Source organism: Hyla sarda, chromosome 4 (genome assembly GCF_029499605.1).
Source record: "Hyla sarda isolate aHylSar1 chromosome 4, aHylSar1.hap1, whole genome shotgun sequence".
Classification (NCBI taxonomy): domain Eukaryota; kingdom Metazoa; phylum Chordata; class Amphibia; order Anura; family Hylidae; genus Hyla; species Hyla sarda.
In genome coordinates, this window is record NC_079192.1 from 69,005,109 (window position 1) to 69,149,287 (window position 144,179).

A 144,179-nucleotide genomic window follows, 5' to 3' on the forward strand; every position below is an offset into this window, starting at 1 on the left:
GTAGGACACGAGGAGGGTCTCCTACCTTGCCTCCTTGTGTCCGATCGCCGAATGAAGGCTCAGTGCCTGAGATCCAGGCATGAGCAGTCAAGCGGCAGAATCATCGATCAGTGGTTTCTTATGAGAAACCACTGATCAGTGTAAAAGATCAGTGTGTGCAGTGTTATAGGTCCCTATGGGAGCTATAACACTGCAAAAAAAAGTGAAAAACTGTGTAAATAAAAATAAACATATGTGGTATCGCTGCGTGGGAAAATGTCCGAATTAAAAAATATATTGTTAACTAAACCGCACGGTCAATGGCGTAAGCGCAAAAAAATTCCAAAGTCCAAAATAGTGCATTTTTGGTCACTTTTTATATCATGAAAAAATCAATAACTCCTATCAATGCGAAAATGGTACCACTAAAAACTTCAGACCATGGTGCAAAAAATGAGCCCTCATACCGCCCCATACGCGAAAAAATAAAAAAGTTATAGGGGTCAGAAAATGACGATTTTAAACGTATTAATTTTCCTGCATGTAGTTGTGATTTTTTCCAAAAGTCCGACAAAATCAAACCTATATAGGTAGGGTATCATTTTAATCGTATGGACCTACAGAATAAATATAAGGTGTCATTTTTTCTGAAAAATGTACTGTGTAGAAACGGAAACCCCCAAAATTTACAAAATGGCATTTTTTATTTTTTTTATTTTATCTCACAATGATTTTTTTGCCGTAGATTTTTGGGTAAAATGACTAACGTCATTACAAAGTAGAATTGGTGGCGCAAAAAATAAGCCATCATATGGATTTTTAGGTGCAAAATTGAAAGAGTTATGATTTTTTAAAGAAAGGAGGAAAAAACGAAAATGCAAAAACGGAAACCCCCCCAGTCCTTAAGGGGTTAAAGATGAAAGAAGCGATCTGATTGGTAGCTATGGGCAACTGGTTAACAGGTTTTGATAAATCTCCCCAATGAGGGCAACCATAAAAAAAACATTTGCCAGTAATCAGTTTTGACTATCGCACATACGTGGGCTTATCTCCCAACCTGGACGGTTCCACCACACTATAATTTTAGTCACAACTCTAATGGCTGTAATGTGTGGAATTCTGTTCCGAATCCAATGAAGACGCGCTGAAAAAGCTCACTAAGAGAAGCCCCGCCCCTAACATTTCCCGCCTTCTCTCCGCCTCCCCTAGCGTGACGTCACACGCACGTTCCTGCTCCAGTGGACGTCCGTACGCTCGTGCGACGTAGCGGGGCCTGAGCCACCGGGAGACCGAGAAAGCGCCACTGGGAGGAGTAGGCGGTGCCAACGTGAACATGACGTGCGGGAATAAATAATCCGGGAAGGTGAGCCGCGTATTGATACGGGCGATGACGTTAGCGGCGCGGTTGTGTGAGCTGATGTAGATTGTCTGACCGGTGTGTTGATACGCTGGACTTTATATGGCGGTTTGTGTCTAGTCATAGCCATATTGTGCGGTTGCAGCCCATAGAAATGTATGAAGACTATCCAGTGCGGTTGCAGCAGTAATGTGAGGACCGCTCAGTCCAGTGTTGGGTTACTCCTCGTAATGGTCGGTGTCTGGTAAAGCAGGAGCCACTGCCTAGATGTCACTACAAAGAGCTGGATTGTAACCCCTGCTTACCCAAAGATTACACTATAGGGAAGGTTTTATTGTGATGCCTCTCTATAAGGCTCCATTCACATCTGCGTTTATCACAGGGACCTTGTCACACAATGGATGCAAAAAGGGGTTCTTCATAGATGCCAAGAATGGTGGTTGGCTCGGCGCAGACTGCACACAGCAGTGTGATGGTAGCCTAAATCACGGTTTTCCAACCAGTGTGCCTCCAGCTGTTGCAAAACTACAACTCTCAACATGCCCGGACAGCCTTTGGCTGTCCGGGCATGCTGGGAGTTGTAGTTTTGCACTGGCCTAAGTTCTATTAACCCCTTAAGGACTGAGGGGTTTTCGGTTTTTTCCTCCTCACCTTTCAAAAATCATAACCCTTTCAATTTTGCACCTAAATATCCATATGATGGCTTATTTTTTTGCGCCACCAATTCTTCTTTGCAGTGACATCAGTCATTTTACCCAAAAATCTACAGCGAAACGGAAAAAGAAAATCATTGTGCGGCGAAATTGAAGAAAAAAACGCCATTTTGTAACTTTTGGGGGCTTCCGTTTCTACACAGTACATTTTTCAGTAAAAATGACACCTTATATTTATTCTGTAGGTCCATACGATTAAAATGATACCCTACTTATATAGGTTTGATTTTGTCGGACTTCTGGAAAAAATTATAACTACATGCACGGAAATTTATACGTTTAAAATTGTCATCTTCTGACCCCTATAACTTTTTTATTTTTCTGCGTATGGGGCGGTATTAGGGCTCATTTTTTGCGCTGTGATCTGACGTTTTTAGCGGTAGAATTTTTATATTGATCGGACTTTTTGATCACTTTTTATTCATTTTTTCATGATATAAAAAGCAACCAAAAATACCTTATTTTGGACTTTGGAATTTTTTTGCGCGTACACCATTGACGGTGCGGTTTAATTATATATTTTTATAATTCGGACATTTACACACGTGGCGATACCACATATGTTTATATTTTTCTTTACATGGTGTTTTTTTTTTTAATGGGAAAAGGGGGGTGATTTGAACTTTTATTAGGGAAGGGGTTATATGACCTTTTTTAACTTTTTTTTTTTTTCACTTTTTTTTGCAGTGTTATAGCTCCCATAGCGAGCTATAGCACTGCACACTCTGATCTCCTATGCTGATCCCTGCAGAGCCATAGCTCTACACGGATCAGCGAGATAGGGGCTCGATTGCTCAAGCCTGTAGCTCAGGCTTGGAGCAATCAAACCCCGATCGGACGCCGCGGACACAGGTAAGGAGACCTCCGCCTGCGTCCCAGCTGATCGGAACATTGCGATTTTATCGCGATGTCCCGATCAGCCCGACTGAGCTGCCGGGAAGCATTTACTTTTTTTTTCAGACACGGCAGTCAACTTTGATCGCCACGTCTGAAGGGTTAACAGCGCGCGGCACAACGATCGGTGCTGCGCGCTGTTAGCCCAGGATCCCGGCTTTTATTAGCAGGTGGGACCAACCCGGTGTTATGTGTGGTAACGGCGTGACCCCATTTTTAACATCGGGAGCGGGCTCAGGACATACTGGTACGTCCTAAGTCCTTAAGGAGTTAAAAGTTCCAGTCCTTAAAAAATGATCCCCTATCCTAACGATAGGGGATCAGTTTCAGATAGTGGGGGGCCCGACTGCTGGGACACCCTGAGATCTCTCATACGGGCCCCGGCTCTCCCGATAGCATGTGTCAACCACTGCGCGAAGCAGTGGACAACACGCCCCCTCAATACAGCACTATGGCAGAGCCGGAGATTGCCGAAGGCAGCGCTCCGGCTCTGCTATAGAGTTGTATTGAGGGGGCGTGTCAGCCTTTGTGTGGTGGTCAACACGCCCCCTTCCTGTGGGCTGCTGGGGATGTACTTTGGGTTATAGTGCGGGTGAACAGGAGACCAATGCGGGGGTCTGACTAATATTCAGTAGAATGTCCCATTAACGGATACTCACGGGGAATAAAAAAGTGTCCGCAATTGGAAGGTGTCCGCTAAGGGAGATTTTACTGTACATACCTTCAGTCCAGTGCCCAGTCCCTCTGAAGATCAGCTCCAATCTGTGATGAATTACACGCTAGTGGCAGGACCGCTTGCTGGATTTGAATATTCATGGGCGCTGGTCACGTGAGCGGTCAGTAGGCACAAGCACTCACGTGATCATGAATATTCAAATCCAGGCGATGGGCCTGCCTTCAGCTCAGATAGAATCTGATCTTCACAGGGACCGGGCGCCAGACAGAAGGTATATATATTAGTCAGAGACCCCACACTGGTCTCCTGTTCACCCGCACTATAACCCAATGTGTTGGTTAGTCTGGGTGAACGGGATGACCGTTTTCCTTTAAGGCTAAGTAATAATGCCTTTGGCTGTCCAGGCATGCTGAGAGCTGTAGTTTTGCAACAACTGGGGGCACACTGGCCTAAGTCTTACTAAGGCTACGTTCACATAGAAAATATGTGGAATATCCGCTCAGGAAAACAGGACTTGACATTTTGAAAATAGCGGTTGCTGGCAGAATGAGCTGGTGCTAGGACTGCTTTGGAAATGCATTACAGTCTATGTAGATGGTGCATTTATAAGCAGTCCTTGTGTGTTTGCGGAACTTTCAGCCATGTTTTCCAGGGTGGATGTTCCGTATTTTTTCTGCCATGTCAACATAGCCTTAATAGGACTAAGGACAGTGTTTCCCAAGCAGGATGCCTCCAGTTGTTGCAAAACTACAACTCCCAGCATTCCCAGACAGCCAAAGGCATGTCATTGAGATGTCAATTCTTTTTGTGGAGGCAGGAATCGACATGTTTTCGCCATGTGCATGGTGTGCAGTATAATCCTATTGAAAACAATGAGACTGCTGCAACAGAATCTCAGAGCAGAATTTTTTAGCTGGATTCCACTTAGAAATTCTGCCGTGTGAGCAAGGCCTAAAGGTGCAGCTGTTGTGTGGGGTACTCTCATCAAATTATTTTTTTTTTTATTAAATACATTATGTAAAAAGAAAAATGTTTGTAATATATTTTATTTAAAAAAAAAATCATGTTTTACATGTGTTTTTTACATTTGTATATCTGGCCACTAGGTGTCACCCTATATGGCTCAGGATTACTTCCCCCCCCCCCCCCCCCCCCCCGACGTTGATTGCGTTCGGACCAACGCTGGCCGGGCAGCGTGGCACAGCGTGCTCCGAAATGTGCGTTCACATGAATGTGGAGAAAGATGAAAGGGGGTGGGGATATGAAAATTTTGCGTGCTGAAAAAACCCCGACTAACTCTCCATTTTGCTAAGAAAACCCGTGGTCACAGAAAAGGGGCGTGTTTCCGACTTTTTCACAAAAAACAACATATTTACTAAGGTTTCCACAGAAAAGGTTTCCTGAGGAAAACTACAGATCAGAGCATGTATAAAAAAAAATAATTGTAGGGAAAGTGGAAAATGTAGGGAATTAAAACCCACAAGGAAACCTACACTCCACTCTTAGAAAATAAGGGCCAATTTATTTTTTTTAAATTAATTTTGTGAAACTTTTTATTAATAAGGTATTTTAATAATGTGTTTTATAAAGTGTGTGTGATTTTAACTACTGTTCCACTTTATTCTGTATATTTCCGACATTATTTAGGTATGGAACAGACTGATCCATACTGGGAGCTGTAGTACCTGCACTAGGAGACAGATCGAAGCAGGTGTCACTCCTGACACCCGTTGCAATCGTCATTTATAATCTGGAGAAGCGGCCGGCACGCCACATCTCTCCGCTTCCCTGCCCGACACTGTACTCCGCTGTGATGTGAAGTTCTCATCACAGATTCATATTTGCAGCTGAGAGTTGTGATCGGCTGGATGGTGCCGGAGTAGTAGTAGTAGTACCTAAATAATGTTGGAAATATACAGAATGAAGAACAGTAGTTAAAATCACACACTTTATAAAACACATGATTAAAATACATTATTAATAAAAAGTTTCACAAAATTAATTAAAAAAAATATATAATTTTTACAATTACATGGCCCCTTTAACCATTTTTTATCTTTCTGGCTACATATAAAACGCCATACCCACATATCGTTTTTATTTTGGCATGTTTTATTTATTTTTTCTAAAGTAAAGTTTATTAAAGATTTTAAACATACAAAGTAGTAAATGTGCAAGTGACCAAGGGGCCAAAATATGTGGCGCACATGCGCCCAAAAGAAATAAACAGGTAATATGGCAAATAAGTCGGAGCACGGTGCACTGGCGAGAACCCCAACATCGGACAGACTGACATCATGTGTAAAGGCACACGCTCAAGGCATCAGTCAGTAGACGTTTCTTGAGAGTTCAAGTGGAGAGATATCCACGGTCCCCATATGAGAGTGTCTCTCCACTTGCCCTCTGGAGTCTGCCAGCAACTCCTCCATCCTATGTAGATAGGAGAGTTCCTGGAGCCAAGAAGTGAATGTGGGAGCAGAGGAAGATTTCCACAATCTGGGGATGACCGTATGAGCCGCCAGAAGCATAAAGCTAACTAGTTGGGCGGACCACTTTGGCAAAGAGGGTAGGAGCATGGAGAGAAGAAGGGGGCCTGGGGACACAGGTAAACCGATAGACGTCAATTGGTGAATTACATCCAGTACTTGGGACCAAAAAGTTTCGGTCATAATATCGGTCAGTTTCGGGCATAATAACCATATATGGGACATTGACCCTCCTGGCTCACCACATCTCCAACAGGCATCAGAAACACCTGGGTAAAATTTGGATAAAAGGGTTTGTTACCCGGTACCATCTCGTTAGAATTTTGTAATTAGTTTCCTGTGCCCTGCAGGAAATCGACAACTTATGGCAAAGTCGGAATGCTTTCTCCCACTCCACATCATCGAATGCTGTGGCTAATTCCTTCTCCCAACCGATCCGAAAAGGTAGTGGATCAGTCCGAAGCGTATCAAGAAGGGCATAGATGGAGCTAATTTGGACAGAACGTCCGAGAATCTGAAATACACAATTTCTCGAAGGTGGAAAGGGGGTGGGGTAATTTAAGTGTGTCCCTGGCCTGTATATAAAAGTGACTAAGTTGAGAATATTGAAAGACATTTAGGAAGGAAGCTGGAGCCCCTCCCAAGATGTCGTGAAGTGATCTCAAAGATGTTGATGCAAGGAGACTGGAGAAAGTGGGGGACTCTGATTCAGAAAGCCCAAGAAAGAGGGAGGTGGAAAGGACGAGTTGCCAAATATAGGGGTAAGTGGGCCATCGGGAGTGAAAAGAGTTGTGGAGGCCAGGAAAACACTACGGACATGAGCCATACTCACTAGGACCGGTGGCAAAGCAGTGAGAGACCGTGTGGTGAGCTTACCATCAGGTAGCCAGCCACATAAGTGTTTTGGGGTCTAATTCAGAGGCATCACGTTCAAGACCTATCCATAGTTTGGCAGGGGAGGGTGAGTAACAGTCCAGGGTCCTGGCCAGAACCGCAGAAATGTGATAAAAGAGGCAATCGGGCATGCCCAGGCCTCCATCCAATCTACGTCTGACCAGGATCCTGCATGCCAGTCTCGGGAGTCTATTGGCCCAAACAAAGCCAGAAAGGAGCGCAGAGAGTTCCCTGAAAAAGGACCAGGGGAGGACAGCTGGGATTGTGGAGAATAAATACAGGAGATGAGGTAGGATATTCATCTTCAGTATATTGATCCACCCTATCCATGAAAAATCCCTGCGCTCCTATCTGGCCAAGTCTGTCCTCAGTAGGTGTAAGAGAGGGGGGTAAACGTGTCTGAGAGGGTAGCAGGAACCGGGATCCCTAGAGCATAAGGGCATGCTGGGAGTTGTGGTGGTCTGCCTCCTGCTGTTGCATAACTACAGCTCCCAGCATGCCCTTTTTGCATGCTGGGAGCTGTTGCTAAGCAACAGCAGGAGGCTGTCACTCACCTCCTGCTGCTGCTCCACGATGCCACCGCACAGGTCAGTCCCTCGCCGCCGCCGTCGCTCCTGGGGCCCCGATCCCAACAGGGACGCCGGGGATCGGGGTCCCCAGCACCCGGGGTCTTCTGCCCGCACCCGCTCACGTCCTCCGGAAGAGGGGCGGAGTGGGTTGCGGGAGTGACACCCGCAGCAGGCGCCCTGATTGGTCGGCCGGGAATCCGGCCAACGAATCAGGGCGATCGTGAGGTGGCACCAGTGCCACCTCACCCCTGCTGGCTCTGGCTGTTCGGGGCCATCTCTGACGGCCCCGATCAGCCAGTAATTCCGGGTCATCGGGTCACTGGAGACCCGATTGACCCGGAATCCGCCGCAGATCGCTGGACTGAATTGTCCAGCGATCTGCGGCAATCGCCGACATGGGGGGACATAATGACCCCCCTGGGCGATATGCCAGAATGCCTACTGAACGAATTCAGCAGGCATCCGGCCCCGGCTCCCCTCCGGCTAGCGGCGGGGGCCGGAAATGCTCAGGGCGTATCCATACGCCCTCGGTCCTTAAGGACTTGGAAACAGGGGCATATGGATACGCCCTATGTCCTTAATGGGTTAAAATATTAAAGTGGTACTCCGGTAGTCAACATGTTTTTCCGTTTTTGACTTACCCTATATGTTTAGTTTCACTTCTATTCTTGTTGTTTAGCCTACTCTATTTCCGTTCTTTGTTGTCTTTTTATCCCCCACTTTGTTTTCCTATCTTTGCTTCCATTTCCTGTTTCTTGCTGTGCTGAAAACTACAAATCCCAGCATGCCACATGCCTTGCTGGTTTTGGACGGCTTCTTTTTTTTTTGTTTGTTTGTTTGTTCCGCCCTTTACCCATCCTACTATTTTCCCTGGTCGGCCCCCTTCTACACAGCACACTAATATAATCAGTCCTGGTTGGGATACACTGTCATACACACACAAAAGGGACTACAACTCCCAGCATGTGTCAATCAGGAGTCTTCAGTCTGTGGTATAACACCAGCATGCTGCCTCTGTAGTCTCCTGGGGGTTGTAGTTCACCACACCTCTATAGGGCATAAACCAGTGTTTCCCAACCAGGGTGCCTCCAGGTGTTGCAAAACTACAACTCCCAGCATGCCCTGACAGCCTTTGGGCATGCTAGGAGTTGTAGTTTTGCAACAGCTGGAGGCACACTGCTTTGGAAACAATAGCATACACACACATAACAGGGACAACAACCTACAACTCCCAGCATGTGTCATTCAGGAGGCCCCCTCCCCCTTTACATATAGAGATCCAGTATGAGATTTCTTCCCCTGCAGTCTGTACATCCCGGGCCCGAGCACCTTGTAATCCGTCCCTTCAGATAACACATTTATCTTCTGTGTTCCGTTCTCCTGTGCAGACCTGCGTCCTCAGGAGCAGAGCGGGGGGGGGGGGGGGGGGGGGAGGGGAGCTAAGGAGCTGTGTACTATGGCTTCTCATGCAGAACTCCGGGAGGGGGGAGATGAGGGGGCGTGGCTTATTCCTGTCATGCAGACAAAGAGAAAAAAAAGCTCTGACGTCTTGTCCACAAGAGATTCAGAACATGGTGGACGAGAGTAAAAGAAAATCCTCTGAACTACAGAACTTCCTGCCCAGCAAACAGGTAAGTACCGTATATACTCGAGTATAAGCCGAGTTTTTCAGCACGATTTTTTCGTGCTGAAAACACCCCCCTCGGCTTATACTCGAGTGAACTCTCCACCCGCAGTGGTCTTCAACCTGCGGACCTCCAGAGGTTTCAAAACTACAACTCCCAGCAAGCCCGGGCAGCCATCGGCTGTCCAGGCTTGCTGGGAGTTGTAGTTTTGAAACCTCTGGAGGTCCGCAGGTTGAAGACCACTGCGGCCTTCGACATCATCCAGCCCCCTCTCACCCCCTTTAGTTCTGTACAGTACTCGCCTCCGCTCGGCGCTGGTCCGATGCTGCAGGACTGTCCGGAGAGGAGGTCGTCCGGTGGGATAGTGGTTCCGGGCTGCTATCTTCACCGGGGAGGCCTCTTCTAAGCGCTTCGGGCCCGGCCTCAGAATAGTCACGTTGCCTTGACAACGACGCAGAGGTGCGTTCATTGCCAACGTACTTCTGCGTCATCGTCCAGGCAACGCCTCTATTCCGGGCCCGAAGCGCGGAGAAGAGGCGCCCCCAGTGAAGATAGCAGCCCGGAACCACTATCTTACCGGACGACCTCCTCTCCTGACAGCCCTGCAGCACCGGACCAGCGCCGAGCGGAGGCGAGTACTGTACAGAACTAAAGGGGGTGAGAGGGGGCTGGATGATGTCGAAGGCCGCAGTGGCTGCCCGGGCTTGCTGGGAGTTGTAGTTTTGAAACCTCTGGAGGTCCGCAGGTTGAAGACCACTGAGGGCGGATGATGACAAGAGGATGATGAAGGGGGGGGGGGATGATGACAAGGGGATGATGAAGGGGGGGTGTGGGATGATTACAAGGGGATGATGAAGGGGGGTTGGGATTATGACAAGGGGATAATGAAGGGGGGGGGGGTGGGATGATGACAAGGGGATGATGACAGGTGATGATGATGAGGGTCTGGATGATGACAGGCGGTGATGATGATGAGGATGTTAATGACGGGTCTGGATGATGACAGGGGGGGATGATGTATTTCCCACCCTAGACTTATACTCGAGTCAATATTTATTTATTTATTTTATTTTATTTTTTTTCCTGTTATTTTGGGTTGAAATTAGGGGTCTCGGCTTATACTCGGGTCGGCTTATACTCGAGTATATACGGTAAACACACACATGCTGCCAAAACATATAACATGTATATTGTAAAAAAACTAAACTTACAAAGAAGATGCCATATAGTCAAAAAAATTAACCACCGGAGTACCCCTTTAATAAAAAAAAAGCAATCAAAAAGTCCCATCAAAACAAAAATGGTACCGATAAAAACTACAGACCACGGCGTCAAAAATAAGCCCTCATATAGCTCCATATGCTGAAAAATGAAAAAGTTACAGGGGTCAGAAGATGACAATTTTAGACATACTAATTTTGGTGCATGTAGTTATAATTTTTCTAAAGTAGTAAAATAAATAAAACCTACATAAATTGGGTATCGCTGTAACCGTATGGACCTACAGAATAAAGATAATATGTAATTTTTACCGAAAAGTGTACTGTGTGGAAGCAAAAGCCCTAAAAATGAGCAACATTTTTTTTTCCTTTAACCCCACAAATATTTTTATTTTTTTTGTTTCGCCACAGATTATGAAATAAGTAATGTCATTACAAAGTACAATTGGCGATGCAAAAAAAAGCCCTTATATGGGTCTGTAGGTGCAAAATTGAACACATTTTGATTTTTAGAAGATGAGGAAAAAACGAAAGTGCAAAAACGAAGATTGTCCGTAAGGGGTTAATATTTTTAATTTCTTGGCAACACATCTTCCTACATTAAAGGGGTATTCCAGCCCTAAAAGTATTCTGTGGATAGGGGAAAAGTGTATGATCGCGGGGGGCCCAACCCCCATGGTCTCATCAAAGGAGCGGTGGATAACATATTCTCAGTTTATTGTCTATGGGAGTGCCAGACACAGCTGTGTACTTTGGTAGTAGCTGTACATGGTATTTCGTTTTGTCCCATTGATTTGTGCACTGTATGTTATCATTCCTTCTCTTTGAGTTTGTTGTTATTATGAAATATAGAGTTGCTTTTAAGCAATTCGGATGCTATAAAGTAGGAGAAGCAACAGGGCAGAGGAGACAAAAGTCACTTAATGTGAGGCAGATATGCAACAAAAATAATGTTTTGGGAAATTACAATTTGCATCACACTCTGTATTACTGAGTATATTTGAAAGGGTAAAATCTGCTGAATTTATATGTAATTACACCTATTGGATATGGAGTTTTTTTTATTTTTTTTATTATTCATGCTGCTAAAGAACCTGCATGGTGGGATCTTGCCAGAGTTCTGCTATTATTGCAGGATAATAGGGTGCCTTCTTCCCATTCTTTTCTTAGTATTTACTGTTATAATTGGGGTAATACTGGATAGTTGCTAACTGCTAGATCATCAGTCTGAGCCATGACCTTTTTTTATGACCGCTTTTATAAAATGTTGTTGGTGTGGCAGGGAGTTTAATAAAGGTGCTGTTGAATTTGCACACTGTTCATTACACCAGAATATTTTACTAATTGTGTTGATTAAAAGTACCCGATATGTGCTCTTCAGTAGTCTATATCAGTATACAGGGTGGGCCATTTATATGTATACACCTTAATAAAATGGGAATGGTTGGTGATATTAACTAGGGATCGACCAATTATCGGTTTGGCCGATATTCACGATTTTGGGCATTATCGGTATCGGCATATACCTTGCCGATAATGCGCCCCGCAACGCCCTCCCACCTCACCGCACCCCAGCCGCTGCCCCATTGCCTCCCTCAGTACGCATAGTGAAAGCTCAGGACACCGCTGAAGCCAGAAGTAGCGCGGACTCCGGGAACAGGTACAGTAACCCCCCGATCTACGATGGCCCCGACATATGATAAAATCGACATACGATGGCCTCTCAGAGGCCATCGCATGTCGATGTCAGCATCGACATACGATGCTTTTATATGTCGGGGCCATCGCATTAACTGCTATCCGACAGCGCAAAATGCTTAAGCTGCTGTCGGATAGCAGTTTAAGCATCCCTGGCAGGTTCGCTTACCTATCCCCGCTGCTCCGGGTCCACTTCGCGATCCTCCGGTGTCTTGCGCATCTTCTCCAGGGTCCGGGCCTTGCTTTCCGGCGTCGTTATTACGTCACTACGCACGCCGCGCCGGCGCAGCAGCATAATAACGTCACCAGAAAGCGAGGCCCGGACCCTGCAGAAGATGCGGAAGAAGCTGGAGGATCGCGAAGAAGACACTGGAGCAGCGGGACAGCATCGGGAGCGGTGAGGACTTGGTCCGGAGCGACGGGGACAGGTGAGTACAGCTTCCTATACTTTACATTGCACGGATCCCTCAACATACGATGGATTCGACAAACGATGGGTCGTTTGGAACAAATTACCATCGTATGTTGAGGGACCACTGTAATTATAAAACTGGGGATGGGGGAGGCAATAGGGCAGCGGCAGGGGGAGAGAAGTGTGTGGCGGCGGTCTCTGGCCCCGAAAAAGCCGCTGCAGTTCATTGATTTAAAGCGCCCGCTTTAAATCATTGATCTGCAGTGGCTTCTGTGGGGCCGGAGGGGGGGTGGGGGGGGGTTGGGTGTTGAAATAGCCAATAACTTATACCGGAATATCGGTATAAGTTATCGTCCGAAAAGTCCACGGATTATTGGTATCGGCCCTAAAAAATCTATATCGGTCGACTCCTAATATTAACTTCCTGTTTATGGCACATTAGTATATGTGAGGGGGGAGACTTTTCAAGATGGGTGGTGACCATGGCGCCCATTTTGAATCCAACTTTTGTTTTTTCAATAGGAAGAAGGTCATGTGACACATCAAACTTATTGGGAATTTCACAAGAAAAACAATGATGTGCTTGGTTTTAACGTAACTTTATTCTTTCATGAGTAATTTACAAGTTTCTGACCACTTATAAAATGTGTTCAATGTGCTGCCCATTGTGTTGGATTGTCAATGCAACCCTCTTCTCCCACTCTTCACACACTGATAGCAACACCGCAGGAGAAATGCTAGCACAGGCTTCCAGTATCCGTAGTTTCAGGTGCTACACATCTCTTATCTTCACAGCATAGACAATTGCCTTTAAATGACCCCAAAGATAAAAGTCTAAGGGGGTCAGATCAGGAGACCTTGGGGGCCATTCAACTGGCCCACGATGGCCAATCTAGGAATGCTCGGACCTGACACCCATAATGTGGTGGTGCACCATCTTGCTGGAAAAACTCAGGGAACGTGCCAGCATCAGTGCATAAAGAGGGAAATACATCATCATGTAGCAATTTCGCATATCCAGTGGCCTTGAGGTTTCCATTGATGAAGAATGGCCCCACTATCTTTGTACCCCATATACCACACCATACCATCAATTTTTGTGTTCCAACAGTCTTGGAGGGATCTGTCCAATGTGCGTTAGTGTCAGACCAATAGCGGTGGTTTTGTTTGTCAACTTCACCAGTCACATAAAAGTTTGCCTCATCAATGAACAAAATCTTCTGCGTAAACTGAGGGTCCTGTTCCAATTTTTGTTTTGCCCATTCTGCAGCACCTGAAACTATCGATATTGGAAGCCTGTGCTAGCATTTCTCCTGCGGTGTTGATATCAGTGTGTGAAGAGTGGGAGAAGAGGGTTGCATTGACAATCCAACACAATGGGCAACACATTGAACACATTTTATAAGTGGTCAGAAACTTGTAAATAACTGAAATTCCCAATAAGTTTGATGTGTCACATGACCCTCCTCCTACTGAAAATACAAAAGTTGGATTCAAAATGTCCGACTTCAAAATGGCCGCCATGGTCACCACCCATCTTGAAAAGTTTCCCCCCTCACATATACTAATGTGCCACAAACAGGAAGTTAATATCACCAACCATTCCCATTTTATTAAGGTGTATCCATTATTACTGGCCCACCCTGTATTATAGTTCCTTTTAGGCTGTTATATGGAGGGATATATGCATAATGGACTTCCCAGAAGCTGCAGTGGAGCATGTTTTTGGTGTGTGTATGCATAGTAGGGCTGCATTATTTGGGGAAAATATTGTATTGCCATTATAGAGGTAAATATTATAGTTACGGTATGCAATTGCTATATAATAAACAAATGGGGAAATCCCCACCCCTCCCCATTTCATGTCCAATCCCCCCATTCCACGTAAATCCTACCCCATTTTACATAGCCCCCTTTTCATGTCCACAACCCCCTCCCCCCCCAATTTCTTATCCATCTCACTTAATATGGTGTCAGGGTGTGAGGGAAACATAAAAATTGCCTTGCCCTGGTTTCCTCGTTGGTCTGCCGATCCTGGTGCTTTCATCTTTAAAGATTTTCAGCCAATCACTGGTCAAGACAGGACAGGGGTGTGGAAATTTTATAAAAAACTACTTGTCCACTGGACTAAAATGGAGCAAACGTCCCTCATGACGATCCGCTAGTGTCGCTTTTACACTAGTTTTTTCCTCCTCGCCCTATAATAGCCATAACTACCTACTATAATAATAACTTTTTAATTTTTCATTAACATATTCTCCGAATATAATCGGTGAAGTGAAATTGAAATAGTAAAAGATAATTTTGCAAATGTGGTGGTTTTCTTTTCTACACCATTTACCTTGTGGTTGAGCTAACATGTTGTTTTGATATTTTAGGCCGGCCTCATTACAGCAATGCCAGATTTGTATAGTTTCCATCATGTTGTACAAATTTTAAAAACATTCTGAACTTTTTCGAATTTTTTTTAATTGACATTTTTTGACCCGTGTAGCTTTAAAAAATTTTTTTTTTTTCGCATACCAGGCTGTATGAGGGCTCATTTTTTGCGCCATAATCTGTTTTTTGTATCGGTACCATTTTGGTATTGATCTGACTTTTTGATCGCTTTTTAACTTATTTTTTTTTTCTGGGATATTTAAAAAATTGCAATTCTGTGGTTTGGTATTATTATTATTTTTTTTTTTTTACATTTACGTTATTTACCGTATGGGATACATAATGTTCATTATTATTATGTTTACATGTTTTTATATAGGAAAAGGGGGTGACTTGAACTTTTAACACGGAAGAGGTTAATGTGCGTCTTTTAAACTTTTATTAAAACTTTTTTTTTTACACTTTATTAGACTTTTAGATTCCTCATACAGATGAATAGAGTTATATTGAATTCCATTGATCTGTGTGCTCTGTGATCCATTGATAGAACCTAGTCCAGCCAGGCTCTATCAATGACAGAGCCACAGGACAGCAGGGAACAGAGGTAAGCCCTCAGGCTACCTCTATAGTGGATTGCCCCCTCGCGATCGCGCTGCGGTGGGGGGTGGGATTTGGGGGGCGATCCACCCCACTAGCTCATCAGGAAGCATTCACATGTCCCTTTAGACGCGACTGTCAGCTGTGACAGCGGCAATCTAAAGGGTTAATAGCCAGCTGCGGCGATCGCCACATGCTGGCTATTAGCTGCGGCCCCCAGCTACTGAAATCAGTCGGGGGCTGCAGAGTATGGAGTGGGCAGGAGTCAGGAGCCCGCTCCATACAGACTGCTGAGTGCCACCGTGCTTGTCATGTCCAGCCCTGCTTGCCTGAAGCTGGGCTAAGGGCCGGAAAAATTCACCTGCCCGGAACGAACTGCATGTCCCGGGCATCGGGCGATAGGAATTCCACATCCCCGCAGGACATGTTTCATTGAAACATACATACACATTTGACAGATCAGTGTGTTCATTTATATGAAAAAGGTGGTGGAGAAGGTTTCAGCCCAGTGAGTGATCTTATGTATGTACTCAGTAAGCAAAAGTAAAAAGTGGGACCGATACCTTATCCCCGCAGCTCCTCGAGATGGAAAATGAAACCGAACAGGCAGGTAACATGGTATTCCAGGTGCGACGGTGCTAGGGCAAATGTGTAGCAATCAATATAGTGAATTCAAAAGGAAAAACAGGCATCCTGCACTCACCGTGTTAGCTCTATTCATTCGGCTCCCATCTCGGGCTGCTCCTCCGGACCAGTGGACAAGGTAGCGTGGGGCGCTCAGAGGCAACTGCCGGCGGTTTCACGCATAGGTATGCGCTTCTGCTGGCCTCCTTATGTTTTATGTATGTGTCCATTTAGAATGCTGCCGTATATGTACCGATGCTAATTGTTATTCACTTCGTTCATTAAAGTGCAAGTCGCTCATGATGCTTTATCAGCAGGAGTGCGCCTTTTGGCACATGACATAATGTAGGTGCTTACTACTTCCATTGGGACCACACCACGAGCGGAACAATGCATTGTTGGCTACTTTATACCCATGGGAAAATGATTTTTTTTTTTCTGTGTAGTCTACTGTGCTATTCCTTACAGTATATGCAAAAATATACTTTGTGGCCAAAGTGTTAATTGGACTCATCAGAGATGTTTTCTAGTAGAAGTAAAACTTCTTTCTTATAACACCCTGTGAGTTTCGTACATGGGCCCTTCACTCATATATAGGACACATGTACGAAACTTGTGGGCATTGACACTTTGCATTTTATAATGTATTGGTAACATGGCATTGTTCATGTTTTTGTTGCTATCCATATCTATTTAATGTAGGATTTATGATACATGGTAAACAGGAATTTAGTTTAGTCAATCACGCTTTACAATGTTTGGTGATTTCTCAAAAAGGTTGGATTTTTTATGTTGTATCTGGGCTTTCCCCATATAAAAAATTTAAGTAGTATTGCAAATCCTCATGTTAGACTAATTTCTTTTTGTTTATTATGTTTGTTTGAACAGGATTTAGAATAGTGCTTTCTCCAGTCTCTGGGTCTCTGGAGCAGTAAAGATGACACATAGGACAAGTGAACGAGACTTACAATCCTCTGCAAGAAGAATGGGCACCTCACTCCTTTTCCAATTGTCGGTACATGAGCGAGAGTTGGACTTGGTATTTCTTGACCACAGCTATGCAAAACCTTGGAGTGCCCATCCGGATGCCAGTAATGCCCGTCCCACTCGTACTCTTTTTATTACTCCACGAAGACAACAAGAAAGTGCAGTGTAAGTTTAAAGTTTATGTATTAGTTCTGTTATATGTGTGGCTTCTGGGCAAATTATCATAGCCTGAGCATGGCCAATTTGACCTTATTCAAGATACCCATACATATTAGACGGCAAATAAGGCTACACTGTTCTCTTTTTTTTTTTTTCACATTCACCATGTATGTGAGGAAAAAATATAATGCCAAGATCTGGTATGTATTGGCATCTTTCTGTATTAAAAAGTATCCAGCAAAAAAAAAAAAAAAAAGTGTGTGTGTGTGTGTATATATATATATATATATATATATATATATATATATATGTGTATATGTATATATATATATATAGTGGACATTAAACTTATTTTCTCTATCGGATCCATTGGGGGACACAGACCGTGGGTGTATGCTGCTGTCTCTAGGAGGTATGACACTATGGCAACAAAGAAGTCGGCTTCTCCCAGCAGGATATACCCGCCTCCAGGCCCTGAGCTAATCACTTTAAGCTTAGTGTCTGAAGGAGGTGGACATGGTCTGGATTTCTCCAGACCAGGTCTTATGTTTTATTATTTTCCTAGTTAGGGAATGTGTTAGTTTTTTATTCCATTTTCTTTCATGTTTTCAGGTGGGGACTCAGGAACTGTGGCTCACTGTTTCCCCATTGCGAGTAAGGGGGCACAGACATTGCGTATATGCGCTGTTCACCCCCTCTCGCCAACGGTCAGCGCCTGGGGTTGTATCTCATGGGTCCGGGTCACCCTCATGGGCCCGGCATGATGCAGGTGATAAAAGCTGGCGGAAGACTTCATGAGGTAAGTTCTTCTGACTGAGGTGAGTATATTTCCCTTTCTCCTTAGGTGCAGATTTGCAACAGCTGGAGACCCTCAGTTTTTGGCCCACTTTTCTCATGGGTCCAATGGGGCTGGCCTGGACAGGGGGTCCTTTATTACTGGGGGGGAGCAGTGACAGTTTGGATGGGGCACAACTCTCTCCACTTTATTCATATATATATATATATATATATATGAGTGTGTGTGTGTGGAACATCTGTGTGTGTGTTTTACATTGAAGTGGCTGACAGCCGAGGCGTTCTCTATGCGGGCGCTCTGAGCGCCGGTTTACTTTCACTTTCGGCAGCGGCTGCTGCCAGCGGCATCTAGTCCGCTCAGTTCCCCGCGAGCGCACATGCATTCGCATGTTCACTCGGGGCAAGGAGCGGGCGCCATTACAGCCTTCTTGTTAATGCTTGGCGGCCCGGTGCGCTATAGCTCCGCCCACCCAGGGCAGCCGAAGCTTCTCTGGGCGTGAACTGTACACCAATCAGCGCTGTGCGCGTGCGATTGGTGGCAGGGGCCAATCAGCGGTGCCCCCTGCTCCTAACACGCCCCTCACTTGCTATTGGCCGGCATTTCTCCTCTTTGACAGCCTGCAGACCACCACGGGTTCGAGTCCCGGGGTGGGACAGTGTGTTACAGTGTTGTGGTTTAATTTTTTAAATAGGCCCATTGTGGTCTATGGGGATCTCAAGGCATGTGAAACAGTAAGATAAGCAGACTGTATCAACAACACAGTGAAATGGAACACAGTCTTGGGTGAGAGAGGCCCAGAACGGCCTTCCTCTAAACAGTTAACTGGAGTGTTAGCCACTCCTTTACTCTGTTAACACTGTAACTCTAAACTGTCTGGTTCTGGTAAACCACTTGTTCTGCCTGCTCCACTACTCCCCCAGACCCCCCTGCAACTCTACCCCGGTTGTTCTTCCCGACCCGGTGGGTTCGGCCGCCCCTCCAGCCTGGGTTCCCTCCCTCTCCCCGTCTATATCCGACTTGGCTCAGGTCTCCCGTTATGTGATGACTGCCTTGGAGAGGCCCTCCGGAGGGTCCCGCTCTCCTCCTATTCTGACGCTCTCGCAGCATCATAGGGGTGTGTCATCTGACTCATCCACCGAGACTTCTGGCAGACACGGGTGCTCCCCTCGCAGGCATCGCCCCGTTGCTCCGACCTGTAGCAAACGTCGCTCCTCTAGAGAATGCTCCCAGGGTCGCCGCTTTGGCTCTCCAGACCCGCGTACCAGGTCAGTCTCTCTCTCTTCCAGGGCCGCCTCACACGTTCCCATTCACCTGGAGAACTTGTGGAAGAAGTTTCTGATTCTGCCTCCGACTCGGAGGACCGCACGGATGTGCCTAATGTGGTGTACTCATTGGTTGCGGCCATAAGAGACACCTTCCAGCTAAAGGACCCAGGAACTTCGGACGTGGTCCAGAAGTTTCCTTTCATCGTGCCCGACCTCTTCCAGGGTTGCCTCACCTCGTTCCCATTCACCTGAAGAACTTGTGGATGAGGTTTCTGATTCGGCCTCCGACTCAGAGGACTGCACGGATGTGCCTGATGTGGTGTACTCAGTGGCTGCGGCCATAAGAGACACCTTCCATCTAAAGGACCCAGGAACTTCGGACGTAGCTCCCGAAGTCTCCTTTCTTTGTGCCCGACCGGCACTGAAGACTTTCAGCTCTCACGCTGAATTTTACGCCCTGCTGGTATCTGCCTAAAGTCATCCTGACAAGAAGTTTCAGGAAACGAAGAAGGTTCAAGCGCGGTATTCCTTCGCCAAGGACCTCATTGCTCGGTGGACCTCCTCTCCAACTGTGGATCCGCCGGTCTCCCGCCTCTCTAAGGCGCCTACCCGGCCTTTGGCTGATGCGGCGGCCTTCAAGGATCCAGTGGACATGAAGGTGGATACTTTGGCAATCTCTGCCCTTGAGGCAGCAGGTTCTTCCTGCTTTTGCTTCTGCCTGGGTGTCAATGGCCCTTTTTAGTATGGTCTTCCAACGCCGCCAGGGTAGTCTTCAAGAACCCTCCGGAGGATTTATTTAATCTAGCTCTCCGATGCTCCGCAGCTGGGGATTTTTTCTGTGTTCTGCTTCCATGTGCAGCCACTCTGCTGCCTTTACCACAAGCTACCTGGTAGCCACCGTCCCTGCATGTGGCTTTAAGCCTGGAATGCGGATGCCACCTTCAAGAAGTGAGGCGACGGTCGGAAAAAGAGTTCTTTATTACCTCTGGTAAGACCCACAGAACCGCTTCCGTCGTAAGTCCTCCTTCCGGTTCTGCGGACCTTTGGTACCAACAAAGGGTACCAACAAAGGGTCCAGCCAGGAGCCTTCATGGGAAGAGGGCTCCTCTTTCCGATCCCATTCCTCCTGGAGATCGGCTATCCGTTCCGGCCGTTTGGCGGCCCCATCAGGCACCCGTAGGCCTTCCTCGGCCTGAAGGGTCCCCCCCCCCCCCACCCGTCGACCTCTCTCGGGTGGTTGGTTGCCTCTTACCCGCCAGGATGCCTGGACATGCAGCTTCAGGGGAACGTTTTCGAGGTTTATTCCAACCTCTCTGTGGTCTCTAAGAAAGGCGCTTCTGTTCGCCCAGACTTGGTTCTCGAGTATCTCAGCCAGCATCTTGCCTTCCCATCCCGAATGGAGTCTCACCGTTCGGTGCTGGTGTCCATGGTTCAAGGGGAGTTTTCGTTCCTCGGTGGACATCAGGATGCCTGCCTCCACATCTCATTGTTTCCCGGTCATCAGCGGTACCTCCGCTCTGCAGCTCCGGACAGTCATTTTCTATTGTGGCTATCCATTTCGGTCTGGCCACTTCTCCGCGGACCTTTACCAAAGTCCTAGCGCCTGTGATAGCCTTTTTTACGGACAACAGTTGTTTCCGTGATTCCTTATTTGGACTACCTCCTGATCTGAGCTCCAGGGCTCAGATCCTGGAGAGTCTTAGTCTCAACCTCCAGACCTTGTCTCACTTCGGTTGGATGGTCATTTGGGACAAGCCCAACCGTTCTCCTGGGGCTCCAGTTCGATGCGGCCTCTGCCCGCTTTCGACTCCGCCGACTCTTTACAAGAGTCTGATGCCTTCGGCTCCCTGCTCCAGTTTCCATTCGCTTTTGCGTGGATGTCCTGGGTCGATTGGCAGCGGCCGTGGAGGCCGAGCCATTTGCCCAGTTTCATCACCGACCTCTTCAACTGGGCATTTTCTTCCGGTGTGACAGGTCTCCATTGTCACTCGGCCGCAAGATCGTTCTCTCTCGTCAGTCTTGTTGGTCCCTTCTATGGTGGCTTCGTGTCCCTGCCTGTCCATCCCTGCCTGTCTGTCAGGCTGGGGAGGTGTTTTCAGGGACCAACCAGCCTGAGGTCTTGGCCCCCTGAGAAACTTTTTCCCCTTCAACATTTTGGGGCCTAGGGCAATTCTTTCTTTGCTTGCTTCTTGGGAATTTACCTCCTGGGCGGAACTCAGGTTTCCGGCCATCTCAGTTATCTTCAGTCTGGCCGTCCCTGGGATGTGATCTGGGCCGGTCCTCAGTCGTCCAAGGCCACTGGTCCCTACATCCAGGGGTGTTTGCTGTGATCTGCAACACCTGGGGCGCTCCAGGTGTGGATCTCTGCTTGTCCCGCCACAACCGAAGCGTTCCTCTCTCTTGGTTGAGCCCTGCCCTACCTTGTCTATTTGGTGGTTGGGCTTTGCCCTACCTTATCTGTTTCCTCCCTTTCTTCTCCTTTTGGGGTCCTGAGGAAACTCTCAGTGGGACGTTTCAGCCATTCTAGTGGCCCAGCCTGGGCCCGGCGGGCGTGGTAAGTCGTCATGGTCAGGCTCCTGAACGACTTAACGTTGCGCCTTCCCTATCGTCCAAACCTCCTATCTCTGCCACCCCTATTACCGTCTCTGCTTTGACCGTGTGGCGGTCGAGATCGCGGTTTTGAGAGCCGCGGAAGTCATTCGCACCATGCTCAGGGCTCAATAGTCCTCTTCGGCAAAAATTTACTACCGTACCTGGCTGTCTTATTTTAGTTTGTGTGAAGCTCAGGTCTTGTGTCCTGTTACCTTTTCGGTTTCCCGTCTTCTCTCTTTCTTGCAGTCGGGATTGGAACTGGGGTTGTCTCTCAGTTCCCTTAAGGGTCAGGTTTCGACCCTTTCTATTCTTTTCAAGCGTCCTCTAGCTTCTAATTCTCATGTCCGGACCTTTCTTCACGGAGTGGCGCATGCTGTCCCTCCTTATCGGTCACCTCCCCCTTGGGACTTGAATCTGGTTCTGGGGTACTCCAAGGCGAACCTTTTGAACTCCTTGGGGAGGTGTCCCTGCGCCTCCTTTCTTGGAAAGTGGCATTTTCTTGTTATCACCTCCATTAGGAGAGTGTCTGAATTGGCAGCTCTCTCTTGCCGTTCTCCATTTCTGGTGCTTCACCAGGACAAGGTTGTCTTCCGGCCAGATCCTTCCTTTTTGTCTAAGGTTGTTTCGACCTTTCATTGTTCTTCCGTCCTTTTTGTCCCACTCCTTCTCATTCTAGGGAGCATTTACTCCACAAACTGGATGTGGTTCGGGCTGTTAGGTATTGCCTCTCTATCTCTTCTTCGTCTCATCAGTGCGATTCCTTTTTCGTCCTTACGGAAGGTCGTCGTAAGGGACAACCTGCTTCCAAGGCCACCACTTCTCTGTGGATCCGGTCTGCCATTTCGGAAGCCTATCGCTGTAGGGGGAAGATTCCTCCCTTCAGGGTTGTGGCTCATTCTACCTGTTTCTGTTGGGGCATCCTGGGCTCTCCAGAACAAGCCTCGGCCTCGCAGATTGCAAGGCGGCTACTTGGTTGTCTTTGCACACTTTCTCGAGGTTCTACCGGGTTCATACCTTCACATCGGCTGATGCTAGTCTGGGTCGTAAACTGCTGCAGGAGGCAGTGGAACAGCTGTCTGCCTGACTATCTGCCCACCCAAGGGATGGCTTTGGTACGTCCCACCGTCTGTGTCCCCCAATGGAGCCAATAGAGAAAAGGAGATTTTTTTAACACTTACCGTAAAATCTCTTTCTCGAAGGATCCATTGGGGGACACAGCTCTCGCCCTTTTGAGTTTCTCTTTGGTTCTCTGTCCAAGGGTGTGTTCAGTTATATCTTTTCTTCTGGTTCTCGGACAGTTCGTGTTTTTTCCTTGAACTGTCGGTCCTCTCCTATTGCTCTGGTACTAAAACTGATTAGCTCAGGGCCTGGAGGCGGGTATATCCTGCTGGGAGGAGCCGACTTCTTTGTTGCCATAGTGTCATACCTCCTAGAGACAGCAGCATACACCCACGGTCTGTGTCCCCCAATGGATCCTTCAAGAAAGAGATTTTACGGTAAGTGTTAAAAAATGTCCTTTTATATTGCCCGTCTATGGTTTGTTTTCAGCATAAAATGCAAGAACATTTGATTGTGGACTCTGTATTAAAGGGGTATATAAGGGCGTCAGTTTTATGCATAATTCTGCTGAGGAAAAAGGAAAAAAAATATAATTTTAACTCACTGCTGGCAATGAGAAAGGTGAATATTTTTTGAGCAGCCTGAGCAGGGTTATTTAGAAAAAGAAACTCCCTGGAATAACTCTTTAATGCATTTTTTCATATTTAAACAACACTGCTCAATGCCATGATTGGTCATCCACCTTTTCAAGTATTAAAGAAACCACATTTTGAAGTGCATTGTGTTAATGTTGAGTTCATTTACAGTGAAGCAGATGTCCCCATTGATGTGGAGACTGTTCCTCCAACACCCATGCCGTTATATGACAACCAAAAGGCAAGAAGTGTTATGAGTGAGTGTGAACGTCATGTGATTTTTGTGCGCACAGACACTGATGCTCCTCCACCACCTGATGATTGGGAAGATCATGTTAACAGGTGGGATTTTCTTATGTTTTTACTAAGTGTATTTAATATCCCTAGCAATATACCTCAATCCTAATCAAGCACTACAGTTTTCCATGATCAGCTGCTTACTTTGCTTCAAGTCAAGCAGACTTTTCTAAGCAGGGAATTATTTCCATTTACTGCAGATGTGTAATGAAGGGCTATACTATACTTCATTTGAAAGCATTTACTACACAGTACTGTTTTTATTACAAAGCAATTAAATCTTTTCAGTAGTTTCACACATAATTGCTCACCACTTACTGGCCCAAAATGTGATGTTTATAGCTTGTCATCTAAAGTTACGATCTGTAGTTCAGCTTTCTTGTAGCTCATACTCAATTGCAACACTAGGAGTTAAATGGGCACTGTCAGATAAAAAAAAAAGGTCTCAGGACTCCCCCAGGCATTTGCACGGGATGCCTGCTGAATCCCAGTCCGGTTCCCACCCAGGTACGCCCTGAGTGCTTAAAAGGGCACTGTCAGATACAAAAGCTTTTGATATGTTGTAAAGCATGTATAACCAATAGGTTTTCCAATTGCTTTCATTAGAAAATTTTCAGTATTTCATATTGAAAAAAAGTCAAACAACTGACCCCCCTGCCTGCTTGGACACATACTAGTCCTGCTGTGTCCATGCATCATCACCTACGTCATGGACACACTTCCTTGATTGACAGCTGTGAGCGCAGGGCTCACAGCTGGAGGAAAAGTCCTCCCACTGTCGGCTTGTGTCCCACTACTGTCAGTGAGGACAAGCTGGAAGTTGTAGTTTTGCTAATGCTAGGGGAGATGTGAGCAGGCAACATACTGAGGGAGGGGGCGGAGACCTGCACAGTGAGGCCATGCCCCCTCCCTTTGAGAGGAATTCAGACTAGTGTAATAAAAAAATTTCAAAGTGGAATTCAAAGTGTAATAAAAAAAACTAATAAAGGTGCTAGACACATAAACATTTGATGTACATGGTCAGGATTAGGTACTGAGTGATATATTAAAAAAAAATTTTTTATTGGATCTGATGGGTACGCTTTAAAATTGGGTTTGTCTATGAAACAGCAGAAAACCGCAAGAAAATAATGTGAGGTTCAGCAGCGAGGGAGCACAATATAAAGTGCAGAAGAGGCTCACGCTTTCGCAACCGAGAAAACATTGGATGGATAGGGGAAGACTGTTGTAGTGTCAGCAATGCACAATGTGAACTATTTTCTGCTCATGGGAAGCCCAGTCAACTTTTTCTGAAGGAGCACACAGGGAGCAGAATTGTGACCAAAAAAGATAATTGTAAATGTGGAGGGGATAGGATTGCTGTTGCTTTTTGTGTAAAGCCTCTGCAGCCTTCTTTTTGTGTAAAGTCTCTGCTGCAGGCTTTAGTCTAAACACCCAAATACCCCTTGAAATTTCAAAATTAAATTTAGAATTTCTATTTATCCTTAAATTTGAACTAATGTACAGAAATTCATTTTGTCATGCTTTCTTTTTAGAACTGGCTGGACAACGTCTCAGAATAAACTTTTTAATAAGATTTTGAAAGCTCTTCAATCTGATCGTCTTGCTCGACTCGCTAATGATGGTGTAAGTATAATTTAAATACTATATACAGTGGTCCCTCAACAAACGATGGTAATTCGTTCCAAACGACCCATCGTTTGTCGAATCCATCGTATGTTGAGGGATCCGTGCAATGTAAAGTATAGGAAGCTGTACTCACCTGTCCCCGTCGCTCCGGACCAGGTCCTCACCGCTCCCGATGCTGTCCCAGGGGCTCCCGATGCTGTCCCGCTGCTCCGGTGTCTTCTTCGCGATCCTCCGGCTTCTTCCGCATCTTCTGCAGGGTCCGGGCCTCGCTTTCAGGTGACGTTATTACGCTGCTGCGCCGGCGCGGCGTGCGTAGTGACGTAATAACAACGCCGGAAAGCGAGGGCCGGACCCTGGAGAAGAAGCGCAAGACACCGGAGGATCGTGAAGTGGACCCGGAGCAGCGGGGATAGGTAAGCGAACCTGCAAGGGATGGTTAAACTGCTATCCGACAGCAGCTTAAGCATTTTGCGCTGTCGGATAGCAGTTAATGCGATGGCCCCGACATATAAAAGCATCGTATGTTGATGCTGACATCGACATGCGATGGCCTCTGAGAGGCCATCGTATGTCGATTTTATCATATGTCGGGGCCATCGTAGGTCGGGGGGTTACTGTACTATATATATATATGTGGTAGAGGGTGTTGGAAGGGCAAATGTTATAACCCTTAGGGCAGATGGTATTAACCCTTTGTGTTCATGACGCCAGGGCGTGGTTATCCTCTACACCACCCGAGGTATGGCCGCTGGTTCCTCGACCAGGCGCGTGGTAAATAATCACTCCGATACAAGGTTATGAAACAACGGCAGCTTTACTGAGCCAGACAGATGTTAAAGTCTTTACAGCTCAGTTTAGGCACAAAGAGATGACCAGTGCACTTCAGGAGGCTTGTTGGCTCGCTGGGACTTGTAGTGGACTTGGACTCAATTATACAACCCACACTGACGTTAGACTTGACAGACTTGACTATGCTGACTAGACTTCTCCCATGTATTTAGGCTAACCAGGCTTTGACTTTCACCTGCAGGGGGTTACACGGATAGTGGCTGCGTAGTTAGGCCTTGCTCTCCCTCAGGAACACCAGACACTCTCAGATCTTCACTTGTCTGTAGCTCAGTATGCACTAAACTCTGAGCTAAGCTGACTCCTCCCTGCTATATAAGGGAGCAATTTGGAGGGGTCCCATAGGTCACCAACAATCACCTGGTCACTTACAACTTCCTTGGTTACATAGGGCTTAACATCAGGATTTAACCCCTTAACGACCATGGATGTATGTTTACATCTGTGGCCAGCTCCTGTAATGTGAAACGCGCTTCATATCTGCAGGGTCCCGGTTGCTATCGGCAACCGGGACCCACGGCTAATATCTGACATCGCAGATCGGGCTGATGTTCGGTATTAACCCTTTAGACTCCACGATCAAAGTTGATCGTGGCATCTAAACCGAGATAAATCACTGCCGGTTAGCTCAGCGGAGCTGTTCGGGACTACTGCGGTGAAATCGCGGCATCCTGAACAGCTGAGAGGACAGCAGGAGGTGCTTTACCTCGCTTCTCGCTTCAGGCTTGAGCAATCAAGCGCAGATTACAATGATCAATGCTACGCTTATGGCAGTGGGAGGGAACAGTGTATGCAATCAAAGTATTGCAAGTAATAGTCCTCTATGGGGGCAAAAAAAAATGTAAAAATAGTTTTAAAAAAAAATGTTAGTGATTTAACCCCTTCCTAAGTAAAAGTTTGAATCGCCCCTTTTCCCATTTAAAAAAAAAAAATATGAAAATAAAAATGTGGTATTGCCACATGTGTAAATGTCCGAACTATAAAAATATAATGTTAATTAAACCGCACGGTCAATGGCGCACATGTAAAAAAAATTCCAAAGTATAAAATTGCGTGTTTAAATGTTATAAAAAGTGATAAAGTCCGATCAAAACAATCATGGTCCGATAAACTTCAGATCGCGGTGCAAAAAATGAGCCCTCATACGACCCCGTATACAGAAAAATAAAAAAAGTTATAGGGGTCAGAAGAGGACAGTTTAAACATACTAATTTTGGTGCATATAGTTATAATTTTTTTTAAGTAGTAAAATAAAGAAAAACCTATATACATTGGGTATCATTGTAACCATATGGACCTACAGAATAAATATATGGTGTCATTTTTACTGAAAAGTTACAAAATGGCAGTTTTTTTTTTTTTTTCAATTTTTCCCCACAAATATTTTTTTCTGTGTTCGCTGTTAATGTTGCGGTGAAATGATTGATGTCATTACAATTGGTGGTGCAAAAAATAAGCCCTCATATGAGTCTGTAGGTGAAATTGAAAGTGTTAGGAGTTTTAGAAGGTGATAAGGAAAAATTGAAAGTGCAAAAACAGAAAAACCTGTGGTCCTTAAAGGGTAAAAGATACAAACACTTAACACATTAGTGCAATACATTAACTCTATTTAGGCAATGAGAGTTCTGAGGAGTGTGGGGGCCAGAGGACTGTGACTGAGTCCATCTGATGGGACCAATAGTGTACAGAAGGGCCACTTCTGTACGGGGCCACCACATATATATATATATATATATATATATATATATATATATATATATATTTTTTTTTTTTTTTTATTTATTATTATATACTATATTGTAAACTGTTGAATTGTGTGAGAAGATAATAATCATCATGCATTATCACTTTCCAGGCAGTTAATGAGCCAGTACTGAGAAGGATTGCAGTAGATAAGTGTGCCCGTCGTGTACGACAAGCTTTGGCCTCAGTTGGTTGGGATACCAAGTTGGTTCAGTGGCTACATACTACTCTTGTGGAGACACTTAGCTTGCCCTTGCTTGCTGCATATCTTGATGCATTGCAGACACTGAAAGGAAAGGTAAATGTTTGTTTGCTGTATAGAATTGTGTGTACATTTTCTGTGGTATGGTTATATTCACCCAGTTTTTTCATGCGGATTTGAAATATGTGGTGTAAATAAGTCACCCAATTTATTACATGGAAACTAAGTCAAGAAGGATGCACATTAGCCCCATTGAACAAGAATAGTTCACAATCTGATCTGCTGCATACAAGCTGCTGAAATCTGGGGGTATGCCTTAGATTTCTTCCAAGGATTCTACAATGTATTTAAAAAAAAGAAAAATCTATCTAGTAAATAAACCATAATCTCTTATTATGGTCAAATGTTTACAAAATATTATGGTTATACAAAACTACACGGTTTTTAGGGTATGTGCAGTTCACATAACATGGTTTATTGAATTTTCTCCTGTATGCCCCGCAGATCCCAGCTCTTATTGACCGCATGCTCCTGGCATCCACTGTCAGGGCAGGAGGTGCTAGCGCAGAGGCATTATCTTTGCTATTGAAGAGACCATGGGACCCAGCAATTGGAGTATTGTCTCACAACAAACCTGTAAGTAACCTTGATGTGTAAATGCTTTTTATAGTTTTTTTTTATTTTTTTTTTATGCCAATATGTTAATATCTTATGTTTCTTTTGTGTTTGTTCTGCATAGAGCAAGCTTCCAGGCCCCCCTCTAATCCTGATTGCTCCATCAGGACCCACAAATTCTATATTCCCTACTTCACGACGACACAGATTCTGGCAATCCCAGCTCTCTTGCTTGGCCAAGGTTGGTTTATATCCTGCTTTAGGGTATGTTGACACATAGCGTATATGCTGCAGATTTAATGCAAGGTAATGTAGGGAGAAACCTATCAATTAACTTAGCCTGGCAGGTCAAACCCAGTGAGACAGTCTCCTAAACACTTCACTGGGTGTTACGGTTTGGTCTTAAACTATGTCTTTCCTTGAAAGACCGTATTGAGTCAAAGTAAAATCTAGTTGCCAGTAACAAGGCTGGCTTGCTTTAATTTATCCCTCTAACTTTGCCTGTTATTCCTGAATAGTACATCCATAGGATGCATTTAACATAGGATCTCATCAGTATAATTGTTGGCTATATTACAATGGGGATTAAAAGTTTGGGCACCCCAGGTAAAAATTTGTATTAAGGTGAATAAAGAAGCCAAGGAAAGATGGAAAAATCTCCAAAAGGCATCAAATTACAGATTAGACATTCTTATAATATGTCAACAAAAATTAGATTTTATTTCCATCATTTATACTTTAAAAATAACAGAAAACAAAAAAATGGTGTCTGCAAAAGTTTGGGCACCCTGCAGAATTTATAGCATGCAGTGCCACCTTGGCAAAGCTGAGACCTGCCAGTGTCATGGATTGTTCTCAATCATCATCTGGGAAGACCAGGTGATGTCAATCTCAAAGGTTTTAAATGCCCAGACTCATCTGACCTTGCCCCAACAATCAGCACCATGGGTTCTTCTAAGCAGTTGTCTAGAAATCTGAAACTGAAAAGAGTTGACGCTCACAAAGCTGGAAAAGGCTATAAGAAGATAGCAAAATGTTTTCAGATGTCAATATCCTCTGTTCGGAATGTAATTAAGAAATGGCAGTCATCAGGAACAGTGGAAGTTAAAGGAGTACTCCGGAGCGCTGGTACTTAAAAAAAAAAAAAAAAGTTTACCTCGTCTGATAGCTCTTTCAAAGACCTTTCCAACGATACCTCATTTGTCAAATTTGTCCCAGCCATTCTCTTGTAATTGCCACCTGTAGCAGTAAGCAGCCTTGTCATAAAGACTACATTTCCCATGACTCCCTGCACCAGCTTCCTGTTAGCTGCTGCTCTCTCCCCCTCCTCCCCCCCCCCAGGAAATTATAATAAATCATAATAAATTGCCGAAGGCTGTCCGGGCATGCTGGGAGTTGTAGTTTTGCAACAGCTGGAGGCACCCTGGTTGGGAAACGCTGCACTAGCGGTGTCACAAGAATGCCTCCCATCCCTACCATCACCGCTTGCGGGGTTGCATGCGGCTAACGTAGTACTGCGCAGGCGCAGCACTACGCATATAGCGTAGGGCTAACGTAGGCAGCGATAGGAGCCTAGCGTTAGCCCTACGCTATTTGCGTAGTACTGCGCATGCGCAGAATAAATTAACTTTGGGGGAGTAGCCTACTCCGGGCTGGGAGGCCGGCACAGCCCGCAGTGACTCATGGGAGCGATGAGTCACCGGGCTAAGATGGCGGCGGTGCAAAAGAAACAGTGGTCGAGCGTCATAGATTGAAGAAAAAGGAGCCAGCTTCCGTTAGAAGGAGAAATGCGGGAGAAGACCAGGAAAAGAGCGATATGGATAAGTTAAGTAATTTACAATGTTATATAACTTTGCTTTAGGGTTAGTTTACCATAAAAAAAAACCTAGCATCGGAGTACTCCTTTAAAGCGAGATCTGGAAGACCAAGACAAATATCAGACAGAACGGCTCGCAGGATTGTGAGAAAAACCCACGTTTGACTGCTCAATCTCTCCAGAAAGATCTGGCAGACACTGGAGTTGTGGTTCACTATTCCACTATAAAGAGATACTTGTACAAATATGGTCTTCATGGAAGAGTCATCAGAAGAAAACCTCTTCTACGTCCTCATCACAAAAAACAGCGTTTGAACTTTGCAAATTAACATATAGACAAGCCTGATGCATTTTGGAAACAAGTTCTGTGGACCGATGAGGTTAAAATTGAACTTTTTGGCCGGAATGAGCAAAGGTACGTTTGGAGAAGAAGGGGAACAGAATTTAATGAAAAGAACCTCTGTCCAACTGTTAAGCATGGGGATGGATCAATCATGCTTTGGGGTTGTATTGCAGCCAGCGGCGCAGGGAACATCTCACGAGTAGAAGGTAAAATGGATTTAATAAAATTTCAGCAAATTATGAATGCTAACTTGATGCCATATGTGAAAAAGCTGAAGTTAAAGAGAGGATGGCTTCTACAAATGGATAATAATCCTAAACACACCTCGAAATCCACCAGGGATTACATCAAGAGGCGTAAACTGAAGGATTTGCCATGGCCTTCACAATCTCCTGACTTCAACATCATTGAAAATCTATGGATAGACCTTAAAAAAGCAGTGCATGACAGACAGCCCAGAAATCTCAAAGAACTGGAAGACTTTTGTAAGGAAGAATGGGCAAAGATACCTCAAACAAGAATTGAAAGACTCTTGGCTGGCTACAAAAAGCGTTTACAAGCTGTGATACTTGCCAAAGGAGGCAGTACAAGATATTAACTCTGCAGGGTGCCCAAACTTTTCCAGCCGCCATTTTTTTGTTTTCTGTTATTTTGAAAGTGTAAATTATGGAAATGAAATCTAACTTTTTGATATTTTATAAGAATGTCTAATCTGTAATTTGATGCCTTTTGGAGATTTTTCCATCTTTCCTTGGCTTCTTTATGCACATTAATACAAATTTTTACCTGGAGTGCCCAAACTATTGATCCCCACTGTATTCTATCATATTCCATCATATTCTAAAAGTTTCTCACACAATGTGATAACCATTGTAATTGCATGTTTTTTTCCGATACTTCATAGGTTATTCCTGTTGGCTCCCAACTGGTAAACAGTGGCGTTGGACTAACCTCTTTACAGTGCCTGGAAAACATGATTGCTGGATTACGGGGAAAAGTTATTGAGGTACATTATAAAACTTATAAGTGATGGGGACCTCTATTGATCCATTCATTTTTAAATTCCTTTTCTGGACAGTCTTGGAATTTGAACTAAACTGGTCTGTAAAAGGATTCTATTGTTGGAAGCAGATGATCACGCAAAGAATTTCCTTTGTAGATAAACATTTGTTGGATAGTTATCACTTTTTTTTGTTCTGCATATAGGTCCACAACCATTTTCCTCACAAGCCTGTCATTTTGATTGGGTGGAATACAGGAGCTTTAGTTGCCTGCCATGTAAGTAGTGACTCATGCATACTATGTACATTTAAAGGTTTTTACCACTTTGGACACTTATCCTTATCCACAGGTTAGGAATAAGTGTCTGCTCGTGACAGTCTGATCACTGATACTCCCCCTCTCCCCATGATCTCGACAATGGTGGGACTCGAAATGAAAACAAAGTGTGCAGACTCAACTGATCGTCCATTCATTGTCTATGGGAGTGACTTAGATAGCTGAGCTCTGTACTCTATCTTTGGCACTCCATTAGACAATGAGTGGAGAAGCGGTCAAGTCTGTGCACAGCAGCTCCATCTAGAGCCCTACTCTCGATTTACAGGGGCTCCCAGCGCTCAGACTGCCCCTGAGCAGGCCTTTATCCCCAATCCTGTGGACTGCTTTCAATGTTATTTAAAAAATGTTTTACAATTTAGCTCATGTAAAGTCTTTGTAACTCATTCTCGTAGGTGGTTGTCCTGCTTACTCTGACCCAGATAGAGAACAGAGAGAGCCAACACTGCTTGTAGCTGTCATTTTTGTTAGTGTTAGAAATAACACCATAGAGGTGTAGGAGCTTGTACAAAGTAAATCATAGTTGTAGGGAGGAAAGAGCATCCAGGTTTTCAGAGAGGGTAGATCACTTAGACAAGTGTTTTTCAAGCATGGTCTTCAAGACCCCCCAGCAGGTCATGTTTTCAGGATTTCCTTAGTCTTTCACAGGTGATATAACTGTGGTGATGCCTGATTCACTGACCATAATTATATCACCTGTGAAAGACTAAGGAAATCCAGAAAACATGACCTGTTGGGGGGTCTTGAGGACTGCACTTGAGAAACACTGACTTTGGCTATACTGCAGCAAAATATAAATGGAAAGATAGCGCATACAGCATTTTGCAGGAGATACCACAAAGCCAATGTATAAGTGGAGAGAGAGTAGACCATCTTTGGGAAACTACAAGGAAGGAGCAGGAAATCACACATTTCTCACCGTCAGGCTGGTGCCTTGCTAGTGTAATATGGATACATTTTTGCATCCGTATTACTGCTGAAATTCATGGCTGGCATTTGGAGTCATCAGAACCAGGGCTGTGGAGTCGGTAGATAAATGTTCCGACTCCAGAGTTTTCTGTACTTCCAACTCCGACTCTCCGACTCCTCTGTATTAATATGCGAATGTATTTTATACATTCCTTGAAGGAAAGAAAGGTAACATACCTGTCATTACCACAGGACTACTGGCTGGGAAGCCAACAGTCTACTGTATTGAACAGTTTGTGTGCTGATCTGCTGCTGAAGATAGGGCAGTGGGAGGATCAAGGAAGGGGCATTTATTATAAAACATGATTTCCCTAGTAGAATCCCATAGTCATGTTTAAAGGGGTACTCCACCCCTAGACATCTTCTCCCCGGGGTCCTGCTGCTGGTGACCCCCGGGATCGCCGCTGCGGCACCGCGCTTTCATTACTACACAGAGCGAGTTCGGGGGACGGATACAGAGCGATACAGTGGACAGAGCAGTGTAATGTCATAGCTCCTCCCCTCGTGACATCACGGCCCACCCCCTTAATGCAAGTCTATGGCAGGGGGCGTGAAGACCGCCACGCCCCCTCTCATAGACTTGTATTGAGGGGGCTGGCCGTGACCTCACGAGGGGCAGAGCCATGACGTAACGGTGCTCCAACCCCTGTATCGCCAGTCATTACGCACAGCGAACTCGCTCTGTGCAGTAATGATAGCGCGGTGCCGCAGCAGCAATCCCGGGGGTCCCCAGCAGTGGGACCACGGCGATCTGACATCTTATCCCCTATCCTTTGGATAGGGGATAAGATGTCTAGGTGTGGAGTACCCCTTTAAGCTAACAATCGAGTTTACACGTTTTTATAGCCTTAGCTGAATGGCAGCAGTTTTTCCAATGGTTTACAGCTTCAGTCCTGAACTATTGACCCTCCATTCCCTTCACTTATACAAGTGTCTCTTTCCTTAACCCCTTATCAGTGAGAGGCTAGGTTACCCATGGGTTCCCTGTAACAGCAGAACACAACACTATGGAAAGTATAAGTATTGCCGCTCCTAATCTTCACGGTCACTTAACGTGTTTGTTTTGCGGTTACGTGAGGCACTGCATGCATTGGTCTTTATTCTTAAAATAGAGAAGTCATTAATTATAACTTTTTGTGAATTGAGACATTTAAACTTGCTTTTTTTTTTTATTCCAATCTAAATTTAGTCGGAGTCGGTGCATTGTTTGCCGACTCCAGGTACCCAAAATTTTGTCCGACTCCCGACTCCACAGCCCTGATCAGAACTGCCGGGTCTCTCAGCCATCATATGCATGCAGAAATGCATCTGTATTACACTGGTGTGAACCCAGTCTGTCAGCACAATACATGAAGCAGTGCTAGTAAAATAGAGCAAATGAGGGCAGCAGCGTCTTGGAATCATTGACCACACATGCAGTGTGTGTAATTGGGAGGGAAACGCCTCAATAAGAACAGTCTGAAATTAGAAGTGGGTTCCTGCGAACTGCAAATGAATTAAATAATTAAGGTTGCAGCTTGAAATTAGTTAGGTGCGACCCTAAAATCAATGTAAATAGGTGTCTATAGCTTTCAATATTTATAAATTCCTATTTTTATTGATATTTACATTTTTATAACACCTCAAATGCATCATTTATCCCACAGTGCTTTTTGTACAAACATTACAAATACTATTTCAGAGCTAGCAGTACTGCAGCAGGACTCTGACTGCCAGGGGGGTATCTGCTCCAGTAAAGAGGGAAGGTGGAGTGCAGGGCAGGCCAGACAGGTGCTGGTAGTGGGGGACTCAATAATTAGGGGGACAGACAGGGCAATCTGTCACAAAGACCGGGATCGCCGAACAGTGTGTTGTCTTCCTGGCGCTCGAGTTTGGCACATCGCGGATCGGGTTGCCAGGTTGCTGGGTGGGTCTGGAGAAGACCCAGCAGTCATGGTACATATTGGCACCAATTACAAAGTAAGAGGTAGGTGTAGTGTCCTTTAAAAATGATTTCAGGGACTTAGGCCGCAAGCTTAAGGCAAGGACCTCCAAGGTAATATTTTCTGAAATATTACCTGTACCATGAGCCACACCAGAGAGGCAGTGGGAGATCAGGGAGGTAAACAAGTGGCTCAGAAGCTGATGTAGGAAGGAGGGGTTTGGGTTTATGGAGAACTGGGCTGACTTCGCTTTGAGATACCGGCTCTACCATAGGTACGGGCTGCACCTCAATGGGGAGGGTGCAGCTGTGCTTGGGGAGAAGATGGCTAGAAGGGTGGAGGAGTGTTTAAACTAGGGACTGGGGGGGAGGGAACCTACAACATAGAGGGGGAAGATAGTGTAGATAGAGAGGGGGGACTTATTAATGTACCTGGGGGTGGAGCGGAGAGAGGGGTTAGAATTGTTAATAGGGATAGGCTTCATAGGAAGAAAAAAATGTACACCATTGAATTGCTTGTTGACTAATGCCAGAAGTCTGATCAATAAAACTGACAAACTGGAGCTGATAAAGTCTGAGGAGGATTATGACCTAGTGGGTATAACAGAGACTTGGTTGGACGATAGCTGTGACTGGGCGGTCAACATACAGGGTTATAATCTATTCAGGAAAGATCGGCCAAAACGGAAAGGGGGAGGAGTTTGTCTTTATGTAAAGCCCAGTCTGAAGGCCGCACTGCGGGAGGATATACGGGAGGGAAACTATAATGTGGAGTCATTATGCTACCCATAATGACTCCACATTATAGTTTCCCTAATATATGGAGATAAAAAAAAATTCTGATAGGGGTTTAGTATAAGCCACCAAACATAATGGAAGAGGCAGAAGATCAATTACTGAGGCAAATAAACAAGGCAGAAAATCAGAATGAGGTGATAATAATGGGGGTCTTTAACTATCTTGATGTAAACTAGGAGACTGAGACCTGTTAATCTCATAAAGGAAACAGGTTTCTGACTATAGCTAAAGACAATTATCTGTCCCAAATGGTGCAGGGCCCAACCAGAGGGGGCACCCTACTAGACTTAATATTAACCAACAGACCGAGTAACTAATGTGCAAGTAGAAGGATACCTAGGAATCTAAAAAACCTAAATAGACAAATCACCAGGTCCAGATGGCATTCACCCCCGTGTTCTAAAGGAATAAAAGGGGTACTCCGGCCCCAAGACATCTTATCCCCTATCCATGCCCCTCCCATAGACTTGCATTGAGGGGATGGGGCGTGACGTCACGGACTTCCGTTCCGGTGGTCGGGACCCAGACCCTCCAGTGCTTTCGGAGCAGAAACAGGTGGGTGCCGCATGCTATATTGCAGGGGGTCCCCAGCGGCGGGACCCCTGCGATCAGACATCTTATCCCCTATCCTTTGGATTGGGGATAAGATGTCTAGGGGGGGGGAGTTCCCCTTTAATACAAATTTTTACCTGGGGTGCCCAAACTTTTGATCCCCACTGTAAGAGCTCTGAGACTGTGGAATTCTCTCCCGGAGGAGGTGGTCACGGTGAACTCTGTAAAAGAGTTCAAAAGGGGTCTGGATGCATTCTTGGAGAACAATAACATCGCTGGTTATGTATACTAGATTTATAGTGACAGAACAGTGATCCAGGGATTTATTCTGACTGCTGTATTTGGAGTCGGGAAGGAATTTTTACCTCTAGTATGAGTTTTTTTTGCCTTCCTCTGGATCAACTCAGTAGGGACTCATTAGGGTTATAGGTTGAACTTGATTGACTCTGGTCTTTTTTCAACCTTATGAACTATGTAACTATTCCGTCTTGTTCAGGTTTCTCTTATGGAATATGTGACCGCAGTGGTGTGTTTGGGTTTCCCTCTGCTCACTATTGATGGACCAAGGGGGGTAAGTATTGTTAAAAATCATATTGCCTAGTAAAAAAAATACTCAGTGAAAGACTAAAAGTTCAGTTTACCTGAGCTACAGAAAAACAAGAAAGAAAATTATATTGTTTATTACTAATTGAAAGAACTTTTCTTAAATGGGCACTGTCAAATAAAAAAACTTTTTATATGTTGTACATCTTGGCAAAACATAAAATGTTCTTATGAAGTTGATTAGAAAGGTTAATTTCCTTTATATAGAAATCATGGCTTATAAAATTATGGCTTTGTCCAAGCTGAAGCACAGGCATGGACAGAGTTCAGTAAATGAGGATGGGCTAGCACACCTCTGTGCTCTGTCCTGTCTGATAGCACTTGTCTGATCTCTCTCCTGTCTGATAGTACTCCTCTGTGCTCTCCCCTGTCTGATAGGACTCCTCTGTGCTCCCTCCTGTCTGATAGTACTCCTCTGTGCTCTCTCCTGTCTAATAGTACTCCTCTGTGCTCTCTCCTGTCTGATAGTACTCCTGTGCTCCCTCCTGTCTGATAGCACTCCTCTGTGCTCTCCCCTGTCTGATAGGACTCCTCTGTGCTCCTTCCTGTCTGATAGTACTCCTCTGTGCTCTCTCCTGCCTGATAGCATTCCTCTGTGCTCTCTCCTGTCTGATAGCACTTTTCTGTGCTCTCTCCTGTCTGATAGCACTCCTCTGTGCTCTCTCCTGTCTAATAGTACTCCTCTGTGCTCTCTCCTTTCTGATAGTACTCCTGTGCTCCCTCCTGTCGGATAGCACTCCTCTGTGCTCCCTCCTGTCGGATAGCACTCCTCTGTGCTCTCCCCTGTCTGATAGGACTCCTCTGTGCTCCTTCCTGTCTGATAGTACTCCTCTGTGCTCTCTCCTTCCTGATAGCATTCCTCTGTGCTCTCTCCTGTCTGATAGCACTCCACTGTGCTCTCTCCTGTCTGATAGCACTCCTCTGTGCTCTCTCCTGTCTGATAGCACTCCTCTGTGCTCTCTCCTGTCTGATAGCACTCCTCTGTGCTCTCTCCTGACTGCTAGCACTCCTCTGTGCTCTCTCCTGTCTGATAGCACTCCTCTGTGCTCTCTCCTGTCTGTTAGTACTCCTCTGTGCTCTCTCCTGTCTGTTAGTACTCCTCTGTGCTGTCTCCTGTCTGTTAGTACTCCTCTGTGCTGTCTCCTGTCTGATAGCACTCTTCTGTGCTCTCTCCTGTCTGATAGTACTCCTCTGTGCTCTCTCCCGACTGATAGCACTCCTCTGTGCTCTCTCCTGTCTGATAGCACTCCTCTGTGCTCTCTCCTGTCTGTTAGTACTCCTCTGTGCTCTCTCCTTTCTGATAGCACTCCTCTGTGCTCTCTCCTGTCTGATAGCACTCCTCTGTTCTCTCTCCCGTCTGATAGTACTCCTCTGGACTCTCTCCCGACTGTTAGCACTCCTCTGCGCTCTCTCCTGTCTGATAGCACTTTTCTGTGCTCTCTCCTGTCTGATAGCACTCCTCTGTGCTCTCTCCCGTCTGATAGTACTCCTCTGTGCTCTCTCCCGACTGCTAGCACTCCTCTGCGCTCTCTCCTGTCTGATAGCACTCCTCTAGATATTAGAAAGGTTAATGTTTGCCAAGATATACAACATATAAAAAGTTTTGAAATCTGACAGAGCCTGTTTAATATATTCTGTGTTGAAATTTGATCGCTTAAAGATATAGGTCCAAAGAAAGCCTGAGGCTGCACTATTGTTAGATCGTAGTGACAACATTGTCTCTGATTTATCACTTGCGGTATTATTATGTAGACCATGTGTGGATCAAAGTAATAACTACATATTTCCTGGCTTAAATGGGTTCTCCCTTGTTTATACTGTTTTTTGTTATTATGTTTGTGTGTTATGTGTGTTTAAGTATGTGTTTTTATATGTGTGTTGTGATTATGTATGTATGTATTTTCTTACCTTTTGTGAAGATCCGGAAGCTGGCCCCTTTTTCTTCCAGCGGCTTGCTGTGTAACCTCGGCCTCCGCCATGTTGTGTTCGGTAAGTGGGATGTCGGGGGGTGTGTTTTTGCTTCTGTCCTTCCTATCTTCTGACGTCCGAGGTGAATCTTTTCTTCCTGTTTCTTCCGTGGCTCAGCGATGAATCTGCGGCCTCTTCCGGCGCATGCGCAGGTATTTTATTTTTTTTTAACCAATAAAGTTTTTTTTGTCTAATTGACAAACTGTCTGCTATTAGCGTAGACCTAACGTACGCCACGCTGTTAGCGTAGCACTTGCGTACTCGCGCATGCGCAGACAGTTTGTCAATTAGACCAAAAAAACTTTATTGGTAAAAAAAAAAAATGCCTGCCCATGCACCGGAAGAGGCCGCAGATTAGTCGCTGAGCCACGGAAGAAACAGGAAGAAAAGATTTGCCTCGGACGTCAGAAGATAGGAAGGACAGAAGCAAGAACACACCCCCCGACATCCCACTTACCGAACACAACATGGCGGAGGCCGAGGATACACAGCAAGCCGCTGGAAGAAAAAGGGGCCAGCTTCCGGATCTTCACAAAAGGTAAGAAAATACATATATACATAATCACAACACACATAAAAAAACACATACTTATACAGACATAACACACAAACATAATAACAAAAAACAGTATAAACAAGGGAGAACCCCTTTAAAAGAGTACTCTGGGATACAATTTTTTCTTTCAAACTTCCCCAGGCTACAGGATTTAAAATAACAAACTATATACATACCTGCTGCCACTCAGCCGGTCACTTGGGCTCAAGGCACATAGAAAATGTACTTTTTCATCATATATCACTGTTTTTGGCTGCAATCCAAACAACAGATAAGAATGGACCGTTCACACATGCTTATTAAAAGCTCAGACACATAGCCCCCACCCCCTCCCTGGCATGCTATGCTTCATTAGAGGTCTGGGCTAATGGCTCAACCACCGGCAACCAGAAAGAAGATTACTGTGGAGGTCAGAGCTGGTTATCAGAGGCACCTTGGGAGCGGTGGTAGGTATGTATAGTTTGTTTGTTTTTTAAATGCTGGGAGCCTGGGGAAGTTTAAAAAATAAATTTTGTATCCTGGAGTACTCCTTTTAAAAGCTTTGTCCAGAATTAGATAAATTAATAAAGATAAACTTTCAGAAACAGCAGCATTCTTGTCCGTTGACAGTGTCTGTCTGGGTTGCAGGTCAGCCTTATTTACCTGAATGAGTCTGACCTTCTCTACCCTTAGATTAAAATGGCATGGCTTCTAAAAGAAAGCAGCTATTTCTCGTTCGGCTCCATTGGAGAACACAGGAACCGTGGGTATATCTTGCTGACACTAGGCATTAAAAAAAAAAGAAGTCGGACCCTCCTGGCAGGATATACCCCGCCCACTGACTCTGAGCTAATCAGTTTTAGCTTAGTGTCAGTAGCAGGCAGACGCATGTCTGGAGTTCTCAAGACCTGGTCTTGTTTTTTTGTTTTTTTCTAGTTCTAGAATTTTAGAGTTTTCTCTCCTTTTTTATTTTATTTAGGTTGGGGCGACCGGAGCATGGCACTGCTTGATCCCCCACTTGCAAGGAAGGGGCACGGTACATAAAGTATGCACCGTTAACCCCTTCTCGCCACCGACCAGCCCTAGGGATGCCCCCTGAGTCCTGGTCTCCTCTTGTCCCTGCTCGCCTCGCTATGGCATCATGATGCAGTGTGGCACTAGGCTGCTTGAAGACTTCAGTGGGTGAGTATGTGGATCATCTCCCTTGAGGTAAGTATGCCCCATCCACCTCTGTTTCCCCCTTCCCACCATGTCCTATTCTCCCTCTCCTTGGAGGTTCTCTTTACCTTGCAGGTCATTGTGGGCTGGATGTATTTTTTTTTCTGGGCGTTAGGGGTTCTTATTGGGTGTCCAGTCCCTCTCCGGAATCATGCCCGTGGTGTCTCTCACCTGTACCTTTAAAAACAGCATAGCAGTGATCAGCATGCGGACATGCCTCACACAAGGTGCTTTCTTATTCTTGCGACAGTATTCTGTTGCACGGCACCCCGTGCCTCCTTCTGCCTGCACTATGTCTGTGGCAGCCTGTGTGCCTGTCGCCCTGCTCCTCCTATGCAGCAGCTGTCTCGGCGGCCGTGCTTCCCGCAGCACATGTTACAGGAATCAGGGGCTACGGGCGGCTATTAATTTAGCCCGCGGCTTCGCCCCTGTCCTCCTGGTGGTAGCTCCGCCCACTTGTTCTTGTTGTCCGGTGCTCCTCCTCTCTTCATGGGTCCCTGCCAATGCCCTGTCAGTGTCGGCCTCTCCTGGTCTAGCTTGCGCTGCAGGGGTCATGAGTCTCTTCCCCCCTTGGTCTCTCTTCCTATCGGAGGCTATGAACTCCCCAGGGGGCTGCTCTCTGGCCGGTGGCGTCACTAGTCCCTCACACCGGCGCGCTGCTGTTGCTAGGGACCTCCATCTCTCCAGCTGCTCTCTGCTGTGGTCTTCCCTTTGTGCATGCTGCTGTTCCTGCATGCTGCATGGGACCTCCACCTCTGCTGGTGACCTCCATCTCTATAGGGGTCCTCCACCTCTGCAAGGACCCTCCACCTCTGCAAGGACCCTCCACCTCTGCAAGGACCCTCCACCTCTGCAAGGGACCTCCACTTCTGCAAGGGACCTCCACCTTCTGTTCCAGCCGTTACAGGACACAGGAACCTGGGTGAGCTTGTTCCTTTTTTCTCTGGGTTTGGCTGACTTGTCTATTGGGTTCTTTTCCTTTCCATGTCCGACCCCAGAACCGAACCCCCTCCCAGACAGGCGGTCTCCACGTTAGTCACATACTATTTCTGCATGGGCTGTAAGTCTAAAATGCCAAGTGGTTCGGCTGAATCCACCTGTTCTGTGCCTTCCGCCCAGGATGGCTCCCTGGAGCGTGCGGTCCCTGACCCTCCCCTGGTTTGGGTGTCCCCTCTCTCTGACGATCTCTGATCTGGCGCAAGTTTGCAGGGAGGTGGCAACTGCCTTAAAGCAGTCCTGTTTGCTTCCATCATTCCCGGGAGGCTCATTCAGTGTCTTCTGGCTCTCACAAGCGCCATAGGGTCATTTACTCTGACTCCTCACCCGATAGGACATCTCCACGCTGCTCTCGCTCCCTTTCCCCATCTACCAGGCGGTGTCCTCGCTCTCGCAGTCGCTCTCCTGGAGGCCGCTCCCGACCGCCATTCCAGATCTACTACGCCTGGCTCTAGAGTTTCCACTACCCATTCCCCGTCTCCTGGGGAACTGGTCGATGCAGACTCGGACCCACATTCGGAGACTGAGGACCTGTCATCCATGTCGGACATGGTGGACAGTCTGGTGTCGGCTGTCAGGGACACCTTTCACCTACAGGACCCTAGAACTTAGGACCCAGCTCCAGAAGTTTCCTTCCGCTGCCCACCCCAGACTCTCAAGGTCTTCAGCACTCATATGGAGTTTGATGACCTGCTGGAAACTGCCTGGAAGCACCCTGAAAAATGCTTCCAAGGGTCTAAGCGGCTGCGGGCTATGTTTCCATTTGCCCAGGACCTGGTCTCCAAATTTGAAACTGTAGGTTCGACCTTGCTTCAGGCATTCGCTGCAACTTGGGTATTTAAGGCCTTGTCAGCCTGGGCCTCCCAACTTCGCCAAGGCATTTTATCTGAGGCTCCTAGATGATCTGGCTGACCTAGCCCTCCAGATCTTCAACGCTCGTGATTATATATGCTCGGCGTCTCTGGAGTCCGCACGCTTTGCGGCCTTTGCTTCTGGCAACTTGGTGGCTATCCGCCGCTCTATGTGGTCGAAGGCCTGGAATGCGGACACGGCCTCCAAGAAATCGCTCACTGAGATGCCCTTCACTGGCGGCCTTTTTGGCAAACGCTTGGATAAAATCATCTCCGGGGCTACAGGCAGTAAGAGCTCTCTGCTCTCTCAGAATAAGGTGCGTCGCTTCGATTCTCGCTGTAAGTCCTCTTCGTTTCGGTCCTTTGCCTCAGGCTGCCAAAACAAACCAGTGGCTTTACAGTCTCGGAAGGCTCCTACCTTCAAAGCGCGCCCCTCCTGGAAGCAGGATGACCATTCTGGATGCTTCTCCGCAAATCCAGGTACCCGCAAACCGACCTCTGCCTGAAGGGACGTGCGCCCCCACCAGAGCCTTCCTCTCTTCCTTGTCTTTTGGGACGTTTGGTTGGCGCAGGTCCAGGATTCCTGGGTTCGGGGCATCGTTTCCGACGGCTACCAAAGAGAGTTTGGTTCTTTTCCCATAGATCGTTTTTTCCTGTCCCGTCCTTCGCCGCTCTCCAGCCCTGCCTGTGGCTTTTCAGTCTGCGCTCCACACCCTACTAACGCAGGGGTCATTGTGCCAGTTCCACCACAGGAATGTTTTTTTGGGCTTCTATTCAAATCTGTTTGTCGTTCCCCAAAAAAGGGGGAACGGTCCATCTGATTCTCGATCTGAAGCTCCTAAATCGGCACTTGCGCCTGAGGCACTTCCTAATGGAATCTCTCCGTTCTGTTGTTGCGTCCATGGATCAGGGCGAATTCCTGTCTTTGGTGAACATCCGGGATGCCTACCTCCACATCCCCATTTTTGCAGTTTGCTGTTCCTTCGGGTCATTTTCAATTTGTGGCCCTGCCCTTTGGGCTGGCCATGGCCCCCAGGGTCTTCACCAAAGTCCTGGCAGTGGTGATCGCTATCCTCCACTCTCGGGGGTGTCGGTGCTCCCTTATCTGGACGACATGTTGATCAAAGCTCCGTCCTTTGCACAAAATCAGGAGAGTCTCCACATCACTCTTCAGACCCTGACCCGTTTCGGGTGGGTGATCAACTGGGAGAAATCCAACCTCTCTCCCTCCATGTCTCTAGTCTTCCTGGGTCTTCGCTTCGACACCGAAAAGGCTCGGGTTCTGCTTCCACCGGACAAGCGGTGTGCTCTGCTGTCCGGGATCCGCCTATTGCACCGCCCGGGATCCGGTGGCCATCCGTTCGTGTATGGAAGTGTTGGCAGGATGGTTGCAGCCATGGAAGCCATTCCTTTTGCTCAGTTCCGGTGCCACCGTCTTCAGTGTGCCATCCTGTCCCTGTGGGACAAGTCCCCCCCCCCCCTTCTCTTTCAAGATCCTCTCTGCCACCTCAATTCACTGCAGCTGCATTTGACGTAATGGTGGTTGAAACTGCTGTGCTGAGGGCTCGCGGTTTCTCTCTCTGGGTCATTCGCACCATGCTTCAGGCGCGTAAACCGTCCTCTGGCAGGATATATCACAGGACCTGGCGTGCCTACTTTCGGTGGTGCGAGGCCCGATCCCTGTCTCCCTTTATTTTTTCCTTGCCAAACCTGCTTTCCTTTCTCCAGTCGGGTCTGGAAACGCGTTTGGCACTTAGTTCCCTCAAGGGGCAGGTGTCAGTGCTTTCCATTCTTTTTCAGTGCCCCCTGGCTTCTGAACCTCATGTTCGCACCTTCCTTCAGGGTGTGGCTCACGAGGCTCCTCCTTACTTGTCTCCCACTCCGCCCTGGGACCTGAATTTGGTTCTCGGCGCTTTGCAAGTTGCCCCGTTTGAACCCCTTCGGGAAATCTCTCTCAGCTTCCTTTCTTGGAAGAAGGTGTCTTTTCTCATTGCTGTGACCTCCACCCAGTGGGTGTCGAAATTGGCGGCTCTCTCCTGCCAACCCCCCCTTTCGTGTCCTTCACCAGGACAAGGCTGTGTTTCGGCCGCTACAGTCCTTTCTGCAGAAGGTGGTCTCCTCTTTTCATCTGAACGAGGATATCGTCCTTCCCTCCTTCTGCCCGCCTCAGTCTCACCCTAAGGAGCGTTCTCTCCACAACTTGGATGTGGTCAGAGCTCTGCTTGTCTATCTCTCGGCCACCTCTTCTTTTTGGCACTCTGATTCGCTGTTTGTCATTCCGGAAGGCCGGTGCAAGGGGCTTCCAGCTTTTGAGGCGACCATATCGCGGTGGATCCGGTCTGCCATATCAGAGGCCTATCGTTCTAAGGGGAAGGCTCCTCTAAGGGGTTACGGCACACTCCACCCGCTCTGTTGGGGCCTCCTGGGCGGTCCTCAACAGGGTTCCGCCCTGCAGGTGTGTAAGGCAGCCACTTGGTCGTCCCTGCACACGTTCACAGAGTTCTTCCAGGTGCACACTTCCACGTCTGCTGACGCCGGTTTTGGTCGTAAAGTTTTGCAGGCGGCGGTGGCGTTGCTATCCGTCTGAGTCTCTCTAGCTGGGTTCTGATTTCCCAGCAATATGCGTGTTTCTACTGTATTATTCCATAACTTTAAAGAAATCATAAATATCAGGATAGAAGTTTGAGGAACCATTTCAGAAAGAAGGAAGAAATATTACTGATTTTGTGCCTTTTTAATATGGGAATCTACAATCAGATTTATATTTTTATTATATAAACTTTAACTTGCATCTTTTCTTTTGTAGGATGTTGATGACCCTCTGCTTGACATGAAAACACCAGTACTTTTTGTGATTGGCCAGAACTCTCTTCAATGTCACCCAGAAGCAATGGAGGACTTTCGAGAGAAGCTCCGAGCTGATAACAGTTTAGTCATTGTTGGAGGAGCTGATGATAATCTTCGGTAAGAGTTTAAGGAATGTAAAATCTGTACATTTGCAAGGAGCTGAAAAGTATGACCGCAAACTTTTTAAAAAAAAAGGAGTAAGTTTAAAAAAAAAATGGGCAGTTTTTTCAAAAAATTTTCAAAAACTAGAAAACTACCTATATGTAATTGAACACTTGCCAGGTGATCAGAGGTAGCTGTTTATGTCTTTTGATGCTGCCAGGGCTTGCTGTGGACGTTTGTAAAAAAATAAAATAGACCGTTCTATTGATTTGTCAACTCTCTTATGTCCGTGCCTACATTTACTGTCTCCTGCAGTACTTATTGTCCCTCTGATAATATTTCTAATTTTATACTGACAGAATAAGCAAAATTAAGAAGAAAAGTGAAAGCCTGACGCAGAGCATGGTGGACCGATGTATTCAGGTAAAATACATTCCAGTGCAAATGTTTTGCACACGGCTGAAGTATATACTTCTCTGTCCTTGTTGATCTTAGTGTAAGTAACTGGAAGAAAGTCACTTTCACATAGTTTAGATTTGGGATGTGAGACAAATTTTTACTGAGACGCCTCTGAGCACAAGTCCAGCGTCTCTCAGACCCTCTGCCCGGCTGATATGAGAAGTTGAAGCTACAGATTTATTGCTGTGAGCCGCCATGTCACACACCGTTTTCACATTCACCACTTATTTTGATGCTCTAGCGATTTCTTTAACCCCTTAAGGACTCAGCCCATTTTGGCCTTAAGGACTCAGACAATTTAATTTTTACGTTTTCATTTTTTCCTCCTCGCCTTCTAAAAATCATAACTCTTTTATATTTTCATCCACAGACTAGTATGAGGGCTTGTTTTTTGCGCGACCAGTTGTCCTTTGTAATGACATCACTCATTATATCATAAAATGTATGGCGCAACCAAAAAACACTATTTTTGTGGGGAAATTAAAACGAAAAACACAATTTTGCTAATTTTGGAAGGTTTTGTTTTCACGCCGTACAATTTATGGTAAAAATGACATGTGTTCTTTATTCTGAGGGTCAATACGATTAAAATGATACCCATTATTATATACTTTTATTTTATTGTTGCGCTTAAAAAAAATCACAAACTTTTTAACCAAATTAGTACGTTTATAATCCCTTTATTTTGATGGCCTCTAACTTTTTTATTTTTCTGTATAAGTGGCGGTATGGGGGCTCATTTTTTGCGCCATGATCTGTACTTTTGATACCACATTTGCATATAAAAAACTTTTAATATATTTTTTATAATTTTTTTTTTTATAAAATGTATTAAAAAATAGGAATTTTGGACTTTTTTTTATTTTTTTTCGTTCACGCCGTTCACCGTACGGGATCATTAACATTTTATTTTAATAGTTCGGACATTTACGCACGCGGCGATACCAAATATGTCTATAAAAAATGTTTTTTACGCTTTTTGGGGGTAAAATTGGAAAAAACGGACGTTTTACTTTTTTATTAGGGCAGGGAATTTTTCACTTTTTTTTTACTTTTAAATTTTTTTACATTTTTTTTTTAAACTTGAATAGTCCCCATAGGGGACTATTCATAGCAATACCATGATTGCTAATACTGATCTGTTCTATGTATAGGACATAGAACAGATCAGTATTATCGGTCATCTCCTGCTCTGGTCTGCTCGATCACAGACCAGAGCAGGAGACGCCGGGAGCCGCATGGAGGAAGGAGAGGGGACCTCCGTGCGGCGTTATGAATGATCGGATCCCCGCAGCAGCGCAGCGATCCGATCGTTCATTTAAATCGCGAACTGCCGCAGATGCCGGGATCTGTATTGATACCGGCACCTGAGGGGTTAATGCCGGCGGGTCCCTGGCTGCGATCAGCAGCCGGGATCAGCCGCGCATGACACGGGCATCGGTCCGATGCCCGCGGTTATGCTTAGGACGTAAATGTACGTCCTGGTGCGTTAAGTACCACCTCACCAGGACGTACATTTACGTCCTGCGTCCTTAAGGGGTTAAAGAGTAGCTCCCACCATCATGGGTTTTTTTTTCTGTCCCTGCCTATTGCCCTTCTATCCCTAACACCCTCCCTGCCTTTATTTAATTTTTTTTACTATTTTAAAAATGGCATTTAGTCTTCCTGGTAGTGTGCTCACTACCAGGCAGACTTCCCCAGAAGGCACCACGTCACTGATGCCTGCTGGGGGCCAACTTCCGCCCTTAGTTCACCTATTCAGCATCCCTCCAGCTGTTTCCCCACTACAACTCCCAGCTTGCCATGACATCTATTGGCTGTCAGGGCATGCTGGGAGTTGTAGTGGGGAAACAACTGGAGGCACACCGTGATGGCCCATCCCGCTCCCGCCGCGTAGCCCGCAACCCCCCTGGCCCCGCTGCGCCGCACAACCCACTACCCCCCCCAAAAAAACATTCAGTAACAGACACAACATAGATAATCTTACCTGTCGCCGGGGCCTGCCAGGGAGCCTGCGCGTGTCCTCTTCATTCAAAGCACTCGCTCCCGCCTGTCTGATTGACAGGCAGGAGCGAGCACCACAGTGAATGAATTCCGACTCATTGCCAGGCTCCAAAGAGTCGAAATTCATTAGTGACGTCACTGCCCAATGCATTCGGCCACTGGGAGGGCGACCCCTAGTGGCCAAATTTAAAAGTGATTTTAAACTGTTTTAAAATCACTTTTTTTTTATTAAAGTATATTAGAGATATGTTGTAGTACTTAAGTACTACAACATATCAATTTTTTGATTTCATGATAGTGCCCATTTAACCAAACTAAAGCCAGCTTTCACTGCTGTACCATTTTTGGGGATAAAACCTTATTGGAACTTTAAAAAAAGAATGAGGTGTGTTTTTCTGTGCTGCCTTGTGCTGAAAAATGCCGCAGGCAGAGGAGCAGACAAATTGATTACAGCAGTTGCTGGCTGTGTAAGGGTGCGTTCACATGTGTCAAATTTCTGCAACTCCAAACAGTGCCATTAATCTGAAAATAAATATTTCTAATGATTATTACAACTGCAGTAATTTCTACAACTAATCTGCAACACATGAATTCACCCTTAGGTTATGTTTATATGTAATCGGCTACAGGTTTTATGCTGTCCCCTCCTCCAACTTTTTATTTTGTTTACATAGCATAAAATATGCAGCATGAAATCCACATCGAATACAGTATGTCTCCCATATACATATAATTAGAGCTGGAAGCAGACAGCTCCCTACATTGTGTAGTGGCCTTGTTTGTACAAAGGCTCTTTAGCCAAAATAGGTCCTGTGGTGGTATCACTCCTGTTCTCCTTATCTCTGCACCTTGTGTCATCTTATCTTTTTGTATATGTTATTGTTTAATCTATGTATTTGTGTGTTATAATTATTATGCTGCATGGAATTTATGACTTTTCTGGGGGGCTTATCGATGCTTTTATTTGACGGATAGCACCTTTCGCCACATCTTTTAAGATAAGGATAGAGTGGGGGTGCCACCATATTCATTTTCTCTGTGATATCCTTCCTTTGAGATTGTCTTGATATTATTATACTATAGTGTTATTGCATCTTGGTTCATATCAGTTTTTTATCATGTAATAAAAAAATCTTTGGTTATTGCAGCTTAGAAAAAAGATAACATTCATTGAAATGAATAGGTAAACAGCTGATCAGCAAAGGGGCCCTGTGGCGGACCCTTACCAATCAGATACCGATGCCTTATCCTGAGTATGGGACTTCAGACCCAGAAAGCTCCTTTATGTTTTGTTCTTTCATAAATCTATTCACGACAATTTATTTACTTACTTTTGAACTAGGATGAGATTGCGGACTTCCTTACGGGGGTCTTAACACGAGCAGATGGCCATTCTGGCTCTGATCCACGTGATCTTGATGCAGAGAAGAAGAAAAAGCCAAGAGAGTTCCTGAGGAGAGATTTATCACTTGATTTATCAGAAAGGAACAGCAGGCCAGCCTCCCCTGCAGCACGTTTCCCTGCTTCCCCTTCTGGTTCTGAGGTGAGAATTGTATAACTAATGGGATAATTATAAAATGAACAGTAAAAAAAATTTAACTAAATTTTAAATCATTTGTACCGGATTTTATTTAAGGTTTTTAGGATAATTGCTGATAAAGAAATAAAAATGCAAGAAGGAAATGGCATATCACTGATTTATTTTTTTTAATTTTTTTTTTTTATAAATTATTGCAATTTCTTTGTTTTATTTACTGTTTAAATGAAGATTTCGATGCCGCTTCCTTGACAATACCTGTTCAACATAACACATATTATACATGCATGATAGGAGAGTTTAATAAAGTCCCAAAAAAGTAATTTATCTTTCCCTATTCCTGTATGTAAGGGTGGAAATGGCATATAGGAAAGCAACTGGCACCTTTAAGACCTTTCACACATGGCAAAGAAAGAGTATGATGAAATATTTGTATCTTCTGTATTATGGACCCATTTCTAGTTTTTGGCTTATAAGTACTGATGCGACATGCTGACTGAAATATTGCCATGTAAAAGTGATTTTAAACAGTTTATATATTGTATCTACAGGTGTGCTTTTCAGGGCCTTTGTAGCTATTGTAAGGTAGTCATGTGACTTATTGTTAATTACAGAACCCCGGAAACTTATGGTTTCCTTTTAGGTTGTTTAAACACATCTGTGTGCATCTAAGTAAGTGGGCTCTGAAGGGTAGCTACATTTTAAAGGCTATATCTACCTTCAACAGCATTTTTATGTACTGATCAAATGCATCTTAAATGAAAAAATTAAAGGAGTAATCCAGATGGATTTTTAGAATTAGTGTCTGGGAGGTGATAAATAATTATAATAAAAACTTGTATCCCTTGCTTCCATACCACCACTGGTATCACAGTGTTCTGATTCTAGCTTTGTGGCATTTCAAGGTTTAGTGACTGGTGTCAGTCATTCTGAGTCAATCAACAGCTGCAGTGGTGTCCTGCCTCAATCACTGATTGGCTGAGCGGGCCTATGTCTTCACATCCCTGAATCCAGAATTGACTCACAGCAATGAACGTACCTCCATGGTACTGGCGGTGACACTTGTAAAGTGTATGATTTGATTTACCACCTCCCTGAACCTAATTATTTCACTGGGGACCTTAAATGTTCTATTTTAGGACATGGGTGAATATATGATTGGCAATGAATGCCTTTGATAAACATTGTTTATTCTTTGTACGCGGTGCACAAAAAACAGTTCCAAAAATGGTCTTCATTTCATACTTCTACTACTTTTTTAGCCCTTTATTCTATTCATCTCTGTCTTGTTCTTTACATTTCTGTGTGTAAATTCGAAACAAAAAATCTCTTTAATTTTTGTAAAAAATAAATTCCTTTTTCTTTTGTGAAGGACTTGTCTAGCAGTCCAGCCTCCAGCCCTAAAACCAAGTTAACTGCAATCCCCTCCTCTCATAAACCGGGACAGACAACTGTGCCTTTAAAGACCCAAATACAAAGACCAGGAGCCACTGTAAATCCTAAGCAAGCTCAAGGTGAGCATTTGTAGATGTGTTCACTTTGGTTATTCTCTATCTTGTTCCTAATAAAATAATTATATAGGGACATTCTTGTAGATTTTGTCTGGTTTGACGTTGTTGAAGTTTTCTAGATCTTAACATTCTATAATCGTGCACTTAAGAGGACTATGAATAAATTAGCTTAATATTTTGGTTAACACATTTTCTAAGTTTTCTTGTTGTATTTCAGCACAGTTTGCTGCTTTCCTAAAACAGAACATGTTAGTGAGAAAGTCTCTCCCAACGGGCTCTCCTTCCTGTGTATTTGGTGAGTAAAACTCACTGTATTCTTCCTACTTTGAAGTGTAGGTTTTACATACCGCTTCTGTAAAAATGCCATTCTCTTTTAATAAAAAATAAATAAGTATATATGCATATAACTGCCTTTAAAACAGTTACAGATGTCATCAAGGAGATCTTAAAGTAACCCCTCTTAATGAGCCTTAGCATACATTGGATGTTCCACACATAACATAAGGTTTTCCCCTGCAGGGGAAAGAAGTACTTTAAAACAACTTCCTATAGTATAGTCACTTGTTTGCCAGGGTCATAGCACACTATTATATTAAAAGCGTTGCCTGTATCCTTTCTCATTTTAATGCCAACTATTGTTTTTATAAAAGCTTTCTATAAAGTTATAATTAAAGGCATTGTCTAGGATAGTGCTTTCCTATTTAGCCTATTCTTATTTAATCATTAAATGTTAAAAGACTTTCAATTACACATGATGAAAATTAGATCCACAACGTAGAGTCCCACAACAGCCCAAAAACTAAATATCTGTTAACTGAAAGCAGTTTTGCCGCCATGGATACTTATCCAAGTGGGGGTACCCAGCCGAGTACAAAGATCGGCTACGTTTGGTATTCCCATAGACAATGATTGGCTCCTCCCAGCAGGATATACCCGCCTTCAGGCCCTAAGCTAATCAGTTTAAGCTTAGTGTCTGAAGGAGGTGGACATGGTCTGGAATTCTCCAGTCCAGGTCTTCTGATTTTTTGTTTTCCTAGTATAGGGACGTGTTAGTTTTTTATTCCTTTTTATTTCCTGTTTTCAGGTGGGGACTCATGGACTCCGGTTCCCTGTTTCCCCATTGCGAGTAAGGGGGCACAGACATTGCGTATATGCGCTGTTCACCCCCCTCGCCAACGGTCAGCGCATGGGTTGGTACCTCATGGGTCCGGGTCCCCCTATTTCCCTGCTCGCCTCGCTCGCGCATAGCAGCCAGGCGTGATGCAGGTAACTAAAGCTGACTGAAGACTTCACTGAAGACTCCATTAGGTAAGTTCTTCTGACTGAGGTAAGTACTTTCCCCCCTTTCTCCTTAGGTGCGGACTTGCAACCTCTGGAGAACCCCTTTTTTTGGCCCACCTTTTCAGGTTATGGGGCTGGCTTATACAGGGGCTGGAATTTTATTCTGTGGGAGCAGTGGCATCTTAGGGGGCATGTACTCTATTTTTTTACATTGTGTACTTCACTGTGTGTGTGGTTACTTGTGACTACGACCGCAGCGCCTTATATGCGGCTGACAGCCGCGGCGCTGGTACGGGCCGGGCGCTCTCTGGGCCAGCTTACTTTCACTTTCTCCGGCAGTCTCTGCCGGCGTATTGGCCGCCCGCTCTTTTCCCCCGAGCGCATATGCGGCTGACATGTGCGCTCGGGACAAGGAGCGGGCGCCATTACAGCTTCTTCTCGGCCTGTCTATAGCTCTGCCCACAGGGCTGTCGGAGATCTTCAGAGGCTTGAAGTAGCCTCCAATCAGCGCCGTGGGCGCGATGTTCAGTTAGAAGGGCCAATTAGTTAGTGCCTCTACTTCAGGCACGCCCCCCTCTACTATTGGCTGGCCTGTTTCTTACACTCTAGCTGCACGGAGCCGAGTTGTCCTCACTGCAGCTGCCAGGGGACACAGACTAGGGTGAGAAAGTTCCCGTCTCTGTTCTCATAATGTCCGTACCCAGAGCTGTTCCTCCCTCTTAACAGAAACCTGGAACGTTAGTGACTTATTTTGTCTGTAAGCACTGTAGTACCAAGATGCCTGGCTCTACCGAGCCCACTTGCCCTGCCTTCTCCACTGCTCCCCTGGTACCCCTTGATGCCCTTTCGGTTCCGGTGGATTCATCCGCTCCCCCAGCCTGGGTTTCTTCCCTGACCCAGTATATGGCTGATTCAAGTCTCCTGTTCTGTGGCTGAGGCCTCCCAGGAAGTGGTGTCCGCCTTGAAGGGGTCTTCCCTGCGCAGGGCCTCTGAGAGGGCCCGCTCCTCGTCTCCACATACTTCACGCTCTCACAAGCGTACTAGGGGTGCCTCGTCTGACTCTTCCATTGAGTCTTCAGATAGACGTGAGTGTTCCCCTCATGGGTCCCGCCCCCCCGTCATCTGGGCACAAATGTCGCTCCTTCAGAGGACGTTCTCGGAGTCGCCGTTCTGCCACGCCAGAGCCGCGTACCCGGTCAGGGTCGCCCCCCTCCAGGACTGCCTCTACTTGTTCACATTCTCCTGGTGGACGAGGCTCCCATGCCGGTATCTGACTCAGAGGACCGCTCGGACCCAGGATCTTCGGATGTCACTCCAGTAGTATCCTTTCATCGTGCTAAGCCAGCACCTCAAAGGTTCAGCTCTCACACTGACTTTGACGACATTCTGGAATCTGCATGGAAACATACAGACAAGAGGTTCCCGGGAATCAAGACGATTCAAGAACGTTATCCATTTGACAAGGACTTTGTCACTAAGGTGGTTTCCCCTCCCTCAGTGGATCCACCAATCTCCAGGATCTCTAAGGCGACTACACTGCCTCTGGCAGATGCCGCTGCCTTCAAGGATCCCACGGACAAGAAGGTAGAATCCTTAGCGAAGTTTGCCTCTGAAGCAGCTGGCTCTTCTCTTCTTCCCATCTTCGCCTCGACATGGGTGTCCAAGGCCCTGTCGGAGTGGTGCCAAAAGCTCCATAAGGGTATCTTAGCGGGATCCCCCCCAGAGGACCTATCTGCTCTGGCTCTCCAATGCTCTAAAGCTGGGGACTTCCTGTGCGCAGCTTCCATTCAGTCAGCCCGTTGTTCTGCCTTTGCTGTGGGTCACCTAGCGGCTCTCCGCCACTCTATGTGGCTTAAAGCTTGGAATGCGGATGCCGCTTTCAAAAGGTCTCTCCCTGAGCTTCCTTTTATGGGTGGCTGTCTTTTTAGTAAGCGCCTTGATGAGATTATCTCTGAGGCAACGGGAGGTAAGAGTTCCTTGTTGCCTCAAAATAAGGCTTGCCCTACTTCCCAAAGGAAGTCCTTTTCCTTTCGGACCTCTGGCTCCAGCAAAGGGTCCGGGCAAGCGCCTTCGCGGGACAAGAAGGCTCCCTCGTTTCGGGCACGCCCGTCTTGGAAGTCGGACTCCAACCGGTCCGGCCATTTTGCGCCCAAATCAGGCAACCGCAAACCCACTTCTGCATGAAATGAGGCCCCCACCTGCGTTTTTTTCTCGGGTGGGAGGTCATCTCTTACTTTTTCGAGACATCTGGACCTCACACATTCAGGACTCTTGGGTCAGGGACCTGGTGTCCAACAGTTACCGAATCAAATTCGCCTCCCTTCCAAGTGATCGCTTTTTTCGATCCCGGGCCCCCCGGTCTCCTTTTCGAGAGGCTCTCCAGTCTCTGCTTCTCCAGGGGGTTATCATTCCCATTCCTCCAGGGGAACTGTTTCGGGGTTTCTATTCCAATCTTTTTGTGGTTCCTAAGAAGGACGGTTCTGTGCGACCAATCCTAGACCTCAAGCGTCTCAACCGTCATCTTCTTATCCGCCACTTCTGAATGGAATCTCTCCGTTCGATGGTGGCGTCCCTGGAACAAGGGGAGTTCCTTTCATCGGTGGACATCAAGGATGCCTACCGCCATGTGCCAATATTTCCAGGCCATCATCGGTACCTCCGCTTTGCGGTTCCGGAGGGGCATTTTCAATTCGTAGCCCTCCCCTTTGGTCTGGCCACGGCTCCTCGGGTCTTTACCAAGATCCTTGCGCCAGTGATGGGCCTGTTACGGTCAAGGGGAATCTCAATGATACCCTACCTGGACGACCTTCACATCAAGGCTCCAATCAGAGCCCAGACTGGAGAATGTGGACGTCACTCTCCACACTCTGGATCGCTTTGGGTGGATGGTCAACTGGGACAAGTCAGTCCTCTGTCCTACCCAGTCTCTAAGCTTCTTGGGACTTTGCTTCGACACGGCCTCTGCCCGAATTTGCCTCCCGCCGGACAAACGTCTGGCGCTTCTGTCGGGGGTCCGCTCCCTTCGGACCCAGGTCTCAGTCCCCATCCGCACTTGTATGGAAATCCTGGGTCGGATGGTGGCAACTATGGAGGCCGTACAGTTTCATTACCGCCCCCTTCAACTGGCGATTCTCTCTCGATGGGACAGGTCTTCTCTGTCCCTCGATTGTCAGATTGTTCTCCCTCGCAGTGTCCGTCCATCAGTCTCTGCTATGGTGGCTCCGCTCCCCCCTTCTTCTCCAAGGGCGGTCATTTCTTCCCCTTCACTGGCAGGTAGTTACAACAGATGCCAGCCTGTCGGGCTGGGGCGGTGTGTTCAGGGCATCCTGGGCTCTCCAGAATAGGGCCTCGGCCTCGCAGATTTGCAAGGTGGCTACCTGGTCGTCTTTGCACACTTTCTCGAGGTTCTACAGAGTTCATAACTTCGCATCAGCTGATGCTAGTCTGGGTTGTAAAGTGTTGCAGGCGGCAGTGGATCGGCCGTCTGCCTGACTGCTTATCTGCCCACCCAAGGGACGGCTTTGGTACGTCTCACGGTCTGTGTCCCCCAATGGAGCCAATAGAGAAAAGGAGATTTTTGTTTACTTACCGTAAAATCTCATTCTCAGAGGATCCATTGGGGGACACAGCTCCCGCCCTTTTTGGGGTTTCCTTTGGTTCTCTGTCCGAGGGTGTGTTCGGTTATTTTTTTTTCTTCTGGTTCTCGGACAGTTTGGGTTTTTTCTTGACCTGTTGGTCTCCTCCTATTGCTCTGGAACTAAAACTGATTAGCTCAGGGTCTGAAGGAGGGTATATCCTGCTGGGAGGAGCCGACTTTTTTTATTACCATAGTGTCACACCTCCTAGAGACAGCAGCATACACCCCACGGTCTGTGTCCCCCAATGGATCCTCCGAAAAAGAGATTTTACGGTAAGTAAACAAAAATCTCCTTTTTTTTTAACTCTTTTACAATACATTATTTAAAATACATGATTTAAATTGATCACTTTGTGTTAATGCACTCCTTTTTGTAGGCCGCAATATATAAAGCAGAAGTTGAGCAGATTGATGTATATTTAAAATGTTTTATGATGACTTGTCATTTATTTTTGTAAATCTTTGCTCATTTTGGGCTAAAGGGCAAAGTAGGCAGTCCCTACTATAAATGACAATTCTTTGTATATGCACACTTACACACAGATAACTGAATACTGCAAAACGAATCATAAAAGGGGTACTCCTCCCCTGGACATCTTATCCCCTATCCAAAGGATAGTGGATAAGATGTCAGATCGCCGCGGTCCCGCTGCTGGGGACCCCCGGGATCCCCACTGCGGTACCCCGCTGTCATTACTGCACAGAGCGAGTTCGCTCTGTGCGTAATGACGGGCGATACAGGGGACGGAGCTCCGCTCCTCATGACATCACGGCAAGCCCCCTTAATAAAAGTCTATGGCAGGGGCCTGACGACCGCCACGCCCCCTCCCATAGACTCGTATTGAGGGGGGCGGGCCGTGACATCACGAGGGGCGGGGCTGTGACGTAACGATGCTCCGGCCCCTCTACTGCCCGTCATTACGTGCAGAGCGAACTCGCTCTGTGCAGTAATGACAGCGGGGTGCCGCAGCGGCAATCCCGGGGTCCCCAGCAGCGGGACCGCGACGATCTGACATCTTATCCCCTATCCTTTGGATAGGGGATAAAATGTCTAGGGGAGGAGTACCCCTTTAAGAGTAATCCGCAGCCCTCTAATTCAAGGTACAATTAAGGCCAAACTCAAACTACAAACCATAATTTTTAATAGTCTTGGTTAAAATGCAATAAATCTACACTATCTCCAAAAACTAGACACATAGGTAAAGTGGGAGCTGGGTCACTACCACTACACAAATATGTGTTACTACTAGAGTTTGAGCGAACTTACAGTACATTGGCTCGTATCGAACCTCACGACTTGGCCGTTGATTACTTTAGTCTGCATAAATTAGTTCAACTTTCCAAGTTCTCCGGTGGCAAGGAAGAGTCCGGGATGACAATCTCATGTCTCCTAGGACTGTATACATCTTTTCCAGGCCACCGGAGCACTTGGAATGCTGAACAAATTTATGCAGACTAAAGTAATCAACAACCAAGTCATGAGGTTTGTTACGAGCCAATGTACTGTAAGTTCGCTCAACTCTAGTTACTACCTAATCAATGGTCCAAGTTGTGGGATCAATTCAACTATAGGGCTAGGGGTTAATTAAAAATACAATGCTCCCAGACAACCCAATGTGTTTCTGTTGCGGCCTAACGCGACATCATCAGGGGGAGAAACGCTGAGAGGTGTAAGTAACAGGTAGGTATGTAAACACACAGTCAACCATCCCTAATTGTAAAGCCCCACAGTGAGCGTGACCTGCTGGTATAAGAAAAAAGGGAGAGACTGGAGGGGGCGCCTTGTGTGATACCATATGGTAATGGGAAAGATCAGAACTGGGGTGTATAACCCCTAGGTAGTAGCTACTAACCTTGGAACCTTGGTAAAAACTTGCGTATCAACCCACAGATGGGGTTACAATATAGTCGGAACCGCTGCGAAGCCTGAGGTCACAGGAGAGAGAGAACCAATCCTGGATGAAGACTTGTAGTGAATGGAAAAAAAGACCTTGGAGAGGCCCTGCTGGTTCCAAAATGGATGGAATAACCCAAAGCCAGAGATGCAGGTGTACAAAACACTGGAGGGTTTATTATAAACAAATAAAACAATAAAAAGGAGATTACGCGTTTTGGGGGAGCCACCCGTTTCTTCAGATCAGTTTACATACGGTGGGTACAATCAGGCTTTAAATATGCACAGAAAAGGCGCCAAGCACTAAAGTGGGAGGGGCCAAACGAACACACATCACATGTTACAATATTAATATAATAAAAAAATAGAAATCGGTTATAAAAAATATAATTAATCATGAATGGAAATAAAAAGAAACAGGCATGACATCTTAATAATCAAATGGGTTACAGTAAAAACGGGATATAAACAATAAGCCAGTGGTGGCAACATATGGACTGCTGTTGAAAACAGATGTAAATAGGGATGACTTCAGAGGTGGCAGTGGGTTATGTGCCGCTGCGCTTGTGATAATGTTCCCCTGCGCAGCGAGCTGTAGTTACAGACCCGTTGCTAAGGGGTGGCCGTCATGTGACTACAGGGGTCCAATCAGCGAGAGTGAGAACCGGGCAGGATCGGTGTGAGCTGTCAGCGAGTTCAGCTCCGTCTAGCAGCACCAAAACAGGTAGCTGTGATCCTCGGGCTATGCTTATACTCACTGATAACGATGTCTGTATTGCCTTACAGGGGTGTAAACAGGCAGCTGTATAGGATACATGTACACTATGAGGGGGAGTATGAGTGGATCAGATGTATGAATGTGCCTGAGGCAATATAGAGCAAGTAATACGGTGAAAGGATATGATTACCGGTAGGCTGTATGAATATAAGATATGTAAAATGGAGAATCAGTATGTACAAGTGATGTACGTATCATGAAAGAAGTAGCATGATTGTATATAGTAATATAATTAATGCGGTAGTGTTGTTTACTATGAAAAGGAGGGATACAAGTAAAGTGCAAGAGTTATTCCTCATAAGCTAGTATATATAGTATAGAGCTGAGGAAAGAAATATATATAAGGGATGTATATAGAGATATGTATATAAGTGTATACAATGAGAAGGTATAATACTGTCCTCTGTATAATAGATACAATAAATACAATAAAATAGAATAAATCCCTATATAAAGAAAAATGCATAATTATACACTTACATATATGTAGGACTGTAGGTACCAGAAGATTGAAATGTGGTACACCCGTTATACAGAACACAGAAAGTAGGGTGTAACATATGTGGATGCTGATAGTAAGGTAAATGCACAAATTTACACGTTACACACTATCATTTCATTTAAACACCTAGGGGACAAAGTGCGGAGGGTGTGAATCCAGAAGTTTCCCCTTCTTCTTAGTATATTATACCTCTGGTCCACATCTTTAGTGACCTGCTCAATGGGAGTGGCCTGGATAGAATTGAAATCTCAATTTTGTCACTCCGTCATGTGCCGTGAGATATTATGTAGTAGAAGCCATACGCTGTGTTGCTGCAATGTTTATTCAGGCATTCCCTGAAACAACGTATGGTCCTAATTACATACTGTAGGTTACATGGACAATGGAGCGATTGGAAAGGTCTCCCCAGTAACAGTGGAAGAAAATGACTTACATTTCTGAGTGATGACCGGACAGCACTTACATCGTGGTATACCACATCGAAAGCTCCCTGTAGTGCTCAAGAAATTGGAGGGATCGGTCAAGTTTGATTTTGGGGGAATATATGAGTAGCGCAAAACTACCTAGCTACCTGTCCAAAAAATTGAACTATGAAGTGCCTAAGCTTATGGACAAAGCTTCTTGACATACTGTAAACGTACAGCCATACAGAGCAACATACTTAGAAACACAAACAGACTAGAGGAGCACTATCTCCAATAGCGCAAGTGCTGTGGTAAGCAGTATTACATAAAGAACAGCAACCTGCTAACATGCAATGGCAAATAACAACTTACTCCAGGAATGCTGCCTGTTAAAATTGCATTTTTGTTTTTGCCAACAGGTTGCCACATTTATTTGAATCTTAGCTGGTTGCTGTTCTTTATGTACCACTGTTTACCACAGCACTTGCGCTATTGGAGATAGCGCTCTTCTAGTCTGGGTGTGTCTCTAAATATGCTTTTCTTTATGTTTACAATATGTCAATAAGCTTTGTCTATCAACATAAGCTACTACCCCCCTCTCTTCCTCCCACACTCACTGTGGGGTTTTTCAGTTGGGGAATGGTTGACTATTTGTGTGCATACCTACCTTATACTCACACCTCCCAATGTTTCTGCCCCTGATGATGATATGGATAGGGTCGCACGTAGCATAAACGCTGCATATTTGATGCACCTGTGTATTTCTGTACAGGCAAGTCTATGGGAGAAATAATAAACACCCATAAACTTTGCTAGCGTAATTGCACTGCAGGTGCAATTACGTATATTTGTGACCCTACCCTCAAGCTTTACTGTTATTTTAGAAAACTTTTGACATGTCAAGAGTTTTGATCGGTCAAGGTCTCGTGCTGAGAATCCCACCAATCTCTAGATCTAGCCGTGAGAAGCCATGGCAGCAACTTCACACCCCGCCTCAGCGCTCAGTCTGTCTCATTGTAGGATGGAGCCTGACTCCTGCAGTGAGATGGACTTAGTGCTGAGCCGAGAAGTGAAGCGATCAGATCAGTGGGCACTGACAGGTCAACTGATTAAAATGCTGTAAAAGAATTTTATTGGCATGTTCACTTATCTTTCCCATGTTTGTTCAGTCCCTGTGTCTTCAGAAGCTTCAGAGGATAAAGATGATCTAAGAGGACAGCTAAAAAGGCCTCCTAGCCCTGGAAGTAACGCTGGAGTAAAGCCCTCAAAGCGTGCCAAAATCAAAGTGACCATTGTCTCCCATGGAGACTCTTCAGGAGGAGGGAACACCAGTTCACAGGAAGGTCTGTCATTTTCACAAATGCAATGTCTAGTGTTAATGTTCTTTTAAAAGTGCAACTGTCGAGTGCTGCCCTGGTAATCTCCAGATCTGCGATCAGATAATTATCCTGAGGATAGGAGAAACCTAGTATTTGTGGGCAAACCTCTTTAAAGATTAACTCTAGCCAAATGAAATTACCTTCATATAGCTGCACATTATAGGGGTACTCCGGTGCTTAGACATCTTATCCCCTATCCAAAGGATAGGGGATAAGATGCCTGATCCCGGGAGTCCCGTCACTGGGGACCCCCGTGATCTTGCACGCGGCACCCCGTTTGTAATCACTCCCCGGAGCATTTTCGCTCCGGGTTTGATTACTGGCGACCACATGGCCAACGGCGCGTGACGTCACGCTCCGCCCCTCAATGCAAGCCTACGGGAGGGGGCGTGATAGCTGTCACGCCCCCTCCCGTAGGCTTGCATTGAGGGGCGGAGCGTGACGTCACGCGGAGTTGTGACGTCACACGCCGTCGGCCCTGTGGTCGCCGGTAATCAGACTCAGAGCGAACATGCTCCGGGGACTGATTACAAACGGGGTGCCGCGTGCAAGATCACGGGGGTCCCCAGCGGCGGGACTCCAGCAATCAGGCATATTACCCCTATCCTTTGGATAGGGGATAAGATGTCTAAGCACCGGAGTACCCCTTTAACAAGTGTATTCTTTGCTGTGCACATCAAGTTTCTCTCAGCTTTTCCTCTAGACAAGAAGTCCAGTAGTTCTTATCACATATGATGACCATCGTCTACAGTAGACCACATGTCACACTTCCTTATCCTTTGCTTTCAGAGAGTTCTTCAGTGTGTGATAGGCTGTGATTGGTTGAGGCTGTACACACCTCCCTCATCTATATTCTCTGCTTCTCTAACCATGTGACCTGCTCGGCTCAGCAGCTAACACAGAAAACAAGCACAGGGGCTTATGGTCTGTGTAGTGGTCATCTGCAGTTCTCAGGTCCCTGTACAAACCAAGCAATACCTGGATTTTCAAAGACTGTTTATGGGGGTCCAATTCTGAAACAACTCAGCTGGGGTGCCTTGTGCCTTGGCTGTAAATGTTGGCACCCCTGAAATTTTTCTAAAAAAGAAGTATTTCTCACAGAAAAGGATTGCAGTTACACATGATTTGCTATACACACGTTTATTCCCTTTGTGTGTATTGGAACTAAAAAAAAAAAAGGGAGGAAAAAAAGCAAATTGGACATAATGTCACACCAAACTCCAAAAATGGGCTGGACAAAATTATTGGCACCCTTAACTTAATAATTGGTTGCACATCCTTGGGAAAAATTACTGAAATCAGCCGTTTCCTGTAACCATCAGTAAGCTTCTTACACCTCTCAGCCGGAATGTTGGACCACTCTTCCTTTGCTAACTGCTCTAGGTCTCTCTTATTGGAAAGGCGCCTTTTCCCAACAGCAATTTTAAGATCTCTCCACAGGTGTTCAATGGGATTTAGATCTGGACGCATTGCTGGCCACTTCAGAACTCTCCTGTGCTTTGTTGCCATCCATTTTTTTCTGCTTTTTGACGTATGTTTGGGGTCATTGCCCTGCTGGAAGACCCAAGATCTCGGATGCAAACCCAGCTTTCTGACACTGGGCTGTACAGTGTGAGCCAAAACCCAATTACCCGTTGGTAATCCTCGGATTCCATAATGCCTTGCACACATTCAAGGCACTCAGTGCCAGAGGCAGCAAAACAACCCCCAAACATCATTGAACCTCCACCATATTTCACTGTAGGTACTGTGTTCTCTTCTTTGTATGCCTCCTTGTGGACAGATGAGACCAAGATAGTGCTTTTTGGTAAAGCACATCATTCTACTGTTTACTGTTTCGGTAAACAGTAGAATGATGTGCTTTACCAAAAAGCACTATCTTGGTCTCATCTGTCCACAAGACGTTTTCCCAGAAGGATTTTGGCTTACTCAAGTTCATTTTGGCAAAATGTAGTCTTGCTGTTTTATTTCTCTGTGTCAGGCTGGGTCCACACTACGTTTTGTCCCATACGGGAGCGCATACGGCAGGAGGGAGCTAAAACCTCGCGCTCCCGTATGTGACCGTATGCGCTCCCGTATGCCATTCACTTCAATGAGCCGACCGGAGTGAAACGTTCGGTCCGGTCGGCTCATTTTTGCGCCGTATGCGCTTTTACAACCGGACCTAAAACCGTGGTCAACCACGGTTTTAGGTCCGGTTGTAAAAGCGCATACGGCGCAAAAATGAGCCGACCGGACCGAACGTTTCACTCCGGTCGGCTCATTGAAGTGAATGGCATACGGGAGCGCATACGGTCACATACGGGAGCGCGAGGTTTTAGCTCCCTCCTGCCGTATGCGCTCCCGTATGGGACAAAACGTAGTGTGGACCCAGCCTCAGTAGTGAGCTCCTCCTGGGTCTCCTGCCATGGCGTTTTGTTTAATTTAAATGTCGATGGATAGTTTGCACTGACACTGATGCTCCCTGAGCCTGCATGACAGCTTGAATATCTTTGGAACTTGTTTGGGGCTGCTTATCCACCACCTGGACTATCCTGTGTTGACACCTTTTATAAATTTTTCTTTTCAGTCCACGCCCAGGGAGATAAGCTACAGTGCCATGGGTTGCAAACTTCTTGATAAGGTTGCGCACTATGGACAAAGGCAAATCTAAATCTCTGGAGATGGACTTGTAACCTTCAGTTTGTTGATATTTTTCCACAATTTTGGTTCTCTTCTCCGCTTTCTGTTGTCCATGCTCAGTGTGGCACACACAGATACACAATGCAAAGACTAAGTGAACTTCTCTCCTTTTTATCTGCTTTCAGGTGTGATTTTTATATTGCCCACACTTGTTACTTTCCCCAGGTGAGTTTAAAGGAGCATCACATGCTTGAAACAATCTTATTTTCCCACAACTTTGAAAGGGTGCCAATAATTTTGTCCAGCCCATTTTAGGAGTTTGGTGTGACGTTATGTCCAATTTGAGTTTTTTCCTCCCTTTTATGGTTTAGTTCCAATACACACAAAGGAAATAAATATGTATATAGCAAAACGTGTTACTGCAATCCTTCATTTTCTTGAAAAATTTCAGGGGTGCTAACATTTACGGCCATGACTGTAAGTCTGCTAACTATTGGTGTCCTACGATAAATATCTGATCACAGGAACACTAATTGGTGATCTCCAGAGCGGCATTCGGATATATTCGGCAGTCCCAATAGAAAATGGACGGAGCAGTGTTGCGCACAGGAGAGACTTGGTTCCCTATTTTCAGGAGAGACAGTCTGAGGATAGTAGAAAATCGGTGTTCATATAACTACCTCGTGTTTGGCTGCAGCCACCTGTTTCCTAGTTGAATGATTTCAAGGAAATTACTTTTCTTATCTAAGTTACTAAACTGGTTTTCCATCCAAAGCAAACACCACAAAGAGAAAGCAGGCATTGTTCCAGAAATTCCACACTTCTCTTTTACTAGCTCTTCTGCTTGGATATAATTTTACTTTTAAGATAACCCTGCAGCAAGTTTCAAAAGCCTAGTGAGTAAATCAATAGGATTGGTGAATTTGATATAATACAGCATTAAACCTAATTCAGGCGGCCTTGTTGTACTGAGGTTTAGCTATCCATTTTACAAATTTAACACTTCAACCCCTTGCTGCTGTACTGACTAAATCTAATTATGTTTATTTGCCATCCAAAGATCCAGAAATTGTAATAATCCAGAACAGAACATATGGCTTCCAAATATCTGTGCCATACCAGTTCACAAGTTGTGCAACACACACACAATTACCTAATTGAAAATGTATTATATATTAGACACTACCATGTTGAAGAGTGGCTCTGTTTCTGCAAGATAACAATCATCTTTTTTTCAATCATGGACAACTTTTTCAACATGGAAATCTATAACTTGAGACGAAGAAGGGATGTATCCAGCTCACCGAAGGAATAATTAAAACATAACTTTTACTATTCCGGACTAAAACATGTTAACCAAAAAGTGCAAAGGGGGTGACAGTCTTAGAGGTATGTGTATATATATATATATATATATATATATATATATATATTTCTCATTTTAAGTTTTCTCTTATGCCATGACTAAGGACTCATGTAGAGTCCGAAATGCGTCGGCGAGTTGCTTTTAACGCACTGTCGCCCCCTTTGCACTTTTTGTTTAACATGTTTTAGTCCGGAACAGTAAAAGTTATGTTTTAATTATTCCTTCGGTGAGCTGGATACATCACTTCTTCGTCTCAAGTTGTCCATACGGAATACGGCCCGCTGCCTCCGTGCTCCCGATATCCACTGACCTGCTGATCATCTATACTTCCATATGAATGCTGTCCTAGGGGTGGTGAGCTGAGAATATATTTTTTCACATTTTTCATGGAAATCTATAGCAGTGTAATAGTGGAGCAGAATGCACATTCTTTGGAACTAAATAAAGTTCACTGCCCCCCCTGTGGGCCATTCCTGAGAACTTAAAAATTACTATTCAGTGACCATAACTATGTGCTCCACAAAACAAGGCCTGCATTATAGATGCTTGGGAGGGATAAGATAAACACAGAATCCTAACACAGATGTTCTCATGGGCCTAAGAGAAGAGGCCTTTAGTAGTAAAGAAGGCCACTGCATGTTGACTACATAGTTATGCATGTTAAATAGTGTTTTCATATTATTATGGATGGCAAGATGATCGCTTAAGTACTTGGGTAACAGTAAAGGTTAGATTGCATGATTTTTAGGATTTTAGGCTCTTTTCACAGTACTTTTATGGCTTCTGTTATGAAGGTAACTATACCCTTGGATCTGTTAAGTTCTGCCATAGTGTCTTGTTTTGACAGGGACAAAACATACTGTGCTATATATGTCAGAATCTCTGATAAATGCTCCTGATAAAGTCTCTGATGAGTGTTAACAGAGTCTTAGACATGTAAACATGTTTTTCTCTATCGGCTCCATTGGGGGACACAGACCATGGGGTGTATGCTGCTGTCTCTAGGAGGTGTGACACTATGGTAATAAAAAAAAGTCTGCTCCTCCCAGCAGGATATACCCGCCCTCAGGCCCTGAGCTAATCAGTTTAAGCTTAGTGTCTGAAGGAGGTGGACATGGTCTGGAATTCTCCAGACCAGGTCTTCAGATTTTTTGTTTTCCTAGTATAGGGACGTGTTAGTTTTTTAAAATTCCTTTTTCTTTTCCATTTTCAGGTGGGGACTCAGGGACTGCGGTTCCCTGTTTCCCCATTGCGAGTAAGGAGGCACAGACATTGTGTATATGCGCTGTTCACCCCCCCTAGCTGCACAGAGCCGTTCTCCTCACTGCAGCTGCCAGGGGACACAGACTAGGGTGAGAAAGTTCCTGTCTTTTTTTCTCATAATGTCCGTACCCAGAGCTGTTCCTCCCTCTAAACAGAAACCTGGAACGTCAGTGACTTATTTTGTCTGTAAGCACGGTAGTACCAAGATGCCTGGCTCTACCGAGCCCACTTGCCTTGCCTGCTCCACTGCTCCCCCTGGTACCCCGATGCCCTTTTGGTTCCGGTGGGTTCTGCCGCTCCACCAGCCTGGGTTTCTTCCCTGACCCAGTATATGGCTGACTTGACCCAAGTCTCCCGTTCGGTGGCTGAGGCCTCCCGGCAAGTGATGTCCGCCTTGAAGGGGTCTTCCCTGCGCAGGGCCTCTTAGAGGGCCCGCTCCTCGTCTCCACATACTTCACGCTCTCACAAGCGTACTAGGGGGTGCCTCGTCTGACTCTTCCATTGAGTCTTCAGATAGACGTGAGCGTTCCCCTCGTGGGTCCCGCCCCCCCCCCCCCCGTCATCTGGGCACAAACGTCGCTCCTCCAGAGGACGTTCTCGGAGGCGCCGCTCTGCCACGCCAGAGCCGCGTACCCGGTCAGGGTCGCCCCCCTCCAGGACTGCCTCTACCCCTCAATCCTTCAGTGGATCCACCAATCTCCCGGATCTCTAAGGCGACTACACTGCCTCTGGCAGATTCCGCTGCCTTCAAGGATCCCACGGACAAGAAGGTAGAATCCTTAGCGAAGTTTGCCTCTGAAGCAGCTAGCTCTTCTCTTCTTCCCATCTTCGCCTCGACATGGGTGTCCAAGGCCCTGTCGGAGTGGTGCCGAAAGCTCCATCAGGATATCTTAGCGTGATCCCCCCCAGAGGACCTATCTGCTCTGGCTCTCCAATGCTCTAAAGCTGGAGACTTCCTGTGTGCAGCTTCCATGCAGTTAGCCTGTTGTTCTGCCTTTGCTGTGGGTCACCTAGCGGCTCTCCGCTGCTCTGTGTGGCTTAAAGCTTGGAATGCGGATGCCGCTTCCAAAAGGTCTCTCACTGAGCTTCCTTTTACGGGTGGCCGTCTTTTTGGCAAACGCCTTGATGAGATTATCTCTGAGGCAACGGGAGGTAAGAGTTCCTTGTTACCTCAAAATAAGGCTCGCCCTACTTCCCAAAGGAAATCCTTTTCCTTTCGGACCTCTGGCTCCAGCAAAGGGCCCTCGCGGGACAAGAAGGCTCCCTCGTTCCGGGCACGCCCGTCTTGGAAGTCACACTCCAACCGGTCTGGCCGTTTTGCGCCCAAATCAAGCAACCGCAAACCCACTTCTGTATGAAGTGAGGCCCCCACCCGCGGTTTCTTCTCGGGTGGGAGGTCGTCTCTTACTTTTTCGAGACATCTGGACCTCACACATTCAGGACTTTTGGTTCAGGGACGTGGTGTCCAACGGTTACCGAATCGAATTTGCCTCCCTTCCGAGGGATCGCTTTTTTCGATCCCGGGCCCCCCGGTCTCCTTCTCTGGCGAAGCAATTTCGAGCGGCTCTCCAGTCTCTGCTTCTATAGGGGGTTATCGTTCCCGTTCCTCTAGGGGAACGGTTTCGGGGTTTCTATTCCAATCTTTTTGTGGTTCCCAAGAAGGACGGTTCTGTGCGACCAATCCTTGACCTCAAGCGTCTCAACCGTCATCTTCTTATCCGCCACTTCCGAATGGAATATATCCGTTCGGTGGTGGCGTCCCTGGAACAAGGGGAGTTCCTTTTATCGGTGGACATCAAGGATGCCTACCTCCATGTGCCAATATTTCCAGGCTATCATCGGTACCTCCGCTTTGCGGATCCGGAGGGGCATTTTCAATTCGTAGCCCTCCCCTTTGGTCTAGCCACGGCTCCTCAGGTCTTTACAAAGATCCTTGCGCCAGTGATGGGCCTGTTACGGTCGAGGGGAATCTCGGTGATACCCTACCTGGATGACCTTCTCATCAAGGCTCCAACCAGAGCCCAGACTCTGGAGAATCTGGACGTCACTCTCCACACTCTGGATCGCTTCGGGTGGATGGTCAACCGGGACAAGTCAGTCCTCCGTCCTACCCAGTCTCTAACCTTCCTGGGACTTCGATTCGACACGGCCTCTGCCCGAATTTGCCTCCTGCCGGACAAACGTCTGGCGCTTCTGGCGGGGGTCCGTTCCCTTCGGACCCAGGTCTCAGTCCCCATCCGCACTTGTATGGAAGTCCTGGGTCGGATGGTAGCAACTATGGAGGCCGTCCCCTTTGCTCAGTTTCATTATCGCCCCCTTCAACTGGCGATTCTCTCTCGATGGAACAGGTCTCCTCTGTCCCTCGATCGTCAGATTGTTCTCCGTCACAGGGTCCGTCAGTCTCTGCTCTGGTGGCTCCTCTCCCCCCTCCTTCTCCAAGGGCGGTCATTTCTTCCCCTTCACTGGCAGGTAGTTACAAAGGATGCCAGCCTGTCGGGCTGGGGCGGCGTGTTCAAGGATTGGACGGTTCAGGGACTCTGGTCTCCCCGAGAGACTCTTCTTCCGATAAACATATTGGTATTACGGGCAATTCTTCTTTGTCTTCTTCATTGGGAGTCCCGTCCTGTCCACGTCCAGTCGAACAACGCCACGGCCGTGGCGTACATAAATCGACAGGGCGGCACTCGCAGCTCGGCAGCCATGGCCGAGGTGACCAAGATTCTCACCTGGGCGGAAAGCAAGGTTCCGGACATTTTGGCGATTCACATTCCGGGAGTGCTCAACTGGGAAGCGGACTTCCTCAGTCGGTCCTCACCCGACCCCGGCGAGTGGTCTCTACATCCAGAGGTCTTCACGCAACTCTGCGACCTCTGGGGCATTCCGGACGTGGACCTCTTCACGTCCCGGCACAATCGGAAGATCCTTCCTTTTGTGTCCAAGTCCCTGGACCCTCAGGCTCTGGCCGTGGACACCCTAGGGATTCCTTGGGCGGGGTTTGCCCTACCCTATCTGTTCCCTCCTCTTCCGCTCCTTCCCAGGGTGCTGAGGAAGCTCAAAACAGAGGACGTCCCCGCCATTCTGGTAGCTCCAGATTGGCCCAGAAGGTCGTGGTACGCCGACGTAGTCAGGCTCCTGGACGACGCTCCACTGCGCCTTCTGCTCTGTCCGGACCTGCTCTCTCAGGGTCCTCTTTGCCACCCCAATTTACAGTCACTGCATTTGACGGCGTGGCGGTTGAGACTGCGGTTTTGAGGGCCCCCGGGTTCTCTTCCCAAGTCATTCACACCATACTCAGGGCTCGTAAGCCCTCCTTCGCAAGAATTTACCACCGTACTTGGCGGTCTCATTTTCGTTGGTGTGAAGCTCAGGACTTATCCCCTGTAACCTTCTCGGTTCCCCGTCTTCTCTCCTTTTTGCAGTCGGGGTTGGAACTGGGGTTGTCTCTCAGTTCACTTAAAGGTCAGGTTTCGGCCCTTGCTATTCTCTTCCAGCAGCCCCTGGCTTCTAATTCTCATGTCCGGACCTTCCTTCAAGGAGTGGCGCACGCTGTTCCTCCTTATCGGTAACCCTCTCCCCCATGGGACTTGAATTTGGTTCTGAGTGCCTTCCAGGGTGAGCCCTTTGAGCCCCTAAAAGAGGTGTCTCTCCGCCTTCTTTCTTGGAAAGTGGCGTTTCTTGTTGCTATCGCCTCCATCCGGAGGGTGTCTGAATTGGCAGCTCTCTCCTGCCGTTCTCCATTTCTGGTGATCCACCAGGACAAGGTTGTTTTCCGGCCAGACCCTTCCTTTTTGCCTAAGGTGGTTTTGGCCTTTCATCTCAATGAGGACATTGTCCTCCCGTTTTTTTGTCCGGCTCCTTCTCATCCTAAGGAGCGCTTACTACACAAGCTGGATGTAGTTCAGGCTGTTCGTTCTTATCTCTCCATCACTTCTTCGTTTCGTCAGTGTGATTCCTTTTTCGTCCTTACGGAAGGTCTTCGTAAGGGACAACCTGCTTCCAAGGCCACCATTTCTCGGTGGATTTGGTCCGCCATTTCGGAAGCCTATCGCTGTAAGGGGAAGATTCCTCCTTTCAGGGTTGTGGCTCATTCTACCCGTTCTGTTGGGGCATCCTGGGCTCTCCAAAATAGGGCCTCGGCCTCGCAGATTTGCAAGGCGGCTACCTGGTCGTCTTTGCACACTTTCTTGAGGTTCTACCGAGTTCATACCTTCGCATCGGCTGATGCTAGTCTGGGTCGTAAAGTGTTGCAGGTGGCAGTGGATCAGCCGTCTGCCTGACTGCTTATCTGCCCACCCAAAGGATGGCTTTGGTCCACGGTCTGTGTCCCCCAATGGAGCCGATAGAGAAAAGGAGATTTTTGTTTACTTACCGTAAAATCTCTTTCTCGGAGGATCCATTGGGGGACACAGCTCCCGCCCTTTTTGGGGTTTCCTTTGGTTCTCTGTCCGAGGGTGTGTTCGGTTCTGTTTTTTTTTTTTTTCTGGTTCTCGGACAGTTGGGTTTTTTTCTTGACCTGTTGGTCTCCTCCTATTGCTCTGGAACTTAAACTGATTAGCTCAGGGCCTGAAGGCGGGTATATCCTGCTGGGAGGAGCCGACTTTTTTTATTACCATAGTGTCACACCTCCTAGAGACAGCAGCATACACCCCAAGGTCTGTGTCCCCCAATGGGTCCTCAAAGAAAGAGATTTTACGGTAAGTAAACAAAAATCTCCTTGTTTTACCTTGTCATGATGATTGTACACTTGTCTAAATTTCAATCACTCTGCTTTTCATACAGCTTCAAAGTCTTCACCTGCAGCTATAATTGGGCAGTCTCCAGTGAATTCCAAAGAGATGACCAGCCTTCTAACATCCCCCAAGTACGTTCTGTGTTATAAATTTTATATACTGTGAATTCTGTATTTCCTTGTGTCAAGGTATGTCAAGTGGAAAACATGCAGATATTTTCATCATAAAAGGAAACCTGTTATCATTTTCATACTGCCTGAACAGCTAATATGAACCCATAGCTTCTGCTTGTCCCATGGGACTTGCGTGATAGCTATACCCAAACAGAGAGAGATATATCAATCAAGACTGGTAGGTTTAGCAGAAGCTACTGGAGACTTCCCAGGCAGCAGAAAAGAGATTACAGCTTCTCAAGTCATAGAGACCTATTAAGGTTTAGCTATAAAATCATATCATATGTGGCATCTGGGGCTTTCAAATAGAAGTTTATGGCTGCGCAAATAAAACTGCGCAAGTAAAACTGCTGCTTACCTGCAAAATGTTGCAAATGTTAACTGTCTATTTAAAAGCCCCAGCCTCTGAATGTAAGCATTGTTTGTTGATGCACGTGCTACTGTACCCATTCAGTTAATAAGCAATTTTTTTATGTAACTATAGAAAACAAAAAATACCGAGTGGGAAGTGTACACATCTACAGATTGTCATTGTTTTCTGTAGAATTAAAATATACATTCTAGGAATTTGAGGAGCCCTGTCAAAACCAGTGGAGCTCCAGACTTGATTTCTCCACCATAAAACTGTACAGTTGCCACTACTTAGATGCCCCCAGACCCTGCTATATCTATACAGCATATAGTTGTGTTATACACAGTTTCATCTACAGTCCCATGCAAGCCTATGGGACTTCCGTTACCTTACTGCACAAGCTCTGCTCTGTGTCGGTTCCGCTTTCATGCCATGTCCCTTCAATTTTGGGTAATTTTTTTCTTGTTTCCACTGAAGCTCGAAAATAGCATTTTAGCCTGATACAGCCACATCACAGGTCCTTCAACAACAATCTCTTCATCACAGCTCAACCCCACTTTGCTCCACATCTCCGGGTGAATGTGTCAGTCCGACTTGCAAGCCACACCCCTTCATACAAGTGATGCCCGTCTTTTTTCGGCCCTTTATTGTGAGTTGGTCTGGCTTGCAAATCACACTGCAAATCTCTCTCTTCATAACATTAACTCTTCATTCATGTGAGGACAAGAGCATCCTCATATGTTGCTTTTCCTCTCCCGCAAGGTTTAAGTTGGAAGACCGGGCAACACCGGGTATTCTTCTAGTAGTAATTAATGGGAAAACACAAATATTTCACCAAAGGAAATCTGTCCCATTGTTTTTGTGATTTTAATTCACACAATATTTATGATCATACCCTGGACAGAAACCACTAGGGGGTGCACTGTTATCACTGTTACCAGAATATTGCTAGTAGTAGGCTTGTAAATTTAAAGGAGAAGTTGTATGCAAAAATACTTGTCCTCTATCCAAAGGTTAGGGGATTAGTTTTAGATCGCCAGGGAGATCTTGCCACATGTAAAGTGTGTAGGGCAACCTTATCCTGGTGGAAATGTCTGGTGACTTCTATTATACCATTTGAACAGATTGTGTTTAAGCATATGGGGTGCCCTGAGAAATTTGAGAAGGTCTGGGAGGGGTTTTGCTCCTCTACACTCACACACTACACGGTGTCTGCCTTCAGAGCTTCTCTGGTAGCTCGTTTTCTCCCCTAAGATTTGTGGGCCAGAATGTGGGTGCCTCCCGGGGTCTCCATATGATTGTCTCCTATGCCCGCCATATATTATTTTGCTCTACTTGTATGTCCTTGCCTACAGTGTTAAGACCTTATGTTCCCCATTAGAAACTGCCTTATAAATGTTGATATTATTATGATAACTACTGGTGTAGTGTGCTACTACATGTGCTTGTTATTGGCATATATGCTGTCATTGCAGTCTTATGATCTGACATTACTCAGTTTCTGTAGTTTTTTTCTATGTATTCTGGACATTATTCTGCTCCCCTGCGAGGGATGCAGGGGCATTGTTTATTTTACCTGTGCACACAGTTTATGATGTTATTTTTTACTGTTGAATAAAAAAAAGAGTGTAGGGCAGACGCAAGTTATGAAATAGGTACTTTTCTTCCTGGCCTTTGCAGAATTACTTGTTTATTATAAACTGACATTTACATTTAGAGTTATCATATATACATAACTTCAATGTATTGGGTATTCTTTCTTTCTTATATTTCATTATCTCACAGATTGATATCTGAAAATGCCCCATCCAGTGGTGTCTCTTCAGCTCTGATCCCCAATACATCTGCCCCTAGTGCATTTCACTCCATTCAGAGTCGACTAGCTTCCAGTATTTCTCCTGGTGTGCAACACCAACAGTCAGGATCATTGACAGGTAAATTCCTTCATCCTATCGGATAACTAAAGGCAATGGACATCTTTTTATTTTTGCTTTGTACTTTGGCTCAAATGTCTTTTACTAAAAATGTTGTGTGAGCTCTATTTTTTCTATATGATTCTCTACTGCAAACTACCTTTTGTGTGCTCACTTTTCTCTCTCCAACCTGTGTAACTGTCCTCTAAGGTCCCTTCCCCCTGCTGCTGTTTATAACGCTGAGAGAGCAGAAAGTCCATGTGACGTTTTCTACATGGCTTATTTTTATGCATGTGGAAAACAAATCGACAATAAATTAAAAAAACAACATTTAAAAGGTCTCTAAGATGCAGTTAATAGCATTTATTGTGTTTGTCTGTGGCCATCTGAAAAGTCAAAGAGGGGTGACTGGGGCACTGAAGTGCCCTGTTTTACATTTGTTTTTTTGAAAAAAGAAACCCTGATTTTCTAGCCCTGAACAACCTATTTCATTCTGCCATACTAAGCACTATACAAAAATGTGTTCACTCTGTTTCAGGCACAAATTCTGGAACCTCTGCTAGCAGCCTTCTCCAAGGGTTGAGTTTCAGCCTTCAAGATATAGGTGGTAAATCACCTTCCCTCCCCAACACTACAGCCAACACTGGATCTACCACACAGGTAATTATTCCCTGATATTTTAACTAACACAAAGGGGCTTCATGTGTTTACGTTTTTAAACCATATAAAAATCTGCTGATAATAATGTTCTTTAGTATTTCTTTTGAAATACATGGTTACTAGAGTTGAGCAAACTTCTATAAAGTTCAGCTCGCAGAACTTTCCAAAAAAAAAGTTTGTTTTGAGACTAATAAATTCTGATTGAAACTGCAATTCAATAAACCTTACAACTTGTGTATAATACTGCCTAAGAACTCTTAACCTTTGTATAACACTATTCAAGAAGTTTTAAAGTGGTTTTAAAGCTGTATGAATATTTATGAGGTGGGAGGGCAAATGGGAATTGCCCAAAGCTGGCTATTTACATATTAGCAATAAAGGCTAATGTAAAACAAAAATAGAGAAACAGAAACATAGCCGCACATCCACAATTTTGTATTTTGATCTACTTGCTTCTCTGTATAATTTCAAAAACTAACAGGTTGTTAGTATACATTTTGATCAAAAAGTACAAGCCCACTCACCACATCCATCAAGGCCACCTAGTCATAGTGGGTCCCTAACCTAACACAGTCATAGTGCCGGGCTGTGACCCCTGCCTCTGTGACACCAAGCCCACAGGGGGAACTGCCCAGTGGCCTGGCAGCCCCATTGCTGCCTGACCAAGCCCCTGGCTCAGAGCCACCCCACAGATAAAGCATCACAGCAACAATGGCCGCCACAGAGCAGTTTGAACACTTACCATGTGGTCCCCGCCAAAGGGCTTGGAGAATGCTAGGAGGAAACCCATATGCAGTATTAAAGGCTAATACCAGGTCCATGTCTCGAACGGTAGCACCAATCCGAGTGAGGAATAGATCATTTAAATCTGGTTGACCCGTACAATAACCCTGTGTATTGGGTTTAGTGTGAATAAACCAGCTCTCAGTTTCCCTTTTAAAGTGTACCTGCCACCAAGTAAAGTGGGATTATGTTCTTCCTTGTCTGTTCCCCTCTTCATCCTGAGTCGTCTGCACTTTTTCTTTTTAATTTTGCCCATTATTTCTTGAGTTATGCCTTTTATAAAGTCTGCTCACTTCCCGCGAGCTTTTTCTGCTGCAGGGGGGCGTTACCCGGCAGGCGTGACATCACCTGAAGCCTGCCAAGTAACTCTTCCGCCCTTTCCTGTTCTATACTGCGCTCGTTCTTGGGAGAGCGCATAGAACAGGGAGCCAATCACGGCAGGCAGGCTGTGAGTCCCCTTCTCTATGTTATGCACAGTGCGAGGCATACAGAGAAGAGATATCGGAGCCCGTCCTGCCCGCCGTGCACCGTGCTTAGCTAAATAAACACAGCATCAATAATATGGCAGGGCGTTCACTATGTCTCGTGTCTGAGAGCCCTGTGCATGGCATGCATAGCGCTCGCTCCTGCCTACATGGTTGACAGGCAGGGAGTGAGAGATATGCAGAGCCACGCTCATGTCCCGCCCCACCAACACTTCCGGAGTTCGGACTTGTGCCTGTCTGGCACAAGTCCGAGGGCTATGCAGGGCCTGCTGAACGCTACAGAACAGAGACCCCTAGTGGCCACTTTTTTAAAGGTAAAAAAATGATGGAAAGATTGATATATATATTTTTTTTAATGAAGATATATGGAAAATAGGCATAACATTAGATAAGGAATAACATAGCAAACGTTTTACTTGATGACAGGTACTTTTTAAAGGCATAAGAATGGTTAAACCGAAAGCAAACTTTCCTGCACATAACTAGCACATCACAACACAATTTTTCAAGAAACGTTTGACAACAAGGTTTAGCACATGTACCATACAAGGAGACTGTGTCATGCTAACCAAGACACAGCGCAGCCATGATGTTGGTTCTGTTATTAGCAACAACATTGCCCAATCTCAGATTACGAGCAGAGGTCCAGTGGGAAACTTCCTACTGCAGACAGGAAAGCAACTCCTCCGCTGTGTAGCTTTTCTCGCCCAGGCTTAGCAGATGTAATAAAGTGTGGCAGTGCCTTACTTTGCACCGATGGTAGGAGGAAGAGGGTAAGCTATGCTGTACCCCATGGGAGGATGCAAGATGTCTGTGGAGGAGGACATGGATGAGGAGGAGGAGGATAAATGACAGGTATCAGAAGTTAACCCTGATCGGCATAACTGTGGAGGTGTCACTACTATTTCCTGGCCTCGTTGCTGTGGAGCCTCGTTCTGCAAGATGTTGACCTAGTGGGCCTTAAAAGACAGTGATGAGGACAAGACAGAGAGACTGCACTGCCTGTGGAATCTGCCAGTTAAAAGGGTACTCTGGTGGAAAACTATTGAAATTTTTTTTTTTTTTTAAATCAACTGGTGCCAAAAAGTTAAACAGATTTGTAAATTATGTATAGGAGAAACAGGTGATGTCCAGCACAACCGCAGGATACTTCCTTAGAGCTCTCCCACTGTCAATCCATACAAGTCCGCTGTATACAGTGGCCACGATACTGGGAGTGATCTTAGGTGTGCTGGCGGTGGTGCTACCGGATAATGCACAAATCGCATAGACAATGTGGTAAGGTAGAAAAACGATGCACTCACCGCAATAGCAGGTAAGAAAACTTTCTTATTTATTCAGGACCGGTGAAGAGACATAAAACCAGCGTGTGGAGGGCAGGGGGTGCAGGACCTGCGGTGTCCTGCACCCCCTGCCCCCCACACACTGGTTATATGTCTCTTCATCGGTCCTGAATAAATATGAAAGTTTTGTACCTGCTATTGCGGTGAGTGCATCGTTTTTCTACCTTACCACAGTTTTGTAAATTACTTCTATTTCAAAATCATAATCCTTCCAGTACTTATCAGCTGCTGTATTATCCAGAGGAAGTTGTACAGTTTTTTCCAGTCTGACCACAGTGCTCTCTGCTGACACCTCTGTCCATGTCAGGAACTGTCCAGAGCAGGAACAAATCCCCATAACAAACCTCTCCTGGGCAGTTCCTAACATGGGCAGAGGCATCAGCAGAGAGCACTGTGGTCAGACTGAAAAGAACTATACAACTTCTTATGGGAGTGTACAGCAGCTGATAAGTACTGGAAGGATTAAGATTTTTAGATATAAGTAATTTACAAATCTGTTTAACTTTCTGGCACCAGTTGATCTATTTATGTCTGTGCTCATTAGTGCAGTGACACTGCTGGGATCTGTAATGCATTAGAATCACTGGATACAGTAATGCAGGTCAGGCAGCTGCACATTGCTTTGCTTTTTGCTGTACAATGCATTGCTCAAATTGCTGTGTGATGTAGTGTAAAAGCTTTCTATGGCTGGGCTCTATAGTTGTTCTGTGCTCACTGCTCATCTTGTCTGTCCAAAATGGTGGCTGCAATGGAGTGCATACGGTTTTATCACTCCTGTCTCCTGATTGGCTTGGAAGCTGTACGATAGCAATGCTTGGATAACTTGCAGTTATGTGATCTTGCTGCTAGCTGCAAAGTATTCTGGGCTACCTTTATGTTATCTATGTTCCTACTTCCTCGCCCTATGCTAAAATGGCACAAAATTGCCATGTGTTCCTCATCCCTTCTATAATAGCGCTGTCGCCGGGCTTGCGCTAAGCGAACCTGGCAAAGTTCTAATGTTCTCCATACATCATTTTAGGCAAAGTTCTGAACATTAATGCACATGGAGATCATAGAGAAGATTTTCCTGCTCTCCTGCTGCAAAGATATGCTTCCATTTTGAGCATTTAGTCTAACCATAGACTCCTTCTGCACATTTTTATTTGTACCCCTGGACCAGGAGCTGACAGGAGATTATTCTGGTGTCATAATAAAAGCCCCAATCCCACTTATCTGACTGCAGTAAATATGTACTATCTCTTGAGTTTAGCAGTGCTGGTGTTAATATGCTAATTTCTGAATACTAAAGTTTTGTTTTAGTTTTTTGTCACCTTCACTGCTTTTTTAATTCACCTTTCGACTAATAAATAATTATATTAATCATTTTGTTTGTGACAGACAATGACTGTTAAAGCTCCTGCCCCCCTCCAAGGATTGGCAACTATCACTACAGGAACTGGCACAATCCTGCGCACTATACCTGTAGTCACTGCTTCTTCCTCACTTGTGGCATCAGCTGGTGGGAAACCTACTGCAATTCATCAGTTGCTTACAAATGGAGGCCTAGCAAAACTGGCTAGTAGTATCCCTGGCCTGGCACAGTTATCCAGTCAGTCAACAGGTAGCAGTGTAGACAGTTTTGTCTTTTGAAACTTAGATTCTAAAAAAAAGATGATCAAAATATGTATATATTTTTAATTAATAAATTTTTTTCTTTCATTTTGCACTAGGTTTAAAAGCACCAACCACCATCACAGTCACCCTCCGTGGTCAGCCAGGTCGTGCAGGCACGCTCAGCCAGGCTAATATGGGAGCCAAACAAGATGATGTCTCCCAACAGGTAAAAGACTTTGCAGCATATTAGGATTTCTTATAAAGGTGTATTCTTATGGCAAAAGTACTTTTGTTTACTGTCTCAACTGTGTTTAATATATTTTGTTCACATAACTTGAACAGGTGAAACACTTGCCAATTGTTGCAAAGGAGGGGAATTTCTCAAACCATTGAGACTGCTTTTTTTTTCGTCTAAATTTGTCGCATGAAAAGACGCAGGTTGGCCACGTGCGACATTTTCTGCAACATTTCATTTAACGTTTAAATTTCATTACCATCAAGTGTTCTTAGTTAGAGCTTTTTGTGCAGTGGTCACTGATTTATCATGTGCGACTTTTTGTGAAATGTCACACGGGCCAGATTTATAAGTGATCACAGGGCAGGTCAACCCTGCCATATATAAGTCTATGCGACAATTGTATTAAGGTCCATGTGACATTTGATACGATTGTCGCACGGCCGACACTACTTCTGCGACATTTAATCAGAATGAAGTAGAACAGTTCTATGGGGATTCATCAAAGTCTGTGCACCATTCGATAAATTTTTCCATACGTCTGCCACTTTCTCCACAACATTTGTGCTCTAAACAAGTTCAAAGCTCACACCAGTCTTCATAAATGTCTTTCTTAGTGTATTTACATCCTCATACGATTATCTCGACAGAAAGAGAAAAAGTTATAGCTCAAGCTGTAGAAACAAGCTGTATTGACACATCCTTAAAGGGGTACTCCGCCCCTAGACATCTTATCCCCTATCCAAAGGATATCTTTGAATGCAAATTTTGGGTTGCACAACTTGTACAGGTGAAACATGTTTATTTAGTTTCAAAATAAATAGATAAAATAAATTCCTGGAATACCCCTTTAAGAATGCACCTTTTTATCCCCTATCCAAAAGGATAAGATGTCTGATCGCCGGGGTATGGCTGCTGGAGACCCCCGGGATCTCGGCTGCAGCACCCCTCTGTCATTACTGCAAAGAGCTAACTTGCTCTGTGCGTAATGACGGGTGATACAGGGGCCGGAGCATTGTGACGTCACGGCTCCGACCCCTCGTTACATCACAGCCCGCCCCCTTAATGCAATTTTATGGGAGGGGCGTGCCACCACACCCCCTCCCATAGACTTGTATTAAGGGGGCGGGCTGTGATGTCATGATGCTCTGGCCCCTGTATCGCCCGTCATTATGCACGGAGCGAGTTAGCTCTTTGCAGTAATGAGGGGTGCTGCAGCCGAGATCCCGGGGGTATCCAGCAGCCATACCCCCGCGATCAGACATCTTATCCTTTTGGATAGGGGATAAAAAGGTGCATTCTTAAAGGGATATTCCAGGAATTTATTTTATCTCTTTATTTTATTTTGAAACTAAATAAACATGTTTCACCTGTAGAAGTTGTGCAACCCAAAATTTGCATTCAAAGATAATTTGCCGCTCTGCATACTACTGATGCAATTTGGCATGTGATAATATGCCCTAAGACTCTTACATTAAAATTTACATTCACACCACATTTTGAGACTCTGGCAGCCAGATCCAGTGCCGTACCCCATTCATCTAGCCAGACAATGGGTTAGTGACTTTGTTCGGTCAATTTCCGATCATATCCTACTTTTGGCTCGGACTGAAAACCGAAACAAACCATGGTTTTCAGTCTGGCCCAAAAGCCAGGTACATTTGGAAAATGACCTGAATGGAGTCACTAGCTGACACCCTCCAGCTCATTGAATTAAATGATTTACGGCACTGAACCAGCAGAGATACAGCAGCTGCTTTTCAAATTCTTACACCGGACATCGGAGGCTCAAAACGTCAAGTGAATGCACCCTAACTGGTATTTAGCTTGCAGAGGATTTTATTGTGTATGTGTAGAAAAAGGTTACATTGACTTTTGGGAAATGTAATACTATTACAGTTATATATATAATACCACAAGCAGATCCTCCCCCAGCATTGGCTTTATCATTCTTTATATGTTTGATTATAGATAAAAATGAACAGTAGGTGCTCACGCAGATAAATGTAATATATTGCTGTAAATCCTGTAAGGATTACAGAGCCAAAATGCTGTATGCATTATAACAAAGGTATTCCTTCCTTGTGGCATTACATCATGACGCTTTGCAATACAGAGTGGTTTTCCTTAATCTCCCCTAGTGTCTATGGGGGAGATTTATAAAAACCTTTGCAAAGGAAAAGTTGAGCAGCAGCCCATAGCAACCAATCAGATCACTTCTTTCATTTTGCAGAGGCCTTGTTAAAAATGAAAGAAGCAAGCTTGTTGGTTGCTATGGGCAACTGGGCAACTTTTTGTCTGGACAGGTTTTGATAAATCTCCCCCATAATCTCTGTAGTAAAGAGCTGTTGGAAATCTATGTGCCACTATACAGCCTCCAGACATGAGTTCAGGTGCATCTGTTTTCTGGGCTGTTACTTCCAAGACATAACAATAGAGGTTTTCAGAGTTAAATAAAATCTTTCTTGACCCCTTCTGAGCCTGGTCTTCTTCCTTAAAGGGTACCTCTCATCAAATAAACTTTTGATATATTTTAGATTAATGAATGTTGAATAACTTTCCGATAGCATGTTAATGAAAAATATGCTTCTTTCTATTGTATTTTTCCCGATCAGTCCTGTCAGCAAGCATTTCTGACTCATGCTGGAGTCCTAAACACTCAGAGCTGCCAGCCTGCTTTGTTCACAGCCAAACAGGCTGTGAACAAAGCAGGCTGGCAGCTCTGAGTGTTCTCCTTTGTGAACAAAGCAGACTGGCAGCTCATAGTGTTTAGGACTCCAGCATGAGTCTGAAATGCTTGCTGCCAGGACTGGTAGGGAGACACCTAGTGGTCATTTCTTCAAAGTGGAAAATTAAATAGAAAGAAGCATATTTTTTAATAACATGCAATTGTGAAGTTATTCTGCATACATTAATCTATAATATATCAAAAGTTTTTTTGATGAGAGGTACCCTTTAACAGTAGACCTGGGTAAGATGTTTACTACCTTTCAGCTGTTCTCTGATGTTTGTTAATCCAGTTCTTTAGTTGGCATGTTGTATAACTAGGTGGTCCTTCTTCATATTATATCTCCTATTTAGGTAATGATTAAATTGTATGCATTTTGATGCCTTAGGTGAGAAAGTGCAAAGCATATAACCACTTATACACTTCTTATAAGGCAATCTATAATAGTTCCAAAGTTGTTTGGCTGTTCTTTACTGTTTTCTTATGATATTTGTACAAGGGATCCCTTGTTGGAAATAGAGGGAATTATCTTTTTAACCAATACATATATCACTTACAGTTTGTAAAGGCCATAGTATAGATGCTTTTAGACAGGTAAACCTACCTAACCTCAGTTTGAAACACATTTATGGCAAGGGAAGAAAAGTCACTAATTGTTAGCGAGAAATATACTTTGCATGAACTGGACTCTAAAACAATGTCTCTGCTGTGATCTCCAGGCAATAGAGTCTTCCACCACCACGGTGTCTGCTAGTAAACTTCTCCCCCCTCTTGTGACAGAGCAGTGCAAGGTAGCAACATCCAGCGACAGGACACCTGGGGAAAAAACATTGTCAATAGTGCGTGCTGTGACGCCTCCAGCAGGTGAGATGTTCAGTGTTTGCACCTGCGGCAATGTAATAAAAGTTTTAGACTTGCATAATAAACACAAGTATGCAAGCACTTACTGGGGATTTTTTTTTTTTTTTTAAACTTTGAGACAATGACTGTTAACAACAACGAAAGTTAAATAAATTTTACCATGCCGAAATGTATTTCTGTATATAAACCTCGTGTTATTGATGGTGTTTTTTTTTTCCTTTTTTTGCTGCTGCATAGTGTTTTTTCACTAGTATAGAAGTCCAACTTCATCCTATTACAGGGATTATAAAAATCCCTTAGAGAATTGTCAGGTTTCCCACTTGGTAGGTCTGAAAAACTGTGGCTTATTCTTGATCCATACAGTGCTTTTCCATTCAGAATACACAGCTCTAAAACAGAGTTTTACAAAGATTGTACCGCTTAATGGGAGTTGTAGTATAGGAACAACTGAAGGCTGTAGCGGTGCAGTGGTGATCTCCTATACTGGATACCAACACACTTTACGGCCGGTATTCGGTATGCTGCAAAATTCAGAGTAGTCTGTCTGCATAAAGATAGATGACCCCTAGTGGTGGCTATTTTAATTTTACATTTTTTTGTAAAATTTACTTTTTTTTTTTTTAAATAAGATGACTTTTTTAAATATACATTTATCAGTAGTACTACAAAATATAAAAAGATTTTCATAATGACAGTGCCTCTTTAAGGTACGTTCAACTAATGGGATCTGTAGAGTGGTCAGTTTACATCAGTTCATCATCGATTTAAAATGGGATATGTTCAACTATATAAACAAGTGTCAAACACTATGATCCTAGCCTAAACAAGGTTTTTAGGCAAAGTTATGTATATGCCTCCCCGTGCAGTAAAATAATATAGGCCAGCATTCTTCTCTCCCCTGCAGCTCCCACTGACAGATCTTCCAGTCCCTGCTCCTGTGCAGTTTTGCCACCTTCTGATGATGTGCCACTCCTCACTCAGCCAGTCATTGGAAGGGGAAAGAACAGCACAGGCAAGGACCGAAACATGTGACAGCAGGAGTTGTGGGGGAGGGAAGCATTATTTCACTGCACAGAGAGGCACATACCTAACTTTTAGATTTGCCTGGAAAACCAATTAAAGGGGTATTCCAGGCAAAACCTTTTTTAATATATATATATCAACTGGCTCGGGAAAGTTAAACAGATTTGTAAATTACTTCTATTAAAAAATCTTAATCCTTCCAATAGTTATTAGCTTCTGAAGTTTTCTGTCTAACTGCTCAATGATGATGTCACGTCCCGGGAGCTGTGCATGATGGGAGAATATCCCCATAGGAACTGCACAGCTCCCGGGACATGAGTCATCAGAGAGCAGTTAGACAGAAATAACAACTCAACTTCAGAAGCTAATAACTATTTCTACATCTGTTTAACTTTCCGGAGCCAGTTGATATATAAAAAATAAAGTTTTGGCCTGAAATACCCCTATAATTGCCATAAAGCATACACCCTTTACGTGTAAGGTCTATAGAGAAAATACAGGAAGGAAATGTGTTTTTCCAATTTGGCCACTCTCTGAGATAGTTTTTTGGGGCATAATATGTGAAAAAACAACAACTTTACAGCAAAATATGTCGGGCACCTAATTGTTTTCTTGATCTGTTGCTACATGCAGCAGTCCTCAATGTGTGATGTAAGCTAAACCATCAGATGTACCAGTAGTATATTTTTCCTTACTCAGTTCTGCTATTAATAGTGTTACTTATTTTTTTTTTTCACTCTTCTTTTCTATAGTAACTACAAGTCCACCGAAGACACTGTACGTCATGTCGGATGCCAAACTTTCTGCACTTACCAAATCGGTGGGCAGCGACATGAATTCTCTGCCCCTAAAACCTATGACTTTACAAAGTTCCTCAGCGGTCACCCCTGGAGCGGTGACCTTTTCTACTCCATCTCTTGCCAGCACATCAAATCCAGCCTGCACAGTGGTGCTGTCGAAGATTGGCTCGGTTTTGCAAGCTTCTCCTAAAACTGTTATTTTGACAAGGACAGAAGCAAATGATAAAACAGGAAACCACCTAAGTGCTGTGGAGAGCTTGGGCAGGGTACCATCTGTCGTCGATGAGGGCAGCACCATAATTCACAGCCGAGAATCACTGGTCAACAGGCAGCTTCTGCAACCTGCTTTAATAGCATTGTCTGGCTCTAGTAATATGGTTCAAAGTCCTGGGACCTCAGCCAATCAGAAAACACAATGACTACCCGCTTAGTAATGGGAAACCTAAACAAGTAGAAAAAAGAAAAAGGTTTTACAGCAGTGGTCACACAGGGGTGTAAGAAATATTAAATAAACGTTTAACAAGGTTATGTTTATAAACGTTTATAAAAGTTATGCTCGATGCGGACACTTTGAGAAATAAAGTTTACATGCGTGATGTAAAAACAAAGGATAATTCGCGCCTGCTAAGCAGAAATCCAAAGACTTTTTTTTTTGTGGTGTCAGAGGTAAATTTTGAGGTACTTGCACGGGCAAGTAATTAACTTCACTGTAATGTAGATATTGTAGAGTTTAACCAGAAATTAGCGCAACGTTTTACACTCGCGTATTGAGTCTTCATGGCATTTGACATCTGAGCAGACCACCAGACAAAATAAGCTGCTTGGATGTTACCATGAAAATTAATGATGTAAGTGTAATTTCCTTATAGCTGTAAGAGAACCAGCAACTGCTTATTTGTGTATATCAGCAAATAGAACATAGGATTTATTGCTACAGGAACTTAATGGAGTTACTGGAAGCAATTGATCAAAGTCTATTTTAATAGTTTTCTTCCACATCATAATGAAAACCATAATCTGATTGGTGTCCTGTTTAAGTCCAGTTTAATTTCTACACTAGGTTTCATGTAGGAGGAGAGGTGTGTCTGCATTTTTGTTTAGATCTTTGGCACCACTTTATTAGGACATGTTAGCATACAGCTTATTGGAAACCTGTAACCTGGTTAATGAATAATAAGTTTACTGTATAGTTAGCGGAAATGTATCAATTGTACATGTTTGTAAAATATGTTTAAGGTATGGAATTTTAGCTTTGTATTAATTACAGGTCCATATTACACTGTCAATGTGTCATGTAAATCTAATTCCACTTCTAACAATGATTCACAGTTTAAACACACATTAGTTGTCACTGTTGTAATATAGTTTTATACTGAACTTGAAGAGTTTTGTTTTCTCTGTTTGGATCCATAGCTGCTTTCAGAATTCTCTTGGTTGATCCTGTTTAGGCCATAGTCACATCATGTTTTACTGGCTGCTTTTGACTTATATGGTATATATATATATATATATATATATATATATATATATATCATCCATACGGGCCCATATGTCAGCTTACTGCAATAGACAACACCTTCTGTGGGTTTTCTGCAGTGGGTTCACATTAGGGATCGACCGATATTGATTTTTTAGAGCCGATACCGATAACCTGTGAACTTTCAGGCCGATAGCCAATAACTTATACCAACATTCCATGCATTATATGGGCACATAACAGGGGGGGACTGTCATGTGCCCCTACATATAATGCCCCCCTGTCATGTGTCCCTCATATATAATACCCCCTGTCCTGTGACCCCCACATGTAATGCCCCATGTCCTGTGTTCCTCACATATAATGCCCCCCTGACATGTGCCCCTCACTTATAATTTGCCCCCCTCACTTACAGTGTGGATCAAAAGTTTGGGCACACCAGGTAAAAATTTGTATTAATGTGCATAAAGAAGCCAAGGTAAGATGGAAAAATCTCCAAAAGGCATCAAATTACAGATAAGACGTTCTTATAATATGTCAACAAAACTTAGATTTTATTTCCATCATTTCACTTGCAAAATAACAGAAAACAAAAAAATTTTGTCTGCAAAAGTTTGGGCACCCTGCAGAATTTATAGCATGCAAAGGTGAGACCTGCCAGTGTCATGGATTGTTCTCAATCATCAAATGGGAAGACCAGGTGATGTCAATCTCAAAGGTTTTAAATGCCCAGACTCATCTGATCTTGCCCCAACAATCAGCACCATGGGTTCTTCTAAGCAGTTATCTAGAAATCTGAAACTGAAAATAGTTGACGCTCACAAAGCTGGAGAAGGCTATAAGAAGATAGCAAAACGTTTTCAGATGTCAATATCCTCTGTTCGCAATGTAATTAAGAAATGGCAGTCATCAGGAACGGTAGAAGTTAAAGCAAGATCTGTAAGACCAAGAAAAATATCAGACAGAACAGCTCGCAGGATTGTGAGAAAAACTCTTGTTTGACTGCACAATCCCTCCAGAAAGATCTGGCAGACACTGGAGTTGTGGTACACCTATTCCACTATAAAGAGATACTTGTACAAATATGGTCTTCATGGAAGAGTCATCAGAAGAAAACCTCTTCTATGTCCTTACCACAAAAATCAGCCTTTGAACTTTTTGCAAATGAACATATAGACAAGCCTGATGCATGATGGAAACAAGTTCTGTGGACCAATGAAGTTCAAATTGAACTTTTTGGCCGGAATGAGCAAAGGTATGTTTGGAGAAGAAGGGGAACAGAATTTAATGAAAAGAACCTCCAACTGTTAAGCATGGGGTGGATCAATCATGGTTTGGGGTATTGCAGCCAGTGACACAGGGAACATCTCGTGAGTAGAAGGAAAAATGGATTCAATAAAATGTCAGCAAATTTTGGATGCTAACTTGATGCCATCTGTGAAAAAGCTGAAGTTAAAGAGAGGATGGCTTCTACAAATGGATAATAATCCTAAACACACCTCGAAATCCACGGGGGATCACTTCAAGAGGCGTAAACTGAAGGTTTTGCCATGGCCTTCACAATCTCTTGACCTCAACATAATTGAAAATCTATGGATAGACCTTAAAGGGGTACTCCGCCCCTAGACATCTTATCCCCTATCCAAAGGATAGGGGATAAGATGTCAGTACGCCGCGGTCCCGCTGCTGGGGACCCCCGGGATCCCCGCTGCCGCACCGCGCTTTCATTACAGCACAGAGCCAGTTCGCTCTGTGCGTAATGACGGGCGATACAGGGGACGGAGTAGCGTGACGTCATGGCGCCGCCCCTCGTGACATCACGGCCCGTCCCCTTAATGCAAGTCTATGGGAGGGGGCGTGATGACCGCCGCGCCCCCTTCCATAGACTTGTATTGAAAGGGGCGGGCCGTGACATCACGAGGGGCGGAGCCGTGACGTAACGATGCTCCGGCCTCTGTACTGCCCATCATTACGTGCAGAGCGATCTCGCTCTGTGCTGTAATGATAGCGCGGTGCCGCAGCGGGGATCCCAGGGCTCCCCAGCAGCGGGACCGCGGCGTACTGACATCTTATCCCGCTATTCTCCCTTAGTTGTCCTATACAAGGAACAGCATACAGCTGGCACTGCTGCTTCCTCTCCAAGCACACCTAGGATCCTCAAGCAGTGTACACAATCAGTCCAATTGTTGCCTTGGATGGTGCCCTATCTTGAAAGGTAAAGTATGCGAAGTTCCAATATCCAAAGAATGAGATTGCACTCTTCCAATAGGTAAACTGCAGTTTATTTGGATAACATCGGTTACAGACAGCACATGGCCGAGGGGCTGTTTCTCGCCACACAGATCACTTAATCGTGACCTTTGATATTAGTCCAAACCTCCCTTATATACAAAAACTTTATTAGTATAACACCTTTAAAAACTTGACATACACATAGTGCAACTTAAAAACACTAATTGGGGCTACATTCACATATAGATAGTTCAGGAGTACCAGCAGATAACTGAATAGTTACTAAGAGCGAAAACTCAGTAAAAAACCAGAATGACTCAAAGTCAGTTCGAAGCATTTAAGAAAAAGTTGGAGAAAAAGATTTTACCTATTCAAGCTGATACAAAGGAACGTAAAAGAAACGAGTTTTTACATGATAAACAGGACTATGACGGGGGACATGTCTTTGGAGCCATCAAAATCGTAGATACCAACGCTCTCAGGATCTCTGGACTACGGACTCAGGGTCTGACTCGAGTGGAACTGTGGACATTACACCCTCAACATCAAAAAATCCTGTTAGCCAAGTGGCTGAGAGGGATAGACAACAACCCCCTTTAGGAGGCACACAAGAAGGGGGCAACACAAGACGGTATCCCAAGAGGGGCGGTATGAAGAGGAAGCAGGTTACTTGGAGGCAGTAAGTAACTCTCTTCCTCCTAATTCCACAGATACACTGAATGTCATTAATCTTACCACACATGATCTTTCAGATAATTGCATTTCTGTTTTGGGTAAAGGACTTAATTTTTGCATAGCTTCAGATTTAGATTTTTCTCTATTTGCCATTGATTTGCATAAAGCAGGAATAAAGATCAATCTCAATAGATTTTTCACCACCAACCAAACCCACACGTTTGGGGAGGTTATGGAAGGCGAGAAACCTCTGGAAATTGGCCTGCTGGGCTTTTCTATGAACCCTGATTTTGCAAAACTAGATATTCATACCATACAGACACTCATGGATTTAGCTGGGGATAGCAGTAGTAATGATACACTGTCAGAAATTACCCCTTTTACGGGAGGAGTACAGTAAAATTTTAATCCTCCTTTGTCGGACGGTTCCATTATTCACAGGTTTATGGAGAGTGTATTACGAGATGTGAAATCTCTGATTTATCCAAGAGCACCCCAAAATCTTACGAGAGAGGAAAATTAAGCATTAAAATGGCTGTCCCAAAAGGACGATATTATTGTGAAACTGGCCGACAAAGGCAGAAACTTTATTCTTTTATCCAGAGAATACTATTTAAAAGAAGCACCCTGTCAGCTACAGGACACTAGCACTTATGTAAAATTAAGCAAAGATCCCACCATGGAATATCAGAATAAAGTTCGTTCTTTCCTATGTAGAGTGGTGGGACAAAAGGCAAAAAAAACTATTAATAGACCATCCGATGCGACCATATTGGTACTGGATCACTAAGATCCATAAGGATAGCAAGTTCCCTACAGGCTGGCCCATTGTTGCAACCCCTGTCACAATATTGGATTGGGTACTAAAACCACTACTTACCAATATTCCATCATATTTACTTGATACCAAACATCTATTGAACGTACTGGAGGAATTCTGCTGGCAGGAGGGTTTTACTCCTGGCCAGTATCGATGTTGAGAGCTTATACACCTGCTGTACAACATTGTATGAGCACTTTGCCCCAATACACACAGGAACATGCTGATTGCATATGTGAACTGTTATCTTTTGTTATTAGCCACAACGCATTTCAGTTCAATAGTCAGTTGTATACCCAGTCAGGTGGAACTGCTATGGCGACCCTGGTGGCCCCAGTTTTCGCAAACATATATTTGGGGGTCCTTGAGGAAAATTTAATTTACTCTGAAAAACAACCCATTTGTTCGCTACATAGGTCTATATATCAGTTACGCAAACAATATCCCAGTGATATGGTCAGGGAACAAGGATCAATTTTCTGAATTTATAGGATATATGAACAACAATACCAAGAACATGGTGTTTACAAGTAAATATGGTGGTGATGAAATTGAGTTTTTAGACATCAAGCTAGCTAGTGGTCCATAATAACAAGTTGGAAATAGGTTATTGTAACCCCACGGCGACGAATAGTTTATTACAGTATGATAGCTATCAACCTTTACATGTAAAAAGCTCATTGCCCTTTGGACAGTTTGTCCAGTTACGAAGGATTAATTCTAGCAACTAAACATTTGAGTTACAAGCACATGAGTTATGGTGTAGATTGAGACACAGAGTTTACCAAGAAAATGAATTAAATAAAGCGTTGGAAAAAGTAAGAGCAATCCCCCGTAATCAGTTACTTTTGGATAAAAAGAAAGAGTTGGAAAATCGCATCATCTGAATTAGAACTAAATGAAACTGACAGTGGAAGCAGTAAAAGATTAGTTTTTTCGTTTGCTTTTAGCCTTACGGAACATACTATAAAAACAGCCATACATAAAAACTGGCATCTGTTACAAAACGATGATGTTCTTGGCATGGGAAATATAGGTAAACCATTGTGTTCTGTAGGCCCAAAAGCATACGGGATAGCCTGGTCAAGGGGCGTTAACCCCTTCCCGGCCCATGACATACATGTACGTCATGACCGGGAAGGTTTTACCAACCTATGACGTACATGTACTTCATAAAGATACTGGCCGCTACTCGCGGCATCCCGCCGCGCCCGGTAAGATGGTAGCTATACTGATAGCCAGCCATCTTGCCTTGGGACCTGTGAGGGTTTTGTACCCCCCATCAGCTAGTCAAATCTGACTAGCTGATGGCAGCGTTTCACACAGAAAAATCCTGAGCAGCGCAGTGTGTGTCCTGATCACAGGGACCGGGACACACACACACACTGGTCTGCTAGGTGACCCCAGTGCCCCTTACCTGGCCCCCCTTCCCCCAATGTCCCTTACCCATCCTGAGCTGTTGACGCTGTGGCCGCCGACATGCTTTAGTTTCACTTTCACTTTTTTTTTTTTTTGTAAAGGAGCTGTTTTGTTGTACAACAGCTCCACCTTGTGTCCTAAACCTTTTACTGCATGTTTTGTGCACAAGACACTAGGGAGGAGCTGTTGTACAGAAGTAAAATATATATATATATATATATATATACATACACACACATACATATATATATATATATATATATATATATATATGTATATTTATATACACACATATATATTCAACATTGTATTGTTCCCCAAAAAAATGTTTCAACTTTTGTAGAAAATTTGAAAAAATGATAAGACCTCTTCATATGCGCATCCACGAACACTTCAGATCCTTACAAACAGGACGGGGATGTCCACGGGTGATCGATCATATGAAGACCGTTCATAACAACAAAAAAGAAGATTTATGCTTTCTAGGACTTGCAGTTGAGAAGATACGAGCAGCTGGAGGGGACAGGCACAAACGATTATTGCAGAAAGAGACAGACTCATTGGGACCGCTCGGTCTGAACGAGGGTGGAGACCTGAGCGTCTTTTCTCAATGACAGCAGGTGCATGATTAAAGGGGTACTCCACCCCTAGCATCTTATCCCCTATCCAAAGGATAGGGGATAAGATGTCAGATCGCCGGGGTCACGCTGCTGGGGACCCCCGGGATCTCCGCTTCAGCATCCCACTATCATTACTGCACAGAGCGAGCTTGCTCTGTGCGTAATGATGGGCAATACAGGGGCCGGAGCATTGTTATGTCACGGCTCCACCCCTCGTGATGTCATGGCCCGCCCCTTCAATACAAGTCTATGGGAGGGGGCGTGGCGGCCATCACGCCCCCTCCCATAGACTTGTATTAAGGGGGCGGGCCGTGACATCACAATGCTCCCGCCCCTGTATCGCGTGCTCTGTGCAGTAATGATAGTGGGGCGCTGCAGCGGAGATCCTGGGGTCTGACATCTTATCCACTATCCTTTGGATAGGGGATAAGATGTCTAGGGGCAGAGTACCCCTTTAACATCTTTCCTTAATGAGCGATGGATGGCAGTGCTTGGGGAAAGTTGGTGGTTTCCTGTCTTTAACATTATTAAGGCAATTTATTAGATAATATTAACTCCCCACCTGAACTATCTATATGTGCATGTAACCCCAAATTTTTTTTTAAGTTGCACTACATGTATGTCGACTTTTTAAAGATGTTATACTAATGAAGTTTTTTTTATATAAGGGAAGGGTTTGGACTAATGTTAAAGGTCACTATTAAGCGCCCTGTGTGGCGAGAAATGGCATATCGGCCATGTGCTGTCTGTAACCGGACGATGTTATCCAAATAAACTACAGTTTACCTATTGGAAGAGTGCCATCTCATTCTTTGGATATTGGAACTATTTTCCCTCTGACAAATTCTAAGTTGTGACTAAAGTTCGGCAATTTAAATAGGGACTGTATTTGCAATTACACAGTTTCTGCTGTAGGTCTACCCATACAATGTTACTGACCATTTCAAGTAAAATAGTTTAAATGTGGAATTTTCTTTTTAAGAGCAGGGTCACATAGGGTGTATTGGCAGCATATTTGATGCTTCAGACCCGCCAATGGCAGTCACAGAGGGACTGGAGAGCGAACTCTGGAGAGCTGCGGCCAGGAGCTCGCTCTGCAGTCCCCTCTGTGACTGCTGTAGACTGCTGAGTACACTCATCTGCAGTGTAGGTGATCAGTGGCTTTCTGACTGATGGGATCATGAAAACAGGGGTCCTGTGTCTTCCTGGTTGGATAAAGTGTCGGTCAGGCATGAATACAACATGACAAAGGTAGTTGAGGGCAGAACTTTTCTATCTTTTTTAGTCCCATAATGTTGAAGGAAATGGCTGAACACGTCCATCTTCTGCTCTATTCAACCAAAGAGACATGAGACTCCTGTTTGTGTGATCAGTGGAGAGTCACTGTGGACAAACACTCATACACTGCAGATACAGTAGGTGATAAATGCCTATTTTTATAGAACCCCTTTAATTCTACTACAAACCAGACTGTAGATGTTAAAGGGGTACTCCGCTCTAAACATCTTATCCCCTATCCAAAGGATAGGGGATAAGATGTTATATTGCGGGGGTCCTGCCGCTGGGGACCCTTGCGATCTCCAGCTTGCAGTTTCTGCGTTCATGACGTCATGCCACACCCCCTCCATTCATGTCTATGGGAGAGGGTGTGACGGCAAGTACATAGCAGTCAGACCTCCTCCCATAGAGGTGAAAGGAGGGGGTGAGGCGGCTGGCATCTTCAGTCATCGGGAACGGAGAGGAATTCACTCCGTGCACCGATTGTGGTGCCACAACGGAGATCGCAGGGGTCCCCTGCGGCAGGACCGCCGTGATCAAACTTTCTTTTCTCTATCAGCTCCATTGGGGGACACAGACCATGGGTGTATGCTGCTGTCACTAGGAGGTTTGACACTATGGCAACTAAAATAGTCAGCTCCTCCCATCAGGATATACCCGCCTCCAGGCCCTGAGCTAATCAGTTTTAGTTTAGTGTCTAAAGGAGGTGGACATGGTCTGGAATTCTCCAGACCAGGTCTTATGCTTTATTATTTTCCTAGTTAGGGATGTGTTTGTTTTTTATTCCTTTTTCTTTGATGTTTTCAGGTAGGGACTCAGGAACTGCGTCTCACTGTTTCCCCATTGTGATTGAGGAGGCACAGACATTGCGTATATGCGCTGTTAACCCCCTCTCGCCAATGGTCAGTGCCTGGGGTTGTACCTCATGGGTCCGGGTCCCCCTATTCCCTGCTCGCCTCGCTCGCACATGGTAGCTCGGCGTGATGCAGGTGACAGAAAGCTGACTGAAGACCTCACAGAAGACTCCATTAGGTAAGTTCTTCTGACTGAGGTGAATATATATTCCCTTTCTCCCTTAGGTGCAGACTTGCAACCTCTGGAGACCCTCAGTTTTTGTCCCACCTTTCAGGGTCTAATGGGGCTGGCCTGGACAAGGGGCTTTATCTTTATTTTTGGGGCGAGCAGTGGCATTTTTGGATGAAGGGGCTCAGTTATTCACATGTACTTAAATTATGTATGTATGTGTGCGCTTTTACTTATGCAGCGTTTATACTGTGCGGGCGCACGAAGCGCCGACTTACTTTCACTTTTGGCAGCAGACTGCTGCCGGCGAATATAAGTCTCGCCCGCTCACTTCTCCCCGAGCGCATATGCGGATGACATGTGCGCTCGGGGCAAGGAGCGGGCACCATTACTGTGTTTCTTCTTCGGCACTTCTGCGGCCGGGGCGCTTTGGCTCCGCTCACAGGGCTGCCGGAGCTTAATGGAGGCGCGAATTGTCCTCCAATCAGCCCTGTGCGCGTGATTGTCGGTGGCAGGGGCCAATCAGCAGTGACCCTGCTCCTGGCATGCCCCTCTCTGGCTATTGGCTGTTTTTTTCTCCCTCTCTATCTACACTAGAGCAGAGTTCTCCTCACAGCAGCTGCCCTGGGGACACAGACTCGGGTGAGAGAGTTCTTTTTTCATTATGTCCGTACCCAGAACTGTTCCTCCCTCTAAACAGACAACTGGAGCATTAGTTTACCATTTTGTCTGTAAGAGCTGTAATTCCAAAATGCCTGGTTCTGCTGAACCCACTTGCTCTGCCTGCTCCACTGCTCCCCCAGACCCCTGGCACCCCCGGATGCTCTTTCAGTCCTGGTGGATTCGGCCGCCCCTCCAGCCTGGGTTTCTTCCCTATCCCAGTATATGGCTGACTTGACTCAAGTCTCCCGTTCGGTGGCTGAGGCCTCCCATGACGTGGTGTCTGCCTTGAAGAGGTCTGCCCTACACCGGCCCTCTAAAGGGTCCCACTCCTCTTCTCCACATGCTTCACGCTCTCCCAAGCGTACTAGGGGTGCTTCTTCTGACTTCCATTGAGTCTTCAAGTAGACGTGGATGCTCCCCTCGTGGGTCCCGCCCCCCGTGTCATCTGGTCACAAACATCGCTCCTCCAGAAGACGTTCCCGGAGTCGCCGCTCTGCCTTGACAGAGCCGCATACCCGATCAGGGTCGCCCCCATTCTGGGCTGCCTCCACTCGTTCACATTCTCCTGGTGAACTGGCGGATGAGGCTTCCGACTCGGCATCTGACTCAAAGGACCGCTCGGATACAGTTGAAACGGTGAACTCATTGGTTGCGGCCATAAGAGACACCTTTCACTTAGAGGACCCAGGATCTTCGGACGTGACTCCTGAAGTATCCATTCATCGTGCTAAACCAGCACCTCAAATGTTTAGCTCCCACGCTGAATTTGACACCCTTCTGGAATCTGCATGGAGACATCCGGACAAGAGGTTCCCGGGAATGAAGAAGGTTCAAGCGTGTTATCCATTCGCCAAGGACCTTGTCTCAAAGGTGGTTTCCCCTCCCTCGTTGGATCCACCAGTTTCCCACCTTTCTAAGGCTACTACACTGCCGCTAGCAGACGCGGCTGCCTTCAAGGATCCAATGGACAAGAAGGTGGAGTCCTTAGCGAAGTTTGCCTCTGAAGCAGCAGGCTCTTCTCTGCTTCCCACTTTCGCCTTTGCATGGGTGTCCAAGGCCCTATCGGTGTGGTGCTCATGACTCCGTCAGGGTATTCTGGCAGGATCCTCCCCAGAGGATCTGTCTTCTTTGGTTCTTCTTTGGGGACTTTCTGTGTACAGCTTCTATGCAGTCAGCCCGTTGTGCTGCCTTTGCTGTTGGTCACCTAGCGGCCCTCCACTGTTCCATGTGGCTTAAGGCGTGGGATGCGGATGCACCGAGCTTCCTTTTACTGGTACCCGTCTTTTTGGCAAACGCCTTGACGAGATTATCTCTGAGGCGACGGGGGGTAAGAGTTCCTTGTTGCCTCAAGATAAGGCTCGCTCTACTTCCCAGAGGAAGTCCTCTTCCTTCCGGTCCTTTCGGACTTTTGGCCCCAATAAAGGGTCTGGGCAGGCGCCTTCGCGGGACAAGAAGGCTCCCTCGTTCCAGCGCGCCCGTCTTGGAAGTCGGACAACAACCGTTCCGGCCGTTTTGCGGCCAAATCGGGCAACCGCAAACCCACTTCTGCATGAAGTGAAGTCCCCACCCGCAGATTTTTCTCGGGTGGGAGGCCATCTCTTACTTTTTCAAAACATCTGGACCACACACATTCAGGACTCCTGGGTCAGGGACGTGGTGTCCAACGGATACCGCATCAAATTTTCCTCCCTTCCGAGGGATCGATTTTTTCAGTCCCGGGCCCCCCGATCTCCTTTTCTTGCGAAGCAGTTTCGGGAGGCCCTCCAGTCCCTACTTCTCCAAGGAGTCATTGTCCCAGTTCCTCCAGGGGAACGTTTTCGGGGTTTCTATTCCAATCTTTTTGTGGTCCCCAAGAAGGGCGGTTCTGTGCCGCCAATCTTGGACCTCAAGCGTCTCAACCGTCATCTTCTCATCCGCCACTTCCGAATGGAATCTCTCCGTTCAGTAGTGGCATCCATGGAACAAGGGGAGTTTCTTTCTTCAGTGGACATCAAGGATGCCTACCTCCATGTTCCAATATTTCCCGGCCATCAGCGGTACCTCCGCTTTGCGGTTCCTGAGGGGCATTTTCAATTCGTAGCCCTCCCCTTTGGTCTGGCCACTGCTCCTCGGGTCTTTACCAAGATCCTTGCACCAGTGATAGCCCTGTTGCGGTCGAGAGGAGTCTCAGTGATCCCTTACCTGGATGACCTTCTCATCAAACACTCCCACCAGTGTCCAGATTCTGGAGAATGTGGATCTCACTCTCCAGACCTTGGATCGCTTTGGGTGGATGGTCAACCGGGACAAGTCTGTCCTCTCTCCCACCCAGTCTCTGATCTTCTTGGGACTTCAATTCAACACGGCCTCTGCCCGGATTTGCCTTCCACTGGACAAACGTCTGACTCTCCTGTCAGGAGTCCGCTCCCTTCTGGCCCAGGTCCCAGTTTCCATCCGCATTTGCATGGAAGTCTTGGGTCGGATGGTAGCGGCCATGGAGGCCGTACCTTTTGCCCACTTTCATTAATGCCCCCTTCTACTGGCGATTCTCTCTATTGATGGGACGGATCTCCTCTGTCTCTCGATCGCAAGATTGCTCTCCCTCGTCGGATCCGCCAGTCTCTGCTCTGGTGGCTCCGCTCCCCCCTTCTTCTTCAGGGGCGATCATTTGTTCCCCTCCACTGGCAGGTGGTTACAACAGATGCCAGTCTGTCGGGCTGGGGCGGTGTGTTCAGGGACTGCACGGTTCAAGGCCTCTGGTCTCCCCGGGAAGCCCTTCTTCCGATAAACATCTTGGAACTGGGCGATTCTTCTTTGTCTTCTTCATTGGGAGTCTCTGCTTCAGAACCGCCCTGTCCGCGTCCAGTTGGGCAACGCCACGGCCTTACATCAATCGGCAAGGCGGCACTCGCAGCTTGGCAGCCATGGCCGAGGTGACAAAGATTCTCCTCTGGGCGGAAAACAAGGTTCCAGCCATTTCAGCAATTCACATTCCGGGTGTGCTCAACTGGGAAGCAGATTTCCTCAGCCGGTCCTCAGCCGACCTCGGCGAGTGGTCTCTACATCCGGAGGTCTTCGCGCAGATCTGCGACCTCTGGGGCATTCCAGATGTGGACCTCTTCACGTGGCATTTCTTATTGCTATCACCTCCATTCGGAGAGTGTCTGAATTGGCAGCTCTCTCCTGCTGTTCTCGGTTTCTGGTGATTCACCAGGACAAGGTTGTCTTCTGGCCAGATCCTTCCTTTTTGCCAAAGGTCGTTTCGGCCTTTCATCTCAATGAGGACATTGTCCTTCTGTCCTTTTGTCCCGCGCCCTCTCATCCTAAGGAGCGTTGGCTCCACAAACTGGATGTGGTTCGGGCTGTTAGGTCCTACCTCTCTATCACCTCTTCCTTTCGTCAGTGCGACTCCTTTTTCGTCCTTACGGAAGGTCGTCGTAAGGGACAACCTGCTTCCAAGGCCACCATTTCTCGGTGGATCCGGTCTGCCATTTCGGAGGCCTATCGCTGTAGGGGGAAGATCCCTCCCTTCAGGGTTTTGGCTCATTCTACCCGTTCTGTTGGTGCATCCTGGGCTCTCCAGAACAAAGCCTCGGCCTCGCAGATTTGCGAAGCGGCTACCTGGTCATCTTTGCACACTTTCTCGAGGTTCTACCTGGTTCATACCTTCGCATCGGCTGATGCTAGTCTGGGCCGTAAAGTGCTGCAGGTGGCAGTGGAACAGCCGTCTGCCTGACTGATTATCTGCCCACCCAAGGGACGGCTTTGGTACATCCCATGGTCTGTGTCCCCCAATGGAGTCGGTAGAGAAAAGGAGATTTTTTTAATGCTTACCGTAAAATCTCTTTCTCGAAGGATCCATTGGGGGACACAGCTCCCGCCCTTTTTGGTTCCTCTTTGGTTCTCTGTCCGAGGGTGTGTTCAGTTATACTTTTTCTTCTGGTTCTCAGACAGTTTGTGTTTTTTCCTTGACCTGTCAGTCCTCTCCTATTGCTCTGGAAATAAAACTGATTAGCTCAGGGCCTGGAGGCGGGTATATCCTGCTGGGAGGAGCTGACTTTTTTAGTTGCCATAGTGTCAAACCTCCTAGTGACAGCAGCATACACCCATGGTCTGTGTCCCCCAATGGATCCTTCGAGAAAGAGATTTTACAGTAAGCATTGAAAAAATCTCCTTATCCCCTTTCCTTTAGATAGGGGATAAGATGTTTACAGTGGAGTACCCCTTTAACATTCAGAGTTCCCAAGAAAGAAGCAGGAAAGTAAAATCTTTGATATTAACGCAACATGTAAGAAAAACTGTACATGATTTTTCTTTTGCAGACAATTTTAATGATTTTTTTTTTGTTTTGAAGCTTGTTTTTTTATTGCTAATTAATTAAAAAGTCTGAATGTAAATTGAATGCTGTGTTGCTACTTATTCTTAAAAGGTTTTTTGCATGCTGCTTCAGTAGATGAAGAGGTTAATAATATCATGTTACTCACACAGTTTGTACAATTGCTCACGTGGGTGGATATTTGCAGCGCTTGGAGCCTGATCAAACCATTACATGTATGACTATGTAGTGCACAGATTGGACTGTGAATTCCATTTTCAGGGGCTAATCACTAAATCTACAGTGCCTTGGGAAAGTATTTGCCCTCTCCCCCTTAATCTTAATATTTTCCTGTTCCATTACACTCTAGAATTAAAATGGATGTTTAGGGTTTTTTTTTTTTTATACCATTTGACTTTTACATCATACCTACCACTTTAAAAGTGCAAAATATTTCTGTGACTCAAACAAAAATATAGGACAAAACAAAACCAGTGAAGTTTATTTTGCTTAACTCTTCATCCCCTAAAAGTCAGTATTTTGCAGAGCCACCATTTGCTACAATTACATAAGTCTCATTTAACTTAGCACATGTAGACAAGGGGATTTTTGCTCAATGTTCCCTGAAAAATTGTTCTAACGCCTTCAACTGTTCTAACGCCTGGGTTGTGTCATTATAAAAATTGTTCTTAGAAAAAAGATTTACTATTGGATAATAATGTTGAATATGGCTGACCTCTTTTCAGATGTTGACAGTTATGGGTCAACTAAAACCATTGGTTGTTACAGTTCAACTGATCAATGTTCCTTATTGTTGAACTTGTCCGTTTCCATTTTTAGTCTGTGTATGGGCCTTTAAGGCTTTATAAGCCCATTGAGGATGAAGCAAATTTACATGTTTGTGTTTTCATTTTTTCCTGCTCTCCTTTTGAATTTTCCATCTACAGGGCCATATGAGGACTTGTTTTATGCAGGAGCAATTTTACTTTTTAATGACATCACTCATTTTACTACAAAATGAAATGGGGGAGAGGGGTGGAGGGGATACAATTTTGCGGCTTGTCAGAAGTCTTGTTTTTAACATGTTATCTTTTTCTGTATGTAGGCTTTGCTTTAGGAATATGCATAAAATTGCCGTATTCTGATCTCACTATAACTTTTTTATATGTTTCTCTCTATGAAACTATGTGAGGGCTTATTTTTGGCATTGTGGTCTGTTGTTTTGTATAGGATCTATTTTTGTTCACATAAGATTTTTTGATCGCTTTTTATAATTTTTTTGCCAGAATAGCATGTAACCAACAATCGTCAGTTCTGGCATTTGGACTTTTTTTTGTAGTTTGTCATTCACTAAAAAACCAAACAAAGGCAGTTTTAACTAAAAACTTAACTAGTTTTAACCGTAACATATATATATATATATATATATATATATATATATATATATATATATATATATATACAGGGCACAAGTCCTGCAGGAACTCATGGGAACGGAGTTCCTGCACTTTTTCCACAGCAGGAGTACTGTTTCCATTAGCAGGAGTCCTGCAGGACCAGCCCTTGGGTGAAAATCTTGGGTGAGTTCCAACACTTTTTTTCCCAAGACTTGACCCCTGTGTGTGTGTGTGTGTGTGTGTGTGTGTGTATATATATATATATATATATATATATATATATATATATATATATTTATATATATATATATTTATATATATATATATATATGCACTTGAAGGGGGGATGGCGACATCACAGGCATCCTCTAAGTACCTCAGTGGCAGGTGCCTCCAGGACCTTTTCTTTCATAGTCATTACAAACAATGACCACCTGAGGACGTGCTGGCACCTCATCAGAGCCACTCCTATTAGTGCTCTGCGGGGCTTGGCTGCTGCTCTTTTGGCATGCAGTAAAAGATTTCAAGTAACAGCACATTTGTACATGACTTCTACTGCAAGTAGCGCGGAAAGGGGTCTGCATTACATCATCATGGGTTCTGGGCCTCTTCTTTTGGATCCACGTGATCCTTATTGGGACAGAAACTAAGTGAGTGGTACAATCTGGACCTCTGGTATTTTCCAAGAGTAGTTGGAACATTTGGGGTGCCATGAGCAGTAATAACTATTGTACTCCTGTTCCTGTGTGGCTGTATATTTGGAGCAATGGTGACGCCAAGCCCATCCTTTTTTATTTTTGTTTTGGCTTTGACTTTTTAACACATAACAAATAAAATTTAAGTTGTATGTCTTGCTCTAGAAGACAGGATGGACCGTTTATATTTTATTGAAAAACCTTTATATTTTATTAACACTTATCAATGGTTACCATTATCAATGGTGAATGCCGGCTGCTTATAGTAGCTGACAGTTCCTGGTTATACAGTATACAAAAAGGAAACAGGGCAGTATAGATATTCTTCAATGGCAGCCTACTCTACTGGCAAGATATCCCACCATATGTCTCTAGAGTGGGATAGATTGCAGCCTTTGGTCAGTGTACACTAGAAGATCCTGCCTACATAAACTGGCAACGCAGGGTCAGATTCTTGGCTGCCAGCAATTCATAAACGTTAATTGTTTAAATTCTTGTATGTCATTATGTTTTGTCACTTGTCTTTTACTGATATTATTTACAGGATAATTTTCAGTTTCGCTATGAATAGGTTTTACACTAGTAGCATTAACAGAGAGTGAAACTTTATTACTGAACACAAGAGATAAACTGAGTTGTTTCTCCTTCATGTTCCTTTCTTTGTCAAGTTATTTCCTGGTTACCTCGGGAAATTGTTTATTCTGCTCAATATGTTGCTCATGGCTGAGCTTTAGTTGTTAGTAATAAGTTTACAAACTGTTTTAGAGGCGCTACTTTAGGGTCCTTCTGGATGTCGTGATCCAGAAAGGTTGTCTACTCACGTCTCCCTGTCAGCTCTCCCACTGCTGAGCCTTTATTCTATTTTTGATGACTTTACTTCTTTGCTTTTGACTTGAAGCCGCCTCATTATCATGTTCTTCATTATTATTCACTGCTGTGAGTTCATTTATATATGTATGTATTGTATGTTGTTTACTTTACCTAAAACCACTTAGGTACAAGTTACAAAATGGCGTTTTATTTTTCTTTTACCCCACAAATATTTTTTTTTGTTTCGCCGCAGACTTTGTTATAAAATAAGTGATGTCATTAGAAAGTACAATTGGTGGCGTAAACAACATACCCTTATATGGGTCTGTAGGTGCAAAATCAAAAGCATTTTGGTTTTTAGAAGGGGAGGAGAAAAAACAAAAGTGCAAAAACAAAAATTGGCCTGGTCCTTAAGGCCAAAATGGGCTTGGTCCTTAAGGGGTTAAAGGGGAACAACTCAAAATAAATACCCCAAGTAAAAAATTAAAAAATAAAATTAAAAAAAGAGGCGCAACAGTGATTTGTTCTTATGGATACATCAAATCATTATTTTGCAAAAAGAGTAAAAAAAATAAATTTTGCTCTTTTCCCAAGCTGCCTAATTAAATAACAAACACTTTAACTCCCTTTCCTCTGCTCCATCGTAGCCTCCAATATCAGGGCACCCATCTTCCATTGGTTTCCGCAAACAGTCTTCTTCCCATAGCCTTCCGGAGCTTTAGATGTGACGTCATAGCTGTACTGAACAAGACACTGGCTGCAGCATTGCCCCGCCTTGGCCAGTGATAGGTGTGTGGCACTGCCAGTTCCTCCGGCTGTAGAGGCTACACTCTGCAGCTCAAGGGAAAAGAGGAGTCACCAGATGCAGACAGTGCGTCCAGATATTGTGCTGTGAGGGAGCAGTGGAAGGTGAGAGCAAAATAATACCTTTTACTGGACAACCCTTTTAATTTTCAGAGGGACTTTTTTCTGCTTTCAAAAACTCTACTTGGAACACTGGAGTTTTCACATGCATTGTACAGTGATCTACTGTGGATATGTGATACAGAATCCACACTTCAAATAAAAAATGTCCAAACTCACCCTTAATACAATACAGGAATATGGGTGCACTACTGTGGTAGATGTATACAATGACATTGGCTATCCCTCAACACTGATGTTAAAATTGAGACATTCGCCAGTGTATCCTTATATGAAGAACACACCAGAGCCCGCACAACAACGCCAAGGTTTCTCAAAATGGCGCGGGACCATGCTAATCCTACCTGTGCGTGATAAGCAAAACAGGGGCCAGTGGGCAATTACTGTAGCATTTGGTCAACTCACAACCTCCTCCCAGATACCCTCCAGCGTGACTGAGCACACATGCAATGGGAGGAGGGAGGCAAGTTGCAAGCCCCACCTGAGTTGGCTAATATGGGTGCATGGCCTCACAGGTGCTACCTTAATGCTGCCTTGAAGATATTCAAGGCGCATTAATTATGGAGTTTACACACCTCCAAGTACAAAATTTAAACAAACAACAAAAAACGTGGTCTCAAATGGCTGGAGGTGCTCAACCCCAAATGCGGTTGTGCATTTATACTGGGGGAGCAGATCCTGCTCTTGTAGTCCGTTGCTAAGGGCGATCCCCAGCATAAAAATGCATACAATGGAGGATGCCTGCAGCGAACAACAAGTGCCACAATAGAATCCTACACCAGATAGACGGTGTGGATGTGTAACAATTAGAATAGTACAATTTTATACTTGGAGGTGTGTAAACTCCATAATTAATGCACCTTGAATATCTTCAAGGCAGCATTAAGGTAGCACCTGTGAGGCCATGCACCCATATTAGCCAACTCAGGTGGGGCTTGCAACTTGCCTCCCTCCTCCCATTGCATGTGTGCTCAGTCACGCTGGAGGGTATCTGGGAGGGGGTTGTGAGTCGACCGAATGCTGCCGTAATTGCCCACTGGACCCTGTTTTGCTTATCACACACAGGTAGGATTAGCGTAGGTCCCGCGCCTTTTTGAGAAACCTTGGCGTTGGTGTGCGGGCTCCGGTGTGTCCTTCATAGAAGGATACACTGGCGAATGTCTAAATTTTAACACCAGTGTTGAGGGATAGCCAATGTCATTGTATACATCTACCACAGTAGTGCACCCATATTCCTGTATTGTATTATTCTAATTGTTACACATCCACACCGTTTATCTGGTGTAGGATTCTATTGTGGCACTTGTAGTCCGCTGCAGGCATCCTCCATTGTATGCATTTTTATGCTGGGGATCGCCCTTAGCAACAGACTACAAGGGTAGGATCTGCTCCCCCAGTATAAATGCACAACTGCATTTGGGGTTGAGCACCTCCAGCCATTTGAGACCACGTTTTTTGTTGTTTGTTTAAATTTTATACTTGGAGGTGTGTAAACTCCATAATTAATGCGCCTTGAATATCTTCAAGGCAGCATTAAGGTAGCACCTGTGAGGCCATGCACCCATATTAGCCAACTCATATTGGTGTGCGGGCTCTGGTGTGTCCTTCATATAAAGATACACTGGCGAATATCTCAATTTTAACATCAGTGTTGAGGGATAGCCAATGTCATTGTATACATCTACCACAATAGTGCACCCATATTCCTGTATTGTATTAGGCTAATTGTTACACATCCACACCGTCTATCTGGTGTAGGATTCTATTGTCAAACTCACCTTTAACCATATGTTATACCTTAGTCTTGAATGCCTGTCCTAGATAGATGTGGCAATGGCAAGTATTTTAAAGGGAACCTGTCATAAGTTTCATGCTGCTTAAACCATAAATCATCAGTGCCAGTCCTAGATGGCTTTCACCCTGCCCCACCAGCCTTGTTTGATAGATCTCTTTTTGTATAGGTGTAGGGATAGACAGAGATAAAGTCCTGCAGGAACATGTGGGAACTGAGTTCCTGCACTTTTTCCACAGCAGAAACACCATTCCCATTAGCAGGACCAGCCTTTGAGTGGAAATCTTGGTTGAGTTCCTACCCCTTTCCCCCCCCCCCCCCCCCCCCAAGAATTGACCCCTGGGGATAGATCTATGAACCACAGCTGTCAGGGCAAGCAGAAGCCACTAGGTACCACTCTGGGGACTTATGGTTCAGGCAGCCAGTGATGATAGTTTCCCTTTAAAGGGGACTCCAGTGGAAAACTATTTTTTAAAACCAACTGGTGCCAGAGAGTTAAACCGATTTGTAAGTTACTTCCATTTAAAAATCTTATTCCTTCCAGTACTCATCAGCTGCTGTATACTTTGGAGGAAGTTCTTTTCTTTTTGAATTTTTTTTCTGTCTGACCACAGTGCTCTCTGCTGACCCCTCTGTCCGTGTCAGGAACTTTCCAGAGCAGGAGCGAATCCCCATAGCAAACCTATTCTGCTCTGGACAGTTCCTGACATAGGTGTCAGCAGAGAGCACTGTGGTCAGACAGAAAGGAAATTCAAAAAGAAAATAACTTCCTCTGTAGTATACAGCAGTTGAAAAGTACTGGAAGGATTACGATGTTTAAATAGAAGTTATTTACAAATCTGTTTAACTTCATCGGTTGATTTAAAAAAAAAATAGTTTTCCACCGGAGTACCACTTTAACCCCTTAAGGACCCAGCCCATTTTCACCTTAAGGACCCGAGCATTTTTTGCACATCTGAGCACTGTTGCTTTAAGCATTAATAACTCTGGGATGCTTTTACTTATGAATTTGATTCCGAGAATGTTTTTTCTTGACATATTCTACTTTAACATAGTGGTAAATTTTCGTAGATACTTGCATAATTTCTTAGGGAAAAATTGCAAAATTTCATAATTTTTTTTAAATATTTAGCATTTTTCTAAATTTGAAGCTCTCTGCTTGTAAGGAAAATAGACATTCCAAATAAATGTTATATTGATTCACATATATAATATGTCTACTTTATGTTTGCATCATAAAGTTGACATGTTTTTACTTTTGGAAGACATCAGAGGACTTCAAAGTTCAGCAGCAATTTTCACATTTTTCACGAATTTTTCAAAATCTGAATTTTTCATGGGACCAGTTAAGATTTGAAGTGGATTTGAAGGGCCTTCATATTAGAAATACCCCATAAATGACCCCATTATAGAAACTGCACCCCTCAAAGTTTTCAAAATGACATTCACAAAGTTAGTTAACCCTTTAGGTGTTTCACAGAAATAGCAGCAAAGTGAAGGAGAAAATTCAAAATCTTCATTTTTTATACTCGCATGTTCTTGTAGACCCAGTTTTTGAATTTTTACAAGGGGTAATAGGAGAAAAAGCCCCCCAAAATTTGTAACCCAATTTCTCTCATGTAAGGAAATACCTCATATGTGGATGTAAAGTGCTCTGTGGGTGCACTAGAGGGCTCAGAAGGGAAGGAGCGACAATGGGATTTTGGAGAGTGAATTTTGCTGAAATGGTTTTTGAGGGGTATGTCGCATTTAGGAAGCCCCTATGGTGCCATAACAGCAAAAAGAACCCTACATGGCATACTATTTTGGAAGCTACACCCCTCAAGGCATGTAACAAGGGGTTCAGGGAGCCTTAGCACACCACAGGTGTTTGACGACTTTTCATTAAATTCAGATGTGTAAATGAAAATTTCTTTTCTTCACTAAAGTGCAGTTTTTTCCCCAAATTTACAATTTTTACAAAGGGTAATGGGAGAAAATGTTCCACAAAATATGTAACCCCATTTCTTTGGAGTATTGAAATATCCCATGTTAGGACGTAAAATGCTCTGCGGGCGAACTACAATGCTCAGACGAGAAGGAGTCACATTTGGCTTTTTGAAAGCAAATTTTGCTGAAATGCTTTTTGGGAGGCATGTCGCATTTTGGAAGCCCCTATGGTGCCAGAACAGCAAAAAAAAAAAAAAAAAACACATGGCATACTATTTTGGAAACTTCACCCCTCAAAGAACGTAACAAGCGGTACAGTGAGCCTTAACACCCCACAGGTGATTGACGACTTTTCGTTAAATTTGGATGTGTAAATTTAAAAAAAAATTCACTAAAATGCTGATTTCCCCCCCAAATTTTACATTTTTACAAGGGGTAATAGGAGAAAATGCCCCATAAAATGTGTAATCCCATTTCTTCTGAATATGTGTGGATGTCAAGTGCTCTGCTGGCGCACTACAATGCTCAGAAGAGAAGGAGCGCCGTTTAGCTTTTGGAAAGATAATTTAGTTGGAATAGAATTGGGGGGCCTTGTGCGTTTACAAAGCCCCCCGTGATGCCATAACAGTGCCCCCCCCCACATGTGACCCCATTTTGGAAACTACACCCCTCACAGAATTTAATAAGGGGTGCAGTGAGCATTTACACCCCACTGGCGTTTGACAGATCTTTGGAACAGTGGGCTGTCAGACACCTGTGGGGCGTAAATGCTCACTGCACCCCTTATTACGTTCCATGAGGGGTGTAGTTTCCAAAATGGGGTCACATGTGGGGGGGGGGTCCATTGTTCTGGCAATATGGGGGCTTTGTAAACACACGTGGCCTTCAATTCCGGACAAATTTTCTCTACAAAAGCCCAATGGCGCTCCTTCTCTTCTGAGCATTGTAGTGCACCCGCAGAGCACTTTACATCCACATGTTCTTACTCAGAAGAAATGGTGTTACAAATTTTGGTGGCCTTTTTCTTCTCCTATTTTCCCTTGTGAAAATGAAAAATTTAGGGTAACACCAGCATGTTAGTTAAAAAAAAAAAGTTTTTTTCATTTCCCCATACAACTTTAACAAAAATATGTCAAACACCTCTCGGGTGTTAAGGCTCACTATACCCTATAACACTATATTTGTTTTTATGCGTTTATATCAGAACCACTGTAAAATCAGCTACCCCTGTGCAAATAACCAATTTAAGCCTCAAATGTACATAGTGCGCTCTCACTCCTGAGCCTTGTTATGCACTCGCAGAGCACTTTGCGTCCACATATGGAGTACTCAGGAGAAATTGTGTTACAAATTTTGGGGGTCTTTTTTTCATTTTACCTCTTGTGAAAATAAAAAGTATGGGGCAACAGCAGCATGTTAGTGTAAACATTTTAATTTTTTCACACTAACAGGCTAGTTTAGACCCCAACTTTTCCTTTTCATAAGGAGTAAAAGGAGAAAAAGCCCCCCAAAATTGTAGTGCAATTGCTCCTGAGTATGGCAATACCCCATATTGTTACCCTAAACTGTTTCCTTGAAATACGACAGGGCTCCGAAGTTCAAGAGAGTGCTATGCGCATTTAAGGACTAAATTAGGGATTGCATAGGGGTAATCTACGCCAGTGATTCCCAAACAGGGTGCCTCCAGCTGTTGCTAAGCTCCCAGCATGCCTGGACAGTTAGTGGCTGTCCAGAAATGCTGGGAGTTGTTGTTTTGCAACAGTGGGAGGCTCCGTTTTGGAAACACTGCTGTACGATACGTTTTTCATTTTTATTGGGGGGGAGGACAGTGTAAGGGGGTGTATATGTAGTGTTTTACCCTTTATATGTTAGTGTAGTGTAGTATAATATTTTTAGGGTACAATCACACGGGCGGGGGTTTACGGTGAGTTTCCCGCTAGGAGTTTGTGTTGCCCGTGTAAAACCTGCCTGTGTGAATGTACACTGTACATTTACATGGGGGGGGGGGGGGGGGTGCAAACCTCCAGCTGTTGCAAAATTACAACTCCAGACCAGACAGACCATGCATGCTGGGAGTTGTAGTTTTGCAACAGCTGGAGGCACAATGGTTGGAAACCATTCCAACCAGTGTGCCTCCAGCTGTTGCAAAACTACAACTCCCAGCATGTACTGATTGCCGAAGGGCATGCTGGGAGATGTATTTATGTAACAGCTGGAGGTATGCAACTACAACTCCCAGCATGGCGAGACAGCCTTTTGCTGTTCATGCATGCTAGGAGTTGTAGTTTTGCAGAGGAGACCACTGCACAGTGATCTCCAAATATTGCAAAACTACAAATCCCAGCATGCCCAAAGAGCAAACAGCTGTCTGGGCATGCTGGGAGTTGTAGTTTTGCGACATCTGAAGGGCTACAGTTTAGAGACCACTGTATAGTGGTCTCCAAACTGTAGCCCTCCAGATGTTGCTAGGCAACAACTCACCGGCTTCCGTAGTCTGCACCAGGGAGCCGCACTTCATCGCCACCCGTCGCCGCTGGTAAGTGACCGCCAGTCACAGCACAGTTTCCCCGTTCTGCCCGGACTACCGTAGGTGGGCAGAGCTGGGGAACCTAACTTTAACCCCGCCCCCAATCTGCTATTGGTGGGTCTCTTCTGACCGACCAATAGCAGGGATAGGAGGGGTGGCACCCATGCCATCTCACTCCTATCCCTTCAGGGGGATCAGGGGTGTCTTAGACAGCCCCAATCCCCATTATTTTCCAGGTTACCGGAGACACGTATGACCCGGAATCGCCGCAGATCGCCGATCTGAATTGACCATCAATTTGTGGGACCCCCCCCCCCCCCTAGGGGTTTGCACGGGGTGCCTGCTGAATGATTTCAGCAGGCATCCCAGTCTGGTCCCCGCCCGGTGAGCGGCGGGGACCAGAATTCCCACGGGCGTACAGGTACGCCCTGGGTCCTTAAGTACCAGGGAGCCAGGGCGTTCCTGTACACCCTGGGTCCCTAAGTGGTTAAGTATCAAGCCCATTTTGACCTTAAGGACCAGGCCAATTTTAGTTTTTGCACTTTAGTTTTTTCCTCCTCCCCTTCTAAAAATCATAACGGTTTCAATTTTTCTCCTACAGACCCATATAAGGGCTTGTTTTTTGTGCCGCCAATTATACTTTGTAATGACATCAATCATTTAATAACAAAATCTACTGCAAAGCCAGTCACAAGAATACCCAACTTATGTAGGTTTTGTTTTATTTTACTACTTTAAAAAAAATTATAACTACATGCACCAAATATGTATTAACAAAGAAAAAATAAGTGGCACCAATACCTTGCGGGCGCAGTCCCAGTAGATGGATGGTGTAATACCAAGTCAGGTAACCAGCTTTATCCAGCCGCGGAGGTGCTAGGACAAATTCAATAGCGGTCAATAATATACAAAACAAAGGGAAGACAGGCCTCCTGCACTCACCGCTCAAACTCTGGTCAGTCGGCTCCCATCTCGGGCTGCTCCTCTGGTAAGGTGATCAAGGTAGCGTGGGGCGCTCAGAGGCGACTGCCGGCGATTTCACGCATAGGTATGCGATTCTTCCGGCAATAGTTTTTACATAGTTTAACATATTAACAAAAAGATAAAGTATATGTTTAAAACGTATGCAGATGGATACAATTGGATACCACAAAGCAAAAATGTATACAACAAAAACGTATGCAACATTGAGCCAAATTTTTTGGTACAGCGTGTGGTATAGATATGAACCTACCCTTAGTAAAGAGTAACAATAGTCATAGCAAGAATGCATTAGCACTACAAGAAATACTCAGGACACTTGTACAGGCAAAGAAAGGGTAGTTTAAAGTGTACCTGTCGTCAACAAAAACTTTTTATATAATGCAGATAATACCATTATATGTATATTTGCAATATACATTGGTTAAAAATGTGTATATCTTTGAGTGATAAAATGCTGTCCCTGCAGCTATTGTCTGTGTGTCTCTATGAGGAGTTCAAATACAGAAAGTGAGGGCAGGAGAAGCAGGGCTCTGTGTAGACTCTTGAATTGCCAATCAACCTGATGTGAGAGCCCGTTGCATGTCACAGAGCCACATTGCACAGAGCCCTGCTTGTCCTCAGTGTACAGAGCCCTGCTTGTCCTCATTGTACAGAACCCTGCTTGTCCTCACTGTACAGAGCCCTGCTTGTCTTCACTGCCCAGAGCCCTGCTTGTCCTCACTGCACAGAGCCCTGCTTGTCCTCACTGCACAGAGCCCTGCTTGTCCTAAGTGTACAGAGCCCTGCTTGTCCTCAGTATACAGAGCCCTGCTTGTCCTCAGTGTACAGAGCCCTGCTTGTCCTCAGTGTACAGAGCCCTGCTTGTCCTCAGTGTACAGAGCCCTGCTTGTCCTCAGTGTACAGAGCCCTGCTTGTCCTCAGTGTACAGAGCCCTGCTTGTCCTCAGTGTACAGAGCCCTGCTTGTCCTCAGTGTATAGAGCCCTGCTTGTCCTCAGTGCACAGAGCCCTGCTTGTCCTCAGTGCACAGAGCCCTGCTTGTCCTCAGTGCACAGAGCCCTGCTTGTCCTCAGTGCACAGAGCCCTGCTTGTCCTCAGTGCACAGAGCCCTGCTTGTCCTCAGTGTACAGAGCCCTGCTTGTCCTCAGTGTACAGAGCCATGCTTGTCCTCAGTGTACAGAGCCATGCTTGTCCTCAGTGTACAGAGCCCTGCTTGTCCTCAGTGTACAGAGCCCTGCTTGTCCAGCCTTCACTTCCTGTATTTGGACTCCTCATAGAGACACACATGCAATAGCTACAGGGACAAAAATATACACATTTTTTAACCAATGCATATTAAAATATACATATATTGGTATTATCTACATTATATAAAAAGGACATCGGGTAAGGGGAGCAGCCAGCATTCCGTTCTGGTCAGTCACATTCACACCTGATCCTTTTTCCCCCCAAGTAAAAAAAAAAAAACTAATAATAATATAAACAACAAAAGCTATTCTATATATTTTTGTGATCTTTCATGACAGAAGTTCGCTGTGTTCTTAGAAAAAAAAATATATTGCTTATTTATAACATGACCGGAGAAGTAGTGCCAAGAGGAACTTAGTAAGCTGGAAAGTGAAAGCAAAAATGCAGAGATAATGTTGTACACAAGTGTAATAATAGCTAAAACAGCCTACGTGATTACATAGTGGCCTATACCAATCAATCAGCCTATCCCAAACAACAAATATTATCTTTGTAAGCTTATGTGATAGAACCTGTAACAAAGACATTAAAAACAAATACAACTTAACCGCATATATGGGTTTTCAGCCTTGAACAACTCCTATATGTTATAAAGTTTAGAGATATCAAACGTTTTAGGACCCCAACCAAACACTAAAATGAGCCAGGAGAAGTGCATGCTTACTGCGTTCTCTCCTGGCTCTGTATCATGTGACCGAGACAGTCTCATAATGCAAGTCTATAGGACTGTCTCACCTACATAGACACCAAGTGGGGAGAGAAGTGTGCAGTGACTTGCTTCTCCCTTTGCTCGTGTTAGTGATTTGTCAGGGTCAGAGTGTTAAGTGTCTCTAGCACAAGTGAAAAGTTTTTTGTAATGACAAGTGCGCTTTTTAACAATAAACTGATCACAAAGGTTCCTACCCACTCGAACCTTTAGCAATAACCTGCAACAGATAACAAGTGAGTATTTTTTCATATTGAAAAGTTTATAAATTTTCAATAAAGAACAACATACAAAGAGAAATGAAAACAGTATATATAGTACATATCCAAGGATACAACCATAAGTATCAACAAAAGAAATCAAAGTTAACAAGACATCAGTCAAGGCATTGATTGGCTAACTGCATGAGGGAGTCTGTCCCCCACGCTAGAGGTATGTAATATATAATAATAGTGCAAACAGAATAGATACAGACCAAGAATGGTGGCAAGATAAAGAAAGAGAGAAAAAGAAAAGGGGGGAAGAAAAATCCAGCAGACAAAAGGACACCACAAAATACAAAGACTTAAGAGCATGCAAGACTAACAAGAAACAACACAGAAGACAGGAAGGGGAAGGGAGGGAACAGAGTTTAGTAGGGAGGCAGGTCAAAAAAAAAATCAAGGAGCCATAGAGGACTCAGGGGCTAACGGAGCCCAGTACTCAGGTGTTGACTGAAAAGACCACCAATCAAACCATGTTTTGGTGTAGCGGTCTTTCTCTGCAGGGGTCAAGGCAATCGGCTCCTCCATGCGCTGGAAGTAGTTAACTTCCGCAAGCCATTCCGCAATAATCGGGGGATGTAGACGACCACCATTTACGAGGAATGACTGACTTAGCAGTCTGCAGAAAATAACTTTCCTATAGGAGGTGGAAAAAAATGTCAAACAGAAACATCGGAGCTGCCTCAGGAGAGTCCAGAACAGTTACACCAGTGACCCTATGTGCAATTGTACATATTGAGGTCCAGAACAGACATAGAGAGGGACAATCCCACCAAATGTGCATTGTGCCTGCAAAACGGCTGCATCTCCAGCAGGCCTCAGATATTGACGGGTACCAGCGATGCAACTGCTCCGGAGTTCGGTACCAACGAGAGAGGATCTTATAGTTCGTTTCTTTTGATCTGTTAGTTATGACAGACATGGGAAAGGCAGAAAAATTTCTGCCACTGCGCCGGGGTAAACTGGACGTGAAGCTCCACCTCCCAAGCGGTGCAGAATGAGGATAAAGTAGAAGTGTAGCGAGAAAGCACTAGTCTATACAGAAATCTGATAGTATGGGGAGGAAAAGGAGGGGTAAGACAGAGCTGTTCAAAAGGAGTCAACTCCTGATGTGAGTGGGTCGAGCAAGCGAGCCACAGAGGAATAGAAATGTCACAACTGGACGTACTCAAAGGGCCCATGGGGACGGGGGCCTACCTTGAAATGGGTCTCTTGAAAACATACCAGATGGGCTCGTTGTCTGTGGCAGTGTTGTAGAATTTGAGCTCGCTTTTTAGGGGTGTTCAGTCCCTTGGCATTGAAGGAAACAATCTTAAGATCTGCCATGAGCAACTCAATGGGAATGGGGGAAGAAAAAGGGAAAATTTGTACAAAAGAATGAAATGCAAGGGTGAGGAACTGAAAACCAGACACCAAAACAGAGGGGAGTCAAAAAGAAAAAGGGAAGAGGGGATAATGACGCAAAACAGACAGTGGAAAACAGAAGGAGAGGGTAACAACTACACACGGATGACAAACACAAGCACAAAGCAACAAAACAAACCAGAAAGAAGACCAAAAAGAAAGGAGAGAAGAAGAAAAAACAAGCAGTAGACAAAGAGAAGGAAGACTACTGCTGCAGAGACTAACAACAAATGAAAAAGCCAGAGAAGGGACAAAGACCCAAGGACAAAAATGCCCTGTGGAACCCTATACCTATTGGGGGGTAGAGTTAGTCAGGCAGTGAGAAAACCAGAACCCACAGCACTGCCGGAAATACAAGAGCCACTGTAAATAGGTGAAGAGCAAAGTAAATGGGGGAGGAAGAGGACAGGAAGTGAGACAGAAGACACGGGGAAGTATGCATCTGAAAGGCAAGACAAAGAATACAGCATTAATCTTAAATTGTTAACGAAACCTGGGAAAAATGGCAAACAAGTAGACATCCTCAAGAGGGGGAGTCAGGTCAGGGGCTGAGTAGTCCCACGAAGGGTGTCAGCTGCCGAGGACAGCCGCATAGGGCGGTTCAGTGAAGCTGCTCGCGGTCCACAAGAGCAAGAGTCCCGGGGGGGGGGGGGGGATAGAGGCCAGGATGAGGGGCCTTTGTATGGGAGGAAACTGAAGGTTGCAACGGCTGTTTGAACGGCATCAACTGCAACAGGGGCATTCCGGAAGCACCACATCAGGTAAGTCCAGGTCATGGAGGAAGCCCGGGAGGTCAACACTGGCCCTTTGTTGAGGACCGTGAGAGAAAAGGGGAACCCCCAGCGGTATGGAATGTCTCTGTCCCGGAAGACCTGCAGGAGAGGCTTGAGAGCAGCTTGTTGGGCCAGGATATGGCGGGATAAGGTAGAGTCCTGAGTCGCCTCCACAGCATCCACTCTGGCAGATACAGAAGAAAGTTCCATGCAAAGTTGCGCAAATTCTTGCTTACATTTGTCCACCACTTGCCTCGCTAGATTAGAGATATCAACTTTGGTGGGAAGGGAGTGGACGAGGGATTGTAGGTCAGCCAAGGTAATGGGAGCAGAGGATGCTACAGCTGGAGGCACAGCCTTATCACAACTCAAAGAAAATTGGCATAAATCCACAGCATGAGGCCCCAGTCCTGAGGTTTGTGGTTGTGAGCGGAGCAGTGGAGGAGTGGCATCCAAGCTGCAGGTTGGATCTAGGGGTACAGGAGTGAGTAGATGGCATGCAAGGGACGAGGGTGATTGCCCCCGGCAGGGAGATACTGAAGCTGGAAAGGAGGCAGCCAGGGCAGACCCAGTCGGAGACATAGCAGGAGCCGAGGCAGCATCCCAGGGGGAGGGAGGAATGTGGAGAGTACTGCAAGAGAAGTTGGTGGAAAATCCTCACAGGGGCTCAGAGGGGGCCAGCAGGGCTCAGCATGGAGGCAGGACCCGACCAGGGAGGTGGGGATAGGCCCAGTGGAGGCTGCAGGTGAGGCACCAAGGGGGTTAAAGGGGTATTCCAGGCAAAAACTTTTTTTTATATATCAACTGGCTCCGGAAAGTTAAACAGATTTGCAAATTACTTATATTAAAAAATCTTAATCCTTCCAATAGTTATTAGCTTCTGAAGTTTTCTGTCTAACTGCTCAATGATGATGTCACGTCCCGGGAGCTATGCATGATGGGAGAATATCCCCATAGGAGCTGGACAGCTCCCGGGACGTGAGTCATCAGAAAGCAGTTAGACAGAAAACAGCAACTCAACTTCAGAAGCTAATAACTATTGGAAGGATTAAGATTTTTTAATAGAAGTAATTTACAAATCTTTTTCACTTTGCGGAGCCAGTTGATATATAAAAAAAAAAGTTTTGGCCTGGAATACCCCTTTAATAAGTTGTCCCCCATCAGGAGATCCAGTGGAGAGGGGCCCTTTGAAATGAAGACTGCAGAGGGCTGCACACAGCTCTAAACTCACCAGGCCTGTCACAGCTCTGCCGGAGAGCTCACCGGCAGAGCGGGAACGGCAGCACTGAAGCGCCATTGCGCGCCACCATCTTGTGCAGAGGGAGAGCCGGAGAGGAGGTGGCCAGGCACGGGAGCCGGAAGCGACAGCGCAACAGGAGAGGTGACCGGAGGGCTGCAGGACAGCAACGAAGATGAGCGGTGAAATTCCGGAGAGCAGGTGCACTAATCCTCAGGCTAACTGGCAGGCTGGTGAGCTGAGGAGAGGTGGTGAGCGCACAGGGCTGTCCATCCAAGATGGTTTCGGGTTCCGGAGCAGGCATCGGGATCCCCGTGTGGGAGTGCTGGGACCTCGTAAAATAAGTTTCCAGGTCCATCAAAGGTGATGGGGGGGATAGCAGCAGGTTTCCCCTTCTTGTTTCTGGTCCTGTTCCCCATAATGATGGCACCAAGAGGCTGAAAAGGCAAGTGGCAGGCAGGAGCTCTGTGCACACACATCTTCACACCACCATGGCTAGACACGCCCCCAACAAGTATTTATTAGTTTGGGGTGGTTGCAGCACTCCTATTATATATTCACCCTAGGTGGGGAATAAAGCAACAGATGTGCCCCTGCAAACTTGCGTGCACAGTGTGTTTTTGTTTACACCAAAATGACCATATCATTTTGCGTTACTTTTCATGTTGTGCAGTTCTGAGGGGTCTGGTTAGCAGAAGCACTGGTTGGTGCGCTGATGTTATCTTTTGTGCACCAGCTGGTATAGGAATGTGTGTGAGCTTTTTACCCTTTTTTGCAGTATCCAGGGGTTTCCTGTCATTTGCGCAAATTTATGAAGTGATGTGTGCAACTTAATTAATTCTGCCACTAATAGTCCTAACGACAAACACTAGTTAACGACCATTTCTGTTTTTTTATGCCCACAATCAACAGTAAATAGGTTGGGTTGTGAGACCACGCATCTTTTACGGCTTTTCACAATGCAATGTTGAATATGTAGTATTTTCCTGGCGCACACTATCGCACACTGATGGTGATGCGCCAAAATATCTTGGAATAACCCGACAAAAAATAGTCTGTTTTAGCTTAGTAAATAAGGGCCATATTGTGTTCACCTGCTTTGGCAATTGTCTTTTTTATTTTTTATTATTAGAGTAGTGATACTTTTCTGCAGTGCATTACATCATATACACTCAACACGCTCACTTACAGTTTACATCTGTGATAAAAAAATTTATGTACACACCTGCCCAGGCAGGCCATGAGCTGCTACAATGACAGAAGAAAAAGTGACAGGTTCAACTTGAATATAGGTGGCAGATGCGATGATAGAGCTAATGCACTCCGACCCTATACTATTCCCAGACAGAGCAGATAAACAATAGAGGGATGGAAGAAACCAAGCAAAAAGTGGTCTAGGAGGCAATTACAACCACAGGTAAGCACAGGACAACATGTAGTTTTATTTTGTACAATTTGAACAACGCGTTTCGGCACGGTACTGTGCCTTCCTCGGATTCACCAGATATACCCCAGTGGACTGTAAAAACAAGCCGGGGTGTTGGTATAATGATCTTGCCGAGATTCTCTGCTACCAAGGTCTGAAAACAGGCAAGACATGTTGTCCTGTGCTTGCCTGTGGTCGTAATTGCCTTTAAACTGAGCAGCGCCTCCTAGACCACTTTTTTGCTTGGTTTCTTCCATCCCTCACAACAAAGGAATATTTTTGACTGATAACATAGGTTGCACCTACAGTCCCATGACATCACACAGTTAGAGATACAACAGAAGAATTCTAAAGACAAGTATTTTGAGAGTTTTTTTTTTCTATTGTAGAATAATTAAAAGGTTTTTTCTCCTTATCTCAAGAAAGCCTATTGAAAAAAAAAGAAAAACATTCTTAATGCATAATTCCACTTTAAAAGAGAAAGACACCTGAAGTGTATGTTTTGACATTTCACAGAGATATGTTAAATCACGTTGTCAGTCAAAGATTTCATAGTAACCGAATTCTCCAAACGATCGATTTTTTATTGATATCCTGTTAAAACTTTGTCTTCATTAAGAGTATGGAATAGCACAGACACACATTTTAAAGGGGCACTCCTCTGGAAAACATATTTTTTTTTAAATCAACTGTTGCCAGAAAGTTAAACAGATTTGTAAATTAATTCTATTTAAAAATCTTAATCCTTTCAGTACCTATCAGCTGCTATATGTTGCACAGGAAGTTTTTTCCTTTTTTTCATTTCCTTTAAGTCTGACCACAGTGCTCTCTGCTGACACCTCTGTCCATTTTAGGAACTGTCCAGAGCAGGATAGGTTTGCTATGGGGATTTGCTCCTACTCTGAACAGTGGTGTCAGCAGAGAGCACTGTGGTCAAACAGAAAGGAAATTCAAAAAGAACTTCATGTGCAACATACAGAAGCTGATGAGTACTGGAAGGATTAAGATTTTTAAATAGAAGTAAATTACAAATCTGCTTAGCTTTCTGGCACCAGTTGATTTAAAAACAAATATTTTCCAGAGGAGTACCCCTTTAACTAGTTCAGTAGGGGATAGAGCAGGATGACCAAGCTATCATATATCCATGAGCCCCAAACCTCTTTTTACAAAACTTATAATACACACTTCAGTAAATGTTGAAAGACCAGCACCTTTTATCTACATATAAGAGGACAGCTATCTACAACTTATGGCCAGCTTTAATTTACTACATCCCCCTCGCCCTTGCTACAATAACGTCAATAGTAAATAAATAGACTAAACTAATTTAAATAATTATAAACAGAATGCACAAATTAGTTTAGTGGCCGAATATATTTATTTGCACACATACTACTGCTAAAACCAGATATGGTTAGTATTATATGTACGGCTTGATGTTTTACACTGGACAACTGACATACCATTCTTGATAAGATAACATGTGATAAGATAACATGTTTTAGTGAACAAAATAAGCCTATAGAAAGGAATGTTCAGTAGTTAAGGTGGCCATACATTAGATAAAAATATGGTGATGCCTGTGAACCTACTTGATTGTAGAGATGCTTCTTACCTTGCACGGTCCTCATACCTAAATTGTCAGTGTTCTGTTAGAAGACTGATAGAAGACCCCTCTCAATTGTTTTTACTCTCCTACTAGAAGGAGCTGTGACTTTCTCAGTCTTTCTCAGACCACTAGACGATCTTTCATCACGTAGATTGGGTTTTCTAAATGCAGTAAACTGCAGAAGAGCCATTGCAATCTTATCTTCTGTTCGTATAAGACCCCTGAACTCCTTCACCACTAGGGACTCTCTGTATGTTGTAGTTGCCAAGATGCAGTTGGCTTTCCCTCCCATCATTGGTGGCACTGCCAAGTTGTTACACATTATTTGACAGGCATTGACTGTTGAATCAGCAGGATCTGTGGTTTTGACATTGTTCTGACCCCTCAGGCGATATTATTGGGCTTATCACAAGCTGATCACCCTCTTTCTATGGACTATTTAGCTGACCACTTTCCCTCAGCAGCTAAGCTGTTGATCCTGCTACATGGGTGGAGACCCCAGTGCCATAATGTGCAACAATGGCTACATAAAGTGGTGCAAATATGAAAGTTTGAAGAGTTTACCAGCTGGGAAGACCACTCTCAGCTTCCACAAAATTTGGTTCCCATAGCTATCGTTCAATGAGTAGCCTTGAACCCCCTAATCCTTCCCCACCCTTCTTACCTTTCCTCCAGCCTCACCCTTTTTTACTTCTCCCCGTCTTTTATTTTTTACTTGGGTATTGTTGTTTTATAAAATATTCATTCATTCTCTTGAGACCAGAGACCGATGGCTAAAAGCTTCATAACATATGAGAACTAAAGTTTTCATACATGGGTGTGGATATACCTGTATTGAGTTTATTTCAGAAAGACCAAATAGTGTCCTGCTGGAGCACAGAAAGAAACCATAATAGTAGAGATTCACCTTTCACATGCTTAAAAGACATTTAGCACTATGTACACAAAGACACCTTTATGTAACTATTGTATCAAATGGCTAATTTAGTTTATTTAAAAAAATATGTGCAGAATTCATACAATCTACTGAACTGCATAGACCAAAACTTTGGTTATAAAGAGGAACTGTGGCCTTCTCTGACTTCTCTATCTATTTTTATTAAATACTTTTATTCCTTGTGAAATAACAAGTTTGGAACATCTTAATTAGCTCTGTTTTCTGCCATTCCTCCTGTTACTCCTCTTAGAAATGTATCACTAAATAGGCAACTGGGTGTTACCTGACTATCCAATCAAAGCTGACAATGCTGTTTAGGGACACCCCACAAACTGGTAACATAGATGGCTCTTTAGTCATACATTTCTAGTATGAATAACAGATGAATGGCACAACACAGAGACAAATTTTTTTTACAGAATTGCTATGTTTATGAGGCATATATGTCTTTAAACAGTCATGAGACTCTTTTAGCCAGAAAAAGTAAACATTTTTAAGACACATATTGAAAAGTGAGTGTGCCTCTCTAACCTATATATACAATGCATTCAGTAAATCTCCAGACGCTTTAAGGTTGTTGTTTTTTTATTTATTTCTTTTCACTTTTTGTTATGTTGTGGCTTTGTGCTTAAAAAGAAATAATTAAATAAAAAATAAAATTGTGTTTTTCCCCATGAATCTGCACTTAATATACCATAATGACAACATGAATACAGAATGTTTTACAGGCCCTTTACTTAGTTGAAGCCCCTTTGGCAATGATTACAGTCTCCAGTTTTTTGGAGGATGATGCCATGGTTTGCATCTGGATTTGGGTATTTTCTGCCATTTTTCTCTCTAGATCCTCTCAAACTCTGTTAGGGTGGATGGAGTCTAGCGGTGGACATCCATTTTCAGGTCTCCAGAGATGTCCGATTGTGTTAAATCAAAATGAAGTAAAAAGCCTCTATATCAGGCGCTGCTTCGCTCACACAAATGTGAGGGAAGACATGACACTTACAGGTGAAACTTGAAAAATTTGAATATTGTGGAAAGTTCATTTATTTCAGTAATGCAACTTAAAAGGTGAAACTAATATATGAGAGAGACGCATTAAATGCAACGCAAGATAGCTCAAGCCGTGATTTGTCATAATTATGATGATTTTGGCTTACAGCTCATGAAAACCCCAAATCCCCATAATATATGATTTGCGGAGCCATGTCATCTGCTGGTGTTGGTCACTGTATTAAGTTCAGGGTCAACGTATCCGTCTACCAGGAAATTTTGGAGCACTTCATCCTTCCTTTCCTTTTAAGTTGCATTAATGAATTACAATAGACTTTTGCACGATATTCTAATTTTTCGAGTTTCACCTGTAGAATTAAGGCCAAAAAGCTCCATCTTGAGTTCATCAGACCAGAGAATCTTGTTTCTGGCAGTCGAGTCTTTCAGGTGAGTAAGAGTACTGGAGTAGATAAACATTTCCAAATCTATTTGCCAAGTTCTTCATAAATTATTCTACATCCTCAAGCGACTTTTTTCAAGATTAGGTACAGGAGTATTATAGTGCTGCTTTTAAAGGGGTTCTCCACTTTGAACAACCCCTACTTGTTAGAAAGGTACTTTGATAATAAGCTAATTATAATTTGTCCCCCTGCTGAGCACCCCCGACCCCCCCCAGTGATCAGCGGTTAACTGTGCGGAAATTTGCCAATAAGGCTGGTTTCAGCCTACAGAATTTCCAAGTGTAATTCAATTCGAATGTCATTGGGATTCTGTTGCACAGTCCATGCGATGGAATGTCAATGGCAGAGCTTCCGCTGCTGAAATAATCATCTTGCTTATTCTTTCGCCAGAATACCATGCAGAATACATTGCGGTGCATGGGAACCGTCAATGTATGCTTGGTCCGCTGTCCGTCCTCTGAATTACGTAGTCTGAACCCAGCCTAAGTGTTCAGGTTTCTTCTAGCCCAACTACTGGAGAAACTAGGCATTGTAAGGTACCTATTAACACATCTTTGTAATGCAGGAAAGGACAGGCTCTTCAGGAGAGAAAACCATTCTGTGTCACCCACATGTTCTTTGAGGCTCAGTGATATACTGGAGCCTAAACAATAAACAAGAGATGTCAGACAGTCTACTAGTAATCAGTATGCTTTTAGATATCAGAAGTTCATTATACTACTACAAGATTATTGGCAGTATATCATTTACTATCTCTAAGGTCACATTCATACAGCTGTATTTTGATCAGTATTTTGTATCAGTATTTGTAAGCTAAAATCAGGAGTGGAACAAATACAGAGAAATGTACTATGGAAAGGTTTTGGATCTCTCTAGTAGTTATGGCTTACAAATACTGATGCAAACTAATTACCTTAACACTAAGGCCAGGTTCACAACAGAATCTTTGGTCAGAATTTCCGCCAGAGATCCAGAGGGTGGTGCGAGGACCGCACAGACTCACATTGCCTCCATACCCCTCTCACATTGCCCCCATACCCCTCTCACATTGCCCCCATGCCCCTCTCACATTGCCCCTATGTTACTCTCACATTGCCCCCAAGCCCCCTCACATTTCATCCATGCCAATCTCATATTGCCTGACGCACCTCTCATATTGCTGCCATGCCCCCTCATATTGCCCCATGCCCCCTCACATTGCATCCTTGCCAATCTTAAATTGCCCCCCATGCCCCCTTCCAATGCCCCCATGCATCTCTCATATTGCTCCCATGCCCCCTCACATTGCACCATGCCACTCTCATATTGATCCCATGCCCCTCACATTGCTTCATGCCCCTTTCACACTGCTTCCATGCCCCTTTTACATTGCCCCCCCAATTAGCTTTCCTTGAGCTGATCTGCTCAGTGATGCATTTGGTGTAGTGTTGAGCGGCATAGGCCATATTCGAATTCGCGAATATATGGACGAATATTCGTCATATATTCGCGAATATTCGCATATTTGTAGTATTCTTGCTTTATTTTCGCAATGCGAAAAATTCACGTATACGAAATTTACATATGCGAAAATTAGCATATGCAAAAAATATTACAAGCAAAAATTCGAATATGCGAAAATTAACATATGCAAATGTTCGCATATGCGAAAATTCGCACGCCAGTCTCACACAGTAGTATTAGAGTCTTCTTTACACCACACGAGCTGGAAGCAGAGAGGGATGATCACCGTGATGTGTACTGTGAAAAAATAAAAATAAAAAAAACGAATATTCGAAATTACGAATATATAGCGCTATATTCGCAAAATTCGCGAATTCGCGAATATGCGATATTCGCGAATAATATTCGAATTGCGAATATTCGCGAGCAACACTAATTTGGTGGCTATATCTAGCTTTGGTGGTGTAAGAAAGCACTGCTTATGTTCTCCTGGCTGTCGTCTATCTCCTCAGTCTCCCTGGTGCCTAAATAATGGGGAAATCATCCAAGAAGACTAAGGGGAAGCCTTCTTATAGATCCCCATCTCCTCTGATGGACTTGGAAGCCTATAGAACTTGGATCTTACACCTCCACATAGGTATTTGTCAGCAGGCCTGCCTGACCCCCCTCTACAATCCAAGAGTTCTCCCACTATATTGTCACCGGACTCTCCTGCTATACTAAAGGCTTTAGAAGCACCCCTGTCTCACCCTTGGCCCTACCTAATCATCTTCATTTCAATGGTTGATGGGCTCTTCCTGGGATGCTGCTTCGGCTCATGTCTCTGCATCATCTCCCAAAGGTATTGCTCTCCTTTCCTCTCCTTATACTCAACCTATCATCTCCGTGTGTGATGCTCTCGCTGCAATCCTCTCCTCCTCAGATCCACTTTTCACTGTGTCTGGATCCTACCTGGAGATTGGACAAAACTCTGTCAATCTTCAAGCATCATCCCTTGGACGTGCTACTCGCCCCTATAATGCTCTACTTTGGCACTGGGAATTGCTACACTGATAACTCTGGCCAACCTTCTATCACAAATAGTAGATGAATGTAAGTAGTGTAGAAGGGATACCTTTCACCAAACTGCCCACCGGAAGTAAAAGTGACAGGTGCCACGCCCCTTTTACTAACAGATCCACTCTAGGCCACGTCCCCTTCCCTGCATTGCTTCGCCCCCCTTTCTCTTACATTCACTCATGTAGTCTCCTAAATGGAAGTGAATGTTTATATTGTGGGGACCCCCCAAGTAATATGTGAACATGTCCCGACAAGTCTGCGCAGCAGAATGCCATATAGTAAAACAGACAGTAATGTATCATTTTATAAAGCTTTATTAATAGAAGTAATCATATATTCAAACATGTTTCATAGAATTGTTTCTACATTTATAGGGATAAATACATTTTATATATCGTATTTATCGGGGTATACCACGCACCGGCCCATAACACGCACCCTCATTTTACCAAGGATATTTGGGTAAAAAAAGTTTTTTACCCAAATATCCATGGTAAAATGAGGGTGCGTGTGTGTGCGTGTGTATACCCCGATACACCCCCAGGAAAGGCAGCGGGAGAGAGGCCGTCGCTGCCCGCTTCTCTCCCCCTGCCTTTCCTGGGGTCTAGTGCCCTGCTGCCGCCGCTTCTCTCCTGCTGGCTATCTGCGCCGCTGCCCGTTCTCTCCCCCTGACTATCGGTGCCGGCGCCCCATTGCCTGCGCCGATAGCCAGGGGGAGAGAAGCGGCGCCGACAGCCAGGGGGAGAGAAGGGGCAGCGGCACCGGCACCCATTGCCGGCGCCGCTGCCCGTTGCCTCCCCCCGTCCCCGGTTGCATAATTACCTGTTGCCGGGGTCGGGTCCGCGCTGCTTCAGGCCTCCGGCGTGCGTCCCCTGCGTCGTTGCTATGCACTGCACGGCGCGGCACACTGACGTCATGCGCCACGCCGTGCAGTGCATAGCAACGACGCAGGGGACGCACGCTGGAGGCCTGAAGCAGCGCGGACCCGACCCCGACAACAGGTAATTATGCAACCGGGGATGGGGGGAGGCAACAGGGCAGCGGCGCCGGCAATGGGTGCCGCTGCCCCTTCTCTCCGCCTGGCTGTCGGCGCCGCTGCCCCATTGCTGGCGCCGCTTCTCTCCCCCTGGCTATCGGTGCTGGCAATGGGGCGCCGGCACCGATAGTCAGGGGGAGAGAAGGGCCGGCAGCAAGGCTCTAGACCCCAGGGCAGGCAGGGGCAGAGAAGCCGGCAGCGCTGGCTGTCTCTGCACCTGCAAAGCCACTGCAGTTCATTGATTTAAAGCGCCCGCTTTAAATCATTGAACTGCAGCAGCTTATCGGCGTATAACACGCACATAGACTTTAGGCTAAAAATTTTAGCCTAAAAAGTGCGTGTTATACACCGATAAATACGGTAGTTATTGAAACATATATCAAAATATTTTTTTATAAAATTTAAGTGCAAGATTAAATGCATTTTAGATAGTGATACAGTCATTGAATAACACTCATAAGACGCTAGTACATCGTAGAGTGAAATTACTCTATCTATGAAATTAATATCAGATATTTATTTATTGGGATAACCAAGCAGCTAAAGGCACAGTTCTTTTTTTTTTTAGGAAGCAGGCTTCTTTGTGTTATACCAGCCAGAAAAGTCGATATCGGAAGGATTCTGCGCTTAGGGGTTACGGTTCCATAGGCGTATATTCAGCTTAGCCATGGCATGCATAAATGTATCCAGTGCAGGTGGCAGACTATGACTCTGAGTTGTATTTCTCACCAAGTTCACCATGTTAGATCCGAGTACAACATTGCCCTTGTAAATAAATTCACCTCTGTCATTCCATGCTGTAATGTTGTTTTTCTGTAGCAGCCAACTTAGCAAAAGTTCAGCATTTTTCTTAAAACGGGGGTTGACATGACTTACAATTTCATTGACAGAATCACCTTTATCAGAGGATACATTTGCTAATTGCATGTGGGGGGTGGCGGGGATGTATGTAGTGTGTGTGCTTGGTGTATACTATATATAACGGTGTGTGATTAGAAATCACACACCGTTATATGAACAAAAATAAAAAGCTGTGGCCCAAAAAAATGGGGGAGGGGGACAAATGCAGAGAATTATTTTTTTAACTTTTATTTTACTGTTTTACACTATTTTTTCCTACCTTTCCCTGGGGGTTTTTCTGTCCCTGCTCTATGGGGGATCGTCGGCCCTGAGGGGGCTCCAATCCTCACCGGGGGGGGGGGGGGGTCCCTTGCACCTTCGAGCAGCTTTGCCCGATGACTGAACTCAGCTAACGGGCAGAGCTGCAAGAAGATGCAGTTAACCCCTCCCCCGCCGGCTGGTATTGGCTGGACCATCGTCCAGCCAATAGCAGCGCTCCTGGGAGGGTGACGAAATCGCTACCTCCCCATAGATACAGTGGGTGATAGGGGGTGTATTGTACACCCCCGATCACCTTGTGTCAGCGGGTCACACGTGACCCGTATGACCCGAATTGCGGCACATCGTTAGTGTGAATTCACCAGCGATCTGCCGCGATCGCCGACATGGGGGGTCTGATGAACCCCCTGGGCATTTGCGCGGGATGCCTGCTGAACGATATCAGAAGGCATCCCGGTCCCCGCCCGGCGCGCGGCAGGGACCGAAATTCCCACGGGCGTATGGATACGCCCTGGGTCCTTAAGTACCAGGACGTCAAGGCGTATCCATACGCCCAAGGTCCTTAAGTGGTTAACCAGGGTTTTTAAAAGTGCCCAATTACATCTTAATCTCTCAGACATCTTGACACTGCTATGTACAGCACATGAATGTGCAACACGATGAAATCATCACTTTATTGAAAGAGTTTTCTTTTGAATACACACAGCAGGTAAACATGGCGGAAAGAAGCCTCATCTTAAACGATACTGCTCGGGCGTGTTTTCCCAGGGTACATTTGTCTCGCTAATGTTAGAATTTGCAATTTACCACGTGGATTATTGAAAAGAACCATGTACTTGGTATTTAAATTTATGGTTCTACTCTTTTTACCCTGACAAAATATATCTTGCACTAAATCTAACATACTTAGATTCCTGTGATGAACATACTTGGTAAATGCTTTTTCTATTTCATTATTCTTACTAGCGCTCTCCATGAGATCATCAACAATGGTCAAATTTACCTTGTCAGGTGGAAACAGATCATCATCTATAAATGTATGTGGTAGTCCTTCAATAAACCTAATGTTAGGAACGAGACAGGTCATCATACAGTTTTTGCCAACACGCATAAAACCAAACAATATTGTCGGGCTTGTGTGTCAAATGAGTAGCACTATTTAACAGCAGCTCATTTACAAAATAACTCTTTTCAGAGTTGGATGGGCCTGCTAAAATGCATGAAAAAGGATGTTGTAACAGCGCGTCCATGATATTAATAGATGACTGGTATTGGTGTCACTGTCTAATACGCTCTGTGTTTAATCGCGCCTTTGTGTTTCATGCAGACCATTGGGTTTACTGATCCTAAGATTCTTAAAAAGGGCTGCTAGCTTGTCTGGAAAAGAGTGATTTAATGACGTGATAAAAGCACTAGAAGCCAAAAGGTAGTGTTTTAAAATCATCTATCAAGTGTCTCTTTGTATAGATGCATCTTTGCGTCTTGCGCAGCAGCCTTGTTTCAATATTCCAGGATTTCTTATTTCTAACAATACCTGGCAGCTCAACAGTTATACGTTTTTGGGTCTCAGAGGAGGAATTACGGGGTTAGTCCAAAACAAAATCCTTTAGGCTATTAAAATGAATAACCTGTATGTTTGCAACATTTAGTTTTATACCCTTCCCTTCACCTTTAAGAATCTGTTTGGAGAAAGCCTAGTGCATTACCCTTGGTAGGAGGAGCAGTAGGTCAGGGGATTGGGCCAAGGACCAATGCTGCTGACCTGGATGCAGAGAAGAAGAGACCAGAGAAGAGGATGTACAAGGAGATATTTTTATAAGGTTCACAGTGGAACCACTTTTATTTAAATAAAAAATAAAATAAAAAACAGGCGATAATATATCGCCTCTTTTTTATTTTCTATTTAAATAAAAGTGGTTCCACTGTGAACCTTATAAAAATAGCTCCTTGCCCACTCTCTTCATTTGAGGGAGCTGCAGCGCCATCACTAAAGGGTTCTTTTCTCCGGTCTCTTCTTCCCTTCACATTTAAGACTGTTTTGCCTGTATTGAGTTTGTAGCTACAGGTTTTTGGTCCGGCAGAGACAAATTCTGTGATGTGTGAGTCACTGGTTAATTCCCTCAAACAATCGCCTAAAGGCGGATTCCAATCACCCTCTCAATGCACAAAAATGACAGAATCTGTCATGATAAAGGCATCACAAGAAATGAGTACAGTTCTAGTCTGGCATAGGCTGTTGTAAAACAGGCTATAAAAATGTTTGTGTTTCTGTTGACTGTGTGATGGCCCTTTGTGTATTTCCAGTTCACGGTTGCCGCTTCATCATCAATAAAATTTAACTCAGAAACCTCGTAGCAGGCTGCAAAGGCGTATTGAAAGAGTTCATCACGATCACGCACAATGCTAGTGTTGCGTAGAATAGACCTCTGTGCAAACTTCTACCATAAAGAATTTAAGAAAAATTTGGAGATTTGCCTTTTAGCAGGGTCTCAGCAATTTTTCTGGTCTCAACTGTGCACCTTCCTTTTCAATAAAGAATCAATGTATCGATGTTTCTTGGCATCACCCGTGCACCAGCTAGGGGAACCCGATGATTATCCCTAAGATGCATTTTAATGTACGGAGCAAAAAGATTATCAGTAGTATTAGGAAAATGCCATACCTCATAGACTTCACCGATCCTGTAACTCTTTTCCAAAGCCAGCTCTATCTCTATTGTACACCATGTGCCTTTCAGAGAACGCTATTCATCGTTTTGCATGCATTTACTTGTCTGTGTTTACAGCTGTTATGGGCAGCGCTCCGGCCTTTCTTTTCAGCCGTGAGCGCTCCCTCTCTCCTGCCATCTGCAACCCCAGAACTCACGGTGCGGGACTTACCCGGGTGTTGCTATGGGCAATACTCCATCCATTCAGTCCAGCCGTGAGCGCACCCCTTCCTATTGTTGCGGCGGCTCCGGGACTCACTCTGCGGGACGCGCCAGCATACAAGTCCCAGGCATCTCCTTACCCCATACTGTCCCTGACCTTTCTCTTCAAGCGCATCGCCGGCGCGCGCATCCCCTCTCCTTAGGGCGCACACGCGCACCGGCGCTACTAGTTTTAAAGGGCCAGTGCGCCCTTAATTGGTCTGCTGCTGGGAGGACCACATTTTAGTCCGGCACCTCCCCGTCATGGTGCCGGATCTCCGTGCATTGTGCAGAGAGAAAGCATTTTCTAGTGTGTGCCTTATTTTGTGTTCCTGACCTCCAGCTTGTCACCTGACCTCCAGCTTGTCACCTGACCTTTGCTCCTTTGCCGCCTGCCTCTTAACCTTGTGCCTGTGACCCGACTACGCTACTTTGCTGCCTGCCTTTCTGACCAGTGCTTCATCTTGACTACAATTTTCCCTCTGTGCCAAGTTACATCTGGGCTACCTGTGTGGACGGATCATATCAGGGGTCGTGACTTGGATGCCCCTGCCGCAGCAAGTCTATCCCGCATTGCGGGGGGCTCTTGTGAAAACAAGCGGCACCTTAGACTCCGCTCCCTGGTACAGTTCAGACATTGTTCACACAGGTCAGCGGATCCACTACCCAGCCGCCTCACAACAGCACATGTGAAACAGAGAGGAAACATCAATTTTTTGTTAATTTTCACAGGTAAGACTGGAAAAAACAAGTCCCTTGGCAATGATGGTAGGATGGCCTACATGATATGTCCTTGTTTTGTTAACAAATGGGTATAGGCTAGTGAAATCATAGTAATGCATTATCTCACCTTCTGATTGTTTGTAATAAAGTTTGATGGCGTTAGTTTGCTCCCCATAAAGTGCATCTCGTAGATCTAGAGGTGTTGGGAATTGCATTTCAAGGAGAAATTTTTGAAGGTTAGAATTTTTTTCAATCATTTCATTCCATTCATGCTGCCATAGCAGATGTATTTAGAATCCACAACTCTGTAGATAAAGTTTTTTCATCAAAAAAGCGTGATACAACTGTCCATAGCTTGCCTTTGTCATCTTATTTGTGTCATTTTCACTATAGCAAATGGGACATCCATGGTAAAAGCAACCATGAAATTCAAATGCTATGTGTTGTCTGTTAACATAGGCATACGCAACTAAAAAATATTTCCCGACCTGCTTCTCGCCACCTTTCAATGCGTGCTGTATGCTAATGTTCTCTGTGTGGACTATGTACATGAGCCATTGAATGGCTGGTGCTGAGTAACGTTTTTTTGTTTTGTTGTAATTGTCAGGGGGTACAATGGCAATGATGATTTTTGGTAGAGACTTAAATCTGTACATTTCCATGCATACAGAAGCCAAAGTCATAAGTTGAAAAGGATCAACACACTGAGGCACCACAATGTTTTTCTTTTGTTTTTCACAGTATTTTGAAACATTTGTCCTAGTCATCTCCATCACTCCGTCTCTGTACAGTACACAGGTCTGTCTCAATACATCAACATCTTCTTTACAGTAAGATTTCAGTTCGGCTTTCAAATCCAAAGTGTTGTTTTTATGCATCTCATACCATTCCATTAACTCTTTTTTCTCACTAGCCATCATATATTCCACACCATAGTAGCTGGCATCTGGCAACGTCCCTACATAGTCCTGAATCTCTTCTGTGTTAAAAAGTGTGGAAAGTGTCCCTTTGCACCCGAAAAGCCCATAGCTTGGGGTCGTTTACTAAGCTTCCTGGGGATGAAATTTAGAGAATCTATGAATATCATTTTCAAATCAGGTAGTCGCCCCCCAAACATTTTTACATCCAACTTTTCAGTAATCAGCTCTCTAACAACAAAGTAGGAGTCATATCATCCTGCATTGTGGGCTATAAAAGAATAACCTGTAAATTTACCACTGGTAAAAAATTGCATAAAGTCACGTGTAAAGGTCATACCTTCAAATTCCCAGGAAGTGTCTTCGTACAATGTTGTGGCATAAATAAAGGTGGGCTTGTGGACGGACATTTCCTGTTTCCTGTTGGCACTCGTCATAAAATATATATAGATCAGATTTTTCCTTTGACTTACACCTCTGCTTGTAACAGAGGTGATCATCAAATCTTTCCAATTGAACACGGCACACACTGCAGCATAATCCGTTACACTTGTGTTCCTGCTGACTGGTGTATACAAAATACGTTCATACAGAGAAAGAAGAAACATCGGCAACTCACCAGATTTCAGCAAGAAGTATCTTCTTTATTGAAGCATACTCACATACACATATTGATCGGAAGAGGGTAGTGGGGGGACAGTGGTAGACGACCGAGCTCTGTTTCGCACGACTTGCGTGCTTCCTCTGGCCGGAGGAACACGCAAGTCGTGCGAAGCAGAGCTTGGTCGTCTACCACTGTCCCCCCACTACCCTCTTCCGATCAATATGTGTATGTGAGTATGCTTCAATAAAGAAGATACTTCTTGCTGAAATCTGGTGAGTTGTCGATGTTTCTTCTTTCTCTGCATGAACGTATATGAATACTACTATTTACATCAGAGCACCGCTACCAGCACCTTTGCTACATCTATATCCAGCACTAGTTCCAAGGTCCATCGCTTCACGCAGTGCCGCGTTACCGCTTGTTATGAACAGGTGTATACAAAATGTTGGCATCGATCACAAAATGTTTTAAGGTGGCAGAAGTTGGGGTCATCTCTCGCTATGTGTATGTGTAAATCTAAACACTCCTGCGAGCGACAATACACATGACAGGAAGGGCAGCGTGGTTGGGTCTCTACACTTGTAGAACAGTTTTGTTTTTGACACGCCCTACAAAAAAACAGACACAGACCCGGATTTTCCACAAAAGTAACGGGAAACAAAAAAGGCCTTCAGACTTTTAATGCCATAGTAATGCTCATCATGGTGTAGAATATACACGGTCTTGTCTGGGGGCTTATTGTCTGTGTGAAAATAACGCCAATCACCGTTACTGTAGTACAACACATTATTGGTAATTTCCATGTGTTGTATGTATGATGATCTGCTACCTACTCTATCCTGAACTAGTCTTTGAAAGATGAGGAATCCAGACTTTAAGAAATAGCTTATTTAATTAGTAAAAATGTAAAATAACATAAAAGGCTACAAAGGATAGACAGTAAATGTCCATCCACAAGCCCAACTTTATTTATGCCACAACATTGTACAGGGGACACTTCCTGGGAATTTGAGGGTAAGACCTGTACGCGTGTCTTTGTGCAATTTTTTACCAGTGGTAAATTTACAGGTTATACTTTTATAGCCAACAGTGCAGGATGATATGACTCCTACTTTGTTGTTAGAGAACTGATTACTGAAAAGTCAGATGTAAAAGTGGTCGACTTATGTGTGTGATCCTACCTGATTGGAAAATGAGATTCATAGACTTTCTAAATTTCATCCCCATGAAGCTTAGTAAATGACCCCAAGCTATGGGCTTTTTGGGTGCAAAGGGACACTTTCCACACTTTTATTTTTTATTAACGCAGAAGAGAATCAAAACTATGTAGGATTGTTACCAGATGCAAGCTACTATGGTGTGGAATATATGATGTCTGTTGAGAAAAAAAGAGTTCATGGAATGGTATGAGATACATAAAAACAACACTTTTGATTTTAAAGCCGAACTGAAATCTTACTGCAAACAAGATGTTGATGTTTAGAGACAGGCCTGTGTACTGTACAGAGACGGAGTGATACGTCTGCTATGGGAGCATGAATAGAATGAAATGAAACCTTCAAACATGTCTCCTTGAAATGCAGTCCCAACACCTCTAGATCCATGGGATGCACTTTATGGTGGGCGAACTAATGCCATCAAACTCTATCACAAACAATCAGAAGGTGAGACATTACATTACTACGATTTCACTAGCCTATACCAATTTGTTGACAAAACAAAGACATATCCTGTAGGCCATCCTACCATAATTTATGACGATTTTAGTTACATCAGAAACACAAACATTTTTATAGCCTGTTTTACAACAGCCTATGCCAGACTAGAACTGTACTCACTTCTTGACAGATTGCATGAGTGATACCTTTATCATGACACAGATTCTGTAATTTTTGTGCATCGCGAAAGTGGAATCCACCTTTAGGCAATTGTTTGGGGGAATTAAGCAGTCGGTTACCGGCTCTACTGTAGGGACGGGCTGCACCTCAATGGGGAGGGTGCAGCTGTGCTTGGGGAGAAGATGGCTAGAAGGGTGGAGGAGTGTTTAAACTAGGGACTGGGGGGGAGGGAATCTACAACATAGAGGGGGAAGATAGTGTAGATAGAGAGGTGGGAATTATAAATGTACCTGGGGGTGGAGCGGAGGGAGGGGTTAGAATAGTTAATAGGAATAGGCTTCGTAGGAAAATTAAACTTACACCCTTGAATCCCATTAACCCCAATAACATAAAGGATGGAAATGTAAAGTGTATGTTCACAAATGCCAGAAGCCTAGCAAATAAAATTGGGGAGCTTGAGGCCTTGATACTGGAGGAACATATTGATATAGTTGGGGTCACTGAGACATGGCTGGACTCCTCGCATGACTGGGCTGTCAATCTGCAGGGTTTACATTGTATCGCAAGGATAGAATGAACAGAAAAGGTGGTGGAGTCTGTCTGTATGTAAGAAGTGGTATGAAAGTCAGTGTGAACGATGCCATAGTGTGTGATGATTCTGAGGATGTGGAATCACTGTGGGTAGAATTACAAAAGGAGGGAAATACTGAAAAAATAATATTTGGTGTAATCTACAGACCCCCTAATATCACTGAAGAGATAGAAGGTCGGCTGTATAAACAAATAGAGAGGTCCGCCCGGGCAGGTACAGTGGTAATAATGGGAGATTTTAACTATCCAGACATAGATTGGGGTCGGGGGCTGGCTAAAACTACAAAGGGGCGACAATTCTTTAATTTATTGCAGGATAATTTTATGGGCCAGTTTGTGGAGGACCCAACAAGAAGTGATGCCTTGTTGGATCTGATCATTTCCAACCACGCCGAGCTGGTTGGTAATGTAACTGTGCGGGAAAACCTTGGTAATAGCGACCACAATATAGTTACTTTTGACTTAAAATGTAGAAAACAAAGACAGGCGGGGAAGGCAAAAACATGTAACTTTAAAAAGGCAAATTTCCCTGGGCTGAGATCTGCACTACAGGACATAGACTGGGGGGAGGTGTTGTCAAATACTGATACAGAAGGTAAATGGGACATCTTTAAATAAACTCTAAATAACTATACAGCTAAGTATATACCAAAGGGGAACAAATATAAACGATTAAAACTATATCCTACATGGCTGAAAAATGATGTTAAAAGAGCAATAAACAACAAAAAAAATAGCGTTCAAAAAATACAAATCTGATGGGTAAGCTATAACATTTAAACAGTACAAGAAGCTTAATAAAATCTGTAAAAATGTAATAAAAACAGCAAAAATTCAGGTGGCCAAAGAAAGCAAAACTAATCCTAAATATTTTTTTAGATATATAAATGCAAAAAAAACAAGGACAGAGCATGTAGGACCCCTTAATAATGATAATGGGGAGGTTGTTACAGGCGATAAAGAGAAAGCAGAGCTACTGAATGGGTTCTTTAGTTCTGTATATACTAAGTAAGAAGGAGCTGACATTGGACAGGCCAGTGCTGGTAACACATCATGTAATGTACTGAACTGGCTTAATGTAGAGATGGTACAAGGTAAGTTAAGTAAAGTAAATGAAAGCAAATCTCCAGGGCCAGATGGATTGCACCCAAGAGTTCTTAGAGAGGTAAGTTCAGTAATATCTGTACCCCTGTTCATGATATTTAGAGATTCTCTGGTCTCTGGTATTGTGCCAAGGATCTGGCGCAAGGCAAATGTGGTGCCAATCTTCAAAAAGGGCTCTAGGTCCTCCCCAGGAAGCTATAGACCGGTAAGTTTAACGTGCATTGTGGGTAAATTGTTTAAAGGACTTATAAGGGATTACATACAGGAATACATAGGGGATAATAGTATTATAAGTGATAGCCAGCATGGGTTTACTAAGGATAGAAGTTGTCAAACCAATCTAATTTGCTTTTATGAAGAGGTGAGTAGAAGCCTTGACAGAGGAATGGCTGTGGATATAGTGTTTCTGGATTTTGCTAAAGCGTTTGATACTGTCCCTCACAGACGTCTGACAGGTAAGTTAAGGTCTTTGGGTTTGGAAACTTTAGTTTGTAACTGGATGGAACACTGGCTCATGGATCGTACCCAGAGAGTGGTGGTCAATGATTCGTACTCTGATTGTTCCCCGGTAATTAGTGGTGTACCCCAGGGTTCAGTACTGGGCCTGCTGTTGTTTATTTATTTATCAATGATATAGAGGATGGCATTAACAGCTCTGTTTCTATCTTTGCAGATGACACCAAGCTTTGTAGCACGGTACAGTCTATAGAGGATGTGTATAGGTTACAAGATGACTTGGATAGACTGAGTGTCTGGGCATCCACTTGGCAAATGAGGTTCAATGTGGATAAATGTAAAGTTATGCATCTGGGTACTAATAACATGCATGCGTCGTATGTCTTAGGGGGGATTAAACTGGCAGAGTCACTGATAGAGAAGGATCTGGGTGCACTTGTAGATCACAGACTACAGAATAGCATGCAATGTCAGGCTGCTGCTTCCAAAGCCGGCAGGATATTGTCATGTATAAAAAGAGGCATGGACTCAAGGGACAGGGACACAATACTCCCCCTTTATAAAGCATTGGTACGGCCTCACTTGGAATATGCTGTTCAGTTTATGGCACCAGTCCATAAAAGGGACACTGTGGAGCTGGAAAGGGTGCAGAGACGCACGACTAAACTAATATGGGGCATGGAACATCTTAGCTATGAGGAATGATTAAAGGAGTTACAATTGTTTAGTCTTGAGAAGAGACGTTTAAGGAGGGATATGATAAATGTATATAAGTATATTAATGGCCCATACAAAAAATATGGAGAAAAACTGTTCCAGGTTAACCCCCCCCCAAAGGATGAGGGGGCACTCCCTCCGTCTGGAGAAGAAAAGGTTTAGTCTCAAGGGGTGACACGCCTTCTTTACCATAAGAACTGTGAACTTATGGAACAGTCTACCTCAGGAACTGGTCACAGCAGGAAAATTTTAAAGCTTTAAAACAGGGTTAGATACATTCCTGGAACAAAATAACATTAATGCTTCTGAAGAAATATAAAATCCCATCCCTTCCCCAATATTGCGCCACACCCCTACCCTTCAATTCCCTGGTTTAACTTGATGGACGTATGTCTTTTTTCAACCGTACTAACTATGTAACTATGTAAATTCCCGATGACTCACACATCACAGAATTTGTCTCTGCCGGACCAAAAACCTATGGCTACAAACTCAATACAGGTAAAACAGTCTTAAAGGTGAAGGGTATAACACTAAATGTTGCAAACACACAGGTTATTAATTTTGATAGCCTAAAGGATTTAGTTTTGGACTATCCCCGTAATTCCTCCTCTGAGAGCCAAAAACGTATAACTGTTGAGCAGCCAGGTATTGTTAGAAATAAGAAAACCTGGAGTATTGAAACAAGACCGCTGCGCAAGACGCAAAGATGCATCTATACAAAGAGACACTTGACAGACGATTTTACAACACTACCTTTTGGCTTCTAGTGCTTTTATCACGACATCACATCACTCTTTTTCAGATGAGCTAGCAGCCCTTTTTAAGAATCTCCGGATCAGTGAACACGACGGTCTGCGGGAAACACAAAGGCGCGATTAAACACGGCACGTATTAGACAGTGGCACCGATACCAGTCATCTATTAACCCCCTTAAGGACTCAGGGCGTACCTGTACATCCTGAGTCTGCTCCCGTTCTATAACGCGGTTCCACAGCGTCGGCGGGTCGGGCCCAGCACATAGCAACGGCCGGGACCCGTGGCTAATAACGTGCGGCAGTGATCATGGTGCCATGCGCTATTAACCCTTTAGATGCTGCGTTCAAAGTTGAATACCGTGTCTAAAGTGAAAGTAAAACGTTGGCGGTTAGCTCAGGGGGATGTTCGGAATCGCTGCAGCGAAATCGCCTCCTGAACAGCTGTATGACACGAAGAGGGTTCCCTTACCTGCCTCCTGGTGTCCGATCGCCGAATGACTGCTCAGTGCCTGAGATTCAGGCATGAGCAGTCAAGCAACAGAATCATTGATCAATGGTTTCCTATGAGAAACCATTGATCAATGTAAAAGAACAGTGGGGGAGATTTATCAAAACCTGTGCAGAGGAAAAGTTGCCCAGTTGCCCATAGCAACCAATCAGCTTGCTTCTTTAATTTTTAACAAGGCCTCTGCAAAAGGAAAGAAGGGATCTGATTGGTTGCTATGGGCAACTGGGCAACTTTTACTCTGCACATGTTTTGATAAATCTCCCCTAGTGTGTGCAGTGTTATAGCCCCCTATAGGAACTATAACACTGCAAAAAAAAGTGGAAAAAAAGTGAATAAAGATCATTTAACCCCTTCCCTAATAAAAGTTTGAATCACCCCCTTTTCCCATTAAAAAAAAACTGTGTAAATAAAAATAAAAATAAACATATGTGGTATCGCCGTGTGTGGAAATGTATGAATTATAAAAATATATCGTTAATTAAACTTTACGGTCAATGGTGTGCACGGAAAAAAATTCCAAAGTCCAAAAAAGCGTATTTTTGGTCACTTTTAATATTATGAAAAAATGAATAAAAAGCGATCAAAAAGTCCAATCAATACAAAAATAGTACCGCTAAAAACTTCAGATCATGGTGCAAAAAATGAGCCCTCATACCGCCCCATACATGGAAAAATAAAAAAGTTATAGGGGTCAGAAGATGACAATTTTAAACGTTTACATTTTCGTGCATGTAGTTATGATTTTTTCCAGAAGTACGACAAAATCAAACCTAAAAAATTAGGGTATCATTTTGTTCATATGGACCTACAGAATAAAAATAAGGAGTCATTTTTACTGAAATATGTACTGCGTAGAAACGGAAGCCCCCAAAATTAAAAAAAAATTGTGTTTTGTTTTTCCGTTTCGATGTATATCTTTGGGTAAAATGACTGATGTCATTACAAAGTAGAATTGGTGGTGCAAAAAATAAGCCATCATATGGATTTTTAGCTGCAAAATTGAAAGGGTATGATTTTTTAAAGGTAAGGAGAGAAAAACGAAAGTGGAAAAATGCTGAGTCCTTAAGGGTAATATCATGGACGCGCGGTTACATCCTTTTTCATGCATTTTAGCAGGCCCCTCGAACTCTGAAAAGAGTTATTTTGTAAAAGTGCTGCTGTTAAATAGCGCACACACACAAGCCCGACAATATTGTTTGGTTTTATGCGTGTTGGCAAAAACTGTATGATGACCTGTCTCGTTCTTTTCCTAACATTAAGTTCATTGAAGGACTACCACATACATTTATAGATGATCTGTTTCCACCTGACAAGGTAAATTTAACTATTGTTGATGATCTCATGCGGGGACATTTATCATCGTTGCTTTGCTAAGCAAGTTCTGTAGGCATTTTTCATGCTTTAGTTTTGCTTATGTGTGACATATTTATCATACTATCACAAATTAAATAAATTTGGCTCATAGAGATGAGGGAACTTTTCAAAAATTCGATTCGGCCAATTTCCCGAAAAGTTTGTTTCGATCCGAATTTGTGTGCGGCGAATCGATATTAAAAAAGGCTATTTCTAGCCTACATACAACCTCTATAGGAGTGTTATTCAGAATAGCATGCAGATTACCGGCATCGCTCTTAGAATCACTGCCGCACAGCAGCACAATGACAGAGCCTGGTGGTGGCATTAGTGTCAGGAGACCATATAGTGACTGAATGACATATCGTGGACATAGCGTGGAGGTGTTGGCAGCATGAGGACACCATTTAGTGGCTGAATGGCACAGTGTGGAGTTGGCTGATGCACTAGTACACTACACACCAGGGCTTCACAATCCCCCCCCCCCCCCCCCCAAAAAACCCCAACACAATATATGACATTTTTGACAAAGATTTCTCATAGGTAGCACCCGCTATCCAAAAATTAGCCAGACCCAGGCCCCACCTCTGCGGCATCAGGAACCCATATATTGCCTGAAGGACACAGCCTGGAGTTGGCTGATGCACCAGTACACACCCGTGCTTCACAATCCCCTCCAAAAAACAACAACATTTTAGAAATTTTTTAAAGAAATACCTTTGTGTAAGAACAAGCGCATATCCAACAGTTCACAAGACTCTATAATGCAGGACGGTGGACCACCCAAAGACATTCTCCTCAAAAATAATAAACCACACAATGTTTGAATTTTTTTTTACAAAAACTAAGTCAATATGCGTGTAAGCGCATCTTTCTCCAAAAGATCAGATCACCAAAGGACTTTTTTCGCCCAAAATGATGAAGCAGAGTTAATCCCTGTCCGTATTTTCATTATTTTTTTCATTAAAAAATCACACGCAACAAGCGTTCCGTTGTGTAACGATTAGCATTCTGGAAAATTCAATTTTATTACCGATAAAATTATCAGTAAATAAAAAAAAAAAAACACTACCCAAGAGTGTTTAATTACCCCATACATTACACCAGGGGCAGTCAGGAGTTGGCCTCAGCAGTACCCAAGAGGCTTTAATAACCCCCTACCTTTGCATGATCAATTGCGAGATCGAGCAATACAAGATGTGTTATGCCCACAGATTTCCGGGGCCGCAGGCGTGCTCCACTGAACGGATTAGCGTGTCTCTGTCTTTCATCGACCGGTGCTGGTAACCTGCTAACTCCCGGAAAGGTAAGCTGCCGCAAAGCAGGTGGTCTCCCCCGGGCACGTTTGGCTCCAGAATTTCCACTACTGCCACACCATGCTGACTGCCAACCGTGCTACCGCCTTGCTTACTCAAGGGCAACCTGCAACTCTCTTCTCCCGATGATGAACCCCCCTTCTCCTGAGATCGAGCAATAACAGGTGTGTTATGCCCTCAGATGTCCGGGGCTGCAGGCGCGCTCCACTGAACGGATTAGGGTGTGTCCATCTTTTTTGGTAGCACCCGCAATCCCAAAATTTTTAATTCCCAGACCCAGGCCCCACCTCTGCGGCATCAGGAACCCATAGATTGCCTGAAAGACACAGCCCGGAGTTGGCTGATGCACGAGTACACACCCGGGCTTCACAATTCACCCCCAAAAAAATGCAAAATTTTATTGAAACTGTCTGACAAAATATACAGCAGTTCAGAAGACTTTATAATGCAGGATGGTGGACCACCAAAAGACATTCGTCTCAAAAATAATAAACCACACAATAAAATGATTCATTATTGTCTGTTTTACTATAAGGCATTCTGCTACGCAGATTTGTCGGGACTTGTTTACATATTACTTGGGGGCCCCAAGTGAAAAACTTTCACTTCCATTTAGGAGACTATATGAGTGTATGTGAGAGAAATGGGGGCAAAGCTATGCAGGGAAGAGGGCGTGGCCTAGAGTGGATCTGTTAGAAAAGGGGCGTGGCACCTGTCACTTTTACTTTCGGTGGGCGGTTTGACTAAAGGTATCCCTTCTACACTACTAATGTAAACAGGATTTTAGGAAGTCTTGGAGGGAGAGGTCTACCCTTACTACCAAAGTTTATTCTGTGGAAACTACTCAGGAGTCTACCCACCTCTGTCTCTGTTGAGGCTCTACAATCGATACCCATCAGCTCTTCTCCTTACAACATATAGCCCACATTGAAAATAGAAGTTGGAGAAATAACCTGTGTTAACGAATCAGTATTTCCAGGTGAACTATAAGAAGTTTTGACCACCATCTTCAATGATCTGTTGAACCGTGCTCCTAATGCCTACATTGCAATGGACAGAGCTCATAGAATGCTATGCCTGCCTAGTGCTAACGATCAACACCCCCCCCCCTCCCAGACATCATCTGTTGTATCCATTTTTATGCACTTAAGGAGAACATTCTTAGAAGTGCGAGATGACGTCATAAGATCATCTTTAAGGACATTCCAATACAACTCTTCCCTGAGCTCTCTCATCATACCCTTGCCCAGTGAGCAGCCCTTAAACTTCTCTTGGCAGTCCTTTGGGATGAGGATATCAAGTACCAATGGGGATTCCTCTTCTCCCTTTTGGTGTAGACACTACACACTATGCTTGCTGGATGGCCTTCCGAGCTTATCTCAAGATTTCGAACTACAAGATGTTTCCCTGCCAGACTGGCTGACTCTGTCCTCTCTTCCTGTCAAGTGACCTCAGCAACACCTAACTCACAACCCTATTTTTTGCAGACAGGCCTCCATCCTAGAGGTCCTCAACATTGTGGCTCTTGCTCTATCCCTGTTGCTTAGTCGTTGCTGAGATGTCTTTCCCTTTAGCTAGTGCCTTTTTCTGTCTAGGCAGGCAATCTATTGGTTTGGAGAGGTTTAACAGCTCTTTCCTCTTCTTTTCTCAATTTTTTCCTTTGCAATGTATACCCACTATTCTGCTTCATCTAATGTTGTTTGCATGTCCATCTAACAGACTAGTCTAACTGGCACTGGTTAGCCCCCTTTTCATTTGTTCTGGCTTCTTGTCAGTATCAGAGGTGATTTTCTGTAACTGCTTAGCTTCCTCTAGTAGTTTGTGAGAACTTCCCCACCCTCAGGTCTCTAGCTAGGTTTTGTTATTTTATTTTCTAGTTTACACAGCAGTTGTTTTTTTATAACTGTCTGGTGAGTTTCCTTTTTACTTGTATTCCCTGTTTGTGTACTTTTTTTGTATGTTCCCCTTTTGGTGTTCCTCTCTTTTCTTCCTTCTTTGATGTCTGAGCTGCACGGTTTTGTAAATGGTCAAATGTTCAGATAAATATGTCTAAATCTGAGGCACTAAGTGAATTTCTTCCCCAGTCTGCTGTGGCACTCTTTAAAATAAAATTTCCCTTTGCATGACCCGCCTCTGCTTTTATTTAAATGTTAAAATTCCCTTAGATTTGCCCTAAATTTATCACTATAACTTTACTCCTCTCCTTACTCAATTTACAAATCATTTGAATTCATGAAACCAGAAGGAGTCTTGCTGGTTTGGCAGAATTAATCTTCTCAAAATTACCCTCTTACCTAAATTACTAATCTGGTACAGAATATCCCTATTTGCATTCCCTTGTCAAGCTGGCACATCCTGCAAAGCTGGTGTTTTTGTGTGGGACTCAGGTGGCCCATGCATCTGTTATTTCACCCCCAGGATGCTGGTGGTGTGGATCTGCGAGATTGCTGTATGTACTACCTTTCTCTCATGCATGCACATCCTTTGGACTTGGCCCTGGGTAACTACGGCCCTGGGTGCGCATAGCGCAAGATGTTTATCCACTTTCGTTGTCTGGGCTCCCCTGGACTTGGCCCTCCCCTTGCCCTTCCTTCCTCTATCCAGATGTTTCCAGTTCTTTGTTTATCTACGATTATTAACTCTATGGTTGATCATAAAGGCCCTCTACTCTTTCTTCTACTGGTCTGCTACCTTTCTCCTCAATACAAATAAAAACTGTGTCTCGCAGCCGCGGACCATAAGAATATACTAAGTCGCCAACCTCTTACCAAAAATCCATACTGCGTCACTTACTGCAGGCAGCTAAAGTGGCTATCCCATGTAAATAGAAATCATCAGAGCCGCCTACTATTGGAGAATGACTTGCACACTTCCAAAGAGTTTCGCTTTGACCTGTGGATAATTCAGACTCTAGAATTCATGCGGTCACTTTTTACTCTCTGTGTGGTGTGTTTGGCACCATGTGTATCTTTGTTCTCTATAACTATAAAACTTGCCGCCCTCAGGGTCCTTGTCTGGAGATTCCTTGGTGTGAACCTGATCCTAGTGGTCTTAAGTTGTGTTCACGCTGGCTACAGTGGTCTTATTCAGAGTTTTGATTGGTAGCAAAACTATTGCATCATGAAGTGCTATTTTTGCTGTCAAAATGTTGAACGCTATAACAGAACCTTAAAGGTCCTAATTATAAGTTAACGACGGGGTTCATCAGGCGCCTTTAATATCCACTGTACCTCCATCCAGCAGAGCAGCGTCTTCTGTTCTAAATGAAAGCAGATGTAAACAGAACTTAAAAATACTAAAAAAGGAAAATAACCTATTCTTAAGCAAATGACAAATACATTTATACCACAGAAAGATAGAACTGAATTCTAAAACCCAAGATGCATTCAGGCATACACAAATATAAAAGAATTCTGTAGCTAAGTAATTAGAGAAACCACTTGCTTTCATAGCTGCATTGAAAACAAAAGTCTTCCATTGTTTTCTCTTCAACCTGTATTTAGCTAATGACTCGAAAACATGCAGCTAAATTGTTTGCTGTAACTAAGAGTCTACATGCATGCACCAAGAAACGTTCCCTTGAAAAACTCAATATCCAAGGAACCCTTCTAGTTTCCACCTTTCAACACAGTGACAGTTTTAGGTTCAACTTTCAGTGCAGATTATTGTATTAATATATTTTTATGTAGTGGACTAAACTCGGCCTTTTAGTCGTTTTGCAGCAGTCTCTACTGGAAACGTAGGGCTTTACTGCATAATGTATTATTATTCACTCCAATGTGTGAACAGCATGCATTAAAGCTTCAAAACTCTCCCGGCGGTGGCTGCAAGTAGGGTAAATGTTATAATTTATTTATAATGTCTGTCCAACTGCTATAACGATATATTAGGATACAACAGAATGTTTGACTTATTTAGGTTAAATACATTTTGTTAAAGAGTGGACATACTCTTTAATCTAGAGGCAGAAGCATAACTTAAAGCTCTTGGTCATAGTGAAAAATCAATACTACAGTCCCAATATGTCACAAGCAATAACTCTATAAATGTAAAGTGTTCATTTGCATAGTAAAGTAGATGCCTTTTTCCTTATTGTGCAGATACTATGACACAATATCATATGTCTGTCTGACCAGTTTGAAGCACTGCTGTCCTTCTATATGGAAAAAGAACCTTTGGGCCCCCTTAAATGGCCACTCTCAGATCCCAAAACTTTTTATATATTGTTCCTGATGAAAATTATAGACCTTTTGTAATATGGTTGTTGAATTTTTTTTTAGAATTTTAATAAAGAAAACGGCTCCTGCAAATCCCACCACTAGAGGTCCCCATACCTACAGGGACACTAACCAGTCCTTCAGCAGCATCAGGCTTGGACTCATAAACAAGGTTGCATGAGCAGAAACACCAATCACCTCCTACCACACACTCATCACCTCCCACCACCACAAGGGAGGAACACACGCCCTCCCCTGAGAGGCTTTCCAACACTGAAAGCTAATGAAAAGAGGGATTTAATTGAATAAATATGATAGAGGCATAGGTGATAGACAGCTATCTCTCCTGACATCCCCAAACACATGAACGTTTGGCATGGTTGTAAGGATCCAACACATCTGACCCTTGTTTCCACCAACATCATCTGTCAGTGGACAGTCATTAGGTCTTCATGAGCTTTGGGCACCTATAGACATTTATGGTCTTAACAAGACTACAGCTGCTTAATCCCTGGCCTTACTTGTGAAATTGTGTGCCATGGCCTCTCAGCTGGGAACTATCATCAACAGTGTTGCAAGAACATCCCTTCATCAAAAGTTTAATTTGGTGTAAACATTTTGATGATTTTCTGAAATTCAGAGAAGTTCTTCGCTGTGAATCTTACCATACAAGCCTCAAAACAAGAATGAATGCACATCTGACATAAATGTGTGTTGTGCACAAAGCAGTTAGAAGTAGAGTTGTTATACCATTATGTTTTATGTTCATATTCAAATATTATG

The 144,179-nt window shown here is 44.5% G+C and overlaps 1 protein-coding gene across 5 annotated transcripts; it reads left to right on the forward strand.

Annotated features, from left to right (window-relative positions):
• Window positions 1-1,212: 1,212 nt before the first annotated feature.
• On the forward strand, window positions 1,213-84,571 carry KANSL3 (KAT8 regulatory NSL complex subunit 3). 5 transcript variants are annotated; one of them, XM_056571349.1, is made up of 23 exons: window positions 1,213-1,342; window positions 17,012-17,275; window positions 23,788-23,958; window positions 25,449-25,539; window positions 28,244-28,429; window positions 28,838-28,969; window positions 29,073-29,189; window positions 32,012-32,113; window positions 32,314-32,385; window positions 37,179-37,253; window positions 45,660-45,817; window positions 46,162-46,225; window positions 49,608-49,808; window positions 51,175-51,316; window positions 51,531-51,608; window positions 60,979-61,152; window positions 71,219-71,300; window positions 73,480-73,628; window positions 74,146-74,267; window positions 78,259-78,481; window positions 78,591-78,700; window positions 82,157-82,301; window positions 84,074-84,571. In XM_056571349.1, exons 2-23 carry the CDS (start codon window positions 17,061-17,063, stop codon window positions 84,538-84,540), a joined length of 3,276 nt encoding a protein of 1,091 aa, XP_056427324.1. In that variant the 5' UTR covers window positions 1,213-1,342; window positions 17,012-17,060; the 3' UTR covers window positions 84,541-84,571. The 5 variants fall into 5 exon arrangements, with proteins under 5 accessions (XP_056427324.1, XP_056427328.1, XP_056427327.1 ...); XM_056571352.1 differs by lacking the exon at window positions 1,213-1,342 and adding an exon at window positions 1,366-1,414; XM_056571351.1 differs by lacking the exon at window positions 1,213-1,342 and adding an exon at window positions 1,368-1,444.
• The last annotated feature ends 59,608 nt before the right edge of the window (window positions 84,572-144,179 follow it).

Coding starts and splice junctions, on each gene's coding strand:
- KANSL3 (XM_056571349.1), top strand. CDS start 17,061: ATGACACATAGGACAAGTGAACGAGACTTACAATCCTCTGCAAGAAGA. Junction 51,317..51,530: donor AAATCCTAAGCAAGCTCAAG/GTGAGCATTTGT, acceptor GTTGTATTTCAG/CACAGTTTGCTGCTTTCCTA. Junction 82,302..84,073: donor TGCTGTGACGCCTCCAGCAG/GTGAGATGTTCA, acceptor TCTTTTCTATAG/TAACTACAAGTCCACCGAAG.